The 144179-nt window shown below is 37.6% G+C and overlaps 7 protein-coding genes across 7 annotated transcripts; 2 read left to right on the top strand and 5 right to left on the bottom strand.

The window, feature by feature from the left end:
* Positions 1-10209: 10209 nt before the first annotated feature.
* LOC139943504 (beta-1,3-galactosyltransferase 5-like) lies at positions 10210-13116 on the bottom strand. The gene is made up of 2 exons (XM_071940328.1): positions 13040-13116; positions 10210-11309 (listed from the first exon to the last, which is right to left on the bottom strand). The coding sequence occupies exon 2, from the start codon at positions 11275-11277 to the stop codon at positions 10210-10212; it is 1068 nt and encodes a 355-aa protein (XP_071796429.1). The 5' UTR covers positions 11278-11309; positions 13040-13116.
* Positions 13117-15018: 1902 nt separating this feature from the next.
* LOC139942792 (beta-1,3-galactosyltransferase 1-like) lies at positions 15019-17121 on the bottom strand. Its single transcript, XM_071939570.1, has 2 exons — positions 17064-17121; positions 15019-16256 (listed from the first exon to the last, which is right to left on the bottom strand). The coding sequence occupies exons 1-2, from the start codon at positions 17119-17121 to the stop codon at positions 15019-15021; spliced, it is 1296 nt and encodes a 431-aa protein (XP_071795671.1).
* Positions 17122-24310: 7189 nt separating this feature from the next.
* LOC139943281 (uncharacterized) lies at positions 24311-27943 on the top strand. Its single transcript, XM_071940106.1, has 2 exons — positions 24311-24411; positions 26510-27943. Exons 1-2 carry the CDS (start codon positions 24346-24348, stop codon positions 27140-27142), a joined length of 699 nt encoding a protein of 232 aa, XP_071796207.1. The 5' UTR covers positions 24311-24345; the 3' UTR covers positions 27143-27943.
* Positions 27944-32550: 4607 nt separating this feature from the next.
* Positions 32551-79390, bottom strand: LOC139943257 (uncharacterized). Its single transcript, XM_071940077.1, has 21 exons — positions 74899-79390; positions 58855-59018; positions 57731-57812; positions 56743-56766; positions 55958-55986; positions 52276-52349; positions 51382-51479; positions 49351-49414; positions 48797-48966; positions 48196-48347; positions 46969-47062; positions 46556-46759; positions 43968-44113; positions 42571-42958; positions 41773-41905; positions 40705-40863; positions 40051-40200; positions 38977-39173; positions 37631-37714; positions 36880-36970; positions 32551-36187 (listed from the first exon to the last, which is right to left on the bottom strand). Exons 1-21 carry the CDS (start codon positions 78304-78306, stop codon positions 36081-36083), a joined length of 6018 nt encoding a protein of 2005 aa, XP_071796178.1. The 5' UTR covers positions 78307-79390; the 3' UTR covers positions 32551-36080.
* Positions 79391-104208: 24818 nt separating this feature from the next.
* On the bottom strand, positions 104209-109649 carry LOC139942893 (isochorismatase domain-containing protein 2-like). The gene is made up of 3 exons (XM_071939701.1): positions 109453-109649; positions 108170-108416; positions 104209-105961 (listed from the first exon to the last, which is right to left on the bottom strand). Exons 1-3 carry the CDS (start codon positions 109634-109636, stop codon positions 105799-105801), a joined length of 594 nt encoding a protein of 197 aa, XP_071795802.1. The 5' UTR covers positions 109637-109649; the 3' UTR covers positions 104209-105798.
* A 336-nt stretch (positions 109650-109985) lies between these two features.
* LOC139942891 (GDH/6PGL endoplasmic bifunctional protein-like) lies at positions 109986-118977 on the top strand. Its single transcript, XM_071939699.1, has 7 exons — positions 109986-110136; positions 111057-111251; positions 112208-112382; positions 113344-113480; positions 114327-114479; positions 114829-114945; positions 115646-118977. The coding sequence occupies exons 1-7, from the start codon at positions 110112-110114 to the stop codon at positions 117268-117270; spliced, it is 2427 nt and encodes an 808-aa protein (XP_071795800.1). The 5' UTR covers positions 109986-110111; the 3' UTR covers positions 117271-118977.
* LOC139942892 (dnaJ homolog subfamily C member 25-like) lies at positions 117331-132170 on the bottom strand. Its single transcript, XM_071939700.1, has 11 exons — positions 132021-132170; positions 131415-131443; positions 130235-130294; positions 128320-128422; positions 126814-126920; positions 124724-124795; positions 123975-124040; positions 123260-123324; positions 122398-122593; positions 120803-120868; positions 117331-120514 (listed from the first exon to the last, which is right to left on the bottom strand). Exons 1-11 carry the CDS (start codon positions 132160-132162, stop codon positions 120395-120397), a joined length of 1026 nt encoding a protein of 341 aa, XP_071795801.1. The 5' UTR covers positions 132163-132170; the 3' UTR covers positions 117331-120394.
* Between the last annotated feature and the right edge of the window lie 12009 nt (positions 132171-144179).

Raw genomic sequence — 144179 nt, 5'->3', positions numbered from 1 at the left:
ATTGACTTGTTAGTGGTTGTGTAGTTTCCCATTGACTTATGTATGGTTGTGTAGTTTCCCATTGACTTGTGTATGGTTGTGTAGTTTCCCATTGACTTGTGTATGGTTGTGAACTATCCTATTGACTTGTGTATGGTTGTGAAGTGTTCCATTGAATTGTGTATGGTTGTGTAGTTTCCAATTGACTTGTGTATGGTTATGTACTGTCCCACTGACTTGTGTATGGTTGTGTAGTTTCCCGTTGACTTGTGTATGGTTGCGTAGTTTCCCATTGACTTGTGTATGGTTGTGTAGTTTCCAATTGACTGGTGTATTGTTGTGTAGTTTCCCATTGACTTGTGTATGGTTGTGTAGTTTCCCGTTGACTTGGGTATGGTTGTGTAGTTTCCAATTGACTGGTGTATGGTTGCGTAGTTTCCCATTGACTTGTGTATGGTTGTGTAGTTTCCAATTGACTGGTGTATGGTTCTGTAGTTTCCAACTGACTGGTGTATGGTTGTGTAGTTTCCAATTGACTGGTGTATTGTCGTGTAGTTTCCCATTGACTTAACTATTTCCTAGAACAACTAATGTATTCTTCCACAGATTCTAATTCTTCCACAGATTGAGACGATGACCATGGAAACGACATGACTCTAACATTTGGGGCTCAATCAACGCTGAATGGACTGTTTGGCAAGTCTATAACATGATTTCCTTTGTGTTTAACCATAACTGAAGCAAGGTGGACCCATGGCGGCACCTTGATACTGTGAATAGACCTAATCGCAAATACCCAGTAATTAAGTGCGCACTTATGTAGGGGTTGAATGAGGTGCATGATGGTCTAGCTAGCGATCATGTTTGATCGCTAGCTAGACCAGCATGCACCTCATTTACTAGTTGGCGCATGTGCGTTAGCTATTTGCGAAAAGGTCTATGCAGACAACTGAGAAGGGAGTGCTCTAAGTTCACGTCACACAAGGCACCACAGAAGCAACAAGTTCTAGGGAATATCCAGTAAATAAATCCTTTCACATGTCGTTGTTTCATCATTTAATAGAAGTCTTGTGTAATTACTTAAAGGCAGTGGACACTAATGGTAATTACTCAAAATAATTATCAGCATTAAACCTCACTTGATTACGAGTAATGGGGAGAGGTTGATAATATAAAACATTGTGAGAAACGGCTCCCTCTGAAGTAATGTAGTTGTCGAGAAAAAAGTAAGTATCCACGAATTTGATTTCGAGACCTCAAGTTTAGAACTTGAGGTCTCGAAATCAACCATCTAAACGCACACAATTTCATGTGAGAAGGGTATATTTTCTTTCATTATTATCTCGCAACTTCGATGACCGATTGAGCTCAAATTTTCACAGGCTTGTTATTTCATGCATATGTTGAGATACACCAACTGAGAAGACTGGTCTTTGACAATTACCAATAATGTCCACTGTCTTTAAACAAGCAACAAGGCATTGCGTAATAATCTAGTTTAGCCCAACAATGCAACACGTAATAATTGTGCCTTGTGTGATTATCAATTTTTTCCAAAAAAAAAAAGGAACAAGGCTATAAGCCCTTTGTATTAATCCAATTTTGCATACAAATATAACAAGGCATACTTTTTGCTATATTTTGCTAAATAAATACCAAACTGCTATGTTTGTGTACATTGTTAATTATAAATTTTGCCCCAAAATGGAAGAGTAGCCTTGTGTTAATTTCAAATTTTACTTGATAATACAACGAGGCATTGTGTGATTAACATTTTTTTTTAAATGCAACAAGGCTGCAGCCTTTTGTAATTATAAAAAATTCTGTTATAAATGCAACAAGGCTATAGTCTTGTGTAATTATCAAATTCTGCTCAAAAATGCAACAAGGCTATAGTCTTGTGTAATTATACAAAAAATTGTTCAAATTATCAAATATTGCTGAAAAAATGCATCAAAGCTATAGTCTTGTTAGATTATCAAATGTTGCTGAAATAATGCAACAAGGCTATAGTCTCGTGTAATTATCAAATTTTGTTTAATATTTTCAAATATTGCTGAAAAATACAACAAGGCTATCGTCTTGTGTAATTAACAAATTTTGGTTAATATTATCATGTATTGCTTACAAAAGCAACAAGGCCATAGTCTTGTGCAAGTATAAAATGTTGGTTATTTTTATCAAATTTTGGTAAAAAATGCAACACGGCTATATCCCTTGTGCAACTATAAAATTTTGGTTTTTATTATCAAATTTAGCAAAAACAAGTGCTACAAGACTACAGTCTTGTGTAATTATCAAAATTTGGTTATTATTATCAAATTGTGCTGGAAAATGCAACAAGGCTAGAGCCATGTGTAATTATCAATTTTTGGTTATTATCAAATTTTGCTGAAAAATGCAACAATAGTTGTGTAACTATCAAATTTTGCATAAAATTATCAAATATTGCTGAAAACAAGGCTATAATCTTGTGTAATAATCAGAGTTTGGTTAAAATTATCAAATATTGCTGAAAAATGCAACAAGGCTATAATCTTGTGTAATTATCAAATTTCGCTGAAAAAATGCAACAAGGCTATAATCTTGTGTAATCATAAAATTTCGCTGAAAAATCCAATAAGGCTATAATCTTGTGTAATCATCAAATTTCGCTGAAAAAATACAACAAGGCTATAGTCTTGTGTAATTATCAAATTATTGTTAATTTTATCAAATTTTGCTAAAAATGCAACGAAGCTAATTTTGGTTAATATTATCAAATATTGCAATAAATGCAACGAGGCTATAGTGTTGTGTAATTATCAAACTTTTGTTAATATTATCAAATTTTGCTTAAAAAAATGCAACAAGACTGTAGTCTTGTGAAACTATCAAACTTTGGTTATAATTATCAAATTTTGCTAAAAAATGCAACTAGGCTATAGCCTTGTGTAATAGCCTTGTGTAATTATCAAATTCTGCTCAAAAATGCAACAAGGCTATAATCTTGTGTAATTATAAAAAAAATGTAAAAATTATCAAATATTGCTGGAAAATGCAACAAGGCTTGTGTAATTATCAAATTTTGCTAAAAATGCAACCAGGCTATAATCTTGTGTAATTATAAAAATTCGCTGAAAAAATGCAACAAGGCTATAGTCTTGTAAAATTATCAAATGTTGCTGAAAATCCAATAAGGCTATAGTCTTGTGTAATTATCAAATTATTGTTAATTTTATCAAATTTTGCTAAAAATGCAACGAAGCTAATTTTGGTTAATATTATCAAATATTGCAAAAAATGCAATGAGGCTATAGTGTTGTGTAATTATCAAACTTTTGTTAATATTATCAAATTTTGCTAAAAAAAATGCAACAAGACTGTAGTCTTGTGAAATTATCAAACTTTGGTTATAATTATCAAATTTTGCTGAAAAAATGCAACTAGGCTATAGCCTTGTGTAATAGCCTTGTGTAATTATCAAATTCTGCTCAAAAATGCAACAAGGCTATAGTCTTGTGTAATTATAAAAAAAATGTAAAAATTATCAAATATTGCTGGAAAACGCAACAAGGCTGTTGTCTTGTGTAATTGTCAAATTTTGGTTAATATTATCAAATTTTGCTAAAAAATGTAACAAGACTATAGTCTTGTGTAATTATCAAATTTTGCTGCAAATGCAACAATGCTATAGTCTTGTGTAATTATCAAATTTTGGTTAATATTATCAAACTTCGCTAAAAAATGCAACAAGTCTTGTGTAATTATCAAATTTTGCTGAAAAATGCGACAAGGCTATAATCTTGTGTAATAATCAAAGTTTGGTTAAAATTATCAAATATTGCTGAAAAATGCAACAAGGCTATAATCTTGTGTAATTATCAAATACTGCTGAAAAATGCAACAAGGCTATAAGTCTTGTGTAATTATCAAATTTTGCTGAAAAATGCAACTATAGTTGTGTAATTATCAAATTTTGTTTAATATTATCAAATATTGCTGGAAAAATGCAACAAGGCAATAATCTTATGTAAGTATAAAATGTTGGTTAAAATTCAAAATTTGGTTATATTATCAAATTTTTCTGAAAAATGCAACAATGCTATAGTCTTGTGTAATTATCAAATTTTGCTGAAAATACAACAAGGCTATAATTTTGTGTAATTATCAAATTCTGCTCAAAAATGCAACAAGGCTATAGTCTTGTGTAATTATATAAAAAAAATGTTAAAATTATCAAATATTGCTGGAAAAAATGCAACAAGGCTATAGTCTTGTGTAATTATCAAACATTGCTGAAAAATGCAACAAGGCTATAAGTTTTGTGTAATTATTAAATTTTGCTGAAAATGCAACTATTGTTGTGTAATTATCAAATTTTGGTAAATATTATCAAATATTGCTGAACAAAATGCAACAAGGCTGTATAGTCTTGTGTAATTATCAAATTTTGGTTAAAATTCAATTTTTGGTTAATATTATCAAATATTGCTGAAAAAGCAACACTAATTGTGTAATTATCAAATTTTGCAGAAAAATGCAACAATAGTTGTGTAATTATCAAATTTTGCATAAAGTTATCAAATATTGCTGAAAACTGCAACAAGGCTATAATCTTGTGTAAAAATCAGAGTTTGGTTAAAATTATCAAATATTGCTGAAAAATGCAACAAGGCTATAATCTTGTGTAATTATCAAATTTCGCTGAAAAATGCAACAAGGCTATAATCTTGTGTAATCATAAAATTTCGCTGAAAAATCCAACAAGGCTATAATCTTGTGTAATTATAAAATTTTTGTTAAAATGATCAAATATTGCTGAAAAATGCAACAAGGCTGAAGTCTTGTAAGATTATCAAATATTGCTGAAAAATGCAACATATAGTCTTGTGTAATTATCAAATTTTTGTTTATTTTATCAAATTTTGCTAAAAATGCAACGAAGCTAATTTTGGTTAATATTATCAAATATTGCAAAAAATACAACAAGGCTCTAGCGTTGTGTAATTTTGATAAAAAAATTCAACAAGACTGTAGTCTTGTAAAAATTATCAAACTTTGGTTAGAATTATCAAATATTGCTGAACCAATGCAACAAGGCTATAGCCTTGTGTTATTATCAAATTTTGGTTAAAATTATCATATAATGCTGAAAAAAGCAACACGGCTATAGTCTTGTGTAACTATCAAATTTTGCTGAAAATGCAACAAAAGGTGTGTAATTATAAAAAAAAATGCATACAATTATCAAATTTTGCTAAAAAATGCGACAAGGCCTTGTGTAATTATAAAATGTTGGTTAAAATTGTCAAATATTGCTGAAAAATGCAACAAGGCTATAATCTTGAGTAATTATAATATTTTGGTTAAAATTATCAAATATTGCTGAAAATGCAATAAGGCTATAATCTTGTGTAATTATAAAATTTTGGTTAAAATTATCAAATATTGCTGAAAATGCAATAAGGCTATATTCTTGTGTAATTATAAAATGTTGGTTAAAATTATCAAATATTGCTGAAAAATGCAACAAGGCTTAAGTCTTGTAAGATTATCAAATTTTGCTGAAAAATGCAACAAAGCATATTTTGGTTAATATTATCAAAAAAATGCAACAAGGCTTGTGTAATTATCAAATTTTGGTTAAAATTATCAAATATTGCTGAACCAATGCAACAAGGCTATAGTCTTGTGTTATTATCAAATTTTGGTTAAAATTATCATATATTGCTGAAAATTGCAACATTGCTATATGTCTTGTGTAATTATCAAATTTTTGTTAAAATTCAATTTTTTGTTAATATTGTCAAATGTTGCTAAAAAAAGCAACAAGGCTTGTAAGATTATCAAATATTTCTGAAAAATCCAACAAGGCTATTTTAGTCTTGTGTTATCAAATTTCGCTGAAAAAATGCAACAACGCTATAATCTTGTGTAATTATCAAATTTTTGTTAATATTATCAAATATTGTTGAAAAATACAACAAGGCTTTAGCCTTGTGTAATTATCAAATTTTGATTAATTTTATCAAATTTTTTCTAAAAATGCAACAAAGCTATATTTGGTTAATATTATCAAATTTTGCAAAAAAATGCAAAAAGGCTGTAGTCTTGTGAAATTATCAAACTTTGGTTAAACTATCAAATATTGCTGAAAAATGCAACAAGGCTGTATGTCTTGTTTAATTATACAATTTTTGTGAAAATTTAAGTTTTGGTTAATATTATCAAATTTTGCTGAAAAAATGCAACAAGGGTATAGTCTTGTGAAATTATTAAATGTTGGTTAAAATTATCAAAAATTGCTGAATCAAATGCAACAAGTATTGTGTAATATTAATGCAACAAAGTTATAGTCTTGTGTAATTATCAAATTTCGCTGCAAAAATGCAACAAGTCTTGTGTAATTATCAAATTTTGCTAAAAATGCAACAAGGCTAAAGTCTTGTGTAATTATCAAATTTGGTTAAAATTATCAAATATTGCTGAAAAAAATGCAACAAGGCTATAGTCTCGTGAAATTATTAAATGTTGGTTAAAATGATCAAATATTGCTGAAAAATGCAACAAGTCTTGTGTAATATTATCAAATTTTGGTTAATATTGTCAAATTTTGCAAAAAAAATCAATAAGTCTATAGTCTTGTGTAATTATCAAATTGTGCTGAAAATGCAACAAGGCTATTTAATTTCGCTGAAAAAATGCAACAAGGCTATTATAAAATTGTGTAATTATAAAATTTTGGTTAAAATTATCAAATTTTGCTAAACAAATGCAACAAGGCTATAGTCCTGTGTAATTATCAAATTTTGGTTATTATTATCAAAAATTGCTGAAAAATGCAACAAGACTTTAGTCTTGTGTAATTATAAAAATGTTGGTTAAAAATATCAAATTTTGCTAAAAATGCAACAAGACGTTAGTCCTGTGTAATTATCAAATTTCGCTGCAAAAATGCTATAGTCTTGTGTAATTATCAAATTTTGCTAAAAATGCAACAAGGCTAAAGTCTTGTAAGATTATCAAATTTTGCAAAAAAGTGCAACAAGGCTATAGTCTTGTGTAATTATTTAATGTTGGTTAAAATTATCAAATATTGCTGAAAAAATGAAACAAGGCTTGTGTAATATTATCAAATTTTGGTTAATATTGTCAAATTTTGCAAAAAATTCAATAAGTCTATAGTCTTGTGTAATTATCCAATTTTGCTGAACAAATGCAACAACCTATAGTCTTGGAAAAAAATTAAAAGTTTGCTGAAAATTCCAACAAGGCTAAAGTCTTGTGTAATTATCAAGTTTCGCTGAAAAATGCAACAAGGCTATAGTTTTGTGTAATTATCAAATTTTGGTTAAGGTTATCACAAATTGCTGAAAAAATGCAACAAGGCTATAGTCTTCTGAAATTATTAAATGTTGGTTAAAATTATCAAATATTGCCGAAAAAATGCAACAAGTCTTGTGTTATATTATCAAATTTTGGTTAATGTAAGTATAAGAAAAATAATCAAAGAATCGCCAGAACTGTAGTCTTGTAAAATTATCAAATTTTGCTGAAAAATGCAACAAGGCTATAGTCTTGTGTAATTATAAAATTTTGGTTAAAATTATCAAAAATTGCTGAAAAAATGCAACAAGGCTATGTGTAATTATTAAATTTTGGTTAAAGTTATCAAATATTGCTGAAAAAATGCAACAAGTCTTGTGTAATATTATCAAGTTTTGGTTAATGTAAGTACAAGAAAAATAATCAGAGAATCGCCAGAACTGTTTCCGAGTCACGTTTGTTTATTCTTCGGTGTCGTCTCGTGTTTGTTTATGTTCGTTTTGTTAAAGTGTTTAGGACGGGCTGGCCTTTACAGCACCCGCCCAATGGATCGAAACTCAAACAATAAAATACAATTTAGACGTTTCCTCTTGAACGTAGCCACACAAAACTGGCTGTTTTATTTAGAGGCAGTGGACACTATTGGTTATCAGTCAAAATAATTATTAGCGTTAAACCTTACTTCGTTACAAGTGATGGGAGAGGTTGGTGCTATACAAACATTGAGTGGCTCAGAGTGGAATGGGAGGAATATTATCGCAAGGTAAAATTTGGACTGTTCAATTTCACGAGGCGAAGCCGAGGGAAATGGAACAGTCCAAATTTTACCTTGCAATAATATTCCTTCCATTCCACAAATTAAAGCCACTCAATATTTGTTTGATATAACTGACATATAGATCCTTGTCATTTGATGTATTTTAAAAGTATACCATTGTGAAAAATCACACAAATTACTGACAACCAAATATCATCCGGCAACAATGCACAAATCAGATCACAACCTTTTGCACAGGTGCTCCTTTGTTTTTAGCAGTGGCGTGGCCGGGCGCTGCACTGCTCAAAAACATTGGGAACAAGGATGATCCTAACTATTGAATGGGAAATGCTATTCCCATGGGCGAATAGGTCTTTTTGATCGCCGCTGCGGATGGTAGTGATAGTGAATGTCACGTGAAGTAAGTTCCACCAATCAAATGACAAGGATCTGTATGTCAGTTATATAATATAAAACACTGTGATAAACGGTTCCTTCTGAAGAAAAGTAGTTTTTCGAGAAAGAAGAAATTTTCACGAATTTGCTTTCGAGACCTCTTAATTAGATTTTGAGGTCTCAAAATCAAAGCATCTAAAAGCACACAACTTCGTGTAAGGGTGTTTTTTCTTTAATTATTATCTCGCAACTTCGACGAACAGTTGAGCTGAAATATTCACAGGTTTGTTATTTTATGCATATTTTGGGATACATCAATATTGTCTTTAACCAAACTTGTCAAACAATTAGAGATAAATGCACAAAGGGTAAGTCCAGCACTTTTATTAAATTTGGGCCCCAAAATTAAAACAAATTATAAGTTTTAACCATATAAAAGAATTGAACCAGTGGTTGCACGTTCATTGTAAAAACGTCACTAGATGTCCCGCAGTTTCATGAAATGTGGGCCAAGATAAGGGAAATCAATATCAAGGAAGGTTTATAATATTTTTCTCCCAAAAGGTAATAATCACAAGGGGTAAGTCCATTAGTTTTATGAAATTCGGGCAAATAAAATAGAAAATCACAAAGGGTAATCATAATCAACAAAGTTTCAACGAATTTGTCCAAAAAAATGTAACCATCACAAGGGGTAGGTAGCCTAGCAGTTTCATCAATTTTTAGTTTAAAAATTGTATTAATACAGTACATGGCTATGTACCTTTTAAGGAAAATTTTAATAAATACACAATATTAGACAATGTCAAAGGGTTTATCAAATTTGTCCCAACAAAAGGACAAATCACAAGGAATTTTATCAAATGTTGACCTCAAATTAAAAACAAATTACAAAGGGTAATCATATCAAAGAATGTTTATGAAATGCTGCCCTATAATTGTATAGTTCACATGGGGTTAGTCCAGCAGTTTCGACAAAAATAATGTTTTCAAAAAATATTGAAAGTCACCTGGAAGTTTTTTTTTTCAAAATAAAGCTTTTGTCACTAATATATGTGTTTTGATGAGTGGAATGTGAATAAACAGTTAACTAAGGTTTTAAAAAATCAGTCCTTATGTTATTTACAAATTTAAGAGTAGACCCCGACCCGAAAGGGCACTGTTCGTGACGTAAATCGAGGCAGACTTTGCCTGTAATGCGTAGAGTAAACACAATTGCAAAGTAAATGTACGGACCAAGTCGTGAGTTTGTACGTTGCAAAACAGAAAAAAAATTGTTTTTCCGTTAATGCCGACCAGGTGTATTGCTGCTGAATGCAGAAAAACACTTTTTGAAATGTACCAACTCACGACTTGGCCGTATATGTACTTTGTGTTTACTATACGCATTGCAGGCAAAGTCTGCCTCGATTGACGTCACAAAAGGGGTAGGCAGAGTCAGCCCCCCAAACAACTTTATATATTTTTTAAACATATAAATCGTGACAAACAATTACTAAAAAAAAATGTGTTATTGTTCGTAAGCATATACTCTTATGCTTGAAAGAAAAAAAAATCTATTTCCAGGTGACTTTGAAAATCGCTTGCAGTTTTATCAAATGTGGGCCAAATAATTGTTTCAAAGGGAAAACTCTCTGCTGAACAAAAATACAATACAAGAGCTTAAACTCAGTGCTCTTAACATCCGTTCGGTCACGATACCTTAAATTGTTTTTAAAATTATCAGTTAATCTCTAAGATTGAAGTTGGATGGTGCCAACGCCTACGGTCTAATTAATAAAGATACTTTTAGATACATTCTTCCATATTTCTGATAACGTTGGATTTGGTTCATTTTGATGTGCCACGTGTGTTGCTATCCCTCCTTTTATAGCGTTCAGTATAGCTGAAGTATTATCAAGTTTCGGGTAATCTTCGAAATGTTTTCCGCTTAACGGTTCGATTCCAATCTTCTTCATAACGATGCCGACGAACACGTCATCCCAGGGTAAGTACGTCACTTGCGAAGACGCGTTGAAGATAAGCCCTGGCAGGTCACCTGACATGACGTAGGCAGGCCCATTTAAATATGGCGGATAATATTGGTCAGGGTACATTTCCACTGGCGTGTGCCACTTGGCGTCCTTTTTACGGAACGGTTTGGCATTCTCTATTAAGTGCCCAATTGCGAATCTCTCCCGCGGGGAAGTCTCCAATAACGTCACGAGGTTGTACACGTTCACAAACATGTCAGAGTCTAAGTTCATGACGTAGGTGGCGTTTGGGCACTTAAGCCCCGCCCACTTTAACCCCATCAACACCTTTAAGGTCATATTTTTATAAGAATCTATGAAGTCGCCCTGGATGATGTCTCCGTACTCTGCGATCTCGTCTTCGACTAGACTTCTCTCAAGGATGTTACTCGGCAAGGCTATTAAAAACTTCACCAATATTGGTTTGTTCTTGTGAACTTTGACCTTACCCCATGTCTTCCGAATAAGAATTCTATCTTTGATTTCCTTGGGTCGACATGCGACCAAAATGAGTAGAAACACATTGCCTTTAGTGGGATAGACACTTTCGCATCCGGGAGATTTGCTGATGACCTTGAATGAATAGGGATGCTCAACCTCATTTCGTATTGCGTCATGCTTGACTATAGTGGTTTTGCTGTTCAATGGCGGCCGTACATCACTCAACATTAGGGCTCGAGAGGCTAACTCCTCAACCTCGGCCTCAAATTTCGCTTCCCAGTATTTCAATTCCCGTGCCCAGTCCGTTACGAAGAGAATCAAGACATTCGCAGTAATGCAGAAAAAAACTAGAAGGAACACTAATGTGAAATTCAACTTCGCCATGGTGACGGTATTGGTAGAGGTCAGAGGTCACTCTAAAGGAATATCAAGGGGAAAAAATGACAAATTACAAAATGATGGATAAAGTATGGATTAACTGCCATGCGCGTGACGTCATTTCCGCTTTAAAAACGTAGTAATAACACATACTTGTATTGCGCACATGTTCACCTGCTGGGTGTTCAAGACGCATGCCTGTAGCTGTGAGTTTAAATATATCGGACACTATTGTAATTGCTTAAAAAACAACTGTAAGCGTAGAACTTACTTGGTAACAACAAATGAAGAGCTGTTGATTTGTATTTGTGTATTTTTCAAGGAATTAATTTGAAATGAGACTTGAATATACACGATATCCAGTTGCAAATTTATGAGGTCAAAGTCTAGGGCCTATGTTTATGTTCATATAATTTGTTAAATTGTCGAATAAACAATAGGTTGCTCATATTATTTATAATATAGGTTTTCTCGGTCATATTCGACAAATGAGCAGTCAGTTTCATTTTCATGCGTTCGAATTAAAGCTGTTTTGCCTCTACAGTTGTTAACTGCGTTTAAAATTCAGAATTCGGCCATTCAATTTAGTTTTGAGTTGAGTCAAATCCCTTTAGTTCTCTGTTCAATTTAGCGTAGCGTCATTCTTTTTCGTGACACACACGCTTCAAGAAGCGTCTGCGAATTTGAATGCTGCTTTGACGAATAGCTAAATTGAATGATTATTTTGCTAAATCGAATGACGCAACATTACATTTGACTAGTCATAAAACGAAATCGAATGACCCTTTTCAGTAGCATTCGATTTCACGCGAAATAGAATAGCTTGGTGGTTAAATTGGCCGCTCATTTGTCGAAATTGACCGAGAAAACCTATAGCAGTATTTATTGGAGCTTGTTTTCAAAACATCAGTGAATGCACAGAGCACAGTACTTCCACAATACATCACACAGTCTCTAAATTTCAAACTTGACTGGAATGGTCTCCGCTCCACCCAGAATCATAACAATCCCTCGCACTCACAAATGGGCAGGGGACCGGTCCTTTTCAGTCGCTGGTCCCCAATGCTGAATCTCCCCCTACCAAATCATATTCGAAACGCCAACATAGTCCAGACATTCAAGAGTAAATTAAAAACACATTTACTAGTCTCTTCTCGCTCATAAACTTACTTTTTCGTAGCTCTCTTACCAGCGCATTGTATCTTGTAAAATGCGCTTTATGAGTCTTGTTTATTATTATTGATAATCATGTTTGTTGCTGATGTTTGTTGTTGAACAAACGGAGTAGTATAACTCCACATCAAGAGAAAACAAATAATATGTACACTGGGATACGTAACGTCCCTTAAAGACCGTTTGTTGGTAATCTTTGTCAAACCTAAAAACATTAAAGGCAGTGGACACTATTGGTAATTACTCAAAATCATTACTTGTCAACGAGTAATGGGAAGAGGTTGGTAGTATTAAACAAGTAACGTACTTTTCGAGAAAAAAGTAATTTTCCACGAATTTGATTTCGAGACCTCAGAATTAGATTTGGAGGTCTCGAAATCAAGCATCTGAAAGCACACAACTTCGTGTGACAAGGATGTTTTTTTCTCTCATTATTATCACGCAACTTCGACGACCGATTGAGCTCAAATTTCCACAAGGTTGTTTTTTTGTGCATATTATGTTGAGATAAACCGAGTGAGAAGACTGGTCTTTGACAATTACCAATAGTGTTCACTGTCTTTAACTACAAATTATACGAATAACAAAAAAATACCTGCAGCAATGATCGCTGGGCTATAAACTCTGCATTCCACCGACCTGTCTGCGTGTTTATGACCCTCTCACGTACAAACCAAAACACGTATTGCACAGACCAAATCACGCTACCAACACACGTTTGTATTAAAAACAGCTGTATTAACTTGAAACAATACTATTGATTTGTATTTCCTTAAAATATTGATTAATCGGTCAAACATAAAGAATTGCAGTAAAGGTTGCACAGGGATAAACTGATTAAAATGGATCAATGCAAATCTGCGTCCATTGTGATTGTGTTTGTGACGTCAGTGGTTGGAACAACCTAGTATTGCCGACTCCATTGTTACACGGTCAAGTTCAAGGGTAGATTACTTACAAATTGCGTTGCGTTATAATCTGATTTATATTATAATCTGTTTTACGTAAACACCATTTGGGGCCTATATACACAAACAGCAAAAACTGCTGAGAGTTGTAGCCGTTCTGGAAGGGCCCAATTTCATAGAGCTGCTTACGCAGATAATTATGCTAAGCACATTTCTGCTCAGCAGAAATAAGCAGCGTACCAGTCACAAATTGTACATGTGACATGATGATTTGATTGGTAACCTTATTCTGGTAAGCATAATTTTGTTATGCTTAGCAACTTTGTGCTTATGCAGCTCTTTTAATTTGGGGCCTGGATGAAACAGCGCCCAATTTCACAGCGCTGCTTAACGGTCAGCACATTTTTGTGCTTACTGTAGAAGAGACAAAATTAATGCTAAGGTTAAAGGGTATACATGTATGTACTTTTTCCAAACAAAAAACACAATGTCCACAGATTTACATTAAATTTACACAGTTTGAAGATTATGATAGTAGAAAGCTTCCCTTGAAATTTTACTTACTGAGGTGCTGTAGTTTTTGAGAAATAAGTAAAAGTAATAATTTTCGTCTCAGTTTTAGCATGTAAAAACGTATTAACCAGTTATGCTATGGTTTTGGTATAATATCATAACTGGTTAAGGGGATTTTACATGCTAAAATCATTTTGGTCTCATGAGACGAAAATTATTTTGTGACTTGTTTTACTCGTTTCTCAAAAACTACACAACCTTAGTTAGTAATATTTGAAGGGAAGCTTTCCACTATCATTATCTTCAAACCCTGTAAGTTTAATGTAAATCTGTGGACATTTTGAAAAAGTACCAAAAAATAAACCTTTAAAGCGTACTTACAGGTTAGCGAGATTGATTTGTTACACGTCATTAACCTCCGTGCACTAAGCACCGAAATGTTAGCATGCCTTTTTGAGCTTGCGGTAAGCAGCACTATGATATGGGATTCTATGATATGGGATTCTGTTCTAGAATATATTAAAAATCTTAAGCCAGGACGAGTAACTCGTCTTAAGTCGAGATAAGATTAGTCTTAACTCTTTGAGAAATCACCCCTCAAGACAACTAGCTGTAAAGAACCGTTCAGGACAGGTTTTGTCAAATGCATTGTGACATTTTTTATTTTATATTAGATTATTTCATGTTTATGTGAAGCGCCTTGTGCGTCTTTTTAGGCGCATTCTGCGCTATATAAGACGTTTTTAGCATTATTTATATTGTTTGACATCGATGTATCGGGGGGAAAAACATATAACAACTTTAAAATGCCTTTAAGCTGATATTTGTATTTTAATTATGATGTATTGATGTTAAATACTCTATTAACTAATTTAAAGTCGTAGCTCACACAAGTAATTATACACAAAGTTGTTATTCATTAGTACCAAGAGTGATGAACCGTAAATAATTTGTTGCTCACTTAAAAACTGACAAATCATGACAATTAAAAAACTTTACAGTGCCTGAGGTTACATGTTTTACAAACCGCTTAAACTTAAACCGCTGATGAAATTTAACAGGTTTCTTGTCTGGAAATCACGCTAAACAAATCTGATTGCACACCACTATGTAACACTTTCCAGAGTGTTGACAAGAGTTTGCTTAATGACAATCAATTGGGATTCAAACTCCTGGAAATATTGTTCCATATATCCACGAAAACTGGTTCCTTCTTTCGCTGGTGTCCTATATACGTTGCTATTCCATTACTTATTGTGTTAAATACTACATGAGTGTGTTTCAAATTTGGATAATCTTCAAAATGGTTCCCTGCCAACGGAGTCACGTTAATCCTTTTCATGACGAGTCCAATGAAGACGTCGTCCCAAGGTATGTACCGCACATGTACAGACTCATTAAATATGCGCACTGGAAGGTCACCTGACATGACATAGGCAGGCCCATTTAAATATGGCGGGTATGACGGTTCAGGGTACATTTCAACTGGTGTGTACCATTTCGAGTACCTTTTACGTATTGGTCCCGTGGACGCCTTAAGGACACCTTTTGCGAATCTCACACGTGGGGAAGTCTCCAATAACGTCACAAGGTTGTACACGTTCACAAACATGTCAGAGTCCAAGTTCATGACGTAGGTGGCGTTTGGGCATTTAAGCCCCGCCCACTTCAACCCAAGCAACACCTTTAAGGTCATATTTTTATAAGAATCAAAAAAGTCCCCTTGAATGATGTCTCCATATTCTGCAGTCTCTTTTTGAATCACATTCTCCTCCTTTAGCGTGTGCGGTAAACCAACTAGAAATCTCACCAATATGGATTTTCCCTTGTGAACTTTGACCTTTCCCCATGTCCTCCGAATCAGACTTCTATCCTCTACTTCTTTATGACGACATGCAACAAGAACCACTAGGAATACATTGCCGTACGGTGGAGATACAATCCTACATTCAGCTGGACTCCGTACAAGTTTAAACGGGTATGGATTTATGACGTCATCACTGTATAGAGGCGCGGGTTCGTGTGTGTCTTTCTTGATGAGTCGTTCGGTCACAAGAGGGCGCTGTGGTGGGATTTTATGTTCAACTTTATCTTCTTTGTTTCGTTTTACAGAGTAATTCTGCAGACCTTTGAGATCCAACTTCGGTTGTACATCAAACTTTGAGCTTTTTAGTAACATATTACGTGGTCTCTCTCGGCCCGTCTTAACATTCTCTAACTCTTTAAACTCCATCTCAAATAGAGACTCCATTTCACCAAGTTCGCTCGAGCAGTCAGTTAATGAAATAATCACGAGATTTGAAACGACGAATGCGAGAAGCAGCGTGAATAAATAAACGAGTTCGCTTTTTGGAAGCATGATGTTGGTGGGTGATGTAGACAAATCAGACCCTGTGGACAAACAACATTGCACCAATTAATTTGTTCAACTCATTCCCATGATGCTTCACCTAAACAAACCGTACCGGCTTTGTTTCCAAACATTTCGACACTATTATTTATTTAGGACATTGGTACGTCAAAAAGTGAATTCCGCGTTGAAAAAATGTGTTTTTAGTTGTTGAAATGGGTCAAAGAAACGGATGATTTAACCAGTGCAGGCAATTTATTCCATAGACGAGGGGCAGCATGTGCGAAAGATCGGTCTCCCCATGAATGATTGGATATGAGCAAAATAAGGAGGCTAGAAAACAAACCAACCAACAAACAAACAAAGACAAACAGACAGACAGACAGATAGACAGACAGACAGACAGACAGACAGACAGACAGACAGACAGACAGACAGACAGACAGACAGACAGACAGACAGGCAGGCAGACAGACAGACAGACAGACAGGCAGGCAGACAGACAGGCCGGCAGACAGACAGACAGACAAACAGACAGGCAGACAGACAGACAGACAGACAGACATACAGACAGACAGACAGACAGACAAACAAACAAACAAACAAACAAACAAACACACACACACTAACAAACACAAACAAACAAACAAACAAACAAACAAACAAGCAAACAAACAAACAAACAAACAAACAAACAAAAAACAAACAAACAAACAAACAAACAAACAAACAAACAAACAAACAAACAAACAAACAAACAAACAAACAAACAAACAAACACTACATTCAATAAACTAAAAAATTAACAAGGCTAAGCATTAATCGAAATAATAACTTCAGAAACATACCTTTACCATAGCAAACTCTGACTCCAATCTTCAAAATTGACATCAGACAACTGCACATCTTGTTCAATTGCAAAGATATTCCCACGTTGTGTATAATAATTATACTGGTAATAAATTAACTTGAATCAAAATTGTTGAGCAGTCTAAATGCAGGCACCATCTGTTTACAATAGACCTCATAATATTGATCTCTTTGTAAATATTTCTATGAAACGCTGAGAATATGCACGTAGTTAGGAGAGAACAATACTCCATTGTTAAACCAACGTGGGCACAACCACACGTGCACATTCAACACACCCCATATTTGTGTAGATTTACTCTATAATTGTGTGTTGCAGAATGCTGCTATGGTGACTGTTTTCCTAAACACACGTTTAAAAGGGTTTAGGTACTTTTTGTAGGACAAAAAAAAAACAAAACACGATATCCACAGACTTACACAGGTTGAAGATGATGATGGTAGAAAGCTTTCCTTAAAGGGTCTATGTAACTTTTAAAGGACTAAAAACACAATGTCCACGGTTTTACACTAAACTTACACAGCTTGAAGATAATGATAGTAGAAAGCTTCCCTGAAAATATCACGTGCTGAGGTGCTGTAGTTTTGGGGAAATGAGTAAAACAATATCATGAAAATAGTTTTCGTCTCATGAGACAAAAATGACTTTAATCATTTAAAAACGTATTTTCATGACATTGTTTTACTCATTTCTCAAAAACTACAGCACCTCAGTAAGTAATATTTGAAGGGAAGCTTTCCACTATCATTATCTTCAAACCCTGTAAGTTAAATGTAAATCTAAGGACATTTTGAAAAGGTACCCAAATCCTTTAAAATGGTACCAGCTGATGTGCTGTGGTTATTTAAAAACGAGCAAAAGAATGTAAGGACGTCATCAGGTGTTAAATGGCACATTTTTTTTTTAAATGTTAATATTTAGGTTCTAGAGGGTCACAAATCTCAGCCCCGGTGGAAAGAATTCCCCGGGACACCGTCTCTCACACTGTGTTTTACTATCAACAGCTCTCCATTGCTCGTTATCAAGTAAGTTTTTTTCTGCTAACAATTATTATTTAGAATAATTACATAGTGCACAGTGCCTTGAACGACACTGGACACTATTGGTAATTGTCAAAGTCCAGTCTTCTCACTTGGTGTATCTCAACATATGCATACACTCACAAACTTGTACAAATTTGAGCTCAATCGGTCGTCGAAGTTGCGAGATAGTAATGACAGAAAAAAACACCCTTGTCACACATGCTTCATTTCGAGACCTCGCATTCGAAATCTGAGGTATCGACATCAAATTCATGGGAAATTACTTCTTTCTCGAAAACTACGTGACTTCAAAGGGAGCCGTTTCTCACAATGTTTTATACTATCAACCTCTCCCCATTCCTCATTACCAAGTCAGGTTTTATGCTAATAATTATTTTGAGTAATTACCATTAGCGTCCAGGCCCTTTAATGTTTAATGTTTGCTGAAATATTTGTCCACATTTCCACGAGTACCGGATTCGACGTCACCTGATGTCCCACGTGAATTGCTATTCCTCTTCTTATGGCACCGAGTACCGCTTGGGGGCTCTTTAGATTTGCGTTATCTTCAAAATGTCTTCCTCTCACTGGTGAGACTTTAATCTTCTTCATAACGAGGCCAATGAAGACGTCATCCCAAGGTATGTACCGCACATGTACAGACTCATTAAATATGCGCGCTGGAAGGTCACCTGACATGACATAGGCAGGTCCATTTAAATATGGCGGGTATGATGGTTCGGGGTACATGTCCACTGGTGTGTACCATTTCGAGTGTCTGTGACGTAATGGTCGTGAAAAGGGTTTAAGGTTACCCTTTGCAAACTCCACACGTGGGGAATCCGTTAGCAGGGTCACGAGGTTGTACACGTTCACAAACATGTCAGAGTCCAAGTTCATGACGTAGGTGGCGTTTGGGCACTTAAGCCCCGCCCACTTCAACCCCATCAACACCTTTAAGGTCATATTTTTATAAGAATCAAAAAAGTCCCCTTGAATGATGTCTCCATATTCTGCAATCTCTTTTTGAATCACATTCTCCTCATTTAGCGTGTGCGGTAAACCGACTAGAAATCTCACCAAAATGGATTTTCCCTCGTGAACTTTGACCTTTCCCCATGTCTTTCGAATCAGTATTCTATCTTCTACTTCTTTATGACGACATGCAACAAGAACCACTAGGAATACATTGCCGTACGGTGGAGATACAATCCTACATTCAGTTGGACTCCGTACAAGTTTAAACGGGTATGGATTTATGACGTCATCACTGTATAGAGGCCCAGGTTTTATCGGCAGCTTCTTTTGGTCTTTCTTTATGACAAGTTCCGTCGCAAGAGGACCCTTTATGGGAAGTTTGTTGTGAACTTTGTCTCCGTTGTACTGTTTCGAGTTATTCTGCACATTATTCAGATCCGATTTTGGTTTCACATCTAACTCGGAACGTTCAACTGTGGCCTTCTGATGTTCGGATTGATTCTGCTGAGTTTTAAGTTTCGATTTTGGTTCTTCTAACTTTGATTGTTCAACTGTGTCTTTTTCCTGTTTCGAGTTGTTCTGCAGATTTTGCAGTTCTGTAGCTGCCTTAAAGTCTAACTTGGAGCGATTATCTGTGTCATTGTGTTGTTTGTAACTATTCTGCAGACCTTTTGGTTCTGATTTCGACTTAACATCTAACCCTGGGTGTTCATCTGGGATCATGTCTTGTTTGGATTGGTTCTGCAGAGTTTTCAATTCCGAGGTTGGTTTTACTTCTAACTTGGATCGTTCAGCTTTGTCATTTCGTTCTTTGGGGCTGTTCTGCGGACCTGTTGGTTCTGATTTTGGTTGAACATCTAACCTTGGGCGTTCATCTGTGTCGTCCTTGTGTTGTAAGGTTTTCAATTCCGATGTTGGTTTTACTTCCAGCATAGGTCGTTCAGCTTTGTCCTTGTTCTGTTTTGAATTATTCTGTAGAGTTTGCAGGTCCGAATCTGCCTTTACTTCTAACTTGGAGCGATCATCTATGTCATTGTGTTGTTTGGAGCTATTATGCAGACCCTTTGGTTCTGATTTCGACTTAACATCTAACCCTGGGCGTTCATCTGAGTTCATATGTTGTTTGGATTGGTTCTGCAGAGTTTTCATTTCCGTAGTTGGTTTTACTTGTAGCTCAGGTCGTTCAGCTTTGTCCTTGTTCTGTTTTGAATTATTCTGTAGAGTTTTCAGTTCCAAATCTGCCTTCACTTCTAGCTTGGAGCGATCATCTGTGTCCTTGTGTTGTTTGAAACTATTCTGTAGACTTGTTGGTTCCGATCCTAATCTTAGGCGTTCATCTGTGTCGTTCTTGTGTAGTAAGGTTTGGTTCTGCAGAGTTTTCAGTTCCGAGGTAGGTTTAACTTCTAAATTGAAGCGTTCAACTGTGTTCTTTTGCTCTCTTGAACTGTTCTGCAGACTTTTTAGTTCCGATTTCGGTTTTACTTCCTTGGCGCGTTCAACTTTATCAGTTTGTTCTTTGGAACTGTTCTGAAGACTTATTGGTTCTGATTTCGATTTAACATCGCTGACATTGCTGTGTCGGTTAGAACCAATCTTCATTCTTTTCAGATAAGGTTTCGGTTTGGAGCGATCAATCGACCAGTCTTTTGATAAAATTAAGAATAAGTTTGACACGACGAAGGCAAGAACTACTGTTAATAAACAAATGTTGTGCCTTTTAGTCACCATGTTGGGCAGTGTGTATTCCAGTCAAGGCAGAATATTTATACTGACACTGTGGATAAATAATAATGATAATAATTGTAAAAACTTATTATGAGCAGTGAAATTCATTTTCATGCACTCGAATTGAAGCTGGTTTGTCTCTCCAGTTTTAACTGCGTTTAAAATTCAGAATTCGGCCATTCAATTTCGTTTTGAATCGAGTCAAATTCCTTTAGCACTTTGTTCAATTTAGCGTAGCGTCATTCTTTTTCGTGACACACACGCCTCAAGAAGCGTCTACGAATTTGAATGCTGCTTTGATGAATTGTTAAATTGAATGATTATTTTGTTAAATCGAATGACGCAACAATACATTTGACTAATCCCAAAACGAAGTCGAATGACCCTTTTGAGTAGCATTCGATTTTGTGCGAAATAGAATAGCTTGGTGGTTAAATTGGCTGCTCATTTTCCGAAATTGACCGAGAAAACCTGTATTATAATATAATAATAAAACATAACGGTGGCTTCTAATATCCGCCATTCAGTGACGTCACTGTCGCTGCTACATCTAGCATTTGGTCCTGCAAGGTTTTGGGGACTACGTGTGAACTAAGATACGGGATCTGATGCAGCATGTAATGGTTTACGTTGTGCTGTGGTGCAAAATGCAGCCGATCCAACCCGCAGAAATACCGGGACAATTATTGTCTGATGTAGGAAAGTGCACTGGCTTAGCTTAAAGGAACATGTTGCTTTTGGTCGGCCGAGTTGGTCTTTGGAAAGTGTTTGTAAGCGTTTGTTATAAAAAGCATATGGTTAGAAAGATATTGTAAAAGTATAATACAATGATCTACACAAATATGGCTCGAAATTGCGTGGTTTTCTTTTTACCTCGTCGACGAACACGGTCGGCCATTTATGGGAGTCAAAATGTTGACTCCCATAAATAGCCGACCGTGATAGTTCGCGACGTAAATGGAAAACCGTGCAATTTTGAGTGATACTTGTGTGGATCAGCATATTCTACTTTTAAAACATCTTTCTAACCAAATGCATTTCATAACAAGTGGTTTCAAACGCTTTTAATAGACCAACTCGTCCGATCCAAGGCAACGTGTTCCTTTAAAGCTATTGGACACTTTCAGAAAAAAGTTCACATATTTACAAATAACCTACAGGGCTTACAGAAGGTAATGGTGAACGACTGCTCTTGAAATATTATTCCATTAAATGCTTTACTTTTTGAGAAAACATTAAAACAATTATCAATTCTCGACATCGAGAATTACGGATTTATTTTAAACACAATGTTATGACACGGCGAAACGTGCGTAAACAAGGGTGGGTTTTCCCCGTTATTTGCTCCCGACTCCGATGACCGATTGAGCCTAAATTTCACAGGTTTGTTATTTTCTATATTAGTTGTGATAAACGAAGTGTGGGTCTTTGGAAAATACTGAAAGTTTCCAATGGCTTTAAAGGAACATTACAGAATTGCTTTTGCTATAACAAGACATTTGCTGGCAGTGTAAAGCACTTCATTATATCCACCATACACAAACTATAACAAACCTGTAAAAATTGGGGATTGATCGGCCATCCGGGTCACGAAAAATTTGTGAAAAATCGATTACACATTTTGCATGACATTGATTGCCCCCCCCCCAAAAAAAAAAAAAAAAAAAAAAAAAAAAAAACGCTCAATGAGCGATAAACTCCCGACGCGAAATTATATGATTTATTTCTCATCAAATAATATGACCTTTCATGCAGAAATATTTCAATGTATGCTTTCTACTGTCATCATGACCGTGTAAGTTTGATGTAAATATGTGATCTTCACGATTTCGTTTCTGACCAACTCTGTAACGTTCCTTTAAAGCCATTGCACACTTTCGGTAAACAGTGTTGTCTAAAGGCCCACACTTCGTGTATCACAACTTCTATATAAAATAACAAACCTGTGAAAATTTAGGCTCAATCGGTCATCGGAGTCGGGAGAAAATAACGGGAAAACCCACCCTTGTTTCCGCACGTATCGCCGTGTCATGACATGTGTTTAAAATAAATCCGTATTTCTCGATATCGTGAGTTGATAATTGTTTTAATGTTTTCTTAAAAAGTAAAGCATTTCATGTAATAATATTTCAAGAGAAGTCTTTCACCATTACCTTCTGTAAACCCTGTAAGTTATCTGTAAATCTGTGAACTTTTTTTTATGTTCCGAAAGTGTGCAATGGCTATAGCATTCTAATGATTGCTTGAACTTACCTTTTAAAAAAAAAAACGCTCAGCATTACGTCTCTATGTTCACTTGACAAGGTATTATGGTGTAAAGGCTTGTTTCCACAGTATAACAAGTGCAGGCATTAAAATACATCAGACATGAATTGCTCATGGACTACAACTTCTCCTAAAGCAGGCCTATACACTTGCAAAGATAATTGTACGTTCCAATATACTATGTTTAAAATAACTCGAGTCCAAATATTTGAGCAATCTGAATGCATGAAACATCTGGTATTAAATTGCCCCATATATTGATTGTTAGGTGGATTAGGCCTTTTATAGTAATGCCTATAACGTGTTATGGTTTGATTGATATTGCCATTTGCCAACCACGTGAATAAACTTTTGATAGTGAGAAGAAAAAGAAAAAACAACAGACCCCCCCCCCAAAAAAAAAAAAAAAAAAAAAAAAGAAAAAATGAATGTCTTAAATGTTTTTCTGTTATTTTCACTTTGTGTATCCCAACACATAAATAAATTAACAAACCTTTGGAAATGATGATTGAAGACACTGGAAACAATTGGTAATTGTCAAAGACCAGTCTTCTCACTTGGTGTTATTGCAACATATGCTTACAATAACAAACCTGTGAAAATTTGAGCTCAATTTGGTCGTCGAAGCTGCGAGATAACTGTGAAAGAAAAGCACCATTGTCAAACGAGGTTGTGTGCTGTATAGATGTTTGCCTTCAATCAAGACCACAAAATCTTATGAGGTCTCGAAATCAAATTTGTGAGAAATTACTTCTTTCTCGAAAACTACGTCACTTCAGAGAAGCCGTTTCCCACAATGTTTCATACTATCAACCTCTTCCCATTACTCGTTACCAAGTAAGGTTGTATGCTAGTAATTATTTTGAATTATTACCAAAGTGTCAACTGCCTTTAATGATAGTTTGTCTTGTTGTAAACCGCCTAATAGGAGCATTTTTAATTAATTTGGCGCTGTATAAAGTGTTTAATATTGAAATAAATATTATTTCTTGTAAGCTTAAGGTTTGGACAGTTTGTCTCAAGGCCCTACGTATTGATGTCTCTTTTTAAATTTGATTAACACTTGAAACACAAGTCCTCAAGATTTTAATTATAACGAACCTTCAAGTGATAAAAACATACTGGTATCTATAAGCGAAGTATAAACTGCTTTTACCGTTTGGGCCACTTGTGAGGTTTTGAGTATAAAATGCAGGCCTAAGCAGTGAGTAAAATAGTAAGGTATCAACAATTATCAACTGTACAGTGGTGAAGATTACATCAAGCAAAATGCATGCCATTGCCTTTGTGCTGGTTTTATTGTGGGTCGGCGCTTTGTCCCGTCCTCTGCTGAAGGTAGGCTGAAATTATTTTGTCCACATATTTTTTATTTATCAAGACGCTGAATACCTTTGATAACTGTCAAAGACCAATATTCTCACTTGGTGTATCCCAACATATGTATAAAAGAACAAAACTGTGGAAATTTTGACTCATATGGTCATCGAAGTGTACGTTTTTTGTGTAAATTGTCCTCGTCTTTAGGAAAGAGGGGAAAAAAGCTTTTGCTTCATCTTTTTCCTACATGTTAACGTCAAACTAGTTTGTATTTATTGTTCATTAATTGGGTTAAGTTTTCCTTAGTACAGGTTATTATATGTTTTCTGAACAATGTTATCACACTGCATTGATTGATGTTGACATTAAATAAATGTATCTGAAATGAATGAAGTTACACAAGAATAAAGAAAGAAAAAAAAAACGCTCTTGTTCAATTAGTTTGTATGGTTTCAGATGCCCAATAAAAAGGCTTCGGGTCTGAAGTATTTTAATATTTGAATGGGACAGTACCTCTTTCTCACAAACTACGCTTACTTCAGAGGCAGCAGTTTCTCACAATGTTTTATACTATCAACAGCTCTCCATTGCTCGCTTGCTTACAATTATTTTGAATACTAACCAATAGTGTACTATGTCTTCAATGTTCGTAGAATCCTCAAGCTGCTGAATGGAATTGTTATCGGATTGTTGGATTGCTTTAAATATTTACAAACGTATATAAAATGCGATAATTATAACTAACCGGTGAAAACAGCTGCGTCAGCGAAAAATAAGCCAATCAAACAAAAAATATGCTTACCAATTTAAGACATTGGACACTTTTGGTAAAATTATGTCAAAAACTAGTCTTCGTGTATCTCAATATATGCATAAAATAACAAACCTGTGAAAGTGTGAGCTCAATCGGTCGTAGAGGGTGCGAGATATTAATGAAAGAAAAAACACCCTTGTCACATTATGGTCACACAAAGTTGTGTGCTTTCAGATGCTTGATTTCGAGACCTCAAATCCTAAATCTGACGTCTCGAATCAAATTCGCGAAAAAATTACTTCTTTCTCGAAAACTACGTCACTTCAGAGGGAGCTTTTCCTCACAATGTTTTATACTATCAACCTCTCCCCATTACTCGTAATCAAGAAAGGTTTTATGATAATAATTATTTTGAGTAATTACCAATAGTGTTCACTGCCTTTAAATGTTACCAGCCATGTGACCTATACAATGTATGGCTGGTACGCGGCTCATGCTCAGCAGCTTTGTGAAACAAGGCCCGGGTGGGAAGACAGCTTCACTATGAAATTAAAGGGAAAGGTTGCTTTGGATCGGACGAGTTGGTCTATGAAAGGTGTTTCAAAACCGTTTGGTATGAAATGCATTTAGTTAGAAAGATGTTTTAAAAGTAGAATATAATGATCCACACGAAAATGCCTTGAAACTGCAAGGTTTTCATTTTATTTTGCGACATAAGTCGGTCGGCCATTTTGGGAGTGGGAAATTTGAAACCACAAAATGGCATGCCGTGTTAGTTAACGACGCTCAAGGGAAACCGTGCAATTTCCAGACATTTTTGTGTGCATCATTAAATACTACTTTCAAAGACATATTTCCAACCAATGCATTTTAAAACAAACGTTTTTCAAGACGCTTTTCATGGACCAACTCGCCCGATCCAAGGCAACGTGTCCTTAGTGGACACTAGTGGTAATTACTCAAAATAATTATTATCATAAAACCTCGGTAACGAGTAATAGGGAGAGGTTGATAGTATAAATTATTGTGAGAAACGGCTCCCTCTGAAGTGACGTAGTTTTCGAGAAAGAAGTAATTTTCCACAAATTTGATTTTGAGACCTCAAGTTTCGAATTTGAGGTCTCGAAATCAAGCATCTGAAAGCACACAACTTTGTGTGACAAGGGTGTTTTTTTTTTCTCTCATAGTAATCTCTCAACTCGACCAATCGAGCTCAAATTTTGTTATTTTATGCATATGTTGAGATATACCAAGTGAGAAGACTGGTCTTTGTCAATTACCAATAGTGTCCAGTGTCTTTAATAAAGAAAACCTTGCATACCACTATGGATTCTAAACCTTTTTTTCACATTTGGCCAGCAGGATCGTTTGAAGTCTGGCGAAGATCTGGTTCCATCTTTCAAGGAGTCTGGAGAACCTGATGAAGATCCGGTTCCATCTTTCAGGAAGTCTGAAGAACCTGATGAAGATCCGGTTCCATCTTTCAGGAAGTCTGAAGAACCTGATGAAGATCCGGTTCCATCTTTCAGGAAGTCTGAAGAACCTGATGAAGATCCGGTTCCATCTTTCAGGAAGTCTGAAGAACCTGATGAAGATCCGGGTCCATTTTTCAGGAGGTCTGAAGAACCTGATGAAGATCCGGTTCCATCTTTAAAGAAGGCTGAAGAACCCGAGGAAGATCCGGTTCCATCTTTCAGGAAGTCTGAAGAACCTGATGAAGATCCGGTTCCATCTTTCAGGAAGTCTGAAGAACCTGATGAAGATCCGGGTCCATCTTTCAGGAGGTCTGAAGAACCTGATGAAGATCCGGTTCCATTTTTCAAGAAGGCTGAAGAGCCCGAGGAAGATCCGGTTCCATCTTTCAGGAAGTCTGAAGAACCTGATGAAGATCCGGTACCATTTTTCAAGAAGGCTGAAGAACCCGAGGAAGATCCGGTTCCATCTTTCAGGAAGTCTGAAGAACCTGATGAAGATCCGGTTCCATCTTTCAATTAGTCTAAAGAACCTGATGAAGATCCGGTTCCATCTTTCAAGAAGTCTAAAGAACCTGATGAACCTCCAGTTCCATCTTTCATGAAGTCTGGTTATTTCGTCTAAACACGAAGACCAGTCGCAATTAAGTTTTAATGCAGAAAATAACTCTAATTCCACCCACCATTTTCGTGATTCTTTGCTCGTTTTTTCTGGGTTTTTTTTAACTAGTTTAACTATAAGGCTCGTTTTACATGGTGTTGGGGATTTTGTTCACATGATGAAACTCTCAACAAATGAAAAGAAGGAACCGTACATTGGGGGGGGGGACGAAAAACAGTGCGTTACACACAACATATTAATCTAATATGTCTGTAGTACACATATCAAGGTAGTTTACTCGCTGGATGTTTTGCAACATAGACCGGTCCGCTGTTTTGGGGGCATTTTCTTATTGACTCGTACAAAAACAAGCTTACACTCTCGCGTGTAGTAATACCATTGTTGAACACACCCGATGATCCCACCTGCATGCAAATATTAAGGGGTGTAGGTACTTTTAACACAATGTCCACAGATTTACACTAAACTTAAATAGTTTGAAGATAATGATAGTGGGGAGCCTCCCTTAAAATAATTACTTGCTGAGGTGCTGTAGTTTTTTGAGAAATAAGAAAGAAGACAAAAAGTCACAACGATAATTATATTAATTATTTTTCATGTAAAAACGTAGTAACCAGTTATGGTATGTTATGGTAAAAAAATTGTTCGTTTTTACATGCTAAAACTGAGACTAAAAGAATTTCGTGACGTTGTTTTACTCTTCTCAAAAACTACAGCACCTCATCCGGAGTAATATTTTAAAGGAAGCTTTCTACTATCATTATCTTCAAAGTATTTTAGTTCAATGTAAATCTGTGGACATTGTGTAAAAAGTACCCAGACCCTTTAACGTATTAAATGGACGCATGCGTATATTGAGTAACTTAGTTAGAGTACAGACGGTATCAAATAATTTCAGAAACTTTTCTGTAAGATTTCATGAACTGCTTCTTGAAAATAAATGAACAGAACCCCCATCAGGGCGTGAAATAACACAACGAACGAATGCAGTCATTGTATGTGATTATAGCAGATTATCTATTTTCGAAACAAAAAGAACAGCATGTAGGCTTACTACATTTGGTCGGGAATCTTCCATGAGTTTATTGCAAGTCCACCGTGTATCATAAACAAGAAATAATATGAAAGAAGACTACACTTGTTAAAGGCACTGGACACTATAGACCTTATGCATTGACGTCACCCAGCCGCCATCTTTGAGGTCAAACGGTGACGAAACAATCGAAACGCACATAGATTGGCCAATGAACAACCTCCTTTTGACCTCAAGGCGAGGGCGCCGTACTGAAATGACGTCATGTGCATAAGGTCTATTGGTAATTACTCAACAAAAGTAACTCCACATACCATAGCATGACAACACTGAATTTTACAGCGCCAGGAGCGTCACTGAGTGACGGATACGAACGCTATTACGAAGCCACTATTTCATTATTATTACCATTACAAAAAAAACTGCTTTCTTGCCGGTTAGACCGTAGTTAGACTATCAGAATTGTCCAGCCTGAAGCCAGATGTCCTACTTCTTCTCACATATGCACTCTTTACTTACTGAGATGTAGAACCAGGAACCATTCCAACAGCTTTATTCCACTAACTGCATCTCTTTGGAACTCCTTGTCTGGTACATGTTTCCCGCCATCATATAATCTGGACTGTTTTAAGAGGAATATCAATAACTCAAACTTTGCCCGTCACCGAAACCAAGCTTTCTGTTTCTTGTCACCCACACACTCTTGATTTGCTGAGATGTAGAACAAAGAGTCATTCTAACAGCTTTATTCCACAGACTGCATCTCTTTTGAACTCCCTGCCTGGTGCATGTTTCCCTCCATCCTACAATCTGGAAAATTTTAGGAGGAATGTAAACTCCTACCTTCAGCTCCCTGAGTTATTTTCACATAAAAATATGCTCGTCGTGATCCCCATTAACAGTGGCTTTTATAGCTTTATTTGAGGCGAGCATGCACACAAAAACCACATACACGCGTTTAGCGCAAAACACTCCGCTTTGCAGTGCGTGTAATCTTTATGGCACTCCCATTTAGCAGTCAAATCAATCAAAATCTGAAACAATTATCAACGGATCTCCCACAAAAATGTAGAGCCATAGTACAGTAAGGAAGCTGACCACTAATTTGCGTCAATATTAGTATAATGTCTTGCTTTACTCCGTAATACATGTAACTGTTGTTATTTTATGTAACTGTTGTTATTCTTTTACGAGGGTATGGACATAAAATATGTATTCTTGAATTGAATTGAATAGTCCGACTCAATCAGCAACACACATCAACGTGACGTCTGTAAGAGCATTTCTTTTCCGGGGGAGGAGTGGGGGTACTGTGGACACTATTTGAGGGCACAGTTCTGTTTGGATTTATTATATACAGACAGATTTACACAAACCTAGCATTGTGTCCATTTTAAAAGGCAGTGGACACTATTGGTAATTACCCAAAATAATTATTAGCATAAAACCTCACTTGGTAACGAGTAATGGGGAGAGGTTGATAGTATAAAACATTGTGAGAAACAGCTCCCTCTGAAGTGATGTAGTTTTCGAGATAGAAGTAATTTTCCACGAACTTGATTTCGAGACCTCAGATTTAGAACTTGAGGTCTCGAAATCAACCATCTAAACGCACACAACTCCGTGTGACTAGGGTGTTTTCTTCTTTCATTATTATCTCGCAACTTTGATTACCGATTGAGCTCAAATTTTCACAGGTTAGTTATTTTATGCATATGTTGAGATACACCAACTGTGAAGGCTAGTCTTTGACAATTACCAATAGTGTCCACTGCCTTTAATTATCTCAAAAAGCTTAATAATCAGCGCCCTCAGTTAACAAGTTATCGTTTAATAAACGAAAAAAACATCTTCTTCGAGTCACAATGCAACTTAAAGGCAGGTGACACTATTGGTATTTTTTACTCGAAATATATATTAACATAAAACCTTACATTGGTAACTACCAAAGGAGAGCTGTTGATAGTATAAGACTTTGTGAGAAACGGCTCCCTCTGAAGTAACGTAGTTTTTTAAGGAAATTTCTCACTAAATTAATAAAAGACTTCTGGCCAGAAGCCTTTTTATTCCTAACTGAAAGTACACTATTTTTACACTATTCTTGCAACTTCAATGACCAATTGGGCCTAATTTTCACAGGTTTGTTATTTTATGCATTTGATAGGATACGCCAAGTGGGAAGACTGGTCTTTGACAATTTCCAAACGTGTTCAGTGTCACTCTTTAAACCTCCAAATTCTCCAATGACAATTTTAAGCCGAAAATGTGAAAAGTTCATGAAAAAAATGTAGTTAAAAATTAACTTGTTCAAAGTACAACACAATTTCTCGTAAAAAGTTAACCTGAATTGATTATCACGTGTAAGTATGTGCTTTATTAGCTCTGTTTTAATTGGCAACAATATTATTACAGACTCTCCATTACTTTAATGAGGTTTTAACAACAAACCATCAAAACACTTGAGTTTTATGATCATTCAAGCACTCGTCACTTCATTCAATTTTGTTATTATTTAAATTAATTTCATAATATAACCTGGTATTCTCGACGCTCTAAATTAGTTTCTGGTTCGATAAAGAATAGATCTTGATGGTGCTCAAACAAAATTGAAATTGAAGAGAAATTGCGATTGAAGTTGCTATGTTTTGAACTGCTGTTATTAAAGTCTGCTTATACTGTTTTTATTTATTTATTTTTTTTTTAAGAGAAAATATAATTAGCTGTTGCAAACTGCTTTCTCACCAAAATGGTAAGGATTGCCCTGACATTTTTTACCTCCTGTCGTCGATTTCACAAAGAGTTTAATAGGACTCGTCTTATCTCGAGTTAGGACGAGTAACTAGTCCTAACTTATGATTAATCTTAATATAATGTTTGCATGCTACAGTGCAGGGTTGGGACTCGTCCTAAGTCCTAAGATTAGTCTTAAGTTGGGAAGAGATTTGTCAAATCGACGGCAGTGAGTTTTTCTCGAAGCAAAAAAGACTAATCGCAATGTTGGTGTATTCACGCGTGACACTACAGAAATGTTAAATGCTTCTCCACGCAATGGGCTGACAAAGCAAAGCCATTAGCGTCGTCGAAACACAAAATTAATTGTAAAAACACAAACAAACAAAAATTAATAAAACAAAATGTCAAGTTAAAGTGGCACGTCATTATACTCATTAGTGTAATTACGTCACTGTTACGTTTAAAGGCACAGGACACTATGGTAATTACTCAAAATAATTATTAGCATAAAACCTCTGTTGGTGACGAGTAATGGGGAAAGCCATTAACTTCGTAGAAACACAAAATGTCAATTTAAATTGACACGTCATTCATAATCATTAGTGTAATCAAGACACTGTTACGTTTAAAGGCAGTGGACACTATTGGTAATTACTCAAAATAATTATTAGCATAAAACCTTGCTTGGTATCGAGTAACGGGGAGAGGCTGATGGTATAAAACATTGTGAGACACAGCTCCCTCTGAAGTAACGTAGTTTTTAAGAAGTAGTTTCTCACTAAAATAATTATTTGAATTGAATTCGAGACCTCAGCTGAGGTCTCGAATTCAAGGCATCTGAAAGCCCACAACTTGTACGACAATGGTGTTTCTCTTTCTCCATTATTACAGTTAATACAAACAATCATACAAGCTTATGTATTATAGTCCCAGGTAGAAAATTAACAAGCAGGGCAGTTCTTTTTCAGAACTGATGAGAAGTCTCTCGAACAATCTGACAAATCTACCCCGCAGTAGTAGAATGTAATATCAAGAAAGTTCACTGGCTAGTAGACACACACGCACAGTTACCGCATACCCCCCCCCCCCCCAAAAAAAAAAAAAAAAAAACCAATATACAACTTAAAGGCAGTGGACACTATTGGTAATTACTCAAAATATTACTAGCATAAAACCGTACTTGGTTACGAGTAATGGGGAGAGGTTGAAAGTATAAAACATTGTGGAAAATAGCTCCCTCTGAAGTGGAGTAGTTTTCGAGAAAGAAGTAATTTTCCACGAATTTGATTTCGAGACCTCAGATTTAGAACTTGAGGTCTCGAAATCAAGCATCTGAACGCACACAACTTTGTGTGTCAAGGGAGTTTTTTCTTTCATTATTATCTCGCAACTTCGACGACCGATTGAGCTCAAATTTTCACAGGTTTGTTATTTTGTCCATATGTTGAGGTACACCAAGTGAGGAGACCAATAGTCTTTAAGAAAACATATCAAGTAAAATGATCGTATAACGAAGACTCGTACAATTGTTTCGTTTCTCATTTTGTAGTGGTTTTTTATTATTCCAGCATGTAAAGAATGAAAACAATACATGGATCCTTTGACTTAATACAAAACAAAACAAAATTGCCAATTTAAATAATAATATGCACAATGTGGATTCGGTAAGCTTTAATACATACATGAACTTTACACAAACCGTAGCATTTTGTACCAAAACAGAAATTGAGCTTGAGGTATTCCGAACTTAAAAGTCATCTGTGTTTAAGCTCTTCAAATAGTGCTTTTTCACTCTTTTACATTAAAGAAGGTGGACACTATTGGTAATTACTCAAAAAAATTATTATCATAAAACCTTTCTTGATTACGAGTAATGGGGAGAGGCTGATAGCAAATCTGCGGGGAATTCTGCGTGGCTTATGCAGAAAAATAACCCTAGTCTCAGACTTGAAATCAAGTCTACAATTTGACCGAACATGGCATCCTGCAAACCTGATTGTGACCGATGGTCCCTTAAATAAAGCCCCTTTCACACGAGAGCAATTAAGCGAGGGTCCCTTGCTAAATTGTAGCATGGTTGTAACATTTTACAAAATGCACCACGGGTCAAAGGACAATGATTTTTGGAGTGTCCGGGATCCCTTGTAAAATCTTGTCCAACATTGCTAGGAGCAAGTTCGAGTGTGCACCATGGTTAACTAATGGTTGACTATTTTTGACTCGAGCCCAGGCTGGTCGACCATTGGCTGACTACTTTGGTCGACCATTTGGAACCGATCTCAGGAACATGGTTAAATCACAAACACTTTTGCTTACGAGTGATTTTCTTGTACTCAACATCACTGACTATAATAAATTTGGGCTCAGATAGCTTCACACAACTGATTTCTCGTACTCTAATTCTGGTATACAAAAAACATGAAATAATAATCTAATAATATCTCGTATAACTATTATTTGTACATTTATGTCCATATTATTTACATTTTTTCTTATTTTATGGGCGGATCTTGAGGATGCAATAGTAACATTAAGTTATCCTTTGACTGTACGCCCTAAACACAAATAGTCTTGTGTTTACAAAATTTAAGACTTAACTTGAAGTGATTTTTCACCGACTTTATATTTTTGCTGGTGCGGTATATAAGCTACACTGGGGAGGTTTCGCGTGCTAATAGCGGTTAGGGCACTGTTCCTTGTTCTATGGTTAGTGCGACGGATACGTCACGTAATTATTATGGCGTCATACGCTACTCGCTATACGTGCAGACGACACTGATGTCCTGCTTGCTACACGTATGTTACGGGTAGCTAAACGTATGCGTATCCGTTCGAGAGCGAAACCTCCCTACTATAAGGGTCGTGTCACACGAGGCAATTTATACGTTTATGTTTACGTTTACGTCTACGTTTACGTTGATACTCGGCAGAATCCTTAAGTCAGGACGTAAGGCCAAGGGTGCTTGATTGTTGATATAGGCAACCAGTTCCAAGCAATCTCAAGGAAGAAAAGGCATTAACATTTCATTGTTCACATATTTTTCTTGATAATGTTCGGGAAAAAAACCCAAAAAGAAATACTCATGTGCTACCAAAGTGGTCCTGTTGCATGCACTGCAGTTGGTTGCCTCCAAATTGCCTGTAAATGTTGCCTCATGTGATCAGGCCCTAAGAACATAAACACCATTTGTGTGCATTTTACAAAAAAAAGCAAAATGATGGACATCCAAAAACAATTATCGCATTAAATAATATACACTTTTTAAATATGAACATCTGAAAAAAATAATCTTTGAACATCATTCACAACGCATAACTAGGCCTAGTTTAAAGTATAACAACTGTGTATGCATTAAAGGTGTCTGTGGGGCTGTAGAAACCGTCAAGGACCTTCAGTAATATAATGAACATGCATTAGTCACTACTCTGCGCTTGCGTATTATCTATGACCCAATGGTACTTTCTATACAACAATTGGACGTTAATAAAATATTCATATATGCAAATACCTTGAGATCGTGTACTACAATTTAACGCATAATTAACGATAATTATGGAATTTGTAATACTGCACTGGTGGTATATAATTTATGTACATTAGGTCCTGTTTGCGTGTTACTGCCAAATCTTTTACATTATTTACGGTGTTGATTTTTAGATGTGAAGTAAAAATGCAGTACTGGTCAAAGTTCAACTGGTTTATTTTATAATTTTAATATTTAGATTGTCTCAATTGAAATAGCACAAAATCCCCTGCAAAACGGTTATAATATGAGCGGTTTGGATTCTCCAGTCACAAACTGTAGATAGAAATGCCTTTTGTTTTTAGGGGTTTATTCCTGTCGGCCAAGCAGTGTCGTTACCAAGTGTGTTTAATGAAAAGTGGAAGATCAAGTAAAATTTGCTCTTCCAAAAACAATCAAGTCTAATCAATGTCTCTTTGTTAAAAAAACAATTAAACAAATCCAGAAATGGATGATTTCTGCATCCAATGCAGCACAATTTATAAAGTAGAAAACAAAACTCAGCCATAATAATATTAATTGCATATAAAAACGCATGGCAATACGTGGAAGTTGGAAAAGGTAGTCCATTCTGCTCTACCAGCCAGGCTCCTAGTGGATGATACCCATGCCTACATCCTTACAAACTCTTAAAGGGGCAACCCTTCAGCCCAAGAGTGGGTGGCACCACATGCCTTTTGTGGCAGTTGATTTTACATAGTAAAATAAGGAAATTGGAAAATAGTGCATTTTGCTCTACCAACCAGGCTCCTAGTGGGTGATACCCATGCCTACATCCTTAATGAACTGTTAAAGGGGCAACCCTTGTTCAGCCTCAGGAGTGGGTGGCATAACGTGCATCTGGAGGCAAAAGGCCGATCCAGTAGGCTCCGCCCACGACGCACGTGTGACAGCCCAAATCAGGCAAGTGTTCCCTTCACTTTAAAAGCTTTTAATGCCATCCAAACATACATCCTGTAAAATGTATATTATAATAATAATAATAATAATAATAATAATAATAATAATAATAATAATAGTAATAGTGGCTTTTCATATAGCGCGCATATCCGTCAATCAGGTAAGCTCAAGGTGCTTAAACACTCAGTATTTTTCTGCAAGGTGTGTGGGACTACGTTTGAATTATGAGACCTAATCCTTTTATAGCATCATGTAATGGTTTACAAGGTGCTGTTTAATTCATAAACACAAAAGTTGAACCTAACAGATAAAATTTCAAGTGACATCTATAAATTTCAGGAATATTTGTTTTGAAGGCTACTCCATCATTTCAAGCACCATGGTTCGGTTTGAACAAAATAAATAAAGAATTTTATTTTATGATTTACACAATGCCAGGTTTGATTAATACATGTAGCTATAGACCATGTGAGCTTTGTTTACAATAAGTGTGACCTTGTACATTCTTTCAATATTCTGGCAGGCACAATACTACACAGGTCATATGGGAAAGTTGACATTTTGTGTCATATATTCCACACAAATCAAAGAGTTATGAAAGTAAAAGCTGGACAAGTTTTGAGATGTGCCCCCTTCATCATTTCTTTATTTACAACTCGGTGGTCATGACTGGTACTTCAATCTCGGAGTAGTTGTGGTTGTAAGTTCCGTATGAAGTGGTGGATATTTGCTCATAGGCTTGTCTTCCTTCTTCACCTGTAAAAAAAAAAAAAAGGGTTTCTAATTGGAAGTACTTTGGGGGGTTGGACAGAGAATTAATAATAATAATAATAATAATAATAATAATAAAACCATTCTTATATAGCGCATATCACCGTGAGGTCCCTATGCGCTGTAAAAGGAAATCAACAATTGTTGTACTAAGTAAACAGTAATGTTTTTAACCGGGTTTTGAATTGTTCTGATGTCTCAGCCTGTTTAACAACCTCTGGAAGACTGTTCCATGACAAGTTTTAATAAGGGGGGGGACTTGAACAGCGACTCCCAGCTTAACGGCAGGTGCTCTACCAACCGAGCTTTCTAGCACTGCTGTTAGCAGTCACCCTATGTTGTTAGTATCTTTATTCGAGTGTGCCAGTCAGAGGCCATACAAACTGTAAGGTGATCCCCTGGCTGCCGCTTCCCATGTTGTCTCTATTTTGCACACCAGATTATTATTTACTCAGCAGAGTGTGGGTTCGAATCCCAGTCGTGACACTTGTGTCCCTGAGCAAGACACTCCAGAGAATCGCATTTGTTTCACAAGGCTGTATACTCCCCAGGGACATGAGATGGTTTAAGGAATGATTCAAGGCCCAGTTACCAGGGGTAATAACGTTGGAGCGCCATGAGCATACTGCGCTGTTGTTATTATTACTATGTCCCTATGTTTTAAGAAGTTAACATACCGAAAGCCATGAGAGCTTCTTTGGCCGTTGATTTCACGTCATCCATGTCACATTTCAGTAGATACAGCAGTTGGTCTAAAGCTTCTGTAGCCTATAATCAATCAAACAAAAGAGTCACAAAATAAGTCTACATCAATCATGGGCCACTGCTCTATTATGTTCATTTTTTGTTATGTAAGTTCTCCCCAAATAAATTTCAAACCTGTGACAATTTGAGTTGGATTGGTCGTCGAAGTTGCCATATAACTATGAGAGAAAAAACACCCTTGTCACACAAACTTGTGTGCTTTCAGATGCTTGATTTCGAGACCTTAAATTCTAAATCTGAGGTCTTGAAATCAAGTTCGTGAAAAACTACTTCTTTCTCAAAAACAATGTCACTTCAGAGGTAGCCGTTTCGCACAATGCTTTATGCTATCAACTTCTCCCCATTACCCGTTACCAAGTAAAGTTTTATGCTGATAATTATTTTAGGTGATCACCAATAGTGTCCACTGCCTTCAAAGCCACTCTTGGTATGGGGCTACAAGAAGGACAATTATTTAAAGTGAAATGAACTCAGGGGAGCTGAAGGTTGGAATTGATCATCCTCTATGTTCTGACACCCCTTTGTTCCGGCACATTGTATTTTGCTCAGAGTCCTTGGCAAAAACTGTGAGTCCTGGGCAGGCCCGCCCAGGGCAGGCCTGCCCAGCACCGCCCACCGTGGCTAAAACATTGATGGTCATTTAGGAAGTCTCTTGCTAGTTACCTTTAAAGCAGCAATGGCAGCACATCCAGCTTGACGTAGTGATAAATCTCTTTCCTCTAAGCACTCCAAGTATACATTCACCGCCTGAAATAACGAGGTACAACGAGCATGATCAAATGGTACTGGCAAGTGTTAGAAATAAACTATAAAATAAGAGAAAATTAATCTTTAAATTAAAGTATTAAAAGTTCCTATATAAGCACTAACTACATGTATGATTGAACCAAGCTAAGTATGTAGGCCTACAATAATTAAAATCGAAATAAAAAGTACTAAAAAATAATTACATTTACATGGTACAGCCTAGCTGATAATTTTTTTTTATTATAAACGATCGGTAAGGATAATTAACATCATTGTTTAATTTCAGTCTGAAAACATACTGGTTCTAATATTCATACAAGAAAAAATAATTCTGTAAAATATTACCGTCTAAAATTAAGTCGTATTTAAAGAGACTGTATCTAAAAACCATGTGAAAACTATGTGAAATCAGATTCAGTAGGCAATGATATGTATCCACAATGCAAAAACAGAAAGTTTACAAAAGATATACATCATAAAATGCAGAAAAACATGTAATAATATTGATGCAAAAATGGGAAAAGACTTCAGAAATCATATTGAAGAAAACTTTATCTGAAAAACATGCAAAAAAACATGAAAATAAAGTTCAGTCAACAAACAAATATTTCCACAAAGCAAAAACAGAAACATGACAAAATATGTACATCATAAAATGCGATAAAACATGTACATGTAAAAATCCTGGTGCAAAATTGCAAAAAGGTTAAAAAACAAAAAACAACAATTTTAAAAATGCACCATCAAAAACAATCAAACAAATTCAGAATAAGCTATACCCAATCACAAATAGAGGACAGTCCAGAAACAAATGTTAAATGTTTGACAACATGCAAGATGTATAGTCTTTGTTTCTTATATCTGTGCTGGTACAACACTGGGTTTGCATGCAATCCGCGTTAAAGCATCTCTGGAAAAGGGAGTATGATCAAAACCACATTTTTCTTTCTACACTTTTTAGGGAGAGGGAGGGGGTATTCAAAAGGTGTATGATTTGTACGCTTGCGGAAGTGTTGATTATTGTGAACCACCCCTTATAAAATTGCTTCGCAGCAGGGGTGCGTTTTAGCGGCTGTAACCAATAGTTGTAACTGACGTCATAACCAAAACGGTCACCGAGCTCACAACTTGGTTATCGTTCAGTCTGAACAGCAGAACCGACGACTAACAACCGAAACAGTTTTTGGTTTAGGTCGCCAAAACGCACTCCATGCTACCAATCAAATGTATAAAAAATTAAAAATGTTTTAAAAATGTTTTACCTTTTTCCTCAAGCGTTCATCGCCACCAATGGAATCTAAATACATTCTGACCCCCATCTGTAGAGTGGAACGGTCCTCTAACAGCAGCAGTCCGAGAGCTCGTAGATTCCCGATGGAGAGCAGAGACCCTCTGGGGAGTTTCTTGATGACCTTTAAGAGGTCAGGGTTGCTTGGCTCCAGACTTGCCGTTAACTCAACTATTCATAAAAGAAATCAAATCAAATTAGTTCCACGTCAAAATATCATCTTTTCTTGTATTACTAAAAGCAACGTATACTTTTGGTTTTTGGAGCCGTTCGTAATTTGTTTCAAAGATAGTGTGAGAATTGTGTATGTGAACTGAATTTAGGTGAAGCAATACGAGTAAAGCATTTACTAGATGTTTAATTTTGCATCAGGGATAAATAACATTGTTTGGTTTTGACCCTAACAGCGATGTGTGTAAAATGCTATAAACTCAAAGTTCTTTGAAAAAAGATAACAGGCATTTTACTAGGATGGGATTTGAATCCAAGACCTTTGCCATTCTAAAGCAGATGTCAAACCAAAAAGACCACCAAGATTGCCCGATAGTAGAGGCAGTTTGTAAACATACGTAGAAAAGCCGGTTCCTACTTTCTGCAACTGCGAATGCAATACGAATGTTGGCGTCACAGCCCTGTTTTCACAGTGAATGCTTTTTTTTGCAGGAGTTGAGCACAAGTCAAATTTTTTGTTGCGAAGTTGTGACATCAAAATTATATAATAATTTGGGGAGGCTAATCACCCTTACTCGCAGCTAAGAGCTGAACTGCGAAGGACGTAGCTACAACGTGTTCGAGAAGCAGGCATGCAAAACCCTCTCGGCACAGCAGAGAACCAACGTAAAACAATGCAACTCACATATGGCACAAGCCGGGTATCGAACTAGGGTCACCATGGTGAGAGGCGAGCCCTTTACGCACTACGCCAACCAAGCATTCGCTTTCGCAGAAATTACTACCGTGCTTTATTCTTTCCTCTAAATTTGACCTGCGAGCCCCTGGCTAACTTCCTTTCAAGAAGAACAAATAAAGCGACTAGTCCATTACTTACATTCTTTGGTCAGATCCGTAATGAATTTCTCTGGATTTCTACGATCATCAGTGGCAAAGAATGAGATATACTGGAAGAGTGTTATAGTTGTTGTCTGGTTGTAAAGATCCACCGGTCTCTCGATCACTCGATTGCATAGACTTTGAAACACTGCGAGGACGAACATATAAATGATACTAATAATAATAATTCATTTGGTTTTACCCATACATGTATACACTGATCTGTGATAGCACTGTATACTCAGTACTTTCCAGAGTTCTGTGAAAAGAAATCACAGGCATATTACTCTGGTGGGATTCGAACCCACAACCTTTGCATTTCTAGAGCAGTGTCATTTAAACTCTGCCAGTTTTAAATGGACGTTGAAGAACTCGTCGCCACTCATTTATTCCATTATTTATTCACTGTGTTTTTACATTCATTGTTTGTTGTTAATATCAGGTCAAGAATACCCTAGAAATTTCAAAGTCGAGTTTAAAACTTGATAATAAAAATAATATCAAAGACTTATATAGCGCACGTATCTACCAAACAAGGTACTCAAGGCACTGAGTATATTCAAACTCTCAGAAAGATAGGTTATTGCAGTGATGAATTCTGAGACCCAACTATTAAGGGTTTACCAGGAACACCGAGTCCTATTAGACTTACCATCATCAGCGATGTCTGGGTGAGTCGTCCTGAGCTTAGCACCAAACTTCACATCCAGCTGGAGTAGGAATGATTCAGCGTTAACATAGAGGGCCTCCTTCTCTGCACAGTGCTGCCAGAAGTCTAAGAGGACTGGGTTGAGTTTAAGTTCCGGGAAAACTGGGGGGAAATGTTGAGATAAGGATTTAAAATCATTTTCAATCCAAAGTAGCAACGATAACATATGGAATAAAAACATTTCTAAAAACTTCTTAGGAATTGAGGAAACGAGTTTAGGATGAAGTTGAAATTGAAAACCAAAAACTGAAAGATGTAGACACAAAATATACAAAGCATCAAAAGGGTATAAATGTAATAAATTTGAACGGCCTGACATTACATTTCTCAAAGGCTGAAATGACAAAACAAAAAAAAGCAGTGAAAGTACAGTTAAAAGCAACAGTTAAGTAAAAATGAAAACAGTTTTAATGGCTTTTTGTTTAGAACCCTAGCATGGGGAAAAAAGGGGGATTGGACAGGATTTTTCAAATCAAAATTATTCAGCATATTGTCCATAAATAGTCAATAAAAAATCAGCTGCCAGGACTTAATGTGGAAGACCATTCTATATCTTCGCTGCTGCGACTTGGAATGATGGCTATCCCTAAGTGTTTAAAGACACTGGACACTATTGGTCATTGTCAAAGACCAGTCTTCTCACTTGATGTATCTCAACATATGCATAAAATAATAAACCTGTGAAAATTTGAACTCAATTGGTCGTCAGAGTTGCGAGATAACTACATGTATAACAGAAAAAACACCCTTGTCACACAAAGTTGCGTGCTTTCATATACTTGATTTCGAGGCCTCAAATTCTTAACTTGATGTCTCAAAATCAAATTCATGGAAAATTACTTTTTTCTCAAAAACTACGTCACTTTAGAGGGAGCTGTTTCTCACAATCTTTTATAATATCAACCTCTCCCCATTACTCATTACCAAGTGAGGTTTTATGCTGATAATTATTTTGAGTATTTACCAACAGTGTCCACTGCTTTAAATAAAAGACTGAATTAAGATACATACCATCATCAGCTCTTGTGATTGGTGAGGTCGACACTGCTAGTATTACAAGTTGCTCTATTACAACGGCTTGCTTCTTGAGCTTCTGTAGGGCTATGGTCTCCTTTAACTTCAACGGACCGAACGCTCCAAGGTGCTGTATAAGTAAAACAGACAAACATTACTTTTCATTCAGGAGGTATTTTATCTTTACTTGATAGGTAGGGTCATACTTTGGTAACGGTCATGAAAAGAAATAAGTTTTTATCAGACAGCTTACTTGTTAACTTTGTTATAAACTTGGTTTTCCTGCGGAGGGTATGTTTTGTCTTGGTAATAATATATTCGTTATTGTCTCGGACCAAAAGGTCAGCCACTTTGAAAGTGACTTTTTGTAACTATTGGCTTTCCCTGCCAGGGTTCTTGTCTTTTGTTTCGTCTGGGTAGTGTTTTGTGTTCCACCCCCACTGGAGGTGTTTCCTACATAATCCTTGTATCTGCCCGCGGCCAGGCCAGGTTTCTCAGTAATTTGCTAGTGTTTTTACATTTTTTTACTTTTTTTTAGAACCATTGTATTGCCTTTTCTTGTAAATCTTTAAATTGTAATTTTTTTTAACTCTTGTGTTTTTTCATGTTTGCTGGCAAATGATATAACTACCAAACGTGTAATTCCCTTTTAAACACACCCTCAGCAAGCACTCAATATACATCAAGTGCTGAACCAGCACATTATCGATAAAATCGCTACCCGCAATCAAAATTGTCACTGTTAGCCATCAAATCATATAACAATTATAAACCACATATCAATTATTGACTTACACTCAGCAAGTACTCAATATACATCAAGTGTTGCACCAGCACACTATCGATAGAATCGCTACCCGTTGTCATCTTAGGCATACCATCCGTCGACCCATCATCCCAGCATCGTCCGTAGACATCGCTCGGCGAGTCAACTAGTCTTCGCTCACGTTGCTCGTTCATCTCGATCAGCCGACTCTCGCGTTTCTCGCTCATGTTGATGATTCTCGAGCCCCGGTTGGCTCTCGTCATCGGTAGGGTTGTGGGCGTGGTGGAGAAGGAGTAGGTGGAAGGGGAGGGGGAGTCCCATCTCGTCGGGACAGGCTCCTCTAGACTTGCGCAGTCACTCAGTCTGTCGGATGATTGAGATTTGCAGAAATCATCGGATGCGAAACTTGATCTATTCCTACAAAAAAAAAAATGTGAAATTTTTTGAGCAGGCAGGAAAATTCAATCATGAAAACAGGGGCGCAATTTCTTTAAGCTGCTTAAGCACAACAATTTACTAAGCATAACATTATTTGGCTTACTGAAAAAGGTTTACCTGTTTACCAGCTAAAGTATCATGTTATGTGCACAGTTTGTGACTGGTTCCCTGCTTGAACAAAAATGTAGAATATAGAAGTATCCCTGGGCTTTTTCTTTTTCTTCGTGGAAACTAAAAAGTGGGTTGCGTTTTTTAGATACATGTATCACTAATAAATTCTGAGAAAATATGTCCATAAAGAACGAGTAATACACAATATAAGGATCTCAGTTTCAAATTTTTTTGGGGCACAAAAACTGATACATTTCTATAAACCACAATACTTTCGACCAAAACTTCATTTCAAAAGTGGCTTGTGTTTGTGACATATCGCTGAAAATTTTGAGAACATTTTGTATATAAAGGAAGAATGAAAAACAACCTGAGGAACTCATATTCAAATTTTGTAGCATACAAAGTGAGACATTTCTACATAACCGCATTACTTCGAAGTGAAATACTTCTCTTAATGCTTTATACTATCAAACGCTGCACTGTTGGCTTCTAACCAAAGGTTTTTATTTCCATTAATATTAAGAGTAATTACCATACATGGAACTCTCCCATAATGGCACCAATAGTAAGGAGGTTAATATTAACTTACTCATCCATACTGCAGCTGCCACTGTCAACTGTAAGATAGACTATTGAGCTAATCAAACTCACTCAATAGTTTTAGAGGCCAAACTCTGACATGCTTTATGGCACCAATAGTGAGAAGGTTAAGGTTAACTTACTCATCCATACTGCAGTTGCCACTGTCAACTGTAAGACAGACTATTGAGCTTATGAAACTCACTAAAAAAGGAAACTATAGTTTCTTAGTTTTGGAGGCCAAACTCTGACATGCTTTATGGCACCAATAGTGAGAAGGTTCAGGTTAACTTACTCGTCCATACTGCAGCTGCCACTATCTACTGTAAGACAGACGTCCTCTGTGTCTTCTCCAACCTCGTTCAGGAAGTCAAAACTGTCTAGGGCGTTCTTCACCAACAAACTCATTGATGAATCTCTCTTTTTCCGCTCTCGGATTTGCTAAAATAAAAACAAGTAACCAGAAACAAAATAAGTAGGATTTGAAACTTTGCATGGTGGAAATATTAGGATATGGAAAGTAAGCTTATTGGAAAAGTAATGATATTCTTTTAATGAGTTTTGGTGGTTCTGAAAAGAACCGTTGGTTTCAACTCAATGTTTTGATTAAAGGAACACGTTGCCTTGGATCGGTCGAGTTGGTCTTTGAAAAGCGTTTGTAACCGTTTTGTATAAAATGCATATGGGTAGAAAAATGTTGAAAAAGTAGAATACAATGATCCACACAAACATGCCTCGAAATTGCGTGGTTTTCCTTTTACCTCGTCGACTAACACGTCGGCCATTTATGGGGTCAAAATTTTGACTCCCATAAATGGCCGACCATGTTAGTTCGCACAGTAGAAGGAAAACCACGCAATTTCGAGGCAAACTTGTGTGGATCATTGTATTCTACTTTTAAAACATCTTTCCAACCATATGTATTTTATAAAAAACGGTTACAAACGCTTTTGTTTTTACCAACTCGTCCGATCCAAGGCAACATGTTCCTTTAATATGCTCTGATCGTCTTCTGGAGAAAGATAGCTTAAGTACTGATTATGGGGATTAGCTTGGTGATACACGAAGCTGGAAAAATACAGACAAAAAGTGATCTCTATCCTGATTGGCTAGAATATACCTCTGATTAAATAAAGACCAGTCTTTGACCAATCAAAGTGTGTAACTCTCCGAGGTTTTTTATTAATACTGCATTTATGATTATCTAGGTGCTGGTCACCTGTTCCTTGCTTCTATATATATTTATTTATATATTTGCTTGTATTTATATTTTTATACACTAAACTATATTGACAAAATCCAAACAGCGACCTTACCTCTAATAGAACCCACAACCTTATAAAAACTTTAGGGCCCTGGGGTCGATTTCACAAAGAGTTAGGACTAGTCCTAGGAGATATACAAATTGCATGGATAGTCCTAAGTTAGGACGAGTAACTGGTCCTAACTCGAGATAAGACTAGTCTTAACTCTTTGTGAAATCCACCCCTGGACACCATTGGTAACTATCAAAGACCAGTGTTCTCACTTGGTGTACATTTTATGTCACCATATACATAACAAACCTGTGAAAGTTTGAACTCAATGGTCATCAAAGTTGCAAGAAAAAAAACACCCTTCTTGTACCAATTTGTGTGCTTTCAGATGCATTACAATGTTGAATATTTGAGTGACAATTTACCTCTTTCTCAAAAACTACGTTCCTTCGTTTTCTCACAAAGTTGATACCACCAATCACCTCTCCATTGCTCGTTACCAAGTAAGTTTTTATGCTAACCACTATTTTGAGTAATTGCTTATCGTGTACAGTGCTTTTAGACAGTATTTATCAACAACGAAAATCAAACTCTGGTGTTTCTGATCAGCAGGGTGTGGGTTTGAATCCCCAGTGTGACCCTTAACCATTGCTTTGGGACGTACATGTAAAGCCACTAACTCACAAAGAGTTAGGACTAGTCTTATCTCGAGTTAGGACGAGTTACTAGTCCTAACTTAGGACTAGCTGTACGTTTTCGATATCCCTTAGGACTAGTCCTAAGTTAGGCTTAGTCCTAACTGTTTGTGAAATCGACGCCTGGTCCCATGTGTTGTGTAGCGCATGTAAAAGAACCCAGTGCACTTATCGAAAAGAGAAGGGGTTTGCCCCGGTGTTCCTGGCTGTGGCTTCTAAATGCGTCGTTGCTACATAAGGTGCTACATAAGCTCAGGTCTCAGAAATCATCACTTTCATTACCTTCTCTTTCTGTATAAATGTACACACTCAGCGCCTTGAGTATCTTGTTGGTAGATACGTGCGATATAAGACTTCGATATTATTATCAAAACTTACCTGTATTAAGTCATTGTTCACTCAGAGGGAGCCATTTCTCACAATAATAATAATAATAATAATAATAATAATAATAATACACGGTTTTTATATAGCGCTTTTTCACGGGGTGTCTCAAAGCGCTTCCAACATTATTTCCCCTGGTCACTGGGCCTTAAATCATTCCGTAAACCATCTCAGCTCCCTGGGGAGTATACAGCCTGTGCGACAACTATATGCGCTACATGGCTAAATCAATCACAAGAACCATCTCTGCCCTTACAGATGCCCATTTACCCCTGGGTGGAGAGAATCAATTATAGTGAAGTGTCTTGCTCAGGGACACAAGTGTCACGACTGGGATTCGAACCCACACTCTGCTGAACAGAAGCATCAGAGCTTGAGTTCGGTGCTCTTATCCACTCGGCCACGACACCCCACAATGTTGATACTACCAACAGCTCTCCATTGCTTTTTACCAAGTACATGTAAGTTTTTATGCTAACCACTATTTTGAGTAATTACTTACATGTATAGTGTCCAGTCCTTTAAGACAGTATTTATCACCAACTTACCTGTATTAAGTCATTGAGATGTCCGACTTGTTTCTCGAGGCCCCCTAACTCTGTGTACTGGCCCTTCAGTATTTCTAGTAGTCTGTTGACGTTGTGCATTGCTTCGTCTAGCGTTAGCGTTGGAGATGTGTTGAGGTCATATGGTTTAGGCAAGGGTTTCTTTGGCGTATTGGTGGACTCGTTCATGCTCTCAGTGAAAGATTTCTGTAATAAACACAACATATTAAAGGATGAACATTTTGTGTAATTATGTCAATCTTGGGAACATCTTTGGAGGTCTGAGTGAGGGTAGATTCGACGGCCTTTTAGTTTACGTGCATCACTACAATTGCATTATGAGACCTACATGTACTCCTTTTACAAAGCATCATGTAAGTGTTTATAAAGGTTTTTACATCCTTGGTGTTACTCACCGATGGACTGATGATGGACTCGGTGAAAGCTCGTTCCCTTCGGCTGTAGGAATTCTTTGGACTTTTGAACATTTCTTCATTCACATGGAACGGGCTGCAGAATCAAAGGAAATAAATAATGTAACCTCTACTCTCAATTCAATTTGTATGCTAGGTGTCTCATTAAGCAACAAAATGCGAAAAATCAAGAAATACGCAGGCAACTTAACATGAACACAACAATATCAGATGACCAGACGCCGCCTAAACTGGTTTGGCCATGTCATCAGAATGCCAGCCTACAGGCCACCCAATCTGGGCCCAATTTCATAGCGCTGCTTAACGGTAAGAAAATTTGCGTGCTTAAAGACACTATTGGCAATTGTCAAAGTCTAGCCTTTACAGCTGATGTATCTCAACATATGCATAAAATAACAAACCTGTTAAAATTTGGGCTCAATTGGTCATCAAACTTGCGAGATTATAATGAAAGAAAAAAACACCCTTGTCACACGAAGTTCTGTGCGTTTAGATGGTTGATTTCGAGACCTCAAGTTCTAAATCTGAGGTCTCGAAATCAAATTCGTGGAAAATTACTTCTTTCTCGAAAACTATGGCACTTCAGAGGGAGCCGTTTCTCACTTGGTTTTATACTATCAACCTCTCCCCATTACTTGTCACCAGGGATAAATATTTTGAGTAATTACTAATAGTGTCCACTGCCTTAAACATGAACACAACAATAACAGATGACCATACGCCGCCTAAACTGGTTTGGCCATGTCATCAGAATGCCAGCCTACAGGCTACCCAACCTGGTCTATTACAATGACTTCAACACTCCATGCCAACGAGGACGCCCACCATTGCGCTGGAAGGGTGATCCCAACATTCCACTTCATGAGGCAGAGCATTTAGCTAGAAATAGACTGGGGATCGGGACGGTTTTCAAAGGAGGCCAACGGACCCCCAGTCCTACATGTAAGCAGCTAAGGAAGGAAGTAAGCTATATGTACAATGTACAGTAAGTTGTTTGTACCTGTTGGTTTAATGATCTAGAGTCAAGGCACAATTTCATGAAGCCTGTCAGCAAAAAAACTTGCTTAGTAAAAAGAAACATTTGCTTACCCCCCAAAAAGTTACCATACCATTGCTGTGACTGGCACCCTGGTCATTTCTTGCTTAGCAAAAATGTCTGCTTAACAGCTTCATTAAATTCGACCCTGATGCCTTAGTTCATTGACCTACCTCCATGTGACGACCAGATTTAGTTTGATGGTCCCGTTCTCGTTAACATCGATCGTTAACGTCTGTGGATCGGCAGTGTAGAAATCAGACGTATCGAACTCGAGGTTCCCTATAACCATGTTGGATCTCGCTATTCCACGGACTTCAGTCACCTGCAACAACAAAAGGTCATAATGTATTGTTAAAACTCACGAAGTGTCGTGGCCGGCCGGTTAAGGCACCCAATTCAAACTCTGGTGTTTATGATCAGGCAGAGTATTGGTGCGAATATCTAGCCGTGACACTTACAGTGTCCTTAAGCAAGACACTTAACCATTGCTTCTTCCTTTGGATGGGACAAAAAATCCGTTGGTCCCATGTGTTGTGTAACGCATGTAAAAAAAACCAGTGCACTTATCGAACAGAGAAGGGGTTCACCCTGGTAATCCTGGTTGTGGCTGCTGTATGCGCCGTAGCACCTTGTAAACCCTTATAAGGTACTACGTAATTGCACTACTGCAGAGTGAGTTCTTAAATTGGTCTCACCGTTTCAACAAGCTTGATCTAGTCATTGTCAGGAGACTGACGACAGATTTCACACAGGTTCTGAGAAATGAATTACCTTAATTGTTAGGAAGTCAGCAAGCATCGGATACATAACGATCTCGTCCACGTCCCAACTCTGGCTCAAGTCTTTCTCCACTTTGCACTTTGACTTCCATTTCTGTAACCCGTATTTGAAAACGACTTCGAAGACGTCTCCTCTACAAACCCTGGCAAACCCTGCTATACCTGGGAGGAGAAAATAGGAAGAAACTAATCACTAATTGCTGGTTGAAAAGATTCACTCAGCTGCAAAATTTCCAATTTTTTTTTTTTTTTTTTTTTTTTTTGCAACAAAAATAATTATTTCCATTTCACAACAATATGTTTTTAAGAATCATACAAAATGATAATTTACATTGAAACAGAATACACTAATGGTACTAATTAATCGTACATGTAGGAAAAGGACAGAGTAAGTAAAATAGTGGCAAACCCCAGTTGGTGTTTTCTTGATTTGGGGATGCCATACAGGACCAGACAGACAACACACACAAAAGACAAAAAACATTTACAGCCATATACGGACAGACAGAAAAGAGGGGGGAAAAAAATCAATTGAGGTCGACTTACCTTCAATTCGGACAATAAACGCCCCCAGATTGGCTTCAAGCTCTGCTTCCATCTGACATAAACTCTGGAGAAAAGAAGAAGAAGAAGAAAAAAACATGCACAGTCTATTTAGATTTCAAAAGACATATTGAGAACTGCAAGGTTGCAGCTTAAAGCCATTGGACACTTTCGGTAAACAGTATTGTCCAAAGGCCCACACTTCGTGTATCACAACTTATATATAAAATAACAAACCTTTGAAAATTTAGGCTCAATCGGTCATCGGAGTCGGGAGAAAATAATGGGAAAACCCACCCTTGTTTCCACACGTTTCGCCGTGTCATGACATGTGTTTAAAATAAATCTGTAATTCTCGTTGTCGAGAATTGATAATTGATTCAATATTTTCTCAAAAAGTTAAGCATTTCATGGAATAATATTTCCAGAGAAGTCTTTTACCTCCTGTAAACCCTGTAAGTTATTTGTAAATATGTGAACTTTTATTTTGTTTTCTGTTCCAAAAGTGTATAATGGCTTCAAGGTTTACCAGCCACTATGGTTCACCAGTCTGATTGTTCATACAAGCATATTATAGACCTTATATCCATATTTAACTAGCCATGTAATGTGATTTGCCTTTATGCACTGCTGAGTGAACAACTCAAGAGCTCTAAAAGTGAAACCAGAATCTGATGTTCTACAGTGAACATTTTAAAATGTAGCATTGAGTAGTCAAACATGTAGCAGCTGATAAAACACACATTGTGTTACATGTAGCTAACGAGACCCTCATGTCATACACAAACACAACCAGGTCAACCGAGGTCATCCGAGGTCAACTTATGAAGCTTCCTGTGGCGCGATTCGGTTAAGTTTTTTAGTTTATAAGGTCACGATAATAAGGACAAATGTGCCAACCATGTGTAACTATAGAACTTGTATTATTTGAAGCAGACCACCATGAAAGGGCAGGGATGACCCTTAAAGGAACACAGTGCCTTGGATCGGACGAGTTGGTCTACGAAAAGCGTTTATAACCGTTTTTTTTTTATTGCAAAAATTTGACTCCCATAAATGGCCGACCATGTTAGTCGACGAGGTAAAAGCAAAACCGTGCATTTTCGAAGCATGTTTGTGTGGATCATTGTGTTCTACTTTGACAACACCTTTCTACATGTACACGTATGCATTTTATTTTAAAAAAAACAGTTACAAACGCTTTTCAAAGACCAACTCGACAGATCCAAGGCAACGTGTTCCTTTAACACCTCAGCCTGGTTTACATGTGTATAACATGTACATTTGTAAGGCTGTGTACAAAAAAAGAAACATGTTTAGCGCCCTGGATTCTAAAAAATAAGGGAGGAGGGGCTTTTTATTTTGTATTTTTAATTTTCAAGATGGCTCCCATTCTTTTTTCAAAATTCAAAAATCCATTGTTTTTTCTACTGTTCAAACTCACAATGACATATAAAACATGCTGGATAAGATATTAAACAAAACAAAAACATATAAAATAAAAAAGGGGAAGGAATAGGGCCCTTTTGTTAATGACTGCCCCTGCCAACAGAGTTTTTGAGTAAAGACAAACGGCAGTGCTATTATATTTAAACAATTATTCTCGTGATGAGACCGTTTAAATATATACCTTTTTTCAAAATTTATAAATACAAAATTATTATACAAAGAAAAAGGAGGAGGCCTGTCAAAAAGGAAGCGGGCGGGGACGCTAAACATGTTTCTTTTTTCACTTGGCCTCAGTCTAGTAAAAACTGCTTTGGGCTAGTAAACACCACTTGTCAACTTGCCCTGTGGTCTACCGAACAAAATGTGCAGCCTACATGTTTATAATGCTTAAATTTCTTGTTATTGACATCCCTTTTGCAAAGAATGGTTGACTCTGGTCAAATAATATGCAAATAGTATGCAAATAATATGCAAATAGTGTGTGAATAATATGCAAATAGTGTGTGAATAATATGCAAATAGTATGCAAATAGTGCCACAATGCTTAATACGAACGATTTATAATTAGCATATTCCAAGACTTACCTGAGTACAATCTCTAACCCCAGCCTTAGCCTCATTGCTTGGTTCTTTAGAATGAGGAAGTCCAGTATCGGCGTATGCTTTTACTACATTTACTGCACCTAGAATAGATAACAACGCAAAACATACATGTAGATTTGTGGATTTACCCATACCTAATATTACTCGAGTGGGATTGGAACCCACAACCTTTGCAATTCTAGAGCAGTGTTTTACCAGTATCGGCGTATGCTTTCACTACATTTACTGCACCTAAAAAATATAACAATGCAAAACCTAATAATCAGATAATAATAATAAAGCACGACTTTTATATAGCGCTTCACATAACAGTCCCGAACCGCTAACAAAAAAACAGGTATGATTTCAGCAGATGCTTGAAAATGTTCTCGTTCGGAGCAGTTCTGATGTTGTGCGGTAAGTTGTTCCAGAGTGAGGGTGAAGAATATGAGAGCGAGCGGTGGCCATAAGACTTCGTGCGAGTGATGTATGGGACTAGTTGAGAGGTAGAGCTGGAGCGGAGGGTACGATGAGGTACATATGGATGAAGGAGTTCTTGAAGATAATGAGGTGAAGAGATTTGTATGTCAGCAGAAGTTTAAATTCTATTGTGGGTTTTAGCCATACACGCATATTACTCTGGTGGGATTCGAACCCACAACCGTTGCAATTCTAGAGCTGTGTCTTACCAACTAGACTACCGAGATTGCCCATGTAACTACATGCAGTTTGGATTCTATGTTTTACCAGCAGTACTGCAAACCTTTCTTGAATAGTTGTTTCCTTTTAAAATATCATTACCAGGACGACACCCTGACTTGGCAAAAACAATGTTTTCTTTTTCCTTCTGCTGAGAAAAAAACCCTATCCTGCCAATATTTGACATGAACTCCTTACCTTCTCTGACTTTGAGTTCCTTATCATATTGGTCGTGTACTTCCTCGACCTTGGCAAGATGGAACTGTAACTTCCTGAAAGATAAACAAATAAACAAACAAAACATTCAATTGAAGCAGGTTTGCAAATCAAATCTAACCATATATTATGTTCATGGGACTTGGGAAATTACTACACAGTGCTCAATACAGTGTAATGTAGATGTACATTTGTACATCTGGGCCCAATTTCATAGAGTTGCTAAGCACCAAAATTGGCTTAGCATGAAATTTTTGCCTTGATAAAAACTGGGTACATTACAAACCTCATTTCCACGAGATTTTCAGGACAAGCAAACAAAATCTGTAAAATTGGTCTTAGAAGTTGCAAGAAAAGAAAAAAAAACAAGCTTGATGAATGGCACTTTGTGCTTTCACATGTCTGAGAAAAACTTCATGCATGAAGCCTTTCTAAGATTCAGCTTGTTGGGTGAAAATGATATATCTACAAAAACTACAGAACTTCAATGGGTTTGTTTCAATCAATGCATTATTATAAACAGCTCTCCACTGCTCTTTGCTGAGTTGTTCATGGTAAATAAGTGGTATACGGTACCTTACCCTGCCTTTAAGGCAATCGCTCAACACTGGTAAACAGTATTGTCCAAATAAGCTTGGGCGATATAGTTTTATTTTATTCACGATATATCGCCGACGATATATCGCGATATTCAATATAATCGTGATTAATGCAATTTGACATCATCAGTCTCAACACTCCAAGTGAAAGTTGTAGAAGAGACAGTCCTAGCATAAGAGAGGTGCTCTAATGACCTATTCTTCTGGTTTTACTCCAAACCTATGGGGTGCAAGATGTCTCAGCTAGCAAATACATTGCGATATTTAATCGATATATCAATATTTCGATTAAAACCAAATCCATCCAATATCGAAATCAAATCCAAATAAATATCGCAATATTCGATAATACCGTGATATCGCCCAAGCTTATGTCCAAAGGCCCACACTTCGTGTATCACAACTTGTATATAAAATAACAAACCTGTGAAAATTTAGGCTCAATCGGTCATCGGAGTCGGGAGAAAATAACGAGAAAACCCACCCTTGTTTCCGCACGTTTCGCCAGGTCATGACATGTTTTTAAAATGAAATTGTAATTCTCTATCTCGAGAATTGATATTGTTTTAATGTTTTCTCAAAAAGTAAAGCATTTCATGGTATAATATTTCACCATTACCTTCTGTAAACCCTGTAAGTTATTTGTAAATCTGTGAACTTTTGTTTTTCTGTTCCGAAAGTGTATAATGGCTTTAAAGAACTGTCCATGCTTGTGTGCTTTTTTAACTACATGTAAGATTTCCACCATATGGCCACTTACTAAGAAAACTGCTTTCTTTAAAAAGAATAGTGCATGACCTTTTTGGTCTGCTCCCCAAATCCTGAGGGAACCACAAGTTTGTTCTTAATTTAGAACCAAGTCTGACCTCCTTAGCCCAACCTTGAAAACTCCAAACCTCAAGAGTTACTTTAGGGTAATTTAATTCCCCCTAGGAATATGAAACTACGACAACAGGATGTAAGGGTACACCTGTGAGTGTCAGAGAGTTATGAACGCCAATCATAAAATACTTCCGGAATAATTTTGCTTTGGGAATGATGAATGAAAAGGTACTCTATCAAGCCCACAGACAACATTGGTAGGGTCATGGATTGGCAAAGACTCAACAAATTAATAAAGACCATACAAAAATAAGGTGAAATGTACTGCAGCTGTTGATAGCATGAACTACATGTTTTAAAGCCATTATACACTTTCGGTACAGACAGAAAATTAATAGTTCACAGATTTTAAAATTATTCACAGGGTTTACAGAAGGTAATGGTGAAAGACTTATCTTGAAATATTATTCCATAAAATGCTTTACTTATTGTGAAAACCTTAAAACAGTATAAATTCTCGATAGCGAGAATTACGGATTTGTTTAAAACACATGTCATGACACGGCAAAACGTGGGGAAACAAGGGTGGGTTTTTCCATTGTTTTCCTCCGACTCCGATGACCGATTGAGCCTAAATTTGCACAGGTTTGTTATTTTATATATATATACATGTATAAGTTGTGGTACACGAAGTGTGGGCCTTAGACAATACTGTTTACCGAAAGTGTCCAATGGCTTTAAAGGCAGTGGACACAATTATTATCAGCATAAAATCTTACTTGGTAACGAGTAATGGGGAGAAGTTGATAGTATAAAACATTGTGAGAAATGGCTCCCTCTGAAGTGACACAGTTTTCAAGAAAGAATTAATTTTACACGAGTTTGATTTAGATAGCTCAATTTTAGAATTTGAGGTCTCAAAATCAAGCATAACTTCGAGTGATAAGGGTGTTTTTTTCTTCCAAAGTTATCTCGCAACTCCGACGACCGATTGAGCTCAAGTTTTCACAGATTTGTTATTTTATGCATAAAAAAGAGATACACCAAGTGAAAAGACTGGTCTTTGACAATTACCAATAGTGTCCAGTGTCTTTAAGAGAAAGGATTCACTTCGAAGTAATCAAGTGAAGTTTGTATAATTTTCTAGCGCAACAAATTTAAGTCTGAGAAAGGATTTATGAATTGCTTCTCAGATTCCTGTGGGGTGGGAGTCCGTTCCGAAATGCTGCATCCAGAATTACAGTTGGTAATCGATGTCACCTCGCTAATCGTAGATGGATACCTTATTCTTGTGAAAATACATTTTTTCTTTCACAATTTTGTCGATGTTTTCTCAGCAAGAAGACAATAAGCTGAAGCTTTCACACATTTTTATTGTATCTTTCTTGATAATTTTTTCCCAAACATTTGCAGTACATCATGTTAAATGTACACTAACAACAATTTTTTTTTGTATGACCCTATCTTTTAATGCCTATACTATTTTTAATTGTAAGATTTGTTGGTCCGAGTCACAGCATGTAAAACAAAGAACAAGTTTCATTGTTGGTCCGAGTCAGGCTATAAATCGCGTATTAAAAATATCTACTTATAATTATTTAGATGAACTGCCACTTTAAGGAGTGCCTGACCCAAACCACCCCTTTAAGATCCCAGCAGGTAGAATGTTGTGGCTGGTGTCCAGTCTACAGTGCTCCACAGCAAGTCAACTTAGCATACAATACATCGGTAACCTAATATGACCAAAAACATCTCCTGTTTCACATGTACTCTTTACTTCTGCAAACAGAATAAACCACAATCGAAAGCTACCCAAACAGTAGAAGGAAATTAAAAACCTTGCAAACAAAAACCAACCAATGTTTTCTTTTAGCGTGATTTTGTTTTTACAAAAGAGGAAAGGTTTTACAGAATATATAAAAAAAAATAACACCAGTTTAAAAACAGCCACAGAGCCTGGACTTTCTGCACGCTTGATTTGTAATTCTGATGTCTCAAAATCAAATTCGTGGAAAATTACTTCTTTCTTGATAACAACTCACTTCAGAGGGAGCCGTTTTTCATAATGTTTTTTACTATCAACCTCTACCCATTTCTCGTTGCCAAGTAAGGTTTTATGCTAATAATTATTTTGAGTATATTACCAATAATATTATAATCCACTGCCTTTAAACCTCCCACTTAAGTAAAGTTGCTACATTTAAAAAAACAAAAATTCTTCAAAATGGTGAATCACCACCTACCTGATATATCTTTCTGCAACTTTAATTTGCTGTAAAACGAATCAAAACAAGAAAAACAATTATACAAGATTATAAAATTAATAAGAAATACAATTATTACGAAAAATTATTCTAGTCATTTCCACCAAAAATAGACAACTTTCTATAAAGTATTGTTCTTTTTCTTTTTCTGCGTCACTAGGCCTTGACAGATCTACATCTGGATACAATTAGTGTCATAAGTTACAGTTTCACTTCGTGTTGATGTCATGAAATTTCAGCATGGTTCAAATCTATTCTACTTTCAAGTTTCACATCGTGTTGATGTCATGAAATTTCAGCATGGTTCAAATCTATTCTACTTTCACCTTGCAGGAAACGGTTTGTTTTTGTTCTACACAGGTCAAAGACCCTGAAAGGGGAGTTACATTTTGCAGTCACTCTGCAAATAATTGGAAATAAAAACTTATTTGGTCAGAGTTGTACAGCACCTTTAGATAGCCTCATTAGTATAATGCATGACAAAATTTTCACTTTGAAAAACTGTGGTTGCGGACAAAAAATATCCCTTTTTATACCCCAAAATTTGAATCTTTTGTGTTTTCCAATTGCAGATCCTGCGTGAATATTTCCGCTTTAGACATACCTTTGATTTCGTAAAAACCTACAAATGTTACGGCCTACGTGTCTACATTGTATAAACAGGCCTAAATAAATACGTGTAATGCCATGAATTTGAATTTTTAATAAATATTTTTGTTTAAACTGCGAACGAACAAATAACGAACAAATAAATTTGAACTTACTTTGTCCAAGTTGTAGTGAAAGCCCTAAGAGTAAGAAGAAAAAAAATTAATGTTTTAAAATGGATCAGCAGTGGTACAAGGGACTGAAGAAGTCTCTAAAGCAAAGGTGTGGCAGGAGTTTATATCCCCCAAAATTATGTCCCCTGGAGTTTTCTAGCATGGAGGAAGAAAATAGAGATAAGAGGCTGGCTGATGTGACTCCTTCTACATGTTTATGTTGTTCTCCCTCCATGCTGATGCTGAAAGTGACCTCTTTTGAATAAACTTCCTTCAGCCCACGTTTAATTCTACGGGTCCTGCCTTCGATTTCACAAAACTCTTCCTTACTTAAGATTAATCTTAGGACTTAGGCCGAGTCCCAACCCTGCACTGTAGCATGCAGACCTTAAGATTAATCCTAAGTTAGGACGAGTTACTCGTCCTAACTCGAGATAAGACGAGTCCTAACTCATTGTGAAATCGACCCCAGGAACACCCACACACACAAAATCCTCTCAGAACGGTATCTGCCACATATGGTTGCTCATGGTTCCAATAATTGCTCAATGATTTTTATGACAGACAGTAAACTTTAGTTGTTTTTTAACCCTTACACCAAAGAATATTAGGCAGCTTGAAAATTGGGCACAAGATAGCTCGGCATTGCCACATAATTTTGTTGTGAGCCCACCATTCAGGAAGAGTCCCAGTTGGTTCAGGAAACTGGTTGAAGGAACAAGGAAAGCTAAAAGTTTTGTGTACAGTTGCCCTTAGAAAACAAACGAAAGCTTACAGGCTTGTATGCTTCGTTTTTTTTGTAACGGCAAGGGCACCAGGGCATTTTCTTCTTGGTAAAGGGCACCTTATGACAAAATTATAAATTTCTACTGGAGCATTTCAAGGGCACCAAGGCAATGACCAGGGGGCACAAAGGCAATCAACCTTGATGGCCTACCTAAAGTATATCAGGCCTGCAAACAATAATTTGAAGAATTTTTTTGAAACAAACCTGTCTTGATGGAGTGGTGGAGGGATCATGCTGATGCTGCTTCATCACATCAAGTTTCTCCTTACTCACTTCAATAGTATCCCTACATAAAAACAATAGTTCCGGTGAGAAGATGAAAACAACTGAGAAGAAGTCATTTTGAACAGGCATGAACAAAAGTTAGACAACTTTATTGTGAACCATTTATCTTTGTAACTTGACTGCAATTCATCATTTGGCTGTGATGGTCCCTGTTTTGAAGAACCGTTTCAAACCAAAGGTACGGTTCTCCCGTCAAGGCAAATCTTTAACTACTTTTCGAACCATTCCATTTTGTTTTCTAAATCCAATTAATTTTAAATATATACAATTTTATTTGAAAAAGCGTTTTTGAGACATCGCCAGAAATCTGGAGCTTTTTTTTTTTTTCTTACTTTTTTTTTTTTTTTTTAATGCAAGTAGCCAGACACACAAGGCCTGAAGGCTACTTCAAGGTGTGGGCTACAATCAACTTTTTTTTTCCAGGGGCTGTTGCAACCACCTACTCCTGGGTCTAAAACAGGGTAACCCCCTTTACAGTCCATACTGATGAAGGCTGGTAGAGCAGAAAGCATACCTCTGGTCGCACTATAGTTACCCAGCCCTAGTGATTACACGTTTCTTGCCTGCCTCGTTCTTACCATAGAACATCTGTACTAATGCAATTTCATTGGCTCCAAGTTAACTTTCTAACAGTTTACAAAATTCTTCTGTTAACTTTCAAGGCTCAAACATGTCAATCTCCTGCTTATTTATCTGAACGTGTTCATCATTATTCCCCTACTCGGACTTTACGTTCATCTCAACAGTCATTGCTTTCTAGAGCTTCTTCCAATTTCTATGGCCACAGATCTTTTCATATGTCGCACTATTTCTTTGGAATAGTCTTTAAGTCTCTGTTGAAAATGCATGTTGTTTAAAGCCGTTTTTTGCTTGTTTGTATCTTGTATCTTTCTCTCATTGTTAATTTTATTGTTCTCTTTATGCGCTTGAAGGCTTTTTGCATTAGGCGCTTTACAAATGTCTCATTATTATTATCATGATGATTATTATTATTATTACTAAAAAAAGTACTTATTCAACATGTTCTAAGATCTATATCTTACTTTAATCCCTTTTTGAGGCTGTCTAGGATGGTGTGCATCCGTTGTGGTCTAGGTTGACGTGGCATCCTTAAGGCTTGGTTCCCAGAAGATGTTGTCATCTTCTGTTTCCCACGACGATCTTTGAGCCTTCCCTGTCGGCCAGGGCTACCAAACCCACGTAGACCCTGTAACAAAGAGAAACATGTTAAAACAATGTCAGTTAGAGTCAACAATATAACTTCTTTTCTTTTACAGGCACTGGACACCTTTGGTAATTGTCAAAGACCTGCCTTCTCACCTAGTGTATCTTAACATATGCACATAAATAACAAACCTGTGAAAATTTGAACTCAGTTGGTCCTCAAAGTTGCGAGAGAAATGCAAGTAGGAACACCCTAGTTGCACAAGTTGTGTTTTTCAGGTGCTTGATTTAGAGACATCAGAGCTGAGGTCTCGAATTCAACTCAAATATTTTAGTGAGAAATTACTTCTTTATCAAAGACTATTACTTCAGCTGGGAGCCGTTTCTCACAATGTTTTACACTATCAACAGCTCTCCATTGCTCGTTACCAAGTAAGTTTTTAAGCTAACAATTATTTTGAGTAATTACCAATAATGTCCAGAGCCTTTAAATGAGGCGTGGCTGAGCGATCTAAGGTGGTGGACTCAGCGTTATTAAGTAAGTTACAAGATGCTTAGTTGCGACAACTGGCAATCCCAAATACTTCTTTCAACCCAGGAGAACAAATTGGCACCTGCGAGGGTACAGGTTGATATTGTGTTTTTTAAAGTCTTTGAAGCTCTACTGTAGCCCAGGGCTGTATACTCCCCAGGGAGCTGAGAAAGATTACAGAATGTTATTGGCCCAATGACCTGGGTCAATTTCACAAAGATACCTTTTCTTATGACAAGCCCTACATGTAGGAGTTAAATCAAAAACCTAAGCCTAGTCCTAAGTTAGGACGAGTAACTCGGCCTAACTCTAGATCTACATGTTGTCTTACATGTAACTCTTTGTGAAATCTACTCCTGGGCACTTATGTAAAAACGCACTGATCATTATTGTTTAATGCGCATAAGAACAAGTTATTAAACAGACTTAGCTTCAACATACTTCAACATACGCAGCATCCATCATTCACAACAAAGCTTCAACACAGCTGTTAGGAGTGCAATATACTTTGTAACATCATTCAGCAAATCCATTCAGTAACAAAGTTACATCCATGTCCTTATAAATCTGCACAAAGGGTTATCCGACAATCCGACCGAACCAGCAAGGCGGTGGTCCTAAATGTACAATTACACAGTGTAGAAAAGTATATTCCAGCAAAATCCAAAGTTACATCAATATAAATCTGCACAAATGATATGACCAAGGCAGCAAGCTGGTGGTCCTCAATGTACTGCGTACAATTACACAGTGTAGAAAAGTATGTTCCAGCAAAATCCAAAGTCACATCATTAACTGCACAAATTACACTACCAAGGCAGTAGGACGGTGGCGCTGCAGTGTACAATTACAAAATGTAGTTTTCAATTATGTTTCCATATACTTGTATGATGGAAGAAAAACTTGAGAAGGAAGTTTCAGTTGATCATGTATCACAAGACTAAACTACAGTGAAACAGAAACCTAAATGATGTACAGTACACATATTTGTTTGCTGCACACTGCATATAATGACCCCAAAAAAATACTGAATAGCTTCATAGTTCACTTCACCCAGAAACTTTTTGTTCAACTGCCAAATATTTTGCAAAATATGTTTCCTGGAAAAAATCCAATCTCATGATCGGGCCTTGAACTTGGCTTTTGAAGAGGCAGAGCGATTTCCCTGCAAAGGGGGGACAATGTCAAATTGAACATTTGCACAGCGCACCATTAGTCATGCAAGACATCATATTCACCAACAGTACACCACTCAACTATCCTGATCCCTAACTCCACTTCTCCTCGCAGCGCACGTGTTTTTTCTTCCATTATTCCCTTGCAACTTTGATGACCAATTGAGTTCAAATTTTCACAGACTTGTTTATATGCATGTTGGTGTACACCAAGTGAGAATACTGGTCATTGACAAATTACTTAAGGTGTCTGTCCAGCCGTCGAATTCACCAAACTCTTCCTAACTTAGGAATATTCTTAGGACTTAGGACGAGCTAATTTCCTTATCCAGCGTTAGAACACATTGAACCCATCCTAAGTTAGGATGAGATAGGATTAATCCTAGCATTTAAAGTACTTCCGTGTGTTTGTTCCAATTTTGAATATTTCATTCTCGTTCGTTGATGACTGATGCTTGATGAGGGAAATGCATGTCAGTTAAATTCAGTATGGAATGTTCAGACGTCACTGGAAGCTTTATTCTCGTGTTTACTCGTTACAGTTGGGTGATCTGGGGTAATATAAAGACACTACACCCACTCTGACACATCATGATCTAAGCCCAAAACAGAACTATACACTCTAAAAACTAGTGAGTTGAATCCAACACTTGCATGAGTTCGGTGAGTGACTACACTTTGAAAGTGTTCGATCCAGCGTTGTGTTTGTTAAATCTAGCATTTTAATATTTTGATCCAACGCAAAAAGGGTTAATTCAACAATTTAAGTGTTAATTCAACATTTCTCAAAAAAATTCCTTCAAATTGATGGATCAGCTTTTTAAACGTTAAACTGGCACTTAAATTGTTGACTGAATACTTTTAAATGCTGGATTTAACATATAAAATGCTGGATCCAACACTTTCAAAGTGTAGTCACTTACTGAACTCATGCAAGTGTTGGATTTAACTCTTTAGTTTTAAGAGTGTAGAGAGCGCTAAGCTTGGGCGATATCGATTTTTTTTTATTCACGATATATCGCCGACAATATATCGCGATATTCGATATAATTGCGATTAAAGAAATTTGACATCATCAGTCTTAAAACTCCAAGTGAAAGTTGTATAAGAGACAGTCCTAGCATAAGAGAGGTGTTCTAATGACCTATTCTTCTGGTTTTACTCCAAACCTATGGGGTGCAAGATGTCTCAGCTAGCAAATACATCGCATCGCGATATATCAATATTTCGATTAAAACCAAATCCATCCGATATCGAAATCGTGTCCAAATTAATATCGCGATATTCGATAATATCGTGATATCGCCCAAGCTTAGAGAGGGCGCGCAGGCATGCTTCATTTTTGAAAGGGCAAGTGCACCATGGGCATTTTCTCATTTGTAAAGGGCACCCTACTCACCCATTGTCCGGGAGAGTTGAGACGCTTTGCCATTTTCTTTTCAAGCATCTCCCATGAATAAACAATAGCAGTTGGTTCAATTATTATGTTAATACTAGGTAGTCAACCCTCTAAAGCTAACATTTAGTTAGGGGATCCTTTGTTTCACCTCTGCAGAATGGTGCAAAATGTAAAGAAAATGGCTCAATTGTCCCGCATCTCCTCTATGAGGCAATTGTAAATTTCTACTGTCTTTGTAGTCTTTCATTTTGCATGGACGGAGGCAATCGCCTGCACTCATTGTGCTGCTTCCAAATTGCTTCAGTTGTGTAATCACAACTACATGTTAACGCTAGAGGGCGCTATACCTGTAGACCTTGAAATAACCCATTGCATCGAGCACGGTAAATGCTATAGTGCCGTGGTGCCCTCTGTTAGGTTCCAATCACTGATCAAATAGCGCCGCTTTACAATCTTTGGTTCAAACACAAACTTACATTTTTTTCCCAATGGAAGTGCCCTTTACCAGAGGAAATTGCTGTGCCCCTCAAGAACGAAGCGTAAGACCAGTTCCTTATTCACAATTACCCTATGATCTGGGGCCAATTTCATAGAGCTGCTTAAGCAAAAATTGTGCTTAAGCACGAAAACAGCTCGCTTATTTTACACATGTTACTGGCCAAAATGTTATGCCATATACATTGCTTATGACTAGTATTTAGCTGTTGTTTACTTAGCATAACAATTGAGTTGAGTCTTGACCGGTAATCTGATCTTACTAGGCAAGGATTTTTTTGCTTAAGCAAAATTTTGTGCTTAAGCAGCTCTATGAAATTGGGCCCTGCTATCAATCACATTCAGGCCTAGACGAGGACAATCTGGTGGCAAATCTGCTTATGAGCTCATTGGGTTTTCATAATTTTCTGCCAACTTTTGTGAGGCCTTCATTAATGAATCCTAACTGTACAGGAAGGTATTAATAATTGAAGCGCACCAATGCACAACTTAATAATGTATGCCTACAGACTGAGTGTCATTGACCCTAGGCCTATTGCTTATAAATAAATTAAAAGACAAGGAAGTTGTTGATTTGCCCAAGACTTATGCATAATTTCATCATCTTATAAATTGTTACTTGAAAGTGTGTGACTATTGTCAAAGAGAATCAAAGTTGCATTGGTCCATGATTTCTCAATTTTGGGCAGGGCGGTCACTTCAAAAGAATGGTCACAAGCAAAAGTTTTGTTCTCAATGTTTTGACGTAGGTTTGTTTTTCAGTGATGACCTCATTAGGTTGCTAAAAAAAAAGCATACACACATTGTCCTACAATTTGTACACAATGTACGATACTTCCTTCTCTGTCAAACCACCCGGATCCTTTTTGTAAAAACCAGTGTCAACAAGTTAAACACTCACACTTAAAGGTTTACCATGAGTTGACCAAGTTTGGTATTAAACTCTACCCGACGAATGATTTATGATCTGTTTACTTATGTTCAATTATCATTAGTTGGTGATCTAAATATAGCGCTGCAGTGATCAAGCAACTTAAAATATTAGCACAGTCAGATAATATGACATGATATTAAGCTTGGGCGGTATCGATTTATTTTATTCACGATATATCGCCGACAATATATCGCGATATTCGATATAATCGCGATTAATTAAATTTGACATCATCAGTCTTCAAACTCCAAGTGAAAGCTGTAGAAGAGACAGTCATATCATAAGAGAGGTGTTCTAATGACCTATTCTTCTGGTTTTACTCCAAACCTATGGGGTGCAAGATGTCTAAGCTAGCAAATACATCGCGATATTTAATCGATATCACGATATATCGCGATTATCGCGATATATCGCGATATATCGATATTTCGATTAAAACCAAATCCATCCGATATCGAAATCGTTTCCAAATTAATATCGCGATATTGGATAATATCGTGATATCGCCCAAGCTTACATGATAACCCATCAATTCATCATAAAACGTCACACCTGTACACATGCCATACCACAAACCCCCATAGTTACCAAATACTTGTACCCATTGTGCACAACCACACAACAGTGAATCATCCAAAAGTACAATGTAGACTCTAAAAATAACCTCATCACATATAGGGTGTTATGAGGATTCCCCAAAGCACCCATATATGGGCATACAGCAATTCTTGAATGAAATAGTGACTGTTATGATACAAAAACACCCAGTAACACCCCCCCCCCCCCCTTAGGCCAAATAAAAAAAATACCAGTTGATGGTCTGGATTTTTCAAAAAAAAAGGAGGATGATGGCCTTATAATTTAATATATTTATTAATTTTTTTCAAGATGGCCGCTTAGTATTTCAAATCAAACAAGCCACTAATTCATCAGTTTAAATAAACCGCAAACTTATTTTATACCTACAGTATTATTATTAGTTGCATGAGGACCTGTGTTAACATTAACACTAACAGGGTTCGGAAAACACAAAAGATTTGCTGGAAGGCAGACACTTATATTGTTTTATGAAACAGACGGTTACAAGTGTTTGAGAGCATCACAATTTATATATATTTTTTTTTTTTCGAAATATAATAAATAGTAAAAAAGAAAAAAGGATGCGGCCCCAAAAAAGATGCGGGTGGGGACAATCAACTGGTTTTTTTTTATTTGGCCTTAAATAAAAAATAAATAAATAAACATGCACAAAAGGAAAGCGCTGCAAAAGGATGACCCTGAACTTGACGTCATACTATTGCATTGTACCATTGTTAACCATCACGCATCATCTGCCATTCATTATAGTGTCAAGACACAGTGCATCTTCCTATGACAAAAATGTAAAAGCAAACAAGCATAGTTTTTGAAGCATGTCCGCCAAATAACAAACTTCTGTATCATTTCGTCAAACATTTTTGAGGAATGAAAAGCTAAATAGAAAACACCTACATGTAAAGGGCTTGAAAATCTCACAAAAGAATGGCCACGAATTTGATGTCAATGCATTCTACCCTGCATCACATGCCGTTGTGTCAAGCTATACATTACATGTACATATCCTTCCTAATGTCAAAATTGTCAATGTAAACATGCAAAGCTTTTGGAGCGTATTTTGCAAAATGACAAACTTCTGTATCGTTACCTCAAACATTCTTGAGGAATGATCCACAAATTCTTCATAAAGAAACTACATGTACAAACTCAAAAATGCCTCCTCACAAGTTTGAATCATTTTATGAATAAGTTGTAATTATTTTATGTTTCAACTTTTTCAAGTAAAATCAGGCCCTATAAATGATGCCAGTAATTTAAAGTCACTCCTTGAAACTCAAATCTTTGTACATGTACATGATGTAATTGCATGCTTCAGGATCTGCATGTTAATAGCCCAGCGGTGGTAATTTTTACACTTTAGAACAATAAAAGACACAGGGTTCCTACACCCCCTCAATACATTTACTAAAGGCAGGACACTATTGGTAATTACTCAAAATAATAATCAGCATAAAAACTTACTTGGTAACAAGGAATGGAGAGCTGTTGATAGTATAAAACATTGTAGGATGGCTCCCTCTGAAGTAACGTAGTTTTCGAGAAAGAAGTAATTTTCCACGAACTTGATTTGAGAAAGAAGTAATTTTCCACAAACTTGATTTCGTGATCTCATAAATAGATTTTAAGTCTCGAAATCAAGCATCTGAAAGTTCACAACTTTGTGTGACAAGGGTGCTTTTTCTTTCATAGTTATCTTGCAACTTCAACGACTAATTGAGCTCAAATTTACACTGGTTTGCTATTTTATGCATGTTGAGATACACCAAGGGAGAAGACTGGTCTTTGACAATTACCAATAGTGTCCAGTGTCTGTAAGTGTGTGTGTGTGAAATGAAAATGAAAGTACCATTTTCTTGCAAACATTGTTCCAGGATGTTTAATTGTTTATACTTAAATTAAGTTTACTTTGTTTATAAACCTAAAGAGTAACCTACACAATAGCATGACGGATTTGTGTAGTTTCCTGCTGTATACAGTCAATTTACAATGTACTTCGTGTACAATGGCCAAAACATTGTTTCCTCATATAACTCAATCCAGAAATGATCTGGCATTTTCTCACGACCACAAATCAAGATATTGCATCACGTTTACACCAGTGCTTGATCTCAGCGGTCACCCTAGACTTGTGGACAAGTCATTAATGGTCTGCCACGGTGAGATAGTCAAGTTGTGGCGGTGCTCTTCCAAGATCACTGCTCTCGCGCGAACTGCTGGTTGCCGACTTCTACTCCCTGTTAAATGGGGCCGTAGCCGTGAGAGCAGTCACGCGAGAATACCGGGAAGATTTGGAATATCGTTGGAACGCCATTACCGCGACAGACATTTAACGACTTGTCCACAAGTCTTAACCATCACACAAAAACACAAGCAAAACGCTGCCATTCCTAGCACAACCCCCAACACCAGGCCCAGATAAATGAACTTCATGAAGGCAATAAAGGTAATTACCCCCTTGCCCATTGCATGGTCATTGCCTTGGTGCCCTTGAAACGCTCCAGTAGTAATTAACAATTTCCTCAAAGGATTCCCCTTTACAAAGGAGAAAATGCCTTGGTGCCCCTGCCCTTTCAAAAACAAAGCATACATGCCTGCTAGTGGCAGTAATTGGTGTAGCAAGGACAAGAGAAGACAAGATTTCTGAACCCCGATACATTATTTGCGTGCCTATTGTTTAAAGCTGCTTTCCCACATAGTATTTTTTTTTATCGTCAATATTTCTCCAGGATGTTTGTGCCTTGATAAACCTCACACCAAGTAAACAAATATGTGACAGATTATGGGTGCGTTCGTTTAGCTTCCCTGGGTCGACCACGGTGTGTGGCGTGTTTTTTTCCAGGACAAACGTGTGCAGATAACTACCCACGTTCGTCCTGGATTTGTTGCATTTCCTGTCGTACACTTCACCATGTACTTTGGCAATGGTGTCCTACGCAGGCAATAACTCAATCAACCGTGAATGATATAATTTTACAAACGGAAATGGCCCGTCCATTCTTGACCCATCCGAACCGATCCAATCAATGGCTTTGAAGTAACTCAACCAAAACAACCTGTTCAAAACACCATACACAATTACCAATTCTCTTCGCTTCATTTCATTGTGTATTAAATTCCTGTCTCTTCCTGTTGCAATGAACTGAATAATCTTTTGACTGTTTTTAAAAATCAGAATGAATCTGGTACGTTTGATAGCATTTCAATATTGTATAAAACTGTACAGTGAACATCAGGGCGTGAATTTGACACTGGATCATACACTGACCTAAGGCCATTAATTTGAGTGTCGGTCAGTAAAACATTCTCTTTGCTTTATTTCCTTGTAAAATTATTAAACTTATGTCGTTTGTTTCATGAACTTAATAATCTTTTGAGTTGACTGTTTTAAAATAAACACAGAAGAGTATCAAAACAGATTAGACGATTTTGACTACTGGTCTCGTAAGGAATCTTCGATCAAGTTCCATGCTTCTCCTCATTGAACCCAAGTCTCGACACTCATGGGGTGACAGGTCTTTTTCTTTAGCCGCGCCACGCAACTGGAACTTTCTACCACTTAATCTTCGATCTTGTCTTTGTACCGCAAAATTCAAGTCTCTTCTCAGAACTTATCTTATGTCACAGGTTTTCAAGGATTAATTTTGTTGTGTCTGTTTTTCTTTGTGTTATGTTTTGTTTTTTTGTTTTACCGCGCCTTGAACACCCAGCAGGGTGGATATGTGCGCATTACAAGTCTTATTATTATTATTATTATTATTATTATTATTATTATTATTATTATTATTATTATTATTATTATTATTATTATTATTATTATTATTAGAATTATTAAAATCGCGGGTCATTAAAGATTCTGAGTAACAAGTCCTAGTATCTTGTGGATTTTTCCTCCAAATCGAGCCCTAAACATGTACAATACGCACAGTGTACACCATATAATGCCATTATTTCCACGTGTGTGAGCACATTTTATGGATATTTACACAACAGCGTCAGCTGGATTCCCCAGGATTTCCTAATACTCTAAACTGTAGGGCATTCAGAACCCAAATTTGACAAGTTTGGCCATAGGGACACTGAACTCTCGGTCTTCCAATTGCTTGCTTGGTGGTTATCCTGATTTTAAAAGCCCTACTGTTAATTTCTGGAGCACTATAAATGATCATAATTCGTTTAATCTTGGATGATGCATGTATTGTAAAACTTGTTTAAAAAATTGTTTTTAAAAGTTTGTGCCAAAACTTAAAGGCAGCAGCACTGAAGTGAAAGACGGGTTGCGGTGGGAGTGGGACCAGTAATTCAGACAGGGTACTACCAGTGGTTAAGAGTACTCCTGGGAACTACATTGTTTATGTATGAGGTTCGTCACAGTACTGTCTCCAGGACACAGCCCAACGAACTTCACATTTATAAAAAAAAAAATTAGAGTTCTAGGTTTGATGGAGTATGTAACGGGTACTATCTAAGGGAGAGACCACGGGCAGATGCCTTTGTCTACCGGTACATTGTATAAGGTTTATCGCGATTCAGAACCGCAACGCATTGTGGGAAGGAATATGGGGCAGTTTCTATGCAGTTTCTACGACTCGCGCACGCAACGCCTATACCTTTGTGTGGGTTCAACATCGCGCTCTCTTGATATTTTTCTATTTGCGATAAACCTTATTGTACTCTACTCTAGAGAAAGCTTGAGTGTACTTACCAAATAGAGAGACAATAATCGACAAACTCCTCAAATAAAATCCAGAGAAGATGAAGTCGGCGAGTTGCTACATTAACGGAATTCCAACAGTGGTTCGAGCAATGTTTTTTTATAGTTCCCTACACACACACTAGATGATCAGCAACACATGTGGTGTAGTAATATCTCAGTTAAAAGTCAACAAAGCAAATCACGTAATTAAAACCATCTGTTTCGAATCAAAGTGGTTTCATTACAGTTATTAATATGACTTATGAGTAAAAAACATTTGACGTAGTCGTTGTGGGTCAATCAAAGTCCAAAGACAGAGCATCATAAAATATTCACCAATCAGTAGATTCTACTAATGGGATGCGTGTACAACATAGGCATGGTGCTTTCTCCACTGAGCAAATGATGAACGCTCCCACCAGAACAACAGTGCATGATGTATCAAATCAACAGAACACTCACAAATGAATTAATGAAATATCCTTGCCATAAGCTCCAACTCCAGTATGTAAACAACCGAAACCATGTGATATTTCAACGATGACTAACAAACCCACGACGACGGTATTTTCCTTGAAGACTCACACAAAACACCAACTCCTATCTGAATGAACCCTGAAACTGAATCCGTATTCCATGGGCATAAAGCAGTGTGAACTGAGGGGGTCGGATTACATAAAAACACACCCTCTTAGCACCAATGGCACCTTCCAAGAGCATAACAACAATGGGTTAATCCACTTAAAAATAGGTACACAATGGCAGTTATATTTAATCTCATTACTACTATTGTAGTTAAGTTCAGTATTGTATTAAAATGGGCTGTTCCTTTGTTATAAAAGTCACCGGGTGATTCCATTTATGGTCAGAGGGGTGTTTGATAAAGTGATGATGTCATTGAGTCGATGAGTCATCAAGTGTTTCTATGAATACACCTACACTATGCATCACTGGTATACAAGCTACATAGCCGGTAATCTGTCAACAATAGCCTATCAGCTATCAGACTGCACTGTGTTATTAGGGCATAGTGGTGAACCATGGAAAGCCCCAATAGTACATGTAATGCTAAATGGCACCATTAACTAGTGCGTTCACACTGTGGGTACTCTGGAGTTAACAATACAACAGGTATTGAATAGCTCACTGGCAACACCCCCCCCCCCCCAATTACAAAGATTTTACATAGAGCTATAGTATTATTAGCTCAAAGTCCGTGTAGATACATGTATTCAAGACATTAGGGACAGTAGGGACACTATTGGTAATTGTCAAAGACCAATCTTCTCACTTGGTGTATCTCAACATATGCATAAAATAACAAACCTGTGAAAATTTGAGCTCAATTGATCGTCGCCGATGTGGCGAGATATTAATGAAAGAAAATACACCCTTTTTACACGAAGTTGTGTCCTTTCAGATGCTTGATTTCGCTACCTCAAATTTTAAACCCGAGGTCTCGAAATCAAATTCCTGTAAAGTTACTCCTTTCTCAAAACTACATTACTTCAGAGGGAGCCGTTTCTCACAATGATTTATACCATCAACCTCTCCCCATTACTCATAATCAAGAAAGGTTTTATACTAATAATTATTTTGAGTAATTACCAATAGTTAGCAATATCCCCCAAAAAACCCATATGAACACAACTTTACTCGAGCCTATGTGGACCATACCATGGCTTTTACTCTTCATCCTCACACAAGGTGACCAATCAATAAATCAATCAATTTTCTTTCTCAACGAAAACAGACTCCATTGATTGGAGGAGATTGAACTATCATTCAAAAACGAATTAACGAGAAACTGGATAACAATACACTGCTGCATTAGCTAAACACAATGAGTTTATGCTCCATCATTACATGGACACGGGACGGTTAACACGATGATAGTTACAAATGTAACTTTCGAAGCGTGGTATAATAAGTGGAGTATTTCGTCCAGTCTTTTTTAATAATGTACACATTCAAAATGCCAAGTGGATTGCAAATGTATGTTCCCAAGAGTAAAAATGATACAACTCACAGATTGGATTTCCGATGATTTAAACCAAAGCAATAAGAACAATGCCATACCGCCAGTGCCTGCAGAAGTGCTAAGTATTATGGGACATTTGTTCGTATTTCATTACTTTTCGCCGACTTATCTAAGACTGGCTTATTGCAACAGGCTTAAAGGAACACGTTGCCTTGGATCGGACGAGTTGGTCTGTAAAAAGCGTTTGTAACATTTTTTTATAAAATGCATATGGTTGGAAAGATGTTTTAAAAGTAGAATACAATGATCCACACAAGTTTGCCACGAAATTGCGTGGTTTTCATTTACTTTGCGAACTAACACGGTCGGCCATTTATGGGAGTCAAACATTTGACTCCCATAAATGGCCGACCGTGTTATTCGACGAGGTTAAAAGGAAAACCGTGCAATTTCGAAGCATGTTTGTGTGGATCATTGTATTCTACTTTTGCAATAACTTTCTAACCATATCGATTTTATAACAAACGGTTAACAAACGCTTTCCAAAGACCAACTCGACCGATCCAAGGCAACGTGTTCCTTTAATGACTGACTAAGCTAAGACCGTCTAAGGCAGATAGCCGGCTATAACTGACTGGTCTTAGACTGCTGACTAAGACCGTTTTATTGCAAGCCGCCCCTGTATTCTCACTTAGTGTATCTCAACATTATAATGCACAAAATAACAAAAACGGACCTCAAAAGTCAAAATCTAATTCTGAGGTCTCGAAACCAAATTTGTGGAAAACATTACTTTAGAGGGAGTCGTTTCTCACAATGTTGTATACCTTTAACATCTCGCCAGTGCTTGTTAAATACCAAGTAAGGTTTTATGCTAACAATTATTTTGAGTAATTATCAATAGTGTGCACTGCCTTTAAATTGACCAGTCAATGAAATCTTAAAAATTGATTTTCCCGCACAACCAAATTAAACTTGGTCCTTGCTACCGGGCATTTAAAATAACTTAAGCGTGACAAACAAAATTATTATAAATTTAATCAAAATCCCATCAAACTTAAACTTGTATTAACCCCTCGATGGAGCCAGCCATAGTTATAATAATTATTAGGCCACATAAAAAACAAAATTGTTTCTTTTGATCATCCTTTTTTTTCGGGTGGGGGGGGGAAGGGAGATTTTTTTTTTTTTTTTTAAGTTTTGTTGACATGCCAAATATGAAATCAAGAATAAAGAAATCTTCACAATCACTACAAAACAGAGTGTTTGTGTGTTTTGATGTTTTCAATAGTTTTGATAAACAAATTCAACTCCTAGATGACATTTTCTGTAAACGTTTTCAAATAACTAAGCAGTGTAGCCCAAGTGAATATTTGAAGAAGTGTTCTTGCTTTGCCCACATGAATAAAAACCTCTTAAAAAGAAAACAAAAACAGCTGAAAAGGTTGTTTTTATGAAAAAATATTACTATACAAAAAATAAATGCGGTGGGGTGGGGGGGGGGGGTTTGAGCGGTCAGGTGGGGACGATCAACAATTTTTTTGTGTGTGGCCTTAGACCACAATAATAAACTTGGTCCTACCCCCTGGGTTCCCTTTTTAACAAAATATGGACTGATAACAAACATTACGAAAAATTAAATAAAATCCCAAGCACTCTTTAAAACGGAGCCAGCCGTTATTGTAAATATTATTGAATTTCTAATTCTATTATACCAATTAGCCTAGGGGAGCAAACGATGAGGTCAAACTGTCTACTGGAGGTAGAGTTCTTTGTCCATGATTAGAGCATAGACTGTAGAGAATAGTCTTTTCTATATAGTGGAGTTTTAAAAAGAAAGGTCCCCATAGGTGGCAAAACAACTTCACGCTTCACTCGGCAGAAATCAGCGACGTGTGAAAATAATTATGCAGCGCTGTATGGGGGCAAATGCAAGATCGATAGACCACACTAAGCACAGATTTGTCCTAGTACTGGATTTACTTGGCACACAATACAAACAAAACTTTCTATGGCTGCCGGTAACAAAGAGGAAGTGTTACTATGGTGATGGCTTGTAAACAGAAACGCCGTTGCTAAGGCTGTTGCTTAAGACCTTGGGCCTTGCTATTCATTTGGATGTTTATGACCTCTGTTGAATGGGTTGTGGAGGTTAATTTATAAATTTTATTGAATATTTAGTTTTAATTATGACTTTATTAAATATAATATATTGGGAATGAAGGCAGGGGAAAGTGGCTTACAGTTAATGTTTACAGGCTTCTGTAAACAAAATCATCTTGTTTATAATACAGTTTTTCTCAACTGTATTAACCTGATTTAAAAAAAACGATATAATAATAATTTATTTTTGAAACTGTAATATCTTTTTGAGTACACTAAGTGTTGGTTCTGAAAAGAACTGGTGGTTTTAAAATTACTCAATGTTAAAATTAGTATGTTCTGACCGTCTTAAGTAGAACGCTGCACTCTCTCTTTGCATTCTCCAGCATTTATCTTGAAGATGATCGTAACAAACTGATTTAACATTGAGTTGTTTTAAAACCACGTTAAAGGAACCCATTGCCTGGGATCGGACGAGTTGGTCACTCAAAAGCGTTTGAAACCGTTTGTTATGAAATATGTTAGAAAGATGTTTTAAAAGTAGAATATAATGATCCACACAAGTATCACTCAAAATTGCACGGTTTTCTTTTTACGTCGTGAACTATCACGGTCGGCAATTTATGGGAGTCAAAATTTTACTCCCATAATGGCCGACCGTGTTATTGGACGAAGTTAAAGGAAAACCGTGCAATTTCGAGGCATATTTGTGTAGATCATCGTATTCTACTTTTACATCATCTTTCTAACCATATGCGTTTTATAACAAACGGTCACAAACTGCTTTTTAAAGACCAACTCGACTGATCCCAGCTTACGTGTTCCTTTAACCAGTGGTTCGTTTTAGAACCTACACATCTCAATAAGAAATATTCACAAGGTGTTACCACAAACCTATCTTATTTATATACTCCGACCATACAAAAACTTTCAAATCCAACAACTTAGAATCCATCAGTTTTAAAGACACTGGACACTATCGGTAATTGTCAAAGACCAGTCTTCTCACTTGGTGTATCTCAACATATGCATAAAATAACAAACCTGTGAAAATTTGAGCTTAATCGGGCCTCAAAGTTGCGAGATAGCAATGAAAGAAAAAAAGACCCTTGTCACACGACATTGTGTGCTTTTAGATGGTTGATTTCAAGACCTCAAGTTCTAAATCTGAGGTCTCGAAATAAAATTCGTGAAAAATTACTTCTTTCTCGAAAACTACGTCACTTCAGAGGAAGCCGTTTCTCACAATGTTTTATACTATCAACCTCTCCCCATTACTCGTCACCAAGTCAAGTTTTATGCTAATAAATATTTTGAGTAATTACCAATAGTGTCCAGTACCTTTAAGCTGGTCTACTGACGCAGTGGTAATTCAGTATTTATTTCACAAGGGTACCTGCAAGGCACCATGCGAGGAATCTGTCAAGGTGCCGCCAATAGAGGGACAAAACACAGCTTCAACAATTGAAGAAGGGACGGTGTTTTTTTTACCGATCAAATTTCAACAAAACTAAGAGGAGGAAACTCAAACTTATGAGCACCTTGTGTAAAATCACTGTCACAAATAATTACATATGTACATTGTAGGAGAGAGGCTCTATGGAAAAGGTTTTACATCCAGGATAATTTTATGAGCAAGATGCAGCACTTTTGTGCTTTCAAACTGACATGACAAATTTACCAAGTTTTCTAAAATCTTTTTTGTTTACTAATCTTGTTCAATAAAAGTTCCCCTTCCTCCTTATCAATCTTTGTACTGACTCGGTAGAAAGTTTGTACTCGATAGAAAGTTTGTACTCGATTTCTAATCTATTTTCTGTCAATAGTTGTTTTGTAACTTGTTCTTTATGGGGTGTTGGGATAAAATAACTTTTTTTTGTTATTTCTTTTCACTACAAAGTAAATTATATTATGTTTGTTCAACTTTTACAAATCATGTAATTTACTATACAGGCTTGAGCAGTAAATTTATTGTCATAAACGGTTCAATCAATTCCAATTAAAATAGACTTACCGAGGGGCTTGGAGACCTCTCCCTGTGGAAACTAAACAGCCCATCTGCAGATGCACTCCTCTTCTTCATCTTAGGTCCAGGGGAAATATTGCTGTCTTTTCTAGATCTCTCCCTCCCTCTGTACTCGCTCTTTTTATAATGTCCCTGTTTAGCTCCATCCGGCTCATCCAGAGGGTCCGGATTGGTCGGTGAGACTCCTTTTGTTTTTTCCTTTGAGCTCCGGAGCTGAAGCTTCTGCGGAAGAAGTTGCATGCCGGCGATTTTCAAGTAGCGAGTTTTTGACTGATTCGAGTCGGACGGGGATTTTGATTGCTGTGGGGTCAACGGTCGCGTCATGACGCTCATGTCGTGGTCCTCAGAAAATGTCGGTGGGAGACTACTGGTGGGTGACGTTGGGAGGACCTTTATTGGAAGAGCGTGGCGTGATGATTGATGACTACGTTCAATTCCGGAAAGGGTAGCGGTAGGAGAATGAAGCAAGCGTTCTTTCGGAGGCGTGGTTCGGCGGGGTGATATTTGGACGGAGTTTGTCGTAGCTTCCTCGGAGTCAAGGATGCTGTGGGTTGATGGAGGGGGAGAGTCCCCCCATGACGGAGATCTCCGTGGTGTGGACTGGACCGAGCTCGTGGCAGCGCTGGATGACTTCTCAATTTCATCTTCCAGGTCCTGAACGTTAAGTAACCCATTGCTATCATCTAGTGACGAATCGACATCTCCTAACCGATTAACTTCATCATCGTCACCAAGAAACGGCACGGATATCCCAACCTTCATCGATGACAAAATGCTTGATTTTGCTATTTCTTCTTGTTCATATCCGCCGTACGATACTGGTCTCTTATCAACTTTAGGGCGCCCTCCGTCACTTGAAATGCTCCACCTTCGTAAACTTTTTTTCCTTCTGGACTCAATCATATCCGATGGATTTGTCGTCGGTGTGGCATTTTGTGGACTTGTCGTCGGTGTGGTGTCTTCTAGACTTGTTGCAAGTGTGGTGTTTTGTGGACTTGTCGTTGGTGTGGTGTTTTGTGGACTTGTCGTCGGTGTGGTGTCTTCTAGACTTGTTGCAAGTGAGGTGTTTTGTGAAATTTTCGTTGTTGTGATTTCTTGTAGACTTGTCACCAGTGTGGTGTTGTGTAGACTTGCTCCCTTTGCCTGTTCACTGACTGAATCTGGGACTGCAGAATGCTTGATCTCAACTTGTGCATTCGGACTAACCGTACCAGATATTTGAGAATGGTTTACTTCAGCTATTGTTGGTTGGACATTATCCAAATCATCGTTCCATTCGCTGACCACAAAGTCATTATCCTGTGATGCACTTTTATCAACATTTGACTCATCAGTTTGTCTCTTTTTAGCAGAGTGCATTTCCTCTCGTTGAGCTTTAATCACGGTAGTTTCCTGTGGCATTGCGGGGTGGAGGATTTCTTCATCAGTCACCACAACTTGATTACTCCTCGATTCATAACTAGCCCCTAATCCAGAGTCAGTCGATTTTCCAACATGTTCATTTCTTTTACTGAGTCTCTTGGATCGTTGTGGTGCACTTGGGTCCTTAGATTTCTTCTCTTCGCTAGCATGACTGTCCTCCAGGCTGCGTTCAAGTTTATTTTTCTGCCTAGCTAAATTTCTGTCCAGCTCCCCTTTGAAATCTTGCTCCGTGGTAGAATCGAGCATCCTGTCGATAACATCAGGGCTCTCCTCCTGAGATGTTTTACGCTCCTTGGTCTTCGAGGACTTCCTCAAGCCATTACTGGAACCTCCGCTATTCTTCCTTTCCATCAAGATCTCACTGAGTCGTCTTCGCAGCTCTTGATCATGAGGTGACAACTTCTTTGGTCGCTTAGGAGTCACATCCAAGGCTTTCTCAGCAGAGACAACCTGGGATTCAGGAGTCTGAGGAGATTGATTGTGAGTTTTTATGTTTGCGGTTATCTCCTGATGTTTACTGCTGGATGTTTTCCTTGCCCGTTCGACAGAGGGCTGCTCGTCCATTTTGTTTCTTCTCTTCTTCTGATGCTGGGAACTTTTCTTGATCCTTGACGGGTCATTACTCTCTTTTCTTTGGTTTGTTTGAGGATCTGTACCTCTGGACGGCATCTGGGTGTTCGAGGTTGACTCTGGAGTTCGTTGACGAGAGGATCTTCTTCGAGGCGGAGGCTCTGGATCCGTCGGACTGAGACGCTCAACGCTGAAGTTTTGTCGTTGATGGTTTTCACCTCTCAGATTGTCAACTGAACCTTTCTTAACAGGGATCCTGCTTTTGGACGGAGCTTTATGAAGGAGCAAATCATTAGTGATCTTATGAGCCTTTGCGAACTCATCTAATCTTGATTGTCTCTCACGAGACACTGGTAAGTTTGAGGTCGATTGGTATGCTGCGTCTGGGGAGTGCACTCTCTGTCGAGGTATTCTACCAAGTTGATCAAAGTTCTTCAAGTCTTGCTGGAGTTGAGCTTTGCTTGTTGATTCTCTTGTTCCTGGGCCTGCACTTTGTGAACGCCCAGGTGGAGGGTAGGACCTGGAGACTTTATCCTCTCCAGGTACCTCCATCTTGTCGATCCAGGACAAAACAGATTCATCTTCCTTGGAGGAAGAAGTCGGGAGGGGCTGACTTGGAGAAGTGGACGATGCTGAGGTATGAACATCTACCTTGATTTTGAACTGTTTGACTGGTGTTTCTGTGGTTTTACTTTGTTGCAGTCGGCGGGTTGGGGATCTTGAGGAAGACCTTGGAGGCACTTGGTTTGATGAGTTTGGGCGAGGATGTAAACGTTCCTCTCTCTCCTTCGCTTGTTGCTTCGCCATGGCATCCCGCATTCTCTCAAGTTGTTGACGATTCTGTGCTGCTGATGCTCCTGGTCCGTTGGCTACATTTTTAGGCTCCCTGATAACCTGACGAGGTGGGCTCTGTGTGAAGTGCCGTTGCGGTTTGGAAGGAGGTTGCATCTTTGCTCTACCATGTTGCATGTCTACTAGCTGGCGATGTGCAAGCTGAGGTTGGGACTGCATCTTACCACTCTTGTCCACAGTCTTACTCTGATTGTTATTTGAAAAGTTCTTACTCCGTGGTTGGCGCTCTTGCTTCCTGGGGACCGGCTGTAATAACTCCCTCCGCCGTGCCTCCACCTGAGCAGCGTACTCTAAATACTGTGATCGTTTTTCTTGCACAGCAGCTCGATGATTGGGTTCACCCCGACGGCTTGCTACCGAAGCGTTCCGAGGTGAAACCCTTAACAGTGTCACCATTTTAGGTCCACTCTCCGGGATATTAGCCATATCATGGTGAGGCTGGACGGATTTACTTCGTTCTGGGCTGTGTGATTGACGACTCGGACCCAAACTCGGCTTGATCCGAGGTGCCTTGTGAGAAACCCCATTACTCCTTTGACTTTCTTGATTCATGTTGACAATGTTGAATCTTCCATGCAGATTGGTTCCGGAAAGGTAGTTCTACAAATGCAGTATAGCTCCTAGGATAAGTATGGTTCTGGTGATATGCTATGGTTCCAGGCACACAATATGTTTCCAGGGATAAAATATGGTTCCCGAGATATTACATTGTGATTCCAGTGAAGCAATATGGTTCAAGTGATACACTATGGTTCCAGGGATACATTATGGTTTCAGTGATATGGTATGCGTCAGTGTTATAGTTACAGTCCGGTGATACAGTATGGTTCCAGGGAAACAGTACAGTTCCAAAGATAATAATATAGTATAATTTCACAGATATAGTCTTGTTTCACGCAGCGAATCTCTGGTGGTTATTTAAATATTTTCAAATGTAATAAGCCAACATGACTTTTCATTTCACTGGTTCATCACCCTGTTCACTGCTCATCTTAAATGGAATAGAGGTGCTTTCAACAAAATTAATGCTTCTGAACAGCAACAGCACCACACCATCTCCAGAGTTTGTCCTTCACTTAATCAGTGACTAGCCAGCAAGAACAGTTTCTTATGGCTTGTCATTTCACTAGTTACCTTTTCACTCGATATCATACCTCAATGGGATACAGTGCTTTCAACACTAGCCTGCTGAGCAACTGGGAGAGAATTTAGACTAGTCTTTTTGGTGTTTTGACTAGCATTAAGCCAGCACACCACTGTTCAGATACCAGTCACTCCATGTAAGCTTCAGCTTGAAGACAGAGCATGCAGTGCGTTCATCCATTCCTTCAAAAACCTTCAACTGTTATTGATCCTTCATCACACACACCAGCCACCACTTGATGCAGCAGTCTTCCCCATCAACAACTCACCTCCCAAAGGATGACTTTAGTTTCCATAGATCATCATTTCACTCAGTTACATATTCCCTTCTCATACTTCCACCATAGAGGTCTGGTCCATGCTATGTGCTTCAACAAATTCAAACCATAATCCAGGTATATATTCCATCTTGAAGACGTATCCGATAACGCTGATACCAATAAAGCGTTGGTTAGTATGGTATGTGGTATTACATGCTAGTGTGGAAACGCTGTCAGCGATTGCATTAGCAACACTATGCTTGGCTTATTGTCAGGTGCAACAATAGACTTCCCTAGCTTGGTGAGGCCAACTAAATTATAAATTATGTTTGGCGTCCCCGCCTGCTCCCTTTTTAGAGATTGCCTCTTTGTTTTCACTCTCGCTCTCTCTATTCATCTATTTCCACTTCACTGCTTTTGTAACCTATTCATGTTTGTAAAGACTCTGCTATGGTCAAAACATCACAACATTAACTATTTTTGCATTTTTACCAACATGTACCATACAGGTCCTTTTGGTCGGTAAGTTGTTTGCAACAGCTAATTCTATTTTCTCTGTTTTTCTTATTTATAATGAAAAACAAAGGATATGTTTTCTTGATCTCAGACAAAATAAATAATTATTGAACAAAAGCCCTGCTGGTTGTCTTTAAAAACTTGTTGGCCTGTGATTTTGTGGGCAAATAAAAAGGTCCTCCTTCAGGCTTGCAACTTTACAGCTGATCAAATGATTTCTTCTTCTTTTTTTCTAAAGCAGTGCCATAGAACACTAACAATTAATGCTCAAAGGTAAAATGGGATTAGCCATTTCTTCTTTTTTTGCTATTAGAAACTTTGCATGTCTGCCCTTCCTATTTTTAAATGTATTTGGGGTTGAATAAAGAAAAATTGACAAGAGTAGGACTCTAACCAAAGACCTCCAGATTACTTTACGAGTGTTCTACCAACTGAGCTACGTAGCCCTATGTTGTCTCTCAATGGTTTTTCTGTAGTTGTTAACATCTATTTTTATAAATATCTGTATGTTTAAAGGCAGTGGACACTATTGGTGTTTCTCAACATATGCATAAAATAAATGACCTGTGAAAATTTGAGCTCAATCGGTCATCGAAGTTGCGAGATATTAATGAAAGAAAAAAACACCCTTGCCACACGAACTTATGTGCGTTTAGATGGTTGATTTCGAGACCTCAAGTTCTAAATCTGAGGTCTCGAAATCAAATTCGTGGAAAATTACTTCTTTCTCGAAAACTGTGTCACTTCAGAGGGAGCCGTTTCTCACAATGTTTTATACCATCAACCTCTCCCCATTACTCGTCACCAAGAAAGGTTTTATTTTAATAATTATTTTGAGTAATTACCAATAGTGTCCACTGCCTTTAAACTCAATTCAGCCTTTGGCTGTGATGTTTGAATGTTTCTAATAAACCAATACTAATAATAAAACAGTAACAATTATGTCATTATCTTTATTCGGGGGTGCAAGTCAGAAGCCACGCAGGACGCAAAACATGTTTTTATTTTTGACTGGCCTCATTTGTTTGACTGTGTACACTCTCTCTCTCTCTCTCTCTCACTACCCAATTACAAAAAGCTCGAGTTGGCTTCCACTCTTAAAGGGGCATTATGGAGCATTATCATGGGCTATTGTTACTGTGTGTGATCAATGCAGCTTCAAGGACCTATGGATTAGTCCGGTGTGTGATGTCACAAGTGACCATCACACAGTCTTATTTGCGGACCAATACAAAGTAGGATTTGAAACTCTGGTCCTTGCTCTGGTGAAAGCATGGTGCGAGAGGGCCTAATTAGGTAAGGTTTAGGGTAACACCATGTGGGCATCTTCTTTAAGTAGCATTGGTCATAAAAAGAACCAGTGATTGACAACATTTTAACGTTTCGATTAAGATGCTTCAATCAATCATCTTGAGCAATAAAAGATTTGGCTCATCCGTCCGTTTGAAGAATAAAAAGGTACAGGTTTGGTAATCTTTGAGATTTAAAGGCAGTGGACACTAATGGTAATTACTCAAAATAATTATTAGCATAAAACCTTACTAGGTAGCGAATAATGGGGAGAGGTTCGTAGTAACAAACATTGTGAGAAACGGCTCCCTCGGAAGTGGAGTAGTTTCCGAGAAAGAAGTAATTTTCCACGAATTTGATTTCAAGACCTCACTAGCTCCATTGTTTGGTCAATACAATAGATCAAAAAAAATGTAGCCTACCCTGTCAGTTTACCGAGTGGTTCATTAGGGGTCCAATTCCTAAAGTTTATTGTTTGTTTGCAAAGTATGACGGAGGAAATATTGATTTCACACATTTTTCCATAAACAAAAAAGCTTTTTGATGAAAAACATTAGCCCCTTTAAAATGATCACAGTCATAAGGGCACACAGTTCGTTCGATGATCGCTGTAGCTCAACGACGCAATTCACTTTGTTATTGTGAGCTATACACATCCACGTACCTTAGTGTTTGAAATTACAAGTAGTTGCAGTAATTAATGTGTATTTAATAATTTAGTTGATGTGGCCGTGAAAACATGGACTATATGTATTGTATGTCCACTTCATTATGGCTGGAAGGACCATGGTGAACATGTAAGGCCAAATAAAATAAAAACAAGCTAAAGGATTAGGGTACTTTTTCAAAATGTCAACAGATTTACATTAAACTTACAGGGTTTGAGGATAATGATAGTGGAAAGCTTCCCTTCAAATATTACTTCCTAAGGTGCTGTGGTTTTTGATAAATGAGTAAAACAAGGTCATGAAAATACGTTTGTAAATGATTAAAATAATTTTGGTCTCATGAGACGAAAATTATTTTCATGACATTGTTTTACTCATTTCTCAAAAACTACAGCACCTCAGCACGTAGTATTTTCAGGGAAGCTTTCTACTATCATTATCTTCAAACTGTGTGAGTTTAGTGTAAATCTGTGGACATTGTGTTTTTTTGTCCTACAAAAGTTACATAGACCCTTTAAGGAAACCGCTTTTTTTAAAAGGGGATGGAGGCCTTTTTATGTTACATTTCTTTTATAAATGGCCACCTGACACATTTTACAGACAACCTGGCTGGGTTATTTGTCAAAAACTTATTTTGTTTCATCTAAGATCGATGAAATGTTTTGGTTTTTTTTTTCGTTTAAAAAAATGGGGGGGGGGGGAAATGTGGCCTATAAAAAAAAGTGGCTGCTACACATGTTTGTTTCTTTTAGCCTTGACAAAGTGTAATATAAATACAGCATCAAATACTAAAAGTGAATTCATAAGTAGTGTATGAAGTGCACATGTTTCACGCTACAAAAATTACCAATTAAAAGGACCCTGGATCATTCATAAACCAGATGAACAAAAAGAGTGTTTTCATATACTTTACTACATATTGTAATAAGAAGTTTTTCATGATTTTGTATTGTTTTGTTGTAGGCCTATTTTGTGGGTTTGTTTTGCGAGATGAATTGTTTTTTATCACATGCGCATTTAACTCAATTTTTGTTATATAAAACGGACAGTTGTGTTATCTACACGGACAGTTGTGTAATCTACACATTACATTACAAAACGAACCGAACCACACAGGCTTCAGCATGTTTTTTTTTTATATTACCTGGCATAACCCATTCCGGGGTTTTGCCATTATATTTTTAGGAACTCGCCAGCAGGACCTGGGCCCAATTTTTGCTTAGCATGAAAATTTGCTTCTAAGCATTAAATTTTTGCCTTGATAAAAACAGGATTACCAACCAAAATTTCACGTGATTTTCAAGATTTGCAAACAACAGCTGAATACCAATAACTAGCAATATGCAACAAATACAAATTCAGTTGGTAAACCTGTTTACTATCAAGGAAGAAATGTCATGCTAAGCAAATTTTTGTGCTTAGCAGCTCTATGAAATTGGGCCCAGTTGGCTTGTCCATAAGCTCTTACAGCAGTCCATGTTTTCTGTCAACATTGCTGTCAGCATTGATCTTGTTCACATGTTGTTATTTAAAAGTTCTACATGTATAAAATACACATGAAGAGTAGGATGCTAAATTTCATAGAGTTGCTTAAAAGCAGGAAAAAATATCCTTTTTGGAAATGCAAAAATGAGCAGGATACCAGCCACAAAAAGTACATGTGACATGGTATTTTGGCTGGTAACCTTACTTTGGTAAACATAATTATTTAGCATGTCGCTAATTTTTGTACTTATTGAGGATTTGGGTACCTTTTGAAGATAATGATAGTGGAAAGCTTCCCTTCAAATATTACTGACTGAGGTGTAGTTTTTGAGAAATGAGTAAAACAATGTCATGAAAAAAACGTTTGTAAATGATTAAAATAACTTTCGTCTCATGAGACAAACATTATTTTCATGACATTGTTTTACTCATTTCCCCAAAACTACAGCACCTCAGCACGAAATATTTTCGGGGAAGCTTTCCACTATCATTATCTTCAAACTGTGTAAGTTTAGTGATAAAGCAGCGTGATAAAATTGGACAGAGATGTTTTTCTCAGAACAAGCACTTTTATAACTTCAAATTGTCACAAGAGGCTGATCTATCTTCTCTAGCAGGGTGTCAAAGAAACATACGCAGTCATTTCAGATTACAGAAGAAGCCTTACTGTCACAAAACAACGCAAGCGCCTCATTCATGTGAGCAAACACTCTCGTTCCACTTGTTACACTGTGCAAACACTGCCCTCAAGGGAGATTTGCATCTCGTATTGACAGAGACGTTTAAAGGCACTGCTGTCGATTTCACCAAACTCTTCCTACATGTAGTTCAGTTCCGTATTTATTCAGTACATTTATTTCAATGCTGTCATACAAAACAATAATACAATAGCCTACATTTATGTCAAAATTAAAACAAGCAATATCGTATGAGGTATGATTAGGTACACAATACTTCAAAAAATAAATAAGTAGTAATTTAAAGACAACATTTAGGTGTAAGGTTAAGCATGGGTTAAGCAAAATGCTCTTGTGCCCTAACCTATTGACAGACAAACATGAAACCAAGGAACACAAACAAAGACAAAGACAAGGGACGACATGGTCAGACGATAGGTGTAGGCCTACAAACAACACAAAGGTATGCATATGTTAGGGTGCATTGAATCCATCCTAAGTTAGGACAAGTTACTCGTTCTAACTCTAACAGAAATGATTGATTAATCCTAGTATTTCATGAAATCGGCTGCACGACACCTTTTGTAACTGTCTGGAAAACCAGAAGCTTTGTCAGAGTTTCTGCAAATCCTTTATAAAGTAGGAATTGAACTAGAACTAGATCAATTTTAAGGCTTAAACAAAAATCATTAGAAAGTATTAAGATCCAAATTACGCTGTATTTAAAATAGACAGTGTGGTGAGCAAGTATGTATCTAGCAGTTTCCCATGTTTTATTCACTAATTTGTGGTCTAAAACTTTGCTAAGGGTAGCATTAAAAGGGTCAGGCTCTGTACACCTTAGTTAATTATTGTTAAAGACCAGTCTTCTCACTTGGTGTATCCCACAAATGCATACAAATACTGTACAAACCTGCAAAAATTTGGACTCAACTGGTCATCAAAGTTGCAAGAGAATAATGAAAGCAAAAACACCATTGTTGCACAAAAATGTGTGTGCTTTTAGATGCATAATAAAAGGCTTCATCTGAAGTCTTACATAATTTGAGTGAGAAATAACCTTTTTCTCAAAGCTATATTTTTCAGAGGGAGCCCTTTCTCACAAAGTTTTATAGGCTTCTATCAACCGCTCTCAAATTTTTCGTCACCAAGTAAGTTTTTATGCCAACAATTATTTTGAGTAATAACCAATAGTGTCCAGCGCCTTTAAAGTAAGAATGGGTTCACAATACCAGAGAAAGACGCAATTGTCTAAACGGCCGTGAGAACGTACGGATCATTGGGGTAAAAAAAATAGAGGAAATGGATTTTACTTTCATGTTTAGATCCGGCTTGGACGGGATCTGCAATGAGGTAGAAAATTTGTATCCTGTTTCAATAGGAGCAACAAGATTTGGATAATCAGGGGATAATCTCATGTTCATCCTACATGTAGGCTTGCATGTAGGTTTGCAAACCTTTAATTATAGCAGTGGTATTTCAGGCTCAGGACCTGGTCCTCCATTAAAGGGAAGGTACACGTTTAGTAATTACTCAAAACAAGTATATTAACTTAAAAACTGACTTGGTAATAAGCATTAGTGTAGTATAAAACATTGTGGGAAACGACTCCCTCTGAAGTAACGTTATTTTTGAGAAAGAGGTCATTTCTTACTAAAATAATAAAAGACTTTCATCCAATTTCGTCCAACAAGGGTGTTTTTTCTTTCATCATTTTCTTGCAACTTCGATGACCAATTGAGCCCAAATTTTCGCAGGTTTGTTATTTTATGCTTATGTTGAGATACACCAAGTGAGAAGACTGGTCTTTGACAATTACCAAATGTGTACCTTCCCTTTAAAGGGTTTGGGTACTTTTTGTATGACACAAAACACAAACATCCACAGTAACATTAAACTTACATGGTTTAAAGTTATCGATTAATAGCAAGCTTCCCTTTAAATATTACTTGCTGAGGTGCTTTGTAGTTTTTAAGAAAACAGGTAAAACAGTTTCACAGAGCAATGCTTTCAGGAGATTAACGTAAATCTGTTGCACAAGCTACATGTGTAAAACAAATTGTGATTTTCACTGTTATTCTCAAAAACTTATGACTAATGAAGCAGAAACTTCTAGATAAATTATACATCTTCATTAACAGTGAGTAGGGATTCATGTCATGGTAAAAAAAATTGATTTACAAAAGTTATCATAACCCCCTTTAAAGACACTGGACACTATTGGTAATTGTCAAAGACCAGTCTTCTCACTTGGTGTATCTCAACTATGCATAACATAACGGACCTGTGAACATTTGAGCTCAATCTGTCGTCGAGTTTGCGAGATAATAATGAAAGAAAAAACACCCTTGTCACACGAAATTGTGTGCTTTCTGATGCTTGATTTCGAGACCTCAAATTCTAAACTTGAGGTCTCAAAATCAAATTCGTAGAAAATTACTTCTTTCTCGAAAACTATGTCACTTCAGAGGGAGCTGTTTCTCACAATGTTTTATACCATCAACCCCTCCCCATTGCTCGTAATCAAGAAAGGTTTTATGATGATAGTTATTTTGAGTTATTACCAATAGTGTCCACTGCCTTCAAGGTAGAACCTTTATACTGTTTTAATAGCAATGTGACAATATTTCTATGCTCAGATGATCTTGTTAATCATACAAACTTAAGATGAATGGTGGTAAACACTTATAATAGAAATGTTGTTGTTTTTCACTTCTATGTTTGGATCCGTCTTTGGGTGAGCGCACTTAACCTGTTTTAATGGCAGAGTGACAAGCTTAAGATAACCAGGGGATAATCCCATGTTTATCCTGGAATTCCTGAAGTATTAAAAATGCAATTTGATCTCAAATCTAGTGCACCTTGCAAACATGCATGGATTTCAAAATGGAAAACATAAAACATTTCTTCATCACCTGCCTGTCCGTTGAGTCCAGTCAGACAAGATGAGGAATGACAAGGGACTGGAACACATAGTGGCATAGGGGCACTGGAATCTGACCATCTGACTCAGGATCAGATTCCAACAACGCTGTTCCAAGAAATGATTAGCACAAGGTTAAAGGCAGTGGACACTATTGGTAGTTACTCAAAATAATTTTTAGCATAAAACCTTACTTGGTAACTGACGTAGTTTTTGAGAAAGAAGCAATTTTCCGCGTATTTGATTTAGAGACCTCAGACTTAGAATTTGAGCTCTCGAAATCAACATCTGATAGCACACTTGTAACTTCGTCTGACCATGGTTGGACAACCTGGGTGTTTTTTGTCTTTTATTAAAAACTCGCAACTTTGATGACCAATTGAGATCAAAATTTCACAGGTTTGTTATTTTATATAAATGCATTAATTTGAGATACACCAACCGTGAAGACTAGTCTTTGACAATTATCAATAGTGTCCAGGGTCTTTAAATCATGGAGGTTGGTTATAAACCACAAGAGAAACTGACTGGGTAAAAATGAAGAAAAAAAAATCGACTAGGATGGGATGTGAACCAAAAACCTTTTGATAACAAGCCAGCGCCCGACCAACTGAGCCCTATGTTGGTGGTCTCCCTGTTGTCAATATCTTTGTTCGGGGTGCAGGAAGCCACGTTGCCTTGGATCGGTCGAGTTGGTCTATAAAAAGCGTTTCAAACCATTTGTTATGAAGTGCATAATGGTTGGAAAGATGTTTTAAAAGTAGAATATAATGATCCACACAAGTATCACTCAAAATTGCATGATTTTCCTTTTACAAAAGTTTAACTCCCATAAATGGCCGACCGTGTTAGTCGACGAGGTAAAAAGAAAACCATGCAATTTCGAGGCATCTTTGTGTGGATCATTGTATTCTACTTTTACAACACCTTTCTACCCATATGCATTTTATAACAAACGGTTACAGAACGCTTTTCAAATACCAATTCGACCGATCCAAGGCAACGTGTTCCTATAACGGTTGTGTAGCCAGGGATCACACCCAGGTTTACGATACAACCTGGAAAGCGGCAGCCAGGGAGAACGAGACTCTACGTTTCAAATATCATTTTGCAAACAATCAGTTATCCACTGTTTTCTTTGCTCAATGATCACTTGAGGGTCAGGTTACCAGAGTTGCAGAAGAGTAGCAACTAAAAAATGTGGAAACATCGGGTACATGTAGTTCTCCGACTTGTAGAGAAGTCTATGAAATGTCTGTCAAGGCCATAGCAAAACGGCGCTCTCATAACTATCTCACAGGGCTGCTGTCTGTGTGCAGGACTGCTCTTAAATACTTTAACCCCCCCCCCCACCCCCGCCCATGCGGCATGCCCATGTAGTAAGTTTTTATTTCCATTCATTTAAAGAGTAATTACCGAATGAAATATGCCTACCTTCCCTTTAAAATCCATTCAACTAGTTGTACAATAGGGGCCTACAAATGTACATCTTTACAGTATAGTACAATTTCATACATTACGAAATATTATTACGTAATTCATAACTCAACAGTTCATTATCAGAGCTTTCACTTGTGTTACGTGACAAGAAATACTACACTTGTACTTTGCCTGGAAGCCACATGAGTGAACAGAAACTAAACATTCCAGTTATCGACCCATGGAGTATGTGTATTTATAGCTTCATTGGTTTCACTGGTAGTCTGACAGGGCTTCAATTGAACGCTGGATCACAATCGAGGCCAGTGATTTTAGCGCTGGGCCAATAAACTTACTAATTCAACGGACATTCTTGTATTTTGGGATGATAAAATCTCACTGCACTTCTAACTTTTGAAAATAAAATGTTTGTTCAATTCATTGAGATATTGAAGTATTACTGTACACAGTTATTCCCTACTTATTTTTTTTTTTATTTGCTTTTAAAACATGATATTAATTTTGTATTTTTTGCGCTTTTGATTTGGTTACATTTCTATTGATTACTTCCCATAATTGTTCTATTTTCCAACAAGAGTATGGAATAAACATATTATTGAATTGAGTTGAAATTCATTGAATTGAATTGAATTGAGAAAAATTGGGAAATTGTTTTTTATTTAGTCAGTCTACTAAAGGCTGAATTCAGTCTCATATCATGGTCTTTGGTCCAGATAGAGTTTTTTTTGTTAAGTTTTTTTAAAAGCTACAAGCCCGACCCACTTTTGGATTAATATTCTTTATCCCGATGCAAATTTAACATCTATCTATTACCTACAGATTAGCGAGACAGAGCATTCAGAAATAAACCAAGTTCTTCTGAGGGGTAATTTAGCCAGTCCCAGAAATCCTGTAATAACGGCGGTTGAATTTTACATAAATGTAGGGTGCGTTCGTTTAGCTTCCCTGGGTCGACCCCGGTGTGTGGCGGGGTTTTATTCCAGGACAAACGTGGGTAATTATCTGCACACGTTCGTCCAGAAAAAAGAAAACGCCACACAACGGGGTCGACCCGGGGAAGCTAATCGAACGCACCCATAGTAGTAGGATTGAGGGCAAACAGATAAATTGAGAGGGCAGGGCCATTTTCATTTTGCAACGGGCAATTGGAAGTCTATGTGGGGAATATTTGAAGGGACACCAAGGCCAAGACCAGGGGCAACAAAGATCATGGACTCTGAGTAATTCTAACCAAGGAAAGGATTCACAAAAATGTGTCCTCCGTTCGCCTAAACAGCCCTTACATTTCAATCTTCAAAACCCGAGGCCGTAACGCACCCAACACAATTATGACGACAATTTGAATTACCTACTAATCTTAGACCAAGGCAGAGGAAGTCATGGCCAGGTAGCATCCATTAAAGGCACTGGACACTATTAGTTATTACTAATTATTAATAATAATTGTTAGCATAAAACCTTACTTGGTTAACGAGCAATGAAGAGCTGTTTATGGTGAATCATTGTGAGAAACAGCTCCCTCTAAAGTAACATATTTTTTAGAAAGGGGTAATTTCTCACTCAAATTTTCAAAGACTTCAGGCCTGAATCCTTTTAAGGCATCTGATAGCACACACATTTGTGCAACAAGGGTGTTTTTTCTTTCATGTTTCTCCAGCAACTTCGATGACCAGTTAAGCCAACATTTTAACACCAACAGATTTCTTTATTGCATGCATCATATCTTGGGATACACCAAGTGAGAATACTGTTCTTTGACAATTATCAAAGGTGTCCAGTGCCTTTAAGTTTGAATTACCGAATAACAACACTATAATTCTATAGGGTGCTTTAAGGTAGGGTCTATCGACTAGATTGGTTGTCAATGTAATGCTGATTTATTGACGACATTATAAAGAAATATGGATCAAAAACAAAACTGGAACCGCAGGGACGAGGCCAGTGGATTGCCGAGCTAATACACTCAAGACTTTCTTAGGTCATTTTCACTCTCAAAAATGTTGTGTAAAGATTAAAGTGGCAAGGCTGCACATCGGTGTAGGGGTGACAGAATACAAAGTTGATTTAAAGACAGTGGACACTATTGGATATTGTCAATGACTAGCCTTCACAGTTGGTGTATCTCAACATATGCATAAAATAACAAACCTGTGAAAATTTGAGCTCAATCGGTTGTCGAAGTTGCGAGATAATAATGAAAGAAAAAACACCCTTGTCACACGAAATTGTGTGCTTTCTGATGCTTGATTTCGAGACCTCAAGTTTAGAACTTGAGGTCTCGAAATCAGATTCGTGGAAAATTACTTCTTTCTCAAAAACTACATCACTTCAGAGGGAGCCGTTTCTCACAATGTTTTATTCTATCAACCTCTCCCCATTACATATAATCAAGAAAGGTTTTATAATGATAATTATTTTGAGTAATTACCAATAGTATCCACTGCCTTTAACAAATAATTCAAGCAAAATTTCAAAGATACTTACAAAAGCGCCTGACACTCGCTCGCCTCTGAATCCAGAAAAAGACTGGCTCCGTAAGATGCTGCCATGCAGTGCGTTGCCTCTTCCAGTCAGGGTGCCAGACATATCCTGGAGCCTGCCTATATAAAACATTGCCAGATTGCTAAAGTTAGTGTGGGACAGTAAACGATACATGATAAAACGTCGTTCGGGAGTCGATGCTAAGATTAAAAAAAAAAAACAGCGACCCACTGCACTGAGACTGACGACCACTTTTCCTCAGTAGGAGAATCTCATCTTTAACATCATCAGTTCATAACGATTCAAGGCTTGTAGTTCTTATGTTCAGGAGAAGTATTGCTGTCTGGGAGTTGATGAAACAAAATCTAGTCTGAAAACCGGGAAACAAAAAATCACTTTTCCTTAGTAGAAAAATGTCATCCTTTTCGCATCATCAACACAACACTTGAAGTTCTATAGTCTTAGAAGAAAAGTTGTTGTCCAAGAGTTTTCTAGAGTTGAGCAGTGCTCCTCATTAGCATCTAGGTCCGCTGACCAACTTGAGGTCCAGTCAAAATTCACTGCCAAGGGTTCCGGCTGGCAAGTTCAGCATTGAAAAGCATCCTTATTTCTTGAATAATAAATAAGGAAGAGTGAAATAGTGAACAAGTTGGTGAATCGATGAAATGGCAAGCTTACTGGTTCCGCTGACTATAGTCAATAAAAAACTTGAGGGCAATCCGTAATGAGCCTGAGCCTAGGATCCTAAAGTGAGTTAACATGTAGATTACCCGCTAACAGTAAATTGTTTGTGGACAACGAGAAAGTTTCGCGTTAAGACAAGCTATATTTACTAATTTGAAAAAATCATCTTCTAAAATCATCGGGATTAATATTTGAGGGTCTGGATCGAAATGAAAATGTCTTCACGACCAGCCTGCATTCAGCTGTTAAAGTCAATAGTGATACTCCGTAATGTGGAGTCAAGACACAAATATGATTTAATAATACGAAGGTATGGAATATTCCACCGTCACAAGAGGTGGGGGCAATTAATTGGCAATAAGAAAACATAAGACAATGTTATGGATGAAATCCCCCCCAAGGGAAGAATGGACTAGTCCCATCCCTGGCCCCCTGTCGTGTTGACATGGCCCACAGTGTGGTGCCGCATGAGACCAGCCAAGTCAATTGTTTGTCTTTAGAGAAAGTTAATTCAATTCAATGCATGATGGTATTTTTATATCTGTGACGTCAAATGTTTTCTGTCGTTCGTGCAGTGCTTTTTATATAAAAAAATTGCAGACTTGAAATTAGCTGGATACCTTTTTGGATCAAAGGGGTCATGAGAAACGATTTGAAGTTTTGACAGTGGCCCTGGCAGAACTTTCTTTTTAACAAAATATTTTTCCTGGGCCCCTGTTTTGAGAAATAGATGGGTTAAAAAAAACAAAAGGGAATATGAAAATTTTGGAAAATCGGTCTGGTGTAAACAAGATCTGTGAACTCTCCTAACCAATAAAGCCTAAAAACGAGAGTATAATAGCTTTGGTAATTACTCCAAAGATTACTGACCATAAAAAATAAACTGGTAAGAAGCGCTGCAGCTGTTGCCATGTATAGAATTTTGAGAAACAATTTCTTTAAAAAGAATGTGGTTTTAGAGAGAGAGATTTTCAAACAACACTTCATTTGAGAAAATATACGCATAGAATGGTCTCCAGTTCCAAAGAACTAACAGTCGCATGTACATGGTAATTTAGTTTAACTGATAATGTTATTCTGGAAGGCATACATTTGTTTTGCTTTTATAGCATCATTTTGTGCTAGGAAATTGGGACCAGAAAACACTGAACAACCCACTACCAATAACACACCAAAAGTCTCTTTCAATTAAAAATCATTATCAAAAGCCGCAACTAACTAGATTTCATTGGCACTGGACACCTTTGATAATTGTCAAAGACCAGTCTTCTCACTTGGTGTATGTATCTCAACATATGCATAAAATAACAAGCCTGTGAAAATTTGAGCTCAATTGGTCGTTGAAGTTGCGAGATATTGATGAAAGAAAAAAACACCCTTGTCACACGAAGTTGTGTGCTTTCAGATGCTTTGGATTTGAGACCTAACTATCTTCAAACCGTGTAAGTTTAATGTAAATCTCATGTGAACGTTGTGTTTTGTGTTACAAAAAGTACCCCAATATCATTATCAAAATCGGCAAAACTAGATTTCATTTGTAATCACTTAAGCCTAAAACTTACCTTGTTCCAACTAATGAGTGATAAAGTAATTTTAATCCTACAGTGTTAAATTCCACTCCACCCACATCCATTGTCTGTAAAGTTCTGACCATTTCCTCACTTCCCCTGTCTTAGGCCAATGAAATATAATCACTAGTTACTCGTAAACCTTTTATCAATTTTGTGTTTTTTGTTAATCATTATTTTTCACCAAGGTGAACTGCAATTTTAACACAAACTGCCATTTTAGAAAAGCCTGGGTGACTAGTGCGAGAAGTGTCAGAGAAAGCGACTAATGATTGCTTAGTCGAGATGCGACAACCATTTTCTCGTTTAATCGTGCTGCGTGGTGTCTTCCTTCTTGGTGAACCAATTGTGTTGCTCAGGACAATTTAGGACAATAAAATTTACTTACGAAACAGGATAAGACATGTCAGACACCAGTGACACATCCTTCAATCCTTTCAGAGTGAATTTAACAATTGCGGCTGTGGCAAAAAATATGCATCTTAGGAATTAAAATTTAGTTGTGATTGTGTCACAGCTGCGAGTGTTTGAGGAGCGACTAATGGATTATTCGATTTCACTAGTCACCCAGGCTTAATTTTAAAACTATAATGTGCCTGACAAACTAATGTTTGACAGAGTGCAGCTTTGTATGCACAGGTGACAAGAGATCTATACCAAAGATTATAGAGCATCGCTATATTTGTGGAACTTTTAAGCTTTATCTATTGTTAGAGAGTGAAATACGCATGGGCGCCATTTCAGCAAGTGAATGTTTCCCATTGATAGGAATTGTCATTGTCTGCACTGATCTGCACTGATCTATTGTTGTGTCAAAAGAGTTACTTGCCGAAATGGCGTCCAGTGGGATTTCCCATTTCAGCTAGAGTTCCGCATCTTGCGCCCTAGGCGCTCTTAAATCTTTGGTCTCTTGATCCATTTCACCTGACATCATCATCAAACAAATCTTGAACGCGCCATACTGGTGGGCAATTTCACTGTGCGTTTTTATATAAGTCTATATGCGTTATGCAGTGAAGTGCGCATTTTAAGCGATGCTGCGTTAATGCACGTAAACCTAACTTGCCCACCAACATAGTGAGCGTGGCATCAGTAGCGCGTGTGATGCGCGTTCAAGGGATCAATACCAACCATGACCAGGACGCAGACAAAATTGACCAGAGTTCCTTGCACGGCCGTGGACGAACATGTAACACAATTTTGAAGCAAGGTAAAGGTTTACCTGTCTAGAGGATAGCACGTCAGGTTAATAAAAAAATACAGACTGTGCAAACAAAACAGAGCCTTTTCACCTTTGAGTAGCTTGTATTAGATTTTCTGAAAGTTTTGTTTTTTGGGGGCAAAATAAAAATGACATTTTTGTAAAGAATACGCTTCTGGTGTAATGCCAAAATCACCTCTCAGGGCCAAATTTCATAGAGCTGCTTAAGCAAAAATATTTGCTAAGCAAAAAAAAACTTTGCTTTGTAAAATCAGATTACCGGCTAAGACTCCACTCAATTGTTATGCTAAGTAAACAACAGCTAAATATTAGTCACAAGCAATGTACATGGCATGACATTTTGGCCAGTAACATGTGTAAAATAAGCAAGCTATTTTCGTGCTTAAGCAAATTTTTGCTTAAGCAGCTCTATGAAATTGGGCCCAGGTGGCGACGAGAAACTAGAACTTTAATTTCATTGGCCTTAAAGTCAGAGGGTTGTGGGATTATTTCTAGCTGGGGATTCAACACTAAGGCCACAAAGTATTGTTTTGACTACAACTTGTCACACTAGTCTGTTTAAATCTTATCATTGTTAAGCATGACTGTTAATTTGATATCAGTTTCAACACTACAGGATGTGCCTTCAATGACAATGCCACAGGTGCTGACAAAGAAAGAAACTTCCGATACTAAAATAAAAAATAGGATGTTCAACTGATGGTACAGTACTTCCATCTATGGACTGGCAACTGTTCAGATTTTAAAGCCATTGGACACTTTCGGTAGACAGTATTGTCAAAAGGCCCACACTTCGTGTATCACAACTTATGTATAAAATAACAAACCTGTGAAAATTTAGGCTCAATTGGTCATCGGAGTCGGGAGAATGGACACAGGGAAGCTTATCAAAGCATGGAGGTAGAATCTAATTCTACATCCATGATCGAACGCACCCTACAACAACCACAAGAACCCTACATGTACTCTCATGCCCTTACATTACAACTTGACCTTTGGTAATAGAGACTGTTGACCAATTGCAGTATAATACATAGAATAATAACTGAAATAAGTTTTAACAGTGTAAATATTTACTCTTGGGTTGTAAAATCTATTTTGGTATAATCTGATAGCATTATTATCCCGACTAAGTACATAAACCGCAGTCTGAGAATCAGGTTCAGTAGACCACTTTTTCTCGGAAATACGGGCAGTCAGTTTGACACAAGTGGGTGCGATTACAGATAATAAGTCCAAATATAATTCAGTAATATTAGTCATGACTGAACAATGGTCGTCAAATGATAACTACAGTAGTCAGAAGTTCTAGACTGAATTTGATTTGTTCAAGGTTGACAAGGTAATTTAATGATTAAAGGGAAGATCGTTTTGGTAAACACTCTTAAACTTTTGGCTAGAAGCCTACAGGAGATTTCAATAGTTTGTGGGTACTTCTCGTCCGCAACGTGTTTTCACAATAATGCCGCTCGAGTCGTTGTCCAAGCCAGAAAATACGACCACATTTCGCCAGTCCTAAGACGCCTACATTGGCTCCCCATTGCAAAGACGATCACCTTCAAAATCTGCCTTCTTGTGTTCAAAGTTTTGCATGGACGAGCCCCACAGTATCTTTGTGAACTTATCTCCACTAAGCACCGCAGTCGTGCTCTACGGTCTGCTGGATCTCACTTGCTGGTAGAGCCAAGGTCTAGACAATTCGTTACGGAGACCGGAGACCGTGCTTTCGTCAAAGCTTCTCCTGCCCTACGGAATAAGCTCCCAGTCTCACTTTACCAAACAATATCTCTCAACAACTTCAAGAGGGAACTTAAAACACACTTGTTCACTTAGACTTTCATTGTGTTTCACTATGTTTTGTTTATAGATTCTTCCTTTTCTATTGTATAATGTTTTCATTTTGTGTAGGCGCCTTGATCGGTTTTCTGGAAAAGTGCGCATTATAAATCCATATTGTTATTATTATTATTTTTAGAAACGTCTTATTTCGAAGTTATGTGGTTAAATGTACAAAAAATATAACAGTTTTTGTGCTCTGCACTTCTGTGTTGTGTTGTAATTCTAAGCTTTCGAGAAAAACTCTACTAGTGTTGAAACATCAGGCCCCTAAAGGAACACGTTGCCTTGGATTGGTCGAGTTGGTCTTTGAAAAGCGTTTGTAACCGTTTGCTGTAAAATGCATTTGATTAGAAAGATATTTTAAAAGTAGAATATAATGATCCTTACAAAGTATCACTCGAAACTGCGTGGTTTGCCTTTTACCTCGTCGACAACACGGTCGGCCATTAATGGGAGTCAAATTTTTGACTCCCATAAATGGTGGACCGTGTTAGTTTGCAAAGTAGCAGGAAAACCACGCAATTTCGAGGAAAATGTGTGTGGATCATTGTATTTACATTGTAGTATTTAAAACATCTTTCTATAAACCAATATGCATTTGATAACAAATGGTTACAAACGCTTTTCAAAGACCAACTCGACCGATCCAAGGCAACGTGTTCCTTTAACTCTTGTTTGCATAATTTATAAAATTAGTAATTTGGGGTATTTTGTTTGCAATAATATAATTCTATTTTCTCTGGGTTGGACTTGTTCAAAGTTGACAAGGCAGTTTAATGATTAACTATGATGTTTCTACAACAATATAAATGATTTCCATAATCCACACATTCTTTTTGGCAGACAAAAAACCCTCGACAGTTATTGATTTGGACAGAGTCTGACGAGCTAATAAAATGATTAGGTCTAAAGTAGGTGTTACCGCAGACCTTTCCATAAAGTAGGTCGCCTTGACAAAGAAGTCTATTGTTAGGATCCAATGGCTTTAATGAACTACAATTGGTTCTTAAAGGCAGTGGACACTATTGGTAATTACTCAAAATAATTACTAGCATAAAACCTTACTTGGTAAAGAGTAATGGGGAGAGGTTGATGGTATAAACCATTGTGAGAAACGGCTCCCTTTGAAGTAATGTAGTTTCGAGAATTTGATTTTGAGACCTTAAGTTTAGAATTTAATCCACACATTCTTATTAGCAGACAAAAACCCTTGACAGTTATTGATTTGGTCGAGTCTGACAAGCCAATAAAATGATTAAAGTAAGGTGCCTGTACAAAGGGGTCTATTGTTTGGAGTCATTGTTACTGAACTACAATTAGTTTTTAACTTCTTAGGGGTTTATCACATTAGAAACCCTCCACAGTTATGATGAGCTAGTAAAATGATTAGAGTAGGTTTGTTCCTGCAAACCTATCCATAAAGTAGGTCGTCTTGACAAAGAAGTCTATTGTTAGGATCCAATGTTAATGAACTGCAACTGGTTTTTAAGGGTTTATCAGATTAGAAACCCTGGACAGTTATTTATTTGGTGCAGTCTGAGGAGCTAATAAAATGATTAAAGTAGATTTTTTACTGCGAACCTTTCCATAAAGTAGGTCTTCTTGACAAAGAAGTCTATTGTTAGGATCCATTGTTAACTACAATTGGTTCTTATGGGTTTATCAGATTAGAAACCCTAGACTTGTAACAATCATACTAATCAGTTACAAATGAAACCATGGGTCTGCTTTGTGTAAACCTTGAGGTTTTTGTGATAACTGTCAAGTGCCAGGCTATTGTTAATGTTAGTGACATGGCCATCCCCATGGGTAGAATTGGTGTTGATAGAAAGCCTTTGTATGATTGTGACCAGTGTTGTAGCTAGACACATTTTAGTAGGGGGGCTCTAAGTCAAATGAGGTCCACCAAGAGTGAGTGGTTCAACAAAATATTCATGTTTAGATATTGGGCCATCATTGCTGAAGTGCAATCTGTGGAAATTTGTGCTGGGCAGCACAGTGTATTTTTCTCAGAGTGCTGGGCGAAATCTTTTAGTTCTGGGCTGGCCCGCCCTGCATCGCCCACCGTGGCTACAACACTGGTTGTGACATTTTGAAAAGTGTACTCTTCCTACTCATCCAATAGACCGATCCATTAAGCTCTGCCCCATTGCGTAATGATCAATCACAATGCAACAAAGGTCCGACACTAAGGTCCGACATGGGTGCGCGTGTGCTTGGTGCGTGCGGCAGAGTTGTGCAGAAAGGCATTGGAGAGCCCACGTGTTCCTGCTCACAGGTGCATCGTGGTTGGAGCCTACTGGATCGGTCTATTCCTCATGGAGGTAGACATTTCTATTTCTACCTCCATACCGTTGGAACTATTTATATAATATGTGGTAAAATAAAACTACGTGAAATTTCAATGAAGACAGTCCTGAGTAGCATACAGACCCTTAAAGATTTACTGAAGATTTTCTTTAAACAAATTCAACCCTTTAGAGGTTTGTAATTTTATTTTATTCAACTTTTTGTCTTTTTTTTTGTAGGGCAGATTCGGCAGCCAACAATTCCAGTCATTTCCTGCTTTTTATGTGGGAAGTCCAATCAAAGGTCACAACTTATCAACATTTTGACAGTAAAAAAGAACAAAACTTCACGATTTCATTTTCACCATCTTGGACACTGAGAACAAGACAGTAAAGGGAACCAGAAAGGTCTCCATATGGGAGTTCTAAAGAATGTGGTGCCCACAGATCCACAAGGCATTTTTTGCGTACAGTCTAAAGGCCCGATCACACAGGCCCCGATAACGAGAACGAAAACGACCTGATAAAAATGCACGCCCTCGATTGGTTCAGTGACCGTAGGTGAAATCTGCTTGGAGCATTTCAACCAATCGGGCCTTAAAGGAAGTTCTTAACAGGGACAAAGGAAAGAACAAAAGAATAAGATGTATCCACAAGGATGCAAAAAAATAGTGTTATTTTTATAGTAATACATCTATATGGGCATATTCTCAGAGTTATAGGGACTTTGACACAATGGAACAAAGACTGTCCCCAAAGTTGTTCTTTGTTTTTAAAAACTTGGTTCCCATACACACTAACTATGATTCTTCACAAAAGAGAAAGAACAACAAAAAGAAATCCCACACAACTCTCTGTGTGCAAAAGTGTGTGTGATAACATCTGATTGTTAGCATAGACTCATTGACAAGTCGTTAAATTAATGTGTGTCGCAGTGATAGCGTTCCAAGTCTATTCCGAATCTTCACCGCAATTACCGCGACTGCGGTATTCTCGTGAGAATGCTGGCCCCGCCAGACTACTGTCCTCACGACAGCAGTTAATGCGGAGTAAAAGACGGCAACCAGCAGTTCACGTGAGAGCAGTGATCTCACAGGAGCACCACCACAACTGGACTATCTCACCGCGGCAGACCATTAACGACTTGTCCACAAGTCTAGTGCTAGCAAAGTTTGCAATGCACTTTTGACATGAAGTTTATTGCTTGACCTCTTTAGGAATCAGGATGGGGGAAATGTGTGGTGGATAATTCCGGTATGGGTCCGAACGCCAACTTCCTTTTAATTGGCAAAACACTGTTTTGTGATTCCCCTTGCAATTGTTTACATACTTGTACATATGTCGCGGATGTGTTTCAAACAATGTCATTTTCATGCTTTACTAATAATTATTCAATTCAATTCAATTAAATTCAATATTACGTTTATTCCCCGTTTCTCTGATTGTGAGTTATTTCTTAAAGAAAAGGCGATCACATTTTGAAGATAAATTTTCACCATGTAACTTTGCATAAATGTGTAAAAAATATCTACATTTAATAGGATTAAAAGAATCGAGTGGTTAGGAAAAACAAAGGTAACATTTGCCGTCATTGATTTCAATTTTTTTTTCAAGATGCAACAAAATTTCTTCTGAATATAGTTTAGGTTAAAAAAAAAAACTCTTTTCGTGTGACAATAAAGGCTGACACTGGGAAACAGTTATCAATCAACAAAAAAGAAATTATTAATTGATTTTATAAGTTAAAATGTATTACAATCTGACAATTTAAAAAGTTTACAATTTGAAAATCAAGAGGGAAAAATCATCAAAAACTTACCTGAAATTAGCACTAAATCTTGCATGGTTATTCAAACTGTTAAAACAATAAACTTGCTCAGTGTAGTGGTCCAACTTGTAATAAATTCCACTGAGAGCGAGAGTGACAGTTGTTTTGTAAAATGGTGGACGACAAACATGCCACACGCAACTGACAAACTCTTGATTCATGTGATTTGAATTCGAACATTAAAAAAAACTAGTCATCGAAGAAAATCAAACACAAGGTTTTAAGCTGGTACCGCCATGTGAAACATCAGGTTTCACGAACAAAAGGCACACACTCAAGACGTCAATAAACAAACACAATGATAAAGCACGGACTCCGAAGGCCACCCTCCCACTATCCGCCTTTCCCCGCCTTGACCTAGGCTTGACTCCCCGGTCAGTGTGTTCTTGGAATCACGCTCCAGTAATTTCTCGGTGATTGACCAACAGTCAGTGGTCGTATTAAGTTCAAATGAACAAATCACTGTTGGTTTTAAGCTTTTATTAAGAAAGAGTTCATGTGATAAGTAGCTGGATATAATGTACAAGGTGTATTCTTACCTTCGGTTTCCTTTTTAGCCTTTCGTTTCTGGTAGTTTTAGTTTCAACTGTAGAATTAGAGAGGAAATAAGGTTGACAACTGCCGGTTAACATGTGCAAGATGTCGGCGTGTACATGATGTACCGTGATAATGATGCACAGTGGTCTTTCTGTATTACTGTTTGAAACGCGTGGCAGACATTGGGCTGTAATCATTAGCTGCACACAAGGAAGATGCGAAAAAAATGAACATAATTCTCACATTACATGACATTGGCCTTCAGTTGTAGACAGTTTATTGAATTGAGTGGGGGGGGGGGGGGTCGATCAGGCTGATGAGTCACTTTTCATCAAGTCAACATCATTATTTCATCAAATCTCCTTTTCTATCATTACATTGACAGTTATTATTTATCTGACAATGACATCGGGGCCCAACATAAAGCTGTTAAGCAGAACAAAAAACTGCTTAGCTGATTTCCATAGACGAATAATTAAAAAGTGGGGTACCAATCGCAACAATGTGACTTGATTGACTCATGGCTGGTAACCAGTTTCTGCTGAGAAAGATTGTTTGTTTGGGCTCTGGGCCCGCGCTAAGCAGAAAAAACTGCCTAGCAAATTTATGAGCCAAGCACAATAATTATTAATTGAGTATAGGCCTCAACAGCTATGGGCACCATTTTGCAAAGTGCAAACTTTATGGAATTTTAGCTAGTAAACTAGTTTTTGTTTAGAAGTATTCATTTTTTTTTTTTTTTTTTTAAGGCAGTTGACACTATTGGTAAAATATTGTCAAAGACTAGCATTCACCGCTGGTATGCATAAAATAACAAACCTGTGAACATTTTGAGCTCAATCGGTCTTCGAAGTTGCGAGATAATAATGAAAGAAAAATAACCCTTGTCAGACGAAGTTGTGTGCGTTTAGATGGTTGATTTCGAGACCAAACATTTTCTAAATCTGAGGTCTCGAAATCAAACTCGTGGATAATTACTTCTTTCTCGAAAATAATGGCACTTCAGAGGGAGCCGTTTCTCACAATGTTTTATACCATCAACCTAGAAAGGTTTACTCGTCACCAAGAAAGGTTTTTTTGGCAATAATTATCTTTGAGTAATTACCAACAGTGTCCACTGCCTTTGGTAAAATATAATTATGCTGATAGGCTATAATGAGATTATTGTGCCCTGTGCCCAATTTTAAAAACCTGCTGAGCTCAAAAAACGTATTGCTGTTACAAAGCCAATAATTGTAAAGCATTATTGGTTCCTATCCTACCCATGTGTGTTGTACACTCAGTACTTTCCCAAGTCCTGTTATTAAACAATCACAGGTTACTCGGGGGGATTCGAGCCCACACCCCTTGCAATTCTAGAGCAGTGTCTTGCATCTAGAATTCTACCTCCATGATCTAGACTAACGAGATTACCCAGTAGCTAGAGGCAGTTCGAATCCTGTTTTTGGCAGCGGGTATACCTCAATTAATTTGGTGCTCCAAGTCATTGCAGGTTCAGACACAACTCAGGGCATAACAAAAAATGAGTATGTGCAAAAGAAAGGCAGTTATTATTTATTTTTTTGCATTTTGTATGGGGTACGTGGGTAATTAGCTGTGCTTGGATACACCTCGCCTGACGTTCTCCTTCTAACAGTGATGTTTGTTCTTCTTGTGTATATTCAGGGAGAGAAATACTGAAATCAAAGAGTAAATCGAGGAAAATATAATTCGATGGAAACTTTTGAGCGATTGCCAAAAAGACAAAAGGTACCCAAACACAGCAATTATAATGCTGACCAGAATAGGGTTACAATACGTAAGCCAACACTTTTCACCCGCCGTTTTCTGTGAAAGGGCCTGCTAATAAGGCCTAGATTGTGGCATTTATGCCCGACTTTGCGAATTATTTTGCAAGTGCATGGCGTCATTGGATTTTAACAAAAATGGGTCTTGCTCTCGACTAATTATAAAGTTAAATTCTGTACGTTAGTCAAAACATGTAGAATTAGAGGTCCAAATTCAAGGCTGTTGTATCAGTATCTTCGAAGCGTCGGGACTAAACCAGATATTCCACCATACACTAATAGTGCAATGTTTTGTATACCGAAACTTGCGTAGGGCACGGTATTGACAATGGCATGCTCTGTTAACTTGAGTTTAGAGCAGAGATTTGCAATTTCCCCCACTCATAATATCTGTTGAAAAATAGTTGACCAGGGGAGTGCGTAGCGATTGCGACAATAAAATCAGTTTCTACACGACCCGTCACCCCCGGTGTAAGGAGATTTTTGTCCTCAAACCGGCGAACTGTGTGCAAACTTCCTTCGTCCCCAGCTTTGCTCTTCGTCGGCAGCGCTTGGATAGACTGGCCGTACGGGGCCGAGCGAATGTGCAAACGTGTAAAACGCCCTCTCTTGAAACATTTCTCATGAGGGGGACATTGGACCAATCAAAATACATACACAGATTACGTCACTGCACGTTTGTCCAATGAAATGATTGTATCCGATCATTGGATAAAGAGGGGACCAGTGTACCAGGCGCTTGCTTTTGTTAAAAGTAAATTATATGTTGGTTTCCAAGATCAGAGAGGGCGCTATACTGCTTATTGTAAAGGATTTCTAAAGAAAAAAGAAAGAAAAAATGAATTATACCATCTTCTCTATATTTATTGTCCTCAGCATGATTGCCAGCGAGTGAGCCCTTTCCTCTCTCAATAAACTCATTTTTAAGCATTATTAATCATTAAACAACAAACATTTGCTTGCTCTGCAAATTCATTAAAGGGACATGAAGCAATTTTAAGGTGCGTTCGTTCAGCTTCCCTGGGTTTGACCCTCGTGTGCGGCGTTTTTTACCCCCAGGACGAACGTGGGTAATTATCTGCACACGTCCGTCCTGGAAAAAACCCCTCCACACACCGGGGTCGACCCGGGGAAGCTAAACGAACGCACCCAGTATCCATTTTTCCCTAACACCCCTTATATCTCGTCCCCATGATTTACTTTATTTTCAATCATGTTTGATATCAATGTTTCCAAACCGATCGAGGCTGGAAGAGCAAACTTTTCGTTCTAATTAATGCAAAATGATTATTAGAATGACCTATCAATGGGCCAAATTTTGGCAAAATAGTCGAAAAGCCATTATACACTTACGGCACAGAAAAAAAAAAAAAGTTCGCAGATTTACAAATAACTTACAGGGTTTACAGAAGGTAATGGTAAAAGACTTCTCTTGAAATATTATTCCATGAAATGCTTTACTTTTTGAGAAAACACTAAAACAATATCAATCCTCGAGAGCGAAAATGCTGATTTATTTGAAACACATGTCATGACACGGCGGAATGTGCAGAAACAAGAGTGGGTTTTCCCGTTATTTTCTCCCGGCTCCGCTGACCGATTGAGCCTAAATTATCACAGGTTTGTTATTTTATATACAAGTTGTGATACACGAAGTGTGGGACTTGGACAATACTGTTTATAGAAAGTGTCCAATGGCTTTAATTTTGTCATTCTGCCTACAATTTGTGTTGCTTCAGTCGTAACAAACATGATAGAACAGTTTCACAACACATGATGGTAATTACAACACAAGAAAATCAAACAATAAGAATAATGTAAAATATTCAGCTCTTTATTTAATTTTTGACATACATAAAATAGGTTATTGTACAATATACAAATTATTGCCTGTAATGCACTAAGTAATTTTGTGGTAACTTTAATTTTCACATTTTGGGGAGTTTACTGAAAAAAAAATTGAAAAAAAATAGAAAAAATAAAAATATAGTCAGATGCACAAATAATGTTCTCAACAGGATAATAACAGGATGATTTAATGAAGAAAAAAAAGAGAAAGACAAAAAAATGTCACTAGAGTTGGTTCAGAAAAGTACCGATGGACATCGCAATGTTTCAATCAGCGTGTTGTTAAATGGTCAGACTGCTAGACTTGCAATCACAAGGTTGTGGGTTCAAATCCTACCAAGCTATCCGTGGTCCAGTGGTTAGACTGCAGGACTTGCAATCACAAGGTTGTGGGTTCAAATCCTACCAAGCCAACAATGGTCCAGTGGTTAGACTGAAGGAATTGAAATCACAAGGTTGTGGGTTCAAATCCTACAAAGCTAACCTCTGATCTTACAATGACTAGAATACTAAACCCTAGTCACCATGCTGGCCCAGGGGTTAGACTGCAGAACTTGCAATCACAAGGTTGTGGGTTCAAATCCTACCAAGCTAACCGCTGATCTTACAATGGCTAGAATACTAAACCCTAGTCACCATGCGCTGGTCCAGTGGTTAGACTGCAGGACTTGCAATCACAAGGTTGTGGGTTCAAATCCTACCAAGCTAACCGCTGATTTCACAATGACTAGAATATGTAATGCTGTCTAGTTACTGAATAACATTTTGTTGATTTGTGAACTTCATTTTCAAAGACGTTTAACCAATGTTTGAACCAACACTGCTCAAAAGAGTTTTTAACATGGTGCTACTGCAAACCTCACCTGATTAAACTGAGCCATGCAAAGTTTTGGCTCCTACTTTGAACCTGCCACCAAATTGAGCACATATTATTACTAATGTTTAAAGGCAGGGTCATGTTACATTCTTTATCAAGAATACAGTTTAAAAAAATCATTTAAAATATAATGTACTCCACAATTACATTAATAGGGACAGGGAGAAGGCAAACATAAACAGCTTAGTTGAAACAGCGCTGGTACTCTAATCTCAAGGAATTGTTGGTTCGGAACCCAAGCTGGAACCAGAGCCCAAGCTGGAACCCAAGCCGGGACAGGAGCCCAAGCCGGAACTGCAACCCAAGCCGGAACCAGAGCCCAAGGTAGAGCCCAAGCTGGAACCAAGCTGGAACCCAAGCCGGGACAGGAGCCCAAGCCGGAACCAGAGCCCAAGATAGAGCCCAAGCCGGAACCAGGGCCCAGGCTGGAGCCCAAGCCGGGACAGGAGCCCAAGCCGGAACTGCAGCCCAAGCCGGAACCAGAGCCCAAGCTGGAACCCAAGCCGGGACAGGAGCCCAAGCCGGAACTGCAGCCCAAGCCGTAACCAGAGCCCAAGATAGAGCCCAAGCCGGAACCAGGGCCCAGCCGGGACAGGAGCCCAAGCCAAAACGCACCCCTGAGCCCAAGCTGTAGCCCAGGCCGGAACAGAAGCCCAAGCTGAGGTTTCACAAAAAGCCTAGCTCTACATTTTACTCAGTAATCCAGAATCAGGTGCCGAGGTTTGGATTAGTTTCTGGACTTCTTTGAAGTTTGGATGTTTAGCATCTCCTAGGAGTTGTAGTAACATTCCCTCACTGGTTGTTATAAAGGCACCAGACTGACGCAACCTCTCTATGGCGTACATCCTATAATAAGTAAACAAATAATAAAAGCAAACTAATGTTGGCTGTTGCAAACTGCTTATATGTAACATGTAATTATTGTTTTAAAATCAATTGCAAGAAAAAAAAAAAAAAAAACATTTAAAAGCTTGAATCAACACTTGTGGTCAGGCAGTCCAAAAAGAACGTATTACAAGTATTAATGGTACATACTTATAGAACAAAATCATACAAAAAAAAGATTAAAATACATTAATAACATGACGTATCGAACATTGCAGAGTCTTTCTCAAAGGCTAAATGACCCACAACAAATATAATTATGTGTGCAATTGTTTATTGAAGTTGCATGAGAAAAATGAAAGAAATAACACCCGTGTGTTGATAGTAGACCCATCATTTTTACCTGAAGGCGGCAGAGGGCCTTACCATGCTGGAGGCATTTTGTTATAAAAAATCATTGAACAACTATAATGTTTGCATTTATTTTACTTTTTGACCAAAAGTGTTGATGTTTTTTTGACCGAAAAGGGAATCAAAGTGTGTTGAATCGGTTTTCAACTAGTGGTTTAAACCCGCCGAGGCCTGGTTTGTTATAATTTACCTTGACTTTGTCTCGGTAAAATTATCAAGAACCAGACCTCTTGGGAATTAACCACTAGTTGAAAACCTCTTCACTTCACATTGATTCCCTTAATATAATGATCCACACAAACATCCCTCAAAATTGTATAGGTTTCCTTATACGTCGTAAACTAACACGGTCGGCCATTTTATGGAGTCAAAATTTTGACTCCACAAAATGGCCAACCATGTTAGTTCGCGATGTGACAGGAAAACTACACAATTTCGAGGCCTGTTTGTGTGGATCATTCTATTCTACTTTCTAATTATCTATCTAACCAAAATGCATTTAATAACCAAACAGTTTCAAATACTTTTAAACAACCAACTCGACCGATCCAAGGCAACGTGTTCCTTTAAACATGTGGACAAATTGTTAAAGTCACCTGGAAGTGGTATTTTTTCAAAATAAAGCATTTGTCACTAATATATGTGTTTTGATGAGTTGAATGTGAATAAACAGTTAACTAAGGTTTGAAAAAATCAGTGCTTATGTTATTTACAAATTTAAGAGTAGACCCCGACCCGAGAGGGCGCTGTTCAGGACGTCAATCGAGGCAGACTTTGCCTGTAATGCGTAGAGTAAACTCAATGGGAAACTTTAGACTATCTGCCAATCACCAAGAGAGGGTGCTCTCCACCAGGTAATGTCAACAACTTAGGAATAGGAGAAGCATGAGTGACGGTCACTGACAGCAAATACCTTGTGTTTTGTGTGTTTTTGATTTTGTATTTTAGATTTAGCCAAACTGTACTTTGTTTCTCATAACACAATGCCAGCATAAACCAAGCTGTTCTGGAACAAGACGTACTGGACACGAGTTCCCCTATGATAACAAGCGGTGTGCATGAGGTTTTGGGAGTGTTTCTTTTAGGGTAATTAGCAAAAATTCCAAAATGCTGACCTACCAAAAAATGAGAAGAAATCTGAAGTTTAGTTGTATGACAATGTATCTGATTTAATTTTCAAGTGGCTGAGAGACTTCTAAATATTTTTTGAGTATTTTTGAATTTTTAGCATTTACCATTGTTTGCTATAGGAGTTTTGCACCCTTGCCTGGTAGGTCTGCTGCCCTCTAGTGGCAGAACTTTCAAAAAGTCTCCCAGCGCAAAGTACAGGCAATGCTGACCAGGTGTATTGCTGCTGAATGCAGAAAAACACTTTTTGAAATGTACCAACTCACGACTTGGACGTACATGAACTTTGCACGTGTGTTTACTATACGCATTACAGGCAAAGTCTGCCTTGAATGACGTCACAAAAGGGGTAGGCGGAGTCAGCCCCCAAACAACTTTATATATTTTTTAAACATATAAATCGTGATAAACAATTACTAAAAAAATTGTTTTATTGTTCGTAAGCTTACATACTCTTATGTTTGAAAGAAAAAAAATTATATTTCCAGGTGACTTTAATGGTCTGCTGCGGCGAGAAAGACGATTTGTGGCGGGGCCGTAATGATTCAGGTTTCCTTTAAGCTCAGGGAGGAACATGCATGCAATAAAGACAATCTCGCCCTTATGCTAGGGTGTGTAAAGCGCTACATAAAAATCAATTATTAATACAATTACAAATTTGTCATTTTTTCAAATCAAAACCATTTTTACCTGTCCACCATACTCCGGGACGAGCACGCGTCTGCAATAATATGGACATCTAGCCCTCGCTCCAAGAGATCCAACGCCGTCTTCTGAATACAAGCTTGTGTTTCTATTCCACATAGAATCACAGACTCCGTCCCCATCTCCTTTAACTTCTCTTCAACCTGCGGGAGGCACATGGTGAAACACGTCTTGGAGAGGATTGTATCGGTTTCACGTTCTACTCCAATTTCCGGAACTGTTGGACCAAGTCCTGTATCACAACAAGAAAACAAATGAATAAAACAAAACCAAAAACACTTGTTTTTGTTTAACTCAATAGGCCTACAGCAGCCAAAAGCCAAAATGTACAGTTTACAAAAATAGTCATTAAAAACATCACTATATAACAAAACAGAATCAAGTATGTATACACACAGGCATGAGAATGTAGAATGCCTCAAGTATTGTAAAGCGGAGTACACACGCTCAGAAGCCAAAATTCGCCACTAACCCCTGAAATACGATTGCCTTAAGCAGAGATTCCCTGCTTCCGTAAGCGCCGATTCTGCGCTATATACATTTGTTGGTTTATTTCATAAAAACATTACAATGAAATGAACAGTACGACAACCGATATGGTTGAATAAAGTGCTTTACTACTACTACTACTACTAGAACATGTACAGTATAATTAGACCCAGTAACTGGGGCGCTGTACTCCTTTTAAACAATTTTTGACAAAATCGCAGACTTGTCATCGCTCCACGATGCAAAGTTAAAAATCATCGAGTTGGAGTTTAAAAAATGATCGTGAGTACAATTAAATGCCTGATGTTACATCCTAGACGTATCGAGAATAGAGTAGGCGATTTTTGAGCTAGTTTGTTTGGTCTTTTTGTCATTTTGAGGCATTTTTTGTGGCTGGGTGTCGCGAAAAACAGGGTATTTGTTAAAATTCTGTGCCGTTCTCTGGGGCGCTAGTACGACAGATGAAGTCAAAAATTGTTTTAAAAGGAGTACAGCGCCCCAGTTACTGGGTCCTGGGTCTAGAGTATAATAAACATTTCCTTAAAAAAAAGAGCCAATAGTATTTGAGGATTAAAAAAAGGTAAAACACACAATACTATGATGGTATGGTGCCTACAAGTTACGGTGTTATAAAGCACTTTGCTCTATGAACTATCGATAATAATATAATCCTGCGATGTATATTGATTTATAGGATTACGTAACTAAACTCACAACACAATGAAATTGAATGGATACAAAAAAAATTAATCTGTAAAAAAAAAGTAAGACAACCTTACCTTTTGGGTACTGTTCTGTGATTATTGTGGGAATTTCCATGATTTTAGCTGCTCTATACATTCTGGATGCAACCTCCACAATCTGAGGAAAATACTGGATTGTTGGGCGAAACTTTTCCTGCATATCGCACAGAAAAAGTGCCGAATTCCTGATAAAAACTTGACCAAGTCTTTTAGAAGCCATCTTGATCTTTCGTTCTGAACTTTGCACACGCCGTGTAATAATAACACAATAACAGCTGATAGGCTGTTCCCCTGATCAATTAAATAACTCCAATATAGATAATTACGTGTAGACGTCTGGACATAGTACCAAAAACTTACGTCACTGTGTAAATCAAGACCCCGCCCCCTTCAACCACTTGCCCACATCAAACCAACGATGAAAGATTGTGTCAATCATGACGTTAGGTAAGTTGAATAATTCATTATTTTGGGGGAATTCCCGATTAAACAAATAAGGTCATGCGCTCGCTGGAGGGCGCCCTTTAATAACAGTAGCTGCTTTTGGAAATGTGCGGGCATAACAAAAGATAAACTGTTGCGGGCAGTGATTGTCGGACTTCGGCACTTAAATCTGTGATAACATTAACAATAATTATCGTGTAATTTACCAACAGCGGAACCTGCAAGCTTGGGTGGGATAAGGTTCTTCTTATATGTTCCACTATTTGTGTTTAGCTGGTAAGTAGGCCAGTGGCTGGCAGGCACAGTTTCCAGTCCCCCCAGCCGGCTTGGGCTAGCCCCACTCGTGTGTCCAAGGACAGCTAATTCTACCTCCATGATTCAGCTATCCTTGCCGACCTTGGCCACACAAGTGGGGCTACACATGTACAATCCCCCAAGAAGGCTTTACTCAAGTCAAATTGTAAATGTAAGCACAAAAACCTGCTACCTACTGCAGGTTTTTGTGCTAGCTAGCAATTACAAAATAGCTAGCAGTGCTACATGTATTTTATAACTGCTGCTACCTAGCTACATATATTATGATCATTTAATTACATGTATAAAATTGAGTGCCATTATTAACTAACCACAGGAAATTCTTGCTTAGCAAATACAGGTAACCAGCCAACATTTCATAACGTTTTCTACAGAGTTGAAACCAACGGTTCTTTTCAGAACCACCCCAACTCATTTAGAATTAGAGAGTAACATTTAAAAACATGGTTTTGGTTTTACTGTCTACCATTCCAAGGTGTTACTATTAATGTTAATCATGATAAATCGCAAACCATTATTTATGATATCGTGTTTCCACCATGCAAAGTAAAGTTTCAAATCCTACATTATGACCGTACAAAGTAACTTTTCTTCTGGTTTTTTTTAGCGCCTTGACTTGAGCACCCCTAGGTGGATGCATTTTTGCTTTTGTTTTTGATTTGTTTTCTTATTCTTATTAATTTATTTATTTTATTTAATTTATAAATTTATTTAATTTAGTATTTATTTTCCTTATTTCTTGCTTTTTTATAACCCTTTTTTGTTGTTGAAATGTTCTGTCTTGTGCTATTTATCACTTTGGTTTGTTTGTATTGGTTGAATAAATAATAATAATAATAATATTATTTTTATTGAACATTATATTTTTCATGAACACACAGTCACAATGAAGGCTCCCAACCTAAGGATGTGTACAACTTCTTGTTTCCTGTTGGTGATAATTCTTAGCAGTCTGTCGCTTCAAGCTTGTGGGTCTCAAAAGGCCAATCGACCCACTGTGAATGTCATCATCGTCGGGGGAACCGGTGACTTGGCTAAGAAGTATCTATGGCAAGGGTTCTTCAATCTCTACCAAGGTACAAATGTCAATATGGAAAGGTTTGCGGTAAGAGTGTGGGTGGTTCTGAAAAGAACCGCTGGTTTCAACTCAAACGTTTCGATCAGTAGGCCCCCTGTACTCTGATTGTCTGGAGAAGACGATCCGCAGGCGATCAGAAGACGATCAGAAGATGATCCAGAAGACGATCAGAGCATACTGATCGAAACGTTGAGTTGAAACCAATGGTTCTTTTCAGAACCACCCCAACTCATTGGGGGATAGTCATTACATGGTGTTACTGCAAACCTTTCTACATCGTATTTCCACCATGCAAAGTTTTCAAATCATACTTACAAATGTCAACTTCCTTGTCAACATGCTTGGTGGGCCTGTGTTGATTTGGTTTCCATGGCACATGGGTGGCATGGTCGGCATGTGCGTTAAGAGCTCATCGCCTCTCACCAAGGTGACCCTTACTCTTATTGTTCTGCTGTCGTCTCAACGAACCTCATAGTTCTAGGTGTAGGTGACCCTGGTTCGATCCCCGTCCAGGGCCATGTGAGTTGAGCGTTGGTCCTCTGCTGTGCCACAAGGGTTTTCCCAGACCATTCGGTTTACCTCCCTCGGGAAAAATCAAACACTTTCGATCTCTGGCTGTGCTCCGAGGTCATAATGGGTTGATGTAGCTGGCTGCCGAAGGCGCCCTTGCATGCCTGCTTCGCGAACACGTTGTAGCCGCGTCCTTTGCAATTCAGCTCTTAGCTGCGAGTAAGGACGATTAGCCCCCCAAATTATTATCTGAATTTATTTCATAACAAAGGCTTAGTATAGCCTATTTTCGCCCAATGCAAGGCACCGTTTGTTTTTAGGGGTGAGCCTAAACCCAGTTACTGGGTCTAGGGTGAGCCCTGCCCTATCATCCCAAATGTCTCCTGGACACCTTTCAAAAGGCTCATTAATTTCACTTTTGAATTTCCATTTCTGAATGATTAGAGCAAAATGATGGCTTCACCTTCAGTTTTATCGGAGCAGCCAGGATGGCAGCAACAGAAGGTGACGGGCAACTAGCCAAGATTCTACAAGACAACGTGTCCTGTGCGAAGTCTGTACGACCAGATGAAAACTGCGAGGCAAAACTGACTGAATACAGATCTATAGTTACTTACAGGTGATTAGTATAATAACAACTAGTTCTTAGTTTTAGCGCATTTGACAATAAACGTTTCAATGCGCTTTACATTAGTGCCACAGCATCCCTGTAATCTCTCTCAGCTCCTTCGGGAGTATACATGTACAGCCCGAGCTGCCATTGCGCTCAGAAGGTTTTGTCATATACGCAATATCAACAACTACCCTTGCAGGTAACCATTTATACCCCTGGGTGGAGAGAAGCAAATCTTGCTAAAGGACACACATGTTGCATAATTATCTCGCAAGTTCGATAACTGTGTTAGTCGAGGTAAAAGGAAAACCACGCAATTTCGAGTGATACTTGTGTGGATTATTGTATTCTACTTTTACAACAACTTTCTGCCCATATGCATTCTATAACAAACGGTTACGAACGCTTTTTTAAAACCAACTTGACCGATCCAAGGCAACATGTTACTTCAACCACGAGAACTTGAATTTGATACTCTTTAAAGACACTGGACACTATTGGTAATTGTCTAGCCTATTGTAAAAGACTAGCCTTCACATTTGGTGTATCTCAACATGCATAAAATAAAAAACCTGTGAAAATTTGAGCTCAATCGGTCATCGAACTTGCGAGATAATAATGAAAGAAAAAAACACCCTTGTCGCACGAAGTTGTGTGCGTTTAGATGGTTGATTTCGAGACCTCAAGTTCTAAATTTGAGGTCTCAAAATCAAATTTGTGGAAAATAACTTGTTTCCCGAAAACTATGGCACTTCAGAGGGAGCCGTTTCTCACAAGGTGTTATACTATCAACCTCTCCCCATTACTCATCACTAAGTAAGGTTTTATGCTAATAATTATTTTGAGTAATTACCAATAGTGTCCACTGCCTTTAACCACTCGGTCATGCTTCCCTTCATGCCCTATGATCAAGCAAATGAACCACATTTCATTTCTCTAAATTCTTACTTTATTTCACCGAATCCAGGAAATTAAAGACAGCCAGTGACTACGCTGATCTTTGCCGTGACATTGGACAGGATGCTGCAAAGGAGCATGGGAGATTGTTTTATTTGTCTGTACCTCCGTTTGCCTACGCAGGTATCGCTGAAAGTATTGCCAGAGGTACGTGTAATTGTCAGAGGGTTCAGCTGGTCATTCTTGAGCGCTTTGAGTCGCCCTTTCGGGTGCGAAAAGGGCTATATAAAAACTGCTTGTTTTTATTATATTATAATTCAACAAGCCAATATGCGCTGTATTTTTGACCCCATGAGGGCGCTCTCTAACATATTTGTATCACTACTGGGGGTATACTCCAAAACATACCCAAATCAGTTATTAAAGACTGGAACACATTACCACTACACAAATCGTTTTCATTACGGGCATTCAGACCTTTAACGGAGCCGTTAATAATCAACCTTGAAAGCAAATTAACAATAATAACACTAACAAGTTTTTATATAGCTCTTTTCACACCCGAAGCGCTTCTAAAGCGCTTCCAACAATTTAAACCCTGGTCACTGGGCCAATTAATTAATTCCTTAAACCATCTCAGCTCCATGAGGAGTATACAGCCTGTGCGGTAATTATGCCCAACTTGGCTAAATCAATCACAAGAACCATCTCTGCCCTCGCAGGTACCCATTTTCCCCTGGGTGGAGAGAAGCAATTATAGTTAAGTGTCTTGCTCAGGGACACAATTGTCACAACCAGAATTCGAACCCACACTCTGCCGAACAGAGCTTGAGTTTGGTGATCTTATCCACTCGGCCACGACACCCTAATAAACATAAGAATCAAGAGCACTTATCGTTATTTCAAACAGCTCCTCATGCCTCGTTGAAAAAATTAACAAGCGTTTTAGGCGCCCTAAACTGTGACAAAGTGCTTTATAAGAACTGCATACAAATGAATTGTTAGTTTCATAAATATTTAACAGCATTTTGTGTTTGATTTTGAATGTTTTAGGTTGCAGGCCGAGTGGCGGAGGATGGCTACGAGTCGTTTTAGAGAAACCGTTCGGTCGTGATTACTCATCTGCCCAGGACCTGGCGAAGAAACTCTCCCCTTATCTACGAGAAGAGGAGATATATCGCATCGACCACTACCTTGGCAAAATTGGTAAAAATATCTATAGGCCTAAGAACATTCCGCCTGCACTTGTGAATTGTTTTCGAGTAATTTTTTACTGACAACACTTCTGGTATTATGTAATAATAATAATAATAGTAGCAATATCAGAGTCTTTTATAGCGCACGTATCTACCAAACAAGGTACTCAAGGCGCTGAGTATATATATACAAACTTTCAGAAAGATAGGTCATTGCAGTGATAAGGGTTTACAAGGTGCTACGGTGCATACAGCAGCAAGAGTCAGGAACACCAGTTTCGGGTGTATAAAGCCCTATACAAAAACCTACTATTATTATTATTATTATTATTATTATTAACCTTTATCCTCCTTCCCAGGTGTGGAGAGTATCCTGCCGTTCCGTTTGTTTAATCAAGATACGCACAAGAAACTTTGGGATGGAGAACACATCGAGAGAGTTGAGATCGTCATGAAGGAAAAAATTGACTCAAAAGGTAACGACTCAAATTTTGATCATTTATAACGCCATAATTTTGAGGAACGGCTTCCTCTGAAGTAATAAAGTTTTCGAGAAAGAAGTAATTTATCCAAGAATTTTATAGCCAGACCTTAGAATTAGATTTTGAGATCTCAAAACCAAGCATACCTATATTATCTTGCAACTTCGACAACCAATTGAGTTCAAATTTTCACAGGTTTGCTATTTTATGCATATGTTGAGATACACCCAGTGAGAAGACTGGTCCTTGACAATTACCAATAGTGTCCAGTGCCTTTCAATGAGAATAATTGTGTTGATCTGCTCACCCATCGTGGACTTATTGCCCCTCTAAAACAGGGCTACTGTACAACCCTGTATGAATAAGGAAACAGTGTCAAGACCGGGACACAAACCCCCACACTTCTGTTCAGAAATCCAAGATCGTGAGTGCGGTACTCTCAGCCACAACACTAGATTTGGGGTGGGCAAACTCATGTACAATTTAGTTTGTAAAGAAATCTGTCACAAACTAACCTTAAACAAGTTTCATCCACACTCTGCTGATCAGAAAAATCAGAGCTTGAGTTTTGTGCTTTTAACCGCTCGGCCACAACACATCAATCAATAAATTTAAGTAAGCCTTGAGCATCAGAATTGGTGGATGCAACCCTCCATTATTTTTTGTTTTAATATTTGAAATGTAATTGTTTCAGGTCGACTTGAATTTTACGATGAGTATGGAGTCATCCGAGATGTAATGCAGAATCATCTAACGGAAATATTCACCTTGGTTGCCATGGAACTTCCAAGAAACATCACCAGTAGAGCGGAGTTCCTTGATAATAAAATCCGTCTCCTCGAGCAAACACGACCTGTCAATGCCGAACAAGCTGTGATTGCCCAGTACAACGGTTATGTTGACCAATGGCGTGAGGAGCTCGGCAAAGACCAAAGCGAAGAAACTTTAGTGCCAACGTTTGCCGCGGGATCGTTGTTTGTTAAAAATCCACGCTGGAGCGACGTACCGTTTGTTCTAATGGCCGGTAAGAAACTGGATGAGCGTGTTGGTTACGTCCGCGTGATCTTCAGAGATGACGCGATCTGCGTAACAAACGCTGGAAGCGGTTCTCAAAATAAATGCGCTAAAAACCGCCAGCAAGTTATTTTTTTCACTGGTAATCCAGGACTGAAATATCCGACGATTTTAGTTTCAAAGCAGCTTCCTAAACCACAGGTTCCTCCATCATGGTCGATACCTGATACCGACCCAAATATGGAGATTTTTAACGAGAAACTTTCAAACTTCTATTATTTTTCCCCACCCAAAGACCAAGACGCATACACGTCTCTTATTTCAGCTTGCTTTAAAGGTGATCAACAAAAATTTGTCGGAAGTCGAGATCTGATGGCCTCGTGGAACATCTGGACACCACTCTTAAAAAGTATCGAGAATCAAAAACCAAGGATCTATGAAGGAGGTGATGACACGGGGTCGTGGCTAGACTTTAAGGTCAAAGGTCAAACTCTGTCATACATTCACCAACTTGGCAATGCCTTCGACTATCAGAACGTGGGTTCCACTTTCACATCAATTTCAGACCAGTTCCGATCACAACCCCTTATCACTGGCGAGAAAGAAAGTGTAATCACCCAACTTGCACAGCATCTATTCAACATTGCGGGGCAGGCCATTCGGGAAAGGGGGAGTTTTCACATCGCCCTTCCGGGAGGGTCAACACCGAAGTCGCTCTTTACTCACTTAGCGATCAGAATGTCCAACCGATTCCCGTGGCACGACACTCATTTCTGGATGGTCGATGAGCGGTGCGTTCCGTTCAATCACACAGCGTCAAATTTTAAGCAGCTTCACGATTCGTTACTCAAGTACGTCCCCGTACCCTACTTGAATATCCACCCCATGCCTGTCAAGCTCGCAAGCGGCCTTTGTGCTGCTGCCGATCGCGGGACCAACACCTATGCAAGCGACCTGACACTCGTCCCCGAAGGACGGCTCGATTACATCCTCCTAGGTATGGGTTCGGACGGGCATGTTGCGTCCATCTTTCCAAACCATAAAATCATGACGGATACCACAGCTGAAGTTGCTCTGACCGATGGTGGGCCGCAAGACGGAATACCACACCGTATGACGCTGACATTCGCTACGATTAATAAAGCCCGTCATGTAGGCGTGCTGATTCTAGGGAGGGCTAAGAGAGGGATGGTGTCGGTGCTGAGTTCAGAAGGAGTGGTGAACCCATTGAGATATCCAGTCACTGGGGTTCGATTAGAACAGGGTGAACAGTACTGGTACATTGATCACGATGCTTTGCTCTAATGTAGTAAGATGACCACACTGTGATAAAGATCTTATAGCCAGCGAAACCAGTAGCTTTTTTTTACACTTTTTCTGTTTGTATATAATTGTTGATCATTAAAAAATGAATCACTGGCTGTAGTAAATTTGATATAATTTAATCAAACTATAAATTACAAAGTACTAATTAAATTTAATACTTTTGTAATAAAACCATTTACACAAATGTATAAGGTCTTTAACACAAAAGAATGTAAGTCAATATTGTTTTAATTATGCATAACATTTTGCAAATTAACAATTCATTCAGAAACACTTCCAAGGCAAGTTTAAATTTTGAAATTAAAATATAACGCTGGTTAAGACAACAGTAAACAAGGAACTAGTTTTGCGAGTTTCATTTCAATGATATCTGGTACTAGTTTATGGTCAAGGGAGGTTTCGCAAGCGTGCAAATAAAGATACAAACTTGAGCCACGTTCGCACTGGATTAATATTTAGGGTAACTTAACCATGACGCTAGGTAGCATTCCCACCCTCTGCATTTGGATTTATGTGACTAGGGTAAACTAACCGAGACCGGCCCCCTGCGGAACATTGAAAAGTTTGATAATCACAAAAATCTTATTCTTCCATGACAAAACATGTCGGCTTCTTCGGGTCACGGACGGATGGGGGATTATCCAGTCTAACTAAAGTGACATAGCACTGTATTTACCAGACATCATTTAACATGAAAATAGTATTACTCCAAAATGCATGTACTTTACCAAACAATAAATAAAATCATGGAAATATTGTTGGAAAACATCTTGCGATTTTTGTGTTAAATTTTACTAGATTAAAAATAAACAACTATTAAAATGAAGAACTATTGAAAAATGAAGAACTATAAAATATCACCTGCCACCCATAAGTACACTAATTTCTTCTCACAGACGACAAGGCGATTATCTCAGTGCCCCCTGGGAATTGCCTTGGGTCCCTTGAAATGCTCCAGAAGAAGTTACAACTTCCTCATAGGGTGCTCTTTTTCCAAGGAGAAAATGCCTTGGTGCCGTTATTAAAAACATAGCAAGCATTAAGGCCTGCAAATGCGTAGATTTAGCCAACCTCGCTAATGGCATGTGCAGTCACCAGGGGCCAATTTCATAGAGCTGCTTAAGCAAAAAATTTGCTTAAGCACGAAAATAGCTCGCTTATTTTACACATGTTACTGGCCAAAATTTCCTGCCATATACATTGCGTTTGACTAGTATTTAGCTGTTGTTTACTTAGCATAACAGTTGAGTGGAGTCTTGGCCGGTAATCTGATTTTACTAAGCAATGAATTTAAGCAGCTCTATGAAATTGGGCCAAGGGGACATGGACGCAATCGACTTTGTGGCCTCAGTAGACGTATCGGGCCTACTTACCCCATGTATGAATGTACTGAGAAACAACGCTGATTGGCCCCCAAAGCGACTGCTTCGCATGCGCCCTTGCTGAAAAATTTCAAGTGCTTGTTTGACGCTTAGCACGCACTTGTATGCGTGCTTGTATGCGCGCTTGTTGAAAATGTTTAAGCGCTTGTATGGCGCTTGTTTGACGCTTAGTACGCATGTGTGAAAATGCAAACATTATGATGCAATTCCATACCAAATGAATCATGTTCTTACACGGTCCCCCTAAACTGCAGTTAAAGATATCAAGAGGGGACCATGCTCAATTGCACTTGTAACCCTGTACATGTACTACAAAATATACACACAATCAACAAAGTATCAAATCTACTCCACCAAAATAATTCTTCAGGATACTTAAAGACACTAAACACCGTTAGTAATTGTCAAAGACCAGTCTTCACACTTGGCGAAAGAAAAAAACACCCTTGTCACAAAAAGTTGTGTGCTTTCAGATGCTTGATTTCTAGACATCAAAATCCAATTATGAGGTTCTCGAACTCAAATTTGTGGAAAATTACTTTTTTTCTTGAAAACTACATCACTTCAGATGGAGCCATTTCTCACAATGTTTTATACTATTATCAACCTCTCCCAATACTCGTTACCAAGTAAGGTTTTATGCTAATAGTTATTTTGAGTAATTACCAATAGTGTCCACTGCCTTTAAATCTTTAAAACAAATTAGCGTCAGGATAATAATAAACCATTTATATAGCGCCTTTTCCTGAGGTTGAAAAGCCCTCAGAGAATGACAGGAAAAAACAACAACAATGGGAATGAAATGAAAAACCAAGAGGGAAACCAGGACCAGGCCAAGCTCGCAACATTGAGGCAAAGAAAGTCCAGCAAAAACCGGTCTCTCGATAACGAGATTGTGCATGCTAAGCCGGGGGAGAGTTTTGATTACAAAACTATGTTATCAGTGACCTTTTGAACATGAAGGCCTATGTATAACAGAGCACATGTTGACCTTTTGATGGAGTTTGGATGGAATTCCACATCCTAGGCCTGCAACTGAAAATGCTCTGTCTCTTCATTTTCTGGTGGTTCGAGGAATAATATACAAGTTGCCCTGCTCTGCGTAGCCCAGCTGTCGATTTCACAAAGAGTTAGGACTCGTCTTATCTCGAGTTGGTTAATCTTTTAAGATAGTCCAGGGGTGGATTTCACAAAGAGTTAGGACTAGTCTTATCTATGCAGTTTGTATATCTCCTAGGACTAGTCCTAAGTTAGGACTAGTCCTAACTCTTTGTGAAATCGACCCCAGTCAATTTATCGGAAATACTGAGTTAGGGCGCATAAGGTGCAATGCCAGTAGCGAGGTACAAGTTATTAGGTAATGACCTTCCTGTACTGGAATACTGGTACCAGGGGAAAAAGTTCAAATGAATGTCAGAGAGACTGGCCACATTTCACCAATGGAGGGAGCTACAGGTTCTCGATCTGAAAAAAACTTTGTTTTTGTACTTAACAATGGCGCTCTGAAGCTATTTGGTATTTCGGTAAGTTTGTCCACTCCATAAAAAAAAGAAAAAGCAAGCTCATTTTTCTTTGCCACTATTGAAACAATTAGAACTTTAATCTTTCCATTTTTTGTCAACTTGGGTATGAAGTGTGAACATGGAGGAAACAACAGCTTTATAAAAAATGACCTTTGTGCTTGGGGTTGAGAGTACTTTTGGCTTGATTAAAAGGAACGGCTAATCGTCAAAGTACATACGCCCAACGCCATTTTTCTTCATATATCGGCGATAGCTTTTATGTCGTCCACTTTCTGCTAGCTTGGCTTTCATCTCTTCCTCTTTTTCCGCCTTGTATTCCTGGAAGAAAACAAATTTCACAAATAAAAGTTATAAATAATAACTTTTTTTTTTTCAATACACCCTTTTATGTCCTGTCTTTTCATATGTCTGTCATTTTGTCTGTCTGTCCGTCCCTAGGCTGGGGAACAAAAGCTAACAATGATAATAAATAATAATAGTGGCAATTTATAATGCGCCATGTCTGTCCCAAAGACACTACGTTTCCAAATGGGTTTTGAAGCTGGAATAAGTAGCGACTTGTGAGAGATTTAGGGGAGTACATCCCACAATCAAATTAGCTCTTACCTTAAAATTTTCATAAATCCAAAGCGATCTGTCTAACATCCTCTCTTTTTCAAATTCATCCATTGCCTGTATTAAACAACAATAAACAAAAAACTTTATTAAATAACTTAATGTTTAAGTATAAAAGCATTCTTTAATTTGCTTCCTTATAAAATATGTACATGTAGTCCCAGCAAATTACACTGCTAAAAGAGATTTCTACTCATCAATCAAATGTTTATCGTTAAGCTTGAATTTTTCATCTAAAAGTGAAGGTACCCATTTTGGTAATTACTCAAAACTAAAAAATTAACTTCAAAACTGACTTGGTAATGAGCATTGGAGAGCTGTTGATAGTATAAAACATTTTGGGAAACAACTCCCTCTGAAGTAACATAGTTTTTGAGAAAGAGTTAATTTTTCACTAAAATAATAAAAGACTTCTACTAGAAGTCTTTTATTCCTATCTGAAAGCAGCAAATTTGTCCAACAAGGGTGTTTTTTCTTTCATCATTTTCGCGTAACTTTGATGACCAATTGAGCCCAAATGTTCACAAGCTTGTTATTTTTATGCTCATGATGGGATACACCAAGTGAGAACACTGGTCTTTGACAATTACCAAACGTGTACACTGCCTTTAATGTAGCCCTATATACATGTAGGACTCTTTCTCTGTACACAGGAACAGAGTCCAAATTATTGAGGCCCGTTTCTGGGGCGGAAAAATTTCACAGCTTCATAACTTAAATCTTACCTGCAACAAGCCACTAATTTCAAGAGATTCACATTCCATGGCGGCATACATTTTCCGGCGGTGGGTTTTGGTCCTCATATTTTCCCCACAAATCCGTCATTTTCGTGAAATAATGCAGCTTCCAACGTTAAAAAATTCCCGTTTCGATCGTTTTCTCACAGTGTTGTCTGTTGTCGTGCGTACGCGTATACATTCGCGTGCAAGACGCATGATGCAAGCTTAGACGCATGAATTCTTGCTCACTGTATCTTGACTGCACAGCGTTAACCACACAATTCAAAATTTGCGCGTCGTGCGTCTTGCGTACACACGGCAGACTGTGAGAGTACGAACAATAATGGGAATCCTTAACGTTGGGAGCTGTGGTGCTTTCTTGCAGGTAAGATTTGAGTTATGAAGCTGTGAAAATTTTCCAACCCAGAAATGTACCCTGATATCCAGGACATCACTGTAGTACAAAACGAAAGTGTAAGGCCGCCAGGGCTACCTTTCATGATACAGTAAAGACTCAAGGCAGATGAATCCACAGTTGAACCCAAACTCAACACTTAGGACTTGATTAAGGATTGAGGTCTAAAATACATCAGACTAGTACTTTATCCTATACTGGTTCTCCACTGAGGACTAAGACTCAATACAAAAATCAACACTTAGGACTTGGATTGAGGTCTTAAATCAAGACTTAGTACTTGATTGAGGATTGAGGTCTCAAATACAAGACTAGTACTTTACCTCAAACTGACTTAGGTCTTAAAGTCATCCTGAACGAATCGAAACTTGGGACCCGAGCTTAACTCAAATGAATTGAGACTTTGGACTTGATTAAGGATTGAGGTCTCAAATACAAGACTAGTACTTTACCTCATACTGACTCTGCGTTAATCTAAGATTTTTCCGGATAATATGATGTTTTTCGTCCAGCCCATACTCATGCCTTAAGATGTTGAATTTCCAGGTCCATCTAACAAACCAGGCGATGTACATGACAATGTAGTACGGTGACAGTACAAGCTGTATCCATAGTATATCGATTATTTTGGGTTTTCTGTATCCCCCTCTGGAAAAAGAATGGCAGAAAAACACAAAATATTATTTAAGAGGAACTGTAGAATCCACAATATTCAGAGGTCATTAACAATTTCTGAATACAATTATTCAGCAGTTTTTCAAAAATAATTCAAACATTCTCAATTTAAAAATTTCAAAAATTAGGCTATGATGATGATAATTTTTTTTTTTTTTTAACATTTTTGTTAAAGGCAGTGGACACTATTGGTAAATACTCAAAATAATTATTAGCACGAAACCTTACTTGGTAACGAGTAATGGAGAGAGGTTGATAGTGTAATACTTTGTGAGAAACAGCTCCCTCTGAAGTGTAGTTTTCGAGAAAGAAGTAATTTTCCATGAATTTGATTTCGAGACCTCAAGTTTAGAATGAGGTCTCGAAATCAAGCATCTGAAAGCACACAACTTTGTGTGACCAGGGTGTTTTTTCTTTCATTAATTACTTGCAACTTCGACAACCAATTGAGTTCAAATTTTCACAGGTTTGTTATTTTATGCATGTTGAGATAGACCAAGTGAGAAGACTGGTCTTCGACAATTACCAATAGTGTCCACTGTCTTTAAGTTAACATGGAGTGGAGCATTTTGAAGAATACAGGAGGGTCTTTGGCTACATTTTAAGATTAAAGACACAGTCTGTGTTGCCTTGACTCACTTAATATCTGCATTTTCTTCAATGATCGTCCGGACCACTCTGTCTTCCTCTTCCTTTAACTCTTCCTGTTAAAACAACAAAACATAAGTGAAAATGTTTAGTACGAAGTCAAGTTCGTACAAGCAAGTAAAATAATAAGTGACCAGCCGTCGATTCCATCAAACTCTTCCTTACTTAGGATTCATGTTAGGACTACGGACGTGTTCAGTTCCGTATCCAATAATTCAAGAGATAGTCATAACATGGTGTTGCAGCAAACTTTTCCATATCGTATTTCCACCATGCAAAGTTTTAAAATCCGAGTTATGAACAGGATTCGAACCTACATCGTCATGACCGTAACCATCAGAACTTGAGTCCACTGAACAAAACAGCTTGGCCTTTAATAGATGTTAAATTGCATTGGGATAAAGAATATTAATATTTTTTTTTTTTTTTTTTTTTTTACCCATACACTGATGTGTGTTAGCACTGTATACTCAGTACTTTCCCGAGTCCTGTGAAAAAATATCACAGGCATGTTACTCGGGTGGGATCCGAACCCACGACCCTTGCAATTCTAGAGCAGTGTCTTACCAACTAGACTACCGAGGTTGCCCGGTAACTTGGCCTTTGCAAGTCCCATCAATCTCAAATGAAGTAACATGTGAACCTATTGACTAAACAATGATTTAGGTGTGGACAAATAAATCCTTATACATTCTTAATGACTTACCTTTGAGCGTTTGCCTTTCTTTTTGTTGGCATCCAGACGACCCTCTTTTTTCGCCTGGTCTATCGCCTAAAAGAAATGCCAAAAGTAAAAAATCTGTTTGAACAAAGGCAAGGCATTTGAGGGAAAATGTAATTTCTATTATAACACCCCTTGCAAAGATTCTGCCTGCTCATTGGTTTAGAGCGCGTCACATGACATGTCTTAGTTTTGCTACACGACGGCCGTCGGTTTGCCATGCGCTAGTCCGAAGACTAGCACATGGCGCCGTGCGCTAGTCCGACAGACTAGCACACGGCTTGCAGTACCCAGACGTCCGTTGCGTGTACGAGGATGATAAATTAATAGTCTGTAACCATTTCGGATTGCACGACACGACATGCAACACATTCAGCAAAAGTGTTTGCAATCTGTATTCGCGTCGTCCGTGGATTGTAGCATTCAGGTCTGTAACTTAATAATAATAGTACAGTATTTAGAAATGTTTGGGGTGTTATAAAACAAATATTGACTGCTTTTACTCGTGCAATGGTTAAAAACTATGACTCCCTCGGTGATCCCTCGGGAAAACAGAACGCTACGGGGATCACCTCGGGAGTCATAGTTTTAACCATTGCACGAGTAAAAGCAGTCAATATTTGTATACTAGAGCACTTCTAAGGGCACCAAGGCAACTACTTGGGCTGCCCTAACTCTTTGTTTTTATTTAGAAAAGCCATACAAATTTGACCCAATAAGCGTTAAGTTCTTACCCTTATTCGGTATTTTGGAGACATTGCTAAATAATCGATTGCAGACTTGTAGCGAGACCACCAACTAAAATACTACAGAGAAAACAAAATATTCATCAATTTAAGAGAGGTACATACATCTAAATAAACAGCGACAGCTATATGCATTGTAACATAATGAAATTACTGTGGCAGCAAATACACAAATGTACAGCAATGTATAGGTTTTCGCGGTCAAATCTGGCAAATGAGCAGTCAATTTCATTTTCATGCGTTCTTCGAATTAAAGCTGTTTTGCCTTTCCAGTTGTTATACTGCGTTTTAAATTCACAATTCAGCCATTCAATTTCGTTTTGAGTCGAGACAAATTCCTTTAGCACTCTGTTCAATTTAGCGTATCAACATTCTTTTTCGTGACACACACGCATCAAGAAGCGTCTGCAAATTTGAATGCTGCTTTGATGAATTGCTAAATTGAATGATTATTTTGTCAAATCGAACGACGCAAGATTACATTTGACTTTAATCATAAAACGAAATTGAATGACCCTTTCTAGTAGCAATCGATTTCGCGCGAAATAGAATATTCTGGTGGTTCAAATTGGCTGCTCATTTGCCGAAATTGACCGAGAAAACCTTTGTAATGTTACCAGCCAATATAACATAAATATAACAGTGAACACAGTATCTAAATAGAAGAGGGTATTACAACAGCAATGACATGTAACAAATGAAAAAATATAAATTTTTATAAATATATTGCAAAAATAATGTAGCCAATAAATGTGACAGATAACAGCCATATCACCATTATTGTTAATACAGATGAAAGCAGATATAACATAAAAATATGTAAAATCGGTAATACAGTTAGGCCTACTATTCACATAACTATTTATATACTTAGAGGCAGTGGACACTATTGGTAATTGTCAAAGACTAGCCTTAACAGTTGGTGTATCTCAACATATGCATAAAACAACAAACCTGTGAAAATTTGAGCTTAATCGGTCATCGAAGTTGCGAGATAATAATGAAAGAAAAAAACACCCTTGTCACACAAAATTGTGTGCGTTTAGATGGTTGATTTCGAGACCAAGTTCTAAATCTGAGGTCTCGAAATCAAATTTGTGGAAAATTACTTCTTTCTCAAAAACTATGGCACTTCAGAGGGAGCCGTTTCTCACAATGTTTTATACAATCAACCTCTCCCCATTACTCGGTACCACGTAAGGTTTTATGCCAATAATTATTTTGACAATGTGTCCACTGCCTTTAAAAGCCTTACAATATATTTTGTAAAAGCGATATAAGAGTTACTATTCACATAAACCTAAATAGCAGATCAGATTCTGTAAGACGTTGTTACAGTACCACTATTCACATACCAAAGAATAGCAGATACATGTATGTGATAGATATACTAGTTACTATTCACACACCTGAACAGCAGAACATATTTTACTAAAACAGCGATATTTCACATACTTGAAGAGCAGATGTTATAACTCTTCACCTACCTGAATAGCAGATATAACAGATATTTTAACAGTGATACGTGTATAACAGTAACTATTGACATACCTAAATAGCAGATAAACATAAAATATTATAACAGCAATGTTTCACATACTTGGATAGCAGATAATATAACTCTTCTAATACCTGAATAGCAGAACTATTCACGCCTGAAAAAACAGATAACTAATCACATACCTGAATAGCAGATAACATAAAATATTATAACAGCAATGTTTCACATACTTGGATAGCAGATAATATAACTCTTCTAATACCTGAATAGCAGAACTATTCACGCCTGAAAAAACAGATAACTAATCACATACCTGAATAGCAGATAAACATAAAATATTATAACAGCAATGTTACACATACTTGGATAGCAGATAATATAACTCTTCTAATACCTGAATAGCAGAACTATTCACGCCTGAAAAAACAGATAACTAATCACATACCTGAATAGCAGATAACATAAAATATTATAACAGCAATGTTTCACATACTTGGATAGCAGATAATATAACTCTTCTAATACCTGAATAGCAGAACTATTCACGCCTGAAAAAAACAGATAACTAATCACCTACCTGAATAGCAGATATAACAGATATTGTGACAGCGATGACTATTCTGACGTCAACCTGTGGAGCCACCTTTCGTCTATAGTAGCGGTAATAATGACTATAGTATTCCTCTGTAAAGACACAAACAACATCACTTAAAGACCGTGGACACTTTTAGTAATTGTCAAAGACCAGTCTATGCATAAAATAACAAACCTGTGAAAATTTTAGCTCAGTTTGGTCGTCGAAGTTGCAAAATAATAATGAAAGAAAAAATACCCTTGTCACACAAAGTTGTTTGCTTTCCTCAGATGCTTGATTTCGAGACCTCAAATTCTAAATCTGAGGTCTCAAAATAAAATTGGTGGAAAATTACGTCTTTCTCGAAACCTCTCCCCATTACTCGTAATCACGAAAGGTGTCCACTGCCTTTAAAGGGAGGGTATACCTTTAGCAATTACTCCAAAAGTTAATGACCAATAATAAGTGACTTGGTAAAAAGCACTGGGGTCGATTTCACAAAGAGTTAGGACTAGTCCTAACTTAGGACTAGTCCTAAGAGATATACAAATTGCATGGACAGTCCTAAGTTAGGACGAGTAACTGGTCCTAACTCGAGATAAGACTAGTCCTAACTCTTTGTGAAATCCACCCCCGGAGAGCTCTTGATATTATAAAACAATGTCAGAAATTACCAAACTGGGTAAATTTGCAGGGTCACTGTGAGTAGGTTCACTAGCGACTACGATACTAGTCACCCAGGCTTAAAGGAACACTTTGCCTTGGATCGGTCGAGTTGGTCTCTATGTCAAATGCATATGGTTGGAAAGATGTTTTAAAAAAAGAATACAATGATCCACACAAGTTTGCCTCGTAGTTGCGTGGTTTTCCTTTTACTTGGCGAAAGAACACAGTTGGCCATTATGGGAGTCAAAAACTTGACTCCCATAAATGGCCGAGCGTGTTAGTCGACGAGGTAAAAGGAAAACCACGCAATTTCAAGGCATCTTTGTGTAGATCATTGTATTCTACTTTTACAACATCTTTCAACCCATATGCATTTTATAACAAACGATTCCAACCGGTTTAAATAGACCAACTCGTCCGATCCAAGGCAATGTGTTGCTTGCAGGATTTGGGCACTTTTTGTAACAAAAAACACAATGTCCACAGATTTACATTAAGCTTACAATCTTTGAAGATAATGATAGTAGAAAGCTTACCTTCAAATTATACTTTTTGAGAAATGACTAAAACAAGTCAGGAAAATACATTTCACATGGTGAAATATTTTCCATATTTTGAGACGAAAATTATTTTTGCGACTTGTTTTTAACTTCTCAAAAACTGAGCACCTCAGCAAGTTATATTTCCAGGGAAGCTTCCTACATTGTACATGTTCTACCATCGTTATCTTCAAATTGTGTAAGTTTAGTGTAAATATCTGGACACTGTGTTTTGTGCTCTACACAAAGTACCCAGACCCTTTAACTGTGCGGACTAAACAACACAATTGATGTAACTATTTACCTGGATTATCCAACATGTAATCATAATCTCGTCTTTCATCTTCGTCCCGTAATATTTCATACGCCGTCGCGATCTGTTGGAATTTCTCTGTTCCATCTTCTCCCTGAGTAGACAAAACAAACTTGCTTTTGAGAAATACAAAAATTTGTTATTCTGAATTATTATTATTATTATTATTATTATTATTATTATTATTTACTCAGCCAAAAATATAAAACCATCCAACAGTACACCATTATGTCATAAATAAATACAAATGGTTACATTTATACTGCAAAAAAATCGTCTGTTTGTTTAAGGTAGTCCAACATTTTGTCACTATAGTATATAAATATGATTTAAAGCTTGCGTTGCTTTCCGAACTAGCAAGAAAAAAATTGTTTCTTATTTTTTTTAGTAAACGTGTAAGTGCAGATCACTAGTTAAAGTCAAATTTTGTGTAGGTTATTGCAAAAAAAAAATGACAAGGCAATTATGGTTCAACTGTTAAAATGTGTCTTGCCAAATGGCACAACTTGTGTCAACGACTTGGTGACCGAATTGGTACCCACTCTCTGCTGTAGAAAATACCAGACCTTGGGTTGGGGGAACTAGACCACTCGACCAAGCCGAGCTGATGGTAATTATAACTATCACCACGGTAACTGTATTTTTTCCAAATAGTTCTCATCTTTTGTCATGATTCTGTAGAAATAAAGTGAACTGAACTGAACAGAAGTCCTTGGTTAATCGTTACATTGTTTTTTTTCAAGGCTATAAAAGGACGGACAACAATTATTTAAAGCTTTTTTTTCCTCTATCTCTTTCACCAACAGCTGTTGCGTCAAGTAATGAATTATTTAATTTGATGTTTTATAAAAGTCTATTACTTAAATCGTTGCAGTAACCCGTTGCTAAAAATATAGGATTCAAACTGCCTCTGGAAATACATTGCTGTAGAATTGCAAAAATCGTTGGCTCGAATCCCACGCAGGTAATATGCCTGTTATTTTGCACAGAACTCAGAGAAAGTACTGAGTAAAGTGCGTACACATATCAGTTGAAGGGTAAAACCAAAATAATATAATAAATTATTGATAATTTGGACAAATCTGCCTAACTACTATAATGAAATACTGACCTTGAGTATAAAGTATAATATTTCAATCAATATTGAGTGCAACAGGTGTTTTTGAAATTGATGACACCATCTGGTCGTTTCATGAATACACATTGTCTGCCAGGACAAGAACCATGTTGGACAATGTTTCTGCCATGATTTTTTAGAGGGCATTATGGTAGAATACCTTTAAGTTTTTGCAATATTTAAAACTTATCAGTGAAAATTTCAATTTCAAAATCTAGAGTGATTTATTCCACTAAAATAATGTTCTTGCCGGTAAATCCATTGGACACTTTCGGTAAACAGCACTGTCCGAGGCCCACACTTTGTGTATCACAACTTATAAAATAACAAACCTGTGAAAATTTAGGCTCAATCTGTCATCAATGTTGGGAGAAAATAACAGGAAAACCCACCCTTGTTTCCGCACGTTTCGCCGTGTCATGACATGTGTTTAAAATAAATCCGTAATTCTCGATGTCGAGAATTGATAATTGTTTTAATGTTTTCTCAAAAAGTGAAGCATTTCATGGAATAATATTTCAAGAGAAGTCTTTCACCATTACCTTCTGTAAACCCTGTAAATTATTTGGAAATCTGTAAACTTTTTTTGGGTCTGTACCGAAAGGGTCCAATGGCTTTAAACAGCACTATGAAATTGGTCCCTGTAACTAATCTGGGCTGATTTTTGTAAAAGTTTATAATACTTTTTCATACTCATACTTTCAACTGTCTTTTTCTTTTATTGCGACAAGAGCATCTTTTGTGAAGGATACCAGCGCATATTATTATAATTTTAAAATTTGTCTTTACCTTGTATTTATCGGGATGGTACTTTCTGGCTAGGGATCTGTAGGCTTTGCCAATCTCGCCCTGAAATTAATACAAAATATATTAAAAGCAAAGTGATATGAAGGTTTATATGAAATTAAGTTAAATGGAAGGTACCGTTCAATGGTAAATACCCAAAACAAATATTAACTTAACAACTGACTTGGTAACGAGCATTGGAGAGCTGTTGATAGTATAAAACATTGTGGGAAACGACTCCCTATGAAGTAACGTAGATTTTGAGAAAGAGGTAATTTCTCACCAAAATAATAAAAGACTTCTAGCTAGGGTGTCAGGACACTTCGTACCTTTGCCACTTCATACACTGGACACTTCGTACCTTTGACACTTCGTACCTTCTTACAAGACACTTGGTACATCGTACTAAATCAGTATCTCTGCATTATTCATGATTGTTTTGTGCTTTGTGCGAAGATGATTATGAAATCAAAGCAAATCAAACCAAGTTATTATTATTTTGTAGGACCAAGGAGCTATTTTGACGTTTGGGTGATTATTTGACTTTAAAATATTTTAAACGGACATGAACTTATAAAAAAAAATATAGCTTGGGGATAGGCAGTGTTGTAGCTAGACGAGTTTTAGTGGTGGGCAATAAATCAAATTTTGTTGGAAGTCTACCGAGGGCAAGGAGATCAACAAAATTATTCACGTTTAATTATGGGGCCATTATTGCTGAAGTGGGGCAAGGTTTCCAAACTGTTCTTGTTATGGGGTCATGCAATAAGTAGAATCATCTTTTGACTGTGTTCTTTCTCTGTGACACTTGATACTAGCTGTGTCTCAAATCATTGCAAAGAGGACATTATTTAAAATCTGTGCTGGGCGGCACATTGTATTTTGCTCAGAGTGCTGGGCAAAAAAATATGAGTCCAGGGGTGGATTTCACAAAGGTAGTCTTAACTTAGGACTAGTCCTAGGCAATGCTAAGAGATAGGACCAGTCCTAAGTTAGGATGAGTTACTGGTCCTAGCTTAGGACTGGTCCTATCTCTTAGCATTGCCTAGGACTAGTCCTAAGTTAGGACTACCTTTGTGAAATCCACCCCTGGGCAGGCCAGCCCAGCGTGGCTACAACACTGCGAGGCCTATCTTGCTAACAGGTTACCAGTTTACGGAGCTATTAACTCAAGAATACCTACCTTTGTGGATTCTCTATTAACACCAAGGACTGTATTAGAAAGAAACAAAACAGAATCAGTGTTGATGATTGCAACCAGCTCGGGAAAGATTCGTTAAGTAGATCACAAGACCTTAAAATCGTTGTGTGCCAGAAAAAGAAGGGCATAATGCCATAAAATTTAAAAGGAAAAGTTTCCTTATGGCGCCACCACTTATTCATTCGATTATATAGGCCTACATGTAGTATCTAATTTACCTCAAAAACTCAATTCAATGAGATATCCCCCCAACACTCACTGCAAACAACAACATTTTTAACACTCAAATTTGGAAGAAAACCCCCAAAAACATAACAAAACGTAGACACACACACAGTAACTGGGGAGATGTACTAAGACTTAGAGAGAGTCATTCGGCCTACTCCTTTTGTAACAGAATTTACATGTAGATGTATGGCCGCATATATATAACTGGGTGTGTGGCTATAAAACAAAATCCATATCACAACTGGTGAACGCAAAACTCACACACACAAACTAGCGACGAGCGAGTCGAAAGTTTGTGTAAATAACGATACTCAAACAAACGTGTCACACAAAACAAGTAAAGTAAAATAACAAACATACTTTCATAGCAGTTTTCTGTGCCGCAGTAAAGCCCCTCGATGAAGGCAAAGGAAGATGGAATAAAACATATCACGAGCAGACAACTCAAAATCGCAGCCGTCACGGAAGCCATGTTGAATTTGTACATGAGCAGACCTGACATACGATGTACACGTGTAAATATTGATCAGGTTAGTGCAATCGGCTGCCACATGAGGGCGCTAGACTCAATCTCATTCGAGGTAGTCTGCGGGCACCGGGTGCTGCAGTATCACACAACTCTCAAAGCTTTCATTGCAAATGCTATTAAAAAGATACATAAAAAATACTTGGAAGTCTCACAGTGTTTTATACTTTGGGTGACACTATTTCATGACTCTCGAACTTTAATCCTCTGCTCAAATCTCTTCCTCTCCTCCCAAGAGTTACCCCCCCCCAACACAGGCTTATGCTACCACATGCAGCAATGGCTATCCCAGAAGATCATGCTAAAAAGTGAGAACAAACACCCCGACTAATACACAAATAACAACCAAACAGTAGGCCTAGTTTTTAACTTCATTGTAAATGTATTTATGATTTATTGTGTAGTAATTTAACTTGAAAGGGAAATTATTGATTGACTCGTGAACTTTTATTCTCTGCTCAAATTTGGGGAGTCCCTGCGCCCGTCGAGTTATTCTCCCTCCAAGTAAAAACACTACTTCACAGGTCGAATTTTCAAAACGTCCGAGCATCAATCTTGAAAAATTTCCCTACACCTCTCAGCAAATAGGACCATTATTTTATTTCAGGGCCTATGTCATCCAAAAAACCCCAAGCTGGAAGTCAACAAGTTCTTGTTCTATTCACCATCATCATCATTGTTTAGGCTGAGTACTTCCATCCGTACATGACGTACAGCCTTTCTCCATGCACACGGCATTCGTTTATATATCTTTCGGTAGTTTTTGTTCGCGTTATTCCTGCATAAACGCCGAGTTCACTCTCCATCTTCTTCTCTGTCTACCCCTAAGTTTTCCTTTTCTCTGTCATTGGTTGCCAATCCATTATTCTTGTCGTCAGTATCAGAATGATCAGAATAATATTGTTGTCAAGAATGATTAGAAATACAAAATTCGCCGTTGGCATTAAACATTCAAACTTCCACTCTGCCCTTGAGTTTCAATGATTGACAACGGTCAAGCTGCTAGAACAAAGTGGGAACTCCAAAACCTAATAAAAAAGCATTATGGGGAAAGCATGACCCAACCTATACACTTCAACTTTGTTATTTCTGCAGTGCGTGACTGGAATGAACTTCCTGTAGGAGTCGAGGACACTGAGCGAGAAGTCAAAGCAGGCAAGGTATAATAATACCCGGGTGACCGTTGACCGCATTCGCCGTGTCTTCGTAAGCGTTGGTAACAAATTCGAAACGTTCACAAATTATTCCCTTCACTATCAAATCGCATTTTTTTTGGGCGAATTCATCGCGAATTTCAAACATTCGTATTCGCAAGATATTCGCCCAAGTGTGAGAGTAGCATAAGAGCTGAATTGCGAAGGACGCGGCCACAACGTGTTCGAGTAGCAGGCATGCAAGGGCCCCCCTGGCAACCAGCCACATCAACCCATTATGACCATGGAGCACAGCCAAAGATCGAAAGAGTTTGATTTGTACAGAGGGAGGAAAACCGTATGGTCTGGAAACGAACCCTCGTGGCACGTCAGCTGAGAACCAACGCACTCAACTCACATGGGCCCTGGCCGGGTATCGAACCGGTGTCAACTTGGTGAGAGTGAGCGCTTTACGCACAAACCAGCACTTTTCACACTAAATAACTTATTCCCAGGAAATAATTAACCCTGCTCAGAGGTGGGGTACAAAGAGTTGAGAGTTAACCCCGGGGTTAAAAGTTTTTCCCGGGGGAAAAACAGCTAATGAGAACAAAAGCGTGTTTATAATTATTAACTTGTTTTAAAATAATTTATACACTGTGTTCAGACGTCCGCATGGGCTGAAATGTTTACCAAATTTCCTGCTTGATCGTAGAGCTTTTTCCTCACAACAGGGCCATTTCCCGCCACCCAGCAACCGTTCTCACTATCCAAATTATTTGGCTAATCCCGGGAGTTCTGTTTCCCAGGAATATGCACGGTCGATCAAACTTAAAGGAACACGTTGCTTTGGATCGGACGAGTTGGTCTATAAAAAAAGCGTTTGAAACCGTTTGTTATGAAATGTATATGGTTGGAAAGATGTTTTAAAAGTAGAATATAATGCTCCACACAAGTATCACTCAAAATTGCACGGTTTTCACTTTACCTCGCGAATTAACACGGTCGACCATTTATGGGAATCAACTAATTACCAATAGTGTCCACTGCCTTTAAATTGGCACATAAATTGTTGACCGAATACTTTAAAATGCTAGATTCAACACTTTCAAAATGTAGTCACTCACCCCGCCCTGGCGGCCTTACACTTTCGTATTGTTTCTGTGTACAGAGGACGAGTCCTATATAGGGCTAGTCACTCACCGAACTCTTACAAGTATTGGATTTAACTCCTTAGTTTCAAGAGTGTAAACAGCAAGAAAGGGGCACTGTAATTTTATCCTTGCAGATAAAGACATGGACCCAGTCTTACACTTTGCTCATGCACATCTTCTGCGACCTTCCAGTGTCTCCAAGGGCATAAGATTTTGCTGATAATTATTGCCATAATCCATGGATAGTTTGACCCGCTACAAGGACTTGTAGAATTATATCCGCAAGGTTTGGCCTACTGCGCTGTGGACTTAATATCTTTCGCAAAAAAAATAAATAAATTATATATATATATATAAAGAAAGGGAAGGTTGCAGACAATCATGTCAAACTTAAAACAACAACAACAACAACACCGACTGTTGCGATTAAAGGCATGGGATGGCTTTGTTTTGTTAAAGACCATTGTTCTCATTTTGTGTATCCCAACATGTTGCATAACATACAAAAAAGTAACAATTAATTTGGTTATCGAAGTTGCAAGAGAAGAATGACCGAAGAAAAAAATGGTTGCATAATGTTAATATGTGTGCAATAACTATGACTATAAAGGCTTCAGGCCTGAAGTCTTTTAAAGACCAGAGGTGGATTTCACAAAGGTAGTCCTAACTTAGGACTAGTCCTAGGCAATGCTAAGAGATAGAACCAGTCCTAAGTTAGGACCAGTAACTCATCCTAACTTAGGACTGGTCCTATCTCTTAGCATTGCCTAGGACTAGTCCTAAGTTTGGACTGCCTTTGTGAAATCCACCCCTGGAGACCTTAAAGACAGTGGACACTATTGGTAGTTGTCAAAGACTAGCCTTCACAGTTGGTGTATCTCAACATATGCATAAAATAACAAACCTGTGAAAATTTGAGCTCAATCGGTCATCGAAGTTGCGAGATAATAATGAAAGAAAAAGCACCCTTGTCACACGAAGTTGTGTGCGTTTATATGGTTGATTTCGAGACCTCAAGTTCTATATCTGATGTCTCGAAATCAATTTCGTGGAAAATTACTTCTTTCTCGAAAACTATGGCACTTCAGAGGGAGCCGTTTCTCACAACGTTTTATAATATCAATCTCTCCCCATTACTCGTCACCAAGAAAGGTTTTATACCAATAACTATTTTGAGTAATTACCAATAGTGTCCACTGCCTTTAAGTAATAATTGTCAAAGACCAGTCTTGTGTATTTTACCATAAATTATGCATAAAATTACCAACCTGTGAAAATTTGAACTCAATAATTGGTCGTCGAAGTTGCGAGATACTGATGAAAGAAAAAAGACCATTGTCTCACGAAGTTGTGTGCTTTCAGATGCCTGATTTCGGTACCTCGAAATCAAATTTTGAGTTTTCGAAGTCAAATTCAAATGTTATTTTCGAGGAAAATTTCTGTTTTTTTCTCGAAAACTACAATAGTTCAGAGGGAGCCGGTTCTCACTATCATGTTTTATACATAGCAAAAGGTCCCCATTGCTTGTTACGAGGTAGGTTTTTTTTATGCTGTTGGTAACAATTTGTTTGACAACTTCCAATGTGCACATGTGCCTTTAAGTGCAGATAATTATAGATTTAGGTTGAAAGTCCTTCTTTAATGACCGAAAACCTTCCAGGCCAATAGCAGCTTGCATTAAATCAAAAACAATCCATGACTTACTGGGCAAACAGTTCGTTAATCGTATACAAAACCTGAACCCATGCAGTGCTAAAACACTACTCCCTCTGAAGATGTTTACGGAGAGGGAGTTAACCGACCAGGGAAATTGCGAGGCGCTCGTGGGTGAAAAGGTCCAATTACACGGCAGTGACGTTCTCTATTTCACGGTGCCCTTGCTCAAGCATGACGGGATCAATGGGTGATATAAAATTACTACAAAGTACGGTAGTCGAGTTCAAACATTCTACAGTGTTATGCGTTTCTCAGAATATCTTAAAATTGATTTAAAGTTCATCAGGTCAGTGCAAGTGCTGGTATTAAATTAGATTTTGAGTAAAATTCTCACAAATTAGTCTGTGGTCCAAAATGGATTGCAAGGTGCACAGAATGCGTTTCTGCCATCAACAGATGCAATTTGAGCTTTTCATTGACTTAAAGGCAGTGGACACTATTGGTAATTGTCAAAGACTAGCCTTCACAGTTGGTGTATCTCAACATATACATAAAATAACTAACCTGTGAAAATTTGAGCTCAATCGGTCATCAAAGTTGCGAGATAATAATGAAAGAAAATAACACCCTTGTCACACAAAATTGTGTGCGTTTAGAGGTTGATTTCGACACCTCAAGTTCTAAATCTGAGGTATCGAAATCAAATTCGTGGAAAATTACTTCTTTCTCGAAAACTATGGCACTTCAGAGGGAGCAATTTCTCACAATGTTTTATATTATCAACCTCTCCCCATTACTCGTTACCAAGTGAGGTTTTATGCTAATAATTATTTTGAGTAATTACTAATAATGTCCACTGCCTTTAAAATGCTGAATATTGAGTTCTCTTGAGGAGTTGTACTTATACATCTCAGGGGATTAATACTGGAATTAAATTTGATAAATTGGTGTAAATTTCTCACAAATTAGTCTGTGGTCCAAGTTCAACGAAGTGGCAGTGCTTAATAATGGTTGGTGCAGGGGGGGGGGGTAACTTATGGGGTGACACTTCTTTTCTTCAGCCGCGCCACATCAGGAACTCTCTACCACTTAATCTTAGATCTTAGATCTTGTCTTTGTACAACAACATTCAAATTTCGTTTAAAAGCGTAGTCACAGGTTTTCGAGGACTAATTTCGTCGCATCTTTTTTTCTGAACACCCGTCAGGGTGGATATGTGCGCATTCTAGGTTTTTGTTCTAATTATTATTTTTATCAAATCCCATACACAGTTGATTTATTTTACTAAAACGTGATTACCGGGTTTTGATTTTTAGTTTTAACTAAAAAACAAACCGAGACGGGAATTATTTTTACTTTTACGAAAGTAATCCACACTCTTCCAATTTAAAGTCTCCGAAGAATTTTCTTTGTCGGCCTTTTTTACCTGGATTTTGGCCACTAAATAAAACAAATAGTTACTCTCTTAATGTAAAAGAGTGAAAAGCACTCTTTGAAGAGCCATAAGAAGGACAACTTTTTTTCGAGTGGTCTTCCACTTTTTAAGATTGAAGTTTGCATCTTTATGAGTGATTTTTCACTCTGTCCTGGAGCGAAACCCCTCTAAAAGAGTAAAATAAACACCAATCTTTTTGAAGAGCCACATGAGGGACAGACCGCCATTTATGAGAGTCAAAAATTTGACTCCCATAAATGGCCGACCGCGTTAGTCGACGAGGTAAAAAGAAAACCACGCAATTTCGAGGCATATTTGTGTCGATCAATATATTCTACTTTAACAATATCTTTCTAACCATATGCATTTTATAACAAACGGTTACAGAACGCTTTTCAAAGACCAACACGACCGATCCAAGGCAACGTGTTCCTTTTAATTCAGCACACTTAGTTGACAAAATTCCGTACGTGACCGAACCTCTGCCTTTTGCTGAGTTAAAACATACAACCTGAAAAACTTTTCCGACAGTAACGTTTCAAATTTTTGGGGGATACAAACTGAAACCTTCCCCCCTAGTCTCGTTACTTCGAAGTTAAATGTTTTATTATAATTATTCGTTATACTTTCAAAAGCTGCTGTTGGCTGAAATATGAGGTTCTAAAGGCCGGTTTCTGGCCCCAAATTATGACGTCAGATGTTCAGGCTCAGAACCCTACGTTTATTTCTACTCGCTTTCCAAACAACCTGCCTCACTGCAGAAGGGAAACACATAGAACAACACTCTTTAAAAATGTAAAAGAGTGAAAAACACCACTCTTCATATTTCATGTTGTCCCCAACAGCTCACTTCAAAGAGTGGTGGTTATTTCAGTGTTAAGAGGGGTTTCACTCTAGGACAGAGTGAAAAATCACTCAAAAAGATGCAAACTTCAATCTAAAAGAGTGGAAGACCACTCGAAAAAGAGTTGTCCCTCATATGGCTCTTCAAAGAGTGCTTTTCACTCTTTTGTAATTCGAGAGCAAACAACATTATTTTTTATACATGGCCCTAATTGCTCTTTTTAAATTGCCTGCTGGTGATTTGCTGCAGATTTGTTTGTTTTTTAATCTGCCTTGTGGTGACTTTAAAGATGAAGCATTAATTGAGTCATTCTCTAATTTAAGACTTAAATGGTATCGTGTAATCCAAACCCCTTCATTAAATACCACGCACGGATTTGATTTCGATGTCACGTTTTGTTGGACGCCTGGGAGAACGCAATCAAACCCGATAGCACGACCATCCGTTGTTTGGCTGACGTTAGGAAGAACCATCGGAGAAGAAAAATGAATTTGCCTATTTAATTTTTTTTTCTTCTAAATTGTATCTCCTTTTTGTGGGGGTGATTTACTCTGGGTCCGCCTGACGCTTATTATTTTGTATTTTATTCTGTATAATGTGATTGTTTGTAATGCATGTTTTACTATTTTTTTTTTTACTTTTGTAGCTGTTGTGTATTTAAAAACAAAACATATTGCTATCTTTGCTCATGTTTTTTTTATCCTGCATTTTAATGTTTTTCTTGACTGTACAACGCTTTGAAACAAATGCATTTAAGTTAAGTTAAGTTAAGTTTCTTTATCTCTGAAAATTATGAATTTTCGTCGGCGTATAGAAAAAATGAACACCCACAGAGTGTACTAAAGACACTGGACACCTTTGATAATTGTCAAAGGCCAGACTTCTCACTTGGTGTATCCCAACCTATAGTATTGCACAAACTAACAAACCTGAGAAAATTTAAACTCAATGGTCATCGAAGTCATCGAGATAATAATTGAAGTAAAAACATCCTTGTCACACGAAGTTGTGTGCTTTCAGATGCCTGATTTCGGTACCCCACAATATAATTCTGAGATCTCGAAATAAAATTCGCGGACAACTACTTCTTTCTCGAAAACTACATAACTGCAGAGGGAGACGTTTTACACAATGTTTTTTACTATTACTATAGCTCGCCCTAATTGTTGTTAACAAGTAAGTTTTTATGCTAACAATTAGTTTGAGTAATTACAATTACCAATAGTGTCCACTGCCTTTAATTAAACAAAAAGCCGACATGGATGGGCATGGCTACGGGAACCATGAACTGTTGTCGTATTCAGTAGCCAGTGCCCAATTTCATGGCTCTGCTGACCGCCGAATTCTGTGCTTACGATCACGATTCCCCGCTTACGTGCAAGCGCCGAATTTCTGCGCTAGCCTTGTAAGCGTAGAATGCCCAGTAACGTGGAGTACGCAAGCGCAGAAGCCAAAATTCGCCGCTAACCCGTGAAGTACGCTTGCCGTAAGCACAGAATTCTCTGCTTCCATAAGCGCCGATTCTGTACACTCGGTACTTTCACGGGCCGTGTGAACAAATACCACAGGCATGTTACTCGGGTGTGATTCGAACCCACGACCTTTGTAATTTTAGAGCATGCAAAGAATTGAGCATGCAAAGGTCGTGGGTTCGAATCACATCCGAGTAATTGCCCGTGGTTTTGTTCCACAGAACTCAGGCAAGTACTGAGTAAACAGTGCTAATACACACCTGTGTATATGGGTAAAAACAAAATGAAAAAAGATTATTTTAATTTTGTTTAGTTTATATAATTATCAGCTTTTATTAATTTGATATTTAAAAAAACCGTATGATATATGTTAATAAATATGAGTATTTATCAGTAAATAGAAAGATAAAAAAGTCAAAAGCGCATAACAATTATACACAAATAATTTTTCCCAAAAAAGAGTAAATGAACTGAAAAAACATACTGAATCTTGATTAACTTCTATCACAGAAATATCAAGTGAGTTATTCGTGTGCTTTGGACATAAGCAACCTCTATTTTCATTCTGTTGTTAATTTTAGTAAAATGTATTTATGAGTTAGACAGAAAGATTGCGACTGGCTCAAATACAATGCATAAGTTTATCAAAAAGTGGTGGTTTACGGTTTAATTAATTATTAATCGTTTCTTGATAAGGTTTTCATGTTTTGACCTCTATTTTTGTTTTGTTATGTTTTGTATGTTTGTTGTGAGTGCATATCCTGTTGTATGTATGAAATAAAAAGAAAACCTCTTTGACGACTCATTTACCATGCACAACTACTCGCTCAGTAAGCCATTCTATTTATATACTTCTTTTTCTTTGTCTTCTTCAATGGTTTATTAAACATCTATTAGACTCGCTGCCTGCCAGCAGCAGAATTACATGAACGGTACTATACGTGCAGTATTCGGTTTTCAATAGATGCTTTTTACGGATTTGCTTTTAAAAGATTTGTGTATGGAATTGTTTATGTTTTTAACGCAATGGTGGAGCTTTTATGTTTCGCTAGGGAGTTAAATGACATTAGAATAAGATCGTTTAAAAACCATTTGGGAATTTGTTTGAAAGGCAACTTAAAACTTTACGGTGGAGATTATTGGCTTTTTCTGTTAAAGATACAATAAACTGAAAAGGTAAGAGATTCTGAATTATATTTTTTATACACTTCTTAAAATACTGCAGTATATAAGAAGAAACAAACAAATCGTAGAAGCACCTCGTCGCCCAATTTATTCTGATACAAACATAACATAAATTAACCTCGTCATTTAACCGGGTCTCGATCTTTTTTTTTTTTTTTTTCATTTGTACACATTTTTTAATTTTATGTATTTTGTGTTATTATTATTTTTGTTTTCACCCCTTTCCCCCATTCACCTCGTCCGGCTGGTGTTAAAGCTAGTCGAAACGTTGAGACCAATTCAGAACTGACTCCGCGGCAGTATAGTTAATTACGATCCTATAAGCTTAAGTATAGTAGTCCAGGTCTATTTTCTATATACTATCCGCCCTGGTAATAGTTAAAAAGCAGGACAGCTCATTTCAGAACTGAGAAGTCTCCCGAACCCCCGATTATCTACTCCGCGGCAGTAGAGTAAAGCAAGACAGTTCTCTAAGAACAAACTCTACCTGGTAAGTAGATACACACCGCAAACCAATACATAAAGACATAATTATTAACACATTTTATTTACATTTCAGTTAAAACTTTTTCACTCAACTAGCTGTTTTAAAGGAACACGTTGCCTTGGATCGGACGAGTTGGTCTATAAAAAGCGTTTGAAACCGTTTGTTATGAAATGTATATGGTTAGAAAGATATTTTAAAAGTAGAATATAATGATCCACACAAGTATCTCTCAAAATTGCACGGTTTTCTTTTTACGTCGCGAACTATCACGGTCGGCCATTTATGGGGGTCAAAATTTTGACTCCCATAAATGGCCGACCGTGTTTTTGGACGAGGTAAAAAGAAAACCACGCAATTTCGAGGCATATTTGTGTAGATCATTGTATTCTACTTTTACATCATCTTTCTAACCATATGCATTTCATAATAAACGGTCAAAAAACGCTTTTCAAAGACCAACTCGACCGATCCAAGGCAACGTGTTCCTTTAAGTCTGAAGAAAGTATCAGCTACACCTCTTCAAGTTTTAAATACATTGAACACCATCAACAGCTTGTCCCTTGAATACAGGTTTATTTTGACTCAAAGCCAGTGATTACGTCAGTATTGTTAGCTCATCATCACTAGCACAATAATTTCTTGTGTATACTTTCCAAAAACATCTACAACCCACAGGAAAAACAAGACCTTGACAACATAAAGCCTCGCCGTCATGTTAAATATTCATGAGCGTGTACGTCTCGACCGTCCTCAAGCGTTATCATTCTGAACAATCTTCAACTCAAGCTTAGCCTACAAGGACGGGTATGCATTCCCTTAAAGGCCATTATACACTTTCGGTAAACAGTATTGTCCAAGTCCCACACTTCGTGTATCACAACTTATACATAAAATAACAAACCTGTGAAAGTTTAGGCTCAATCGGTCATCGGAGTCGGGAGAAAATAACGGGAAAACCCACTCTTGTTTCCGCGCGTTTCGCCGTGTCGTGACATGTGTTTCAAATAAATCCGTAATTCTCGCTAACGGGAATTGATATCGTTTTAATGTTTTCTCAAAAAATGAACAGTATTTCATGGAACAGTATTTCAAGAGAAGTCTTTCACCATTACCTTTTTTGAACCTTATAAATTATTTGTAAATATGTGAACTTTTTATTTTCTGTACCGAAAGGGTCCAATGGCTTTAAACCGATTGTACTTTGTAATGTGTTGTTCTTTTTTAAAAGAATTAAAATTCCCTGTTTTTTTTCACCGAGGGAAAGTAAAATACAAGACGTTTCTAAGTAGATTTATTTTTCATTTGAGTCTACAGCACGATGTCTACGCAGCATCTGTTTTTAATTGTGAGTAAGGAAATAAAAGGTAGCGACGAGTTCTTAAACGGTCGTTTAAAACCGGCAGCGTTGTTGCCGTGTGATAAAGGCCCGAGCAACACCTACTAAATCAAATGGAATGAAGGGGACAAAACAGTTCACACAATTCAAGGAAACTTCGCGTAATTGAATAAAAAACAACATTTATGATTGAGTAATTATGGTTCTAAAAATGACTGACTTTCCTTTTACTGTGACGAAAAATCTTTTTATTGGGTTAAATTCTTTTGAAATGGGCATTTCTAAATCTTATTATAAAGTTGTAAATCTATTATGATACTGCTGACATATAAATTATAAGATTTATAGGGCGGTTTTGTCAGAGAGATAATAGGGGAAATATAAATCAAATGTCAATCTGTTACCCTAGAAAAACCTGTAAGGAAGACTGTGTGATGTGTTTTTACATGTTATGCTACATCAAATCCTAGAAATGTGTCAAACAACAAACTAACCGACTGCGTTTTAGGCTTTACTGTTTTTGGACAACTTGCTTTCATGAAAGCCATTCGCAAAATCTAATAACAGAACACACCGCATCAACAATCTGGATGAATATGAATACACAAAATGATAATATCATTTTGGGAGCTAATCATCCTTTTCTCGCAGCTAAGAGCTGAATTGCGAAGGACGCGGCTACAACGCGTTCGAGCTAGAAGCAGGCATGCAAGCCACATAAACCCCTTATGACCATGGAGCACAGCCAAAGATCGAAAAGTTTGATTTTTACTGAGGGAGGAAAACCGGATGGTCTGGAAAACCCTCATGGCTCAGCAGAGAGCCAACGCAACTCAACACGCATGCGGCCCTCGGCCAGGTATCGAACCGGTCTCACCTTGGTGAGAGGCGAGCGCTTTACGCACAAGCCAACCCTGCCATTGTATTATACAACTCACAACATAGTTGTCAAACTATACTCTCTTAGTGAAACATCACTCGTTTTGTCCGCCATACCACTCTTGCAAAGAGCCATGGCGGACCACTCCTTTTAAAGTGAAACCAAAGGTACTTTCAACTCGATTAAGAGGTGAAGATCATTCAAATTTTACTGAAAAAAGAGTGGAACATATCGGCTTTTATTATCTAAAGAGCGAACTATCTAAATCGTTGTGAACTTTCATTTGTTTTCATATACTAAGTTACTGTGTATTACTGAAAACTACCCATAACTTGAATTTAATTAACAAACTTGAAATGTGTTAATGTACATGTAGGGCAGCAATAAAATAAATGTGTGCAAAAACATATG

The sequence above is a fragment of the Asterias amurensis genome, chromosome 10 (assembly GCF_032118995.1).
Source record: "Asterias amurensis chromosome 10, ASM3211899v1".
NCBI classification, from domain to species: Eukaryota; Metazoa; Echinodermata; class Asteroidea; order Forcipulatida; family Asteriidae; genus Asterias; species Asterias amurensis.
The sequence above is the reverse complement of the archived record's forward strand: the minus strand, read 5'-3'. Positions and strand labels throughout refer to the sequence as shown.

What these genes read in the sequence shown, in the direction of transcription:
- LOC139943504 (XM_071940328.1), bottom strand. Translation starts at nt 11,277, where the DNA reads ATGGCGAAGTTGAATTTCACATTAGTGTTCCTTCTAGTTTTTTTCTGC.
- LOC139942792 (XM_071939570.1), bottom strand. Translation starts at nt 17,121, where the DNA reads ATGTGCAGTTGTCTGATGTCAATTTTGAAGATTGGAGTCAGAGTTTGC. An exon ending in CAGAGTTTGCTATGGTAAAG is followed by an intron (nt 16,257 to 17,063) that starts GTATGTTTCTGA and finishes GTTTGTCCACAG; the next exon opens with GGTCTGATTTGTCTACATCA.
- LOC139943281 (XM_071940106.1), top strand. Translation starts at nt 24,346, where the DNA reads ATGCATGCCATTGCCTTTGTGCTGGTTTTATTGTGGGTCGGCGCTTTG. An exon ending in TGTCCCGTCCTCTGCTGAAG is followed by an intron (nt 24,412 to 26,509) that starts GTAGGCTGAAAT and finishes TTTGGCCAGCAG; the next exon opens with GATCGTTTGAAGTCTGGCGA.
- LOC139943257 (XM_071940077.1), bottom strand. Translation starts at nt 78,306, where the DNA reads ATGAATCAAGAAAGTCAAAGGAGTAATGGGGTTTCTCACAAGGCACCT. An exon ending in AATCTGGTCGTCACATGGAG is followed by an intron (nt 47,063 to 48,195) that starts GTAGGTCAATGA and finishes TTGATTCTGCAG; the next exon opens with CCCGTTCCATGTGAATGAAG. An exon ending in AATCACAAGAGCTGATGATG is followed by an intron (nt 40,864 to 41,772) that starts GTATGTATCTTA and finishes ATTTCCCCCCAG; the next exon opens with TTTTCCCGGAACTTAAACTC.
- LOC139942893 (XM_071939701.1), bottom strand. Translation starts at nt 109,636, where the DNA reads ATGGCTTCTAAAAGACTTGGTCAAGTTTTTATCAGGAATTCGGCACTT. An exon ending in CACAGAACAGTACCCAAAAG is followed by an intron (nt 108,417 to 109,452) that starts GTAAGGTTGTCT and finishes GTTGTGATACAG; the next exon opens with GACTTGGTCCAACAGTTCCG. An exon ending in TCCCGGAGTATGGTGGACAG is followed by an intron (nt 105,962 to 108,169) that starts GTAAAAATGGTT and finishes TACTTATTATAG; the next exon opens with GATGTACGCCATAGAGAGGT.
- LOC139942891 (XM_071939699.1), top strand. Translation starts at nt 110,112, where the DNA reads ATGTTCCACTATTTGTGTTTAGCTG. An exon ending in GTTCTTCAATCTCTACCAAG is followed by an intron (nt 111,252 to 112,207) that starts GTACAAATGTCA and finishes CTGAATGATTAG; the next exon opens with AGCAAAATGATGGCTTCACC. An exon ending in CCACTACCTTGGCAAAATTG is followed by an intron (nt 114,480 to 114,828) that starts GTAAAAATATCT and finishes CCTCCTTCCCAG; the next exon opens with GTGTGGAGAGTATCCTGCCG.
- LOC139942892 (XM_071939700.1), bottom strand. Translation starts at nt 132,162, where the DNA reads ATGTCAGGTCTGCTCATGTACAAATTCAACATGGCTTCCGTGACGGCT. An exon ending in ACCATCCCGATAAATACAAG is followed by an intron (nt 128,423 to 130,234) that starts GTAAAGACAAAT and finishes TTGTCTACTCAG; the next exon opens with GGAGAAGATGGAACAGAGAA. An exon ending in GAAGAAAATGCAGATATTAA is followed by an intron (nt 122,594 to 123,259) that starts GTGAGTCAAGGC and finishes TTCTTTTTCCAG; the next exon opens with AGGGGGATACAGAAAACCCA.